This window comes from Schistocerca piceifrons, chromosome 7 (assembly GCF_021461385.2).
Source record: "Schistocerca piceifrons isolate TAMUIC-IGC-003096 chromosome 7, iqSchPice1.1, whole genome shotgun sequence".
Taxonomy (NCBI): Eukaryota; Metazoa; Arthropoda; class Insecta; order Orthoptera; family Acrididae; genus Schistocerca; species Schistocerca piceifrons.
The window spans coordinates 142,665,206-142,809,384 of record NC_060144.1 but is presented as its reverse complement, the minus strand read 5'-3'; the positions used below and the strand labels follow the sequence as shown (position 1 = coordinate 142,809,384).

General features: G+C 41.9%; 1 non-coding gene across 1 annotated transcript; it reads right to left on the bottom strand.

The window, feature by feature from the left end:
* Window positions 1–37,255: 37,255 nt before the first annotated feature.
* On the bottom strand, window positions 37,256–37,330 carry Trnas-cga. The gene has a single exon. It is a non-coding gene; the product is annotated as a tRNA-Ser (tRNA).
* Window positions 37,331–144,179: the final 106,849 nt, after the last annotated feature.

Below are 144,179 nucleotides of genomic sequence, written 5' to 3'. Positions count from 1 at the left end.
AAACCGGTAGAAGCGAATAAAGAATTTTCACAAATCTACACGGCTTTTGGAAACACGTCATTATTCTTGACTTTTTAATTGTTATAATTATATGATAATGTGAATAATTATTGAGTGTTGTTACTGTTACTCACATCTGGTGAACTTATTCGAAAAATTTACAGATGTTCTAACTAACCAGTTACAAGTGATACAATGTGGGTGGTATGAAATAGAACAGTACTCTGGATAGACGTTATCCTTGTTTATCTCCCACGCACATGAAGCAGTTAAAGGTCGCAGTGGATGAGACGCCGAGGGAAGGAGTAATTAGGCAACCCAGATCTCCGTACTCTTTACCTATTATTCTTGTTCGGAAGCCTCAGTTGGCAATGCGACTCTGGTGGATTAGCACAACCTCAATAAAAATTGTTTTACTATCTACGTCAGTACCTGATTTGCATTCGTACCTTTTGTAGTTTCAGAATGCGAAGGTGTTCGCAATCTTTGACCTTAATGAGACTTATTTTAGACTCCCTTAGGTAAGGTGTTGGAACAAGTGACCATCTTTGCGACTGAGTGGAACGTACTTGACTACAATCAGGTTCCCTTCGAACTGTCAACCAGAGTGGATGTTTTATCACGTACTCTGGAAAATGGTTTTCCTTTTCGATTTAAAGTTGTGTTGCATTCATCACTACTTGGCTGATTTGATTTTATTTTAGTCGAGATTTCAAGGAGCACCTAGGCCATGTTGGGGAAGTCCTCAAGCGTTTGTGAGAATCAGGATTTACCCTGCAATTGTCTAAACTAAAATTTTTCCTACCAGAGATCGCCTCTTGTAGTACATACAGTGTCTCCAGTGAGACTGATCAGAGCTGGAGGAAAGCGATTTTCTCCTGCCCTCCACCTAAAAATATGAAGGTGATACTAGCTTCTTAGGGATGGCGAATTTCTTTGAGAAGTTCGTCCTGATTTTCGCTCAGTTAGCAGCTGCACTTGATGATCTGAGAAAATAAGAGAAAAAGTTTGAGTGGAGTGCATCCCAGACTGTGTTATTCGAGGCTCTAAGGACGGCCGCAACAAACACTGTCGCCCTGGAGATGACCATAATTGGGAATGGGTTTATTGTCCACATGGATGCTTCGACGGATGGGGTTCCCAATGTCCTGCTTCTGGAATATTCTAATGAGAGGAAGCATCTTGCTTATGCATCTCGTGACCTTCCTCATTTGGAAACAATGTATTCTGCCAGGGCAGTGTTGTTTGCCTGAAAGAAGTGTAAGACATATTTAGCACTCAAAGGATTTCAGTTATAACCCGATAACTAAGTCCTCAGTTCTGTTCTCACGAGTCGAAGACGGACAGTGTGTACTGGTAGGTGGGTAGTTATGAGATCAGTGATACATTTTAAAATTAAATACATTAGGGGGACAGACAATGTGGTCGTTGATGGCTAGGAGAACGAGGGAGATATTCAGGAAGAGGAGCAGGTGCAAGCTATTAACATCGAACCAGCCGAAACAGCGTGTACTACTTTGATGGAGCTTCCGCTCGATTTACGGACATTGCGCAACATCAAGATGAGTACCCGGAGTTACATTCCAATAAAGACTGTTAAGAAGAGGGGAAAATAGTCATAATTTCTGTTATGAAGTAAAGTCTTGTGTTGTCCAATACGAGGACGTGGTGGAGATAAAATTGTGTTACCGTCAGAATTGGTACCACGCTTCTTCCATTATCATGAACAGCTGTAGGTCGCCGTTTAGAGAAGTTTAAAACTAGGATGAAGATACATGGGAATTTTACTTGGAATTCGGTGGACAAGGAAGTGGATACTGTAACCTTGCCTAAGTAACCTTGCGTTGAACATCTGACAAAGTTTACTGTCCTCCGACGTTACACAAGCCCTGATGCACAAAATGTATATTGATTACCTCGTTCTCTTCCCGCGGACAACGGAGGGAAATACTTCGCTCTGGTTTGTGCGGGCACATGTACACGTTTGTCTTAGTTAATTCCCACTAGAAATATGAACGCGCGTTCGACTATCAAATTTCTGAGATAATTCTTATTACGTTTGGGTCATGTGGCACCCTGGTGAGAGATAATAACACAGCTCTTAGGTCGGTGGCGTTTAGGAACTTTTATTTCGTGATGAAATAGTGCATACCATCGAAACACCTTACTTCTCGAATCAGTTATTAGCGGAATAAGTCAATTAAATTTTATGAACAGCGCAAATTGTCCTCCAGAACGACGATCACATTAAGTGAGATTCGTCCTTGTGTTGGTTGAACTATGCGCTTAACACTGCTGGCCTCGAAGGACACAGGAATACAGCGCCCAATCTGATGTTTCTATTCAAACATAATTCTTTGAACCCAGGCACTGAGAGTAATGATATATTTGTAAAAAAATGGCTTTTTGAGTAGGGGACCAGAAAGGACATGGGCAGACTTCCGTCTTGTTTCAGAGGTACTAGTCAAATTGTTCGGTTTATCACTTCAGTTACCTTCCTGGTAAGGGATTCAAAGGCCAGACATGGCTCTCAGACTAAGCCGTTTCTGGTGGACGATTTTTCTGAATATAACTAAGGTGTAACCATGGTTTTTTTGTGCAGTAAACTTAGTGGCCTATACCAAAATGTTATTTGTTATTGAGATCTTTCACGTGGTAATTTATTCGTTTTGTGTTATCTGAACGTTGCATAAGATGTGTGCCCTATGTCAGCCTATTATGTTGGTTAACGGCGGCGTGTTACTTTTCCAGAGCATTTCCTTTACCCCCGGTCTTAACGTTTGTGATAGGGAAGATGTGCCGTCACCAGACGCAACGTGTCCGCGGCAATTTGAAAGGCCGCGCGGATAGATTTGCTGCTGCCCTGCTAGCGCCAAAGCCGCCACTCCAGCGGCGTCTGAAACCAACGAGGGATGCTGGCTCTGGTGGAGGAACAGAAGGCTGGCTAACACCGAGAAGAATGTTGACCACCAGTAGCAAGAGTGCTGTTCAGCAGCCAAACATGAGAAGCACCTTGTTAGCCTCTGGCTAGCAAACGGCTGCCGAAAAGAGCGTGCTGTTTGATGGATGCAAGTAGGGCATATCCGGTGCGGTTAAGTAATACAGTTTGTCTTGTGTGCTTACTGGAGTGAGTGAACTGTGGCTGGTCTTTGAGCTGTGTGTGTATCTGTTGTGCACACATCTCTCTCCATGTTCCAGCTGATGTTTTAAGACTGTCTGTTCCACGGACAGTTTCGTACTTACAGGAAGCCGGCGGTAGTACCGTGGGGCGTGTTGATCTAATCACTCTTTGTGGGACTATGTTAATTTGCGCTGTTGCCAATTGATTATCTGACGTTGAAGTGCTGGTTCAGGTAACGTTACTCAATAAACGAAATATTATTTGCCTCCCTGATGCGTAAGCATCTGAGTAATATAGTGTTCGACACTCCTCAGGCTTAATTGTAATTCTAATTAACTGACAGTGTGTAGTTCGGCAGGGCCATGGGCTCAATTTACTAAAGCTGATCTTCCTTTTGTATGGGATGTTTTGTGTAGTTCCATGTTATTTGGTTGTCTTCTTATTTACATTGACTGTACTACTGTAAATCTATTCTCTGCTTTTATAAATTTTTTCGTTAGTTCTTTCATTCTTTGGGGTTTTCTCAGTAAGAGTGGGATTTAATTGTTTGATAGTGTCTCTTTGATATGAATTCTGTTGAGGAAATGTTACTTGATTAATAAATTCCTGTTACTTCAAAAAAGAAGGAAACTGATTTAATACTAAAGCCATTATTCGCGCTGCTTTTGTAAACTGATATATTATGTGGTCGTTAAATAAATTGTTCAAACTCAAATCTCAACCCTGCTTTACGATTCCCACTAGAACCAGAATGGAAAACTGTCCTCCTTTCTTTTGCAGACTTAACTGACCGCCTACAGATTGTCTTGTTGCAACAACGTCTTGTAACGCTGGTCTTCTGGAATAGTGTCTATGAGCTGTTGCACTGTGTAAACGTAGTGCTTAATGTTTACTGTCCCATGAAAGGTAAGAAGACCTTCAGAGAGTCGTTGATTATTGCAGCTACTGCAAGCTGACCCTAATCATAAATAAATGTAGCTTATTGTGCATAAGTAGAGGACGAAATCTAGTACAGTCTGAGCAAATTTGATGGCGATGAATTACTACAGAAAGTAACTACCGTCAAGTAACCAGGAGATATAATCCGGAGCGACCTAAATGGAACGACCACATCTGATGCCACGCTGCGATTCATTAGAAGAATCCTAAGAAAATGTGATTCAACCACACAAAAAACGTTCATATGTACTGCTCATTAGGTAATGATGGTTTCGAGATTCGATTAACAGAAGATATATAGAAGCATCAAAGAAGAAAAAGCGTTTCTGCATGGGATCGTTTAGTCTGTGCTAGAGTTTTACAGAAATATTCAAGGAATCACAGTGGCAAACGTTACAAGGGAGACGTTTTGCCCCTTGGAGAGATTTACTGTAAAAATTCCGGAAGCATACTTTCCGAGAAAGACAAGCGACATACTAATTCTTACCCTACAATTCTCGCGAAATGGCCGCAACCAGAAAAATCCAAGAAATTGGAGACCATATGAAGGTTTACCAATGACCATTCTACCCTTCATCATTCTTGCGGGGGTGGGGGATGGTGAATGGGGCGTTATGAATGGATTGTGGTAAGTAACCGAAGTATCCACCACCACACACGGTAAAGTAAATTACGGAGTATAGATGTAAATGTAGAAGAAAGACTGTAAGGATTTGCTTTCTTGACAACGTGTACGGAACGCACGCTTGTGTAGCCAGAAGAGAGGATTAGTGCAATGGATTTTTCGTAGCTCTAATTTGTGAATTCTGTGCAGTCGCCCGTATATTATGTTGGAAACATGTCTCGTCAAAACAAAACAGAGAGTGTTTGATCCTCAGGCATCTCACAAGACAGGAATGACTAAAATTCAGCTATATATTTCCAACGATAAAAACCTAAGAACAGTACGAATCTGGTACTGATACACCTTTAGAAAAATTTACACACATCTCTACCAACGCAGAGACGAGACTATCTAAATTTCTGTAGCAGTGACTTCGGTAGGAGTAAAAAAAAGGGTGTGTAAACTGCACGTCGATAAAAATTTCTAGTGTTAGACCTTTCGGGGGAGCACTTATAGCTGAAAATTTTGTTACTTGGAACGTGTCGTACAGACGCTGGACGGTGGACATATTTTGTACACCCCTATCAAGTTTTCGTGTCAGGGTGTCCTTAATTTTTGTGTTACTGGCACATAAATTGTACTAGTTAAAAAAGAATACTCATAATTCTTCTTGCATGTCCGAGTTAGTGAATGAGATTTCCACAGATTTCAGTTACGACAGGATAAATTACTAAGCTATTATTGAATCTGTACACTGAATACGGGTAGAGGAAATCAAGGAAAAAATTGGAGACGAATTAAAGTTCAGGGATAAGAAATAAAATCTTTTTGGTTTGTCGATGACTTTGCAATTCTGTAAGAGGAGAAGAGTAGTTGAATGGAAAGGATAGTGTCTAGAAAAGAGGTTATAAGGTGAACATCAACACAAGTAACGGGGTTTCGTCGAATTAAATCAAGTGATGCTGATAGAATTGATTCAGGAAGTAAGGCACTAAAATTGGTCTACAATATTTGTTATTTGAGAAGCAAAATAACTTATGATGGCCGAAGTACAGAGCTTATAAAATCCAGACTCTCTATAGCACAACAGGCAGTTCTGAAAAAGAGGTATTCCTTAACATCTAATATAAATGTAGGTGTGAGGAAGTCCTTTCTGAAGATACTTCTATGGAGTGTAGCATTATACGGAAGTGAAACGTGGACGACAAGCATCTCAGTTGAAAGTTGACTGTTTCATTTGCAATTTTTGTTAATCAGTCATTTCACGTATTAGTTAACGTAGATTTACTGCAAAGATACGATTCTGTACCAGGATATCAACTGCCACCAACATACTTTATCTGTGTGTCAGCCTGTACAGTGTTCGAGATCTCTTTCAGCTCCTGTGTAGAGCATTAATCAGATCCCTTCCCGCCCCGCAGCGAGCTCTGAGTGTCTGGGTGTCGTGTTTGAAGGACTTTGTGTTCTAGTGTGCTCAGCTTAGCTTCTTGTTTCGGTTATTTGCTCAGCGACAGTAAGGTAATTACTTTTTGATGTAATTTAAAAAGCTGTAAGGGGGAAACCTGCACTGAAAGTTTCGTGATTGTAAAGGGTGTCTTCCACGTGAACACATAGTCTTCTTGTAGGGTAGATTTAGATGCGAGGTACAGAATCTGTTGGTTAACAATCGATCAACATTACTGGAAATTTAATTTCGTCACAGTTCCTGCAAGCGTCAATTGTTTTACGGCTTGTATAGAATTTGCATTGTCTCGTTTTCTTGTACGTGTTGATGGCCTTGTGTACCACGTGTACAACGTGCTTTTTGAACACAATTACTGGTTGTACTTTTTCCTTGATTACTTTTGTAGACATTTATATGGATTTATATTGAAACATATTTTTAAATCGATTTTCCTGGTCATCACTCCGCTGTTAATACCACCTTCAATTAATATCACATCTAGAAATAATCACAATGAAAATTACACATAGCGTTTCTGTGCATGATTTTCGGCATAATGGGAAGGCTTCGGGGTCTGTCACAGCTTGTGGCGACGCAGTCCTTCACTTACTGTGTGCTTATTTGATGTTTTACACTTGTTTGGTATCGTAACGGATTAGAGCCACATGTTCATCGCACAGCACGCGGCGACGAGCTACGTTGCTTACACGCTTTGATGTAAATCCCTGATTGACGTAATTCCAAGTTACTTTCGCAACGTTTAATCTAAATAATTGTGCAAAGTAAGAGTAATGTTTCTAGCTAATATCTTATAAATTTTAATATCCATTGTTCATGAGAGTGGTTTTAGTTTTATTTGTAATCCGTATTACAAACGTAGGAAGAACCTTAGACGAACAAGAGTAGGACGATACAAAAGAATTCTGAAGACTGCATAGACGCATCAAGTAACAAATGAGAAGGTACTGAATCGAATCGACTAAAGAAAGAAATTTATGATAGAAGTTGAGTGAAATAAGGGGTCGGTTAATGGAAGGATGTGTGCGGAGGGGTAAGTATTGTACAGGGTGACTGAGGGAAGAACATAGAGAGCAGATTCAAATGGATTTAAGTAGTCATAGTTATTCGGAGGTGAAGAGGCTTGCACTGGATAGAAGAGAGGAGAGCTTCACCAAACGGGTCACCGGAATGAAGGTAACAACAAAAACAGTGTCTAACCAGCACACAAATAATTTACCACGTGTCCTCTGCAGACAACGAAAGTTTCATTTTTTTCCGAAGCACCCTGCGAACTACAAAAGATATCAATCTCCGGAATGTAGACGATTTGAAAAGTTTTTTTTACTATAAAGGTCGTGAATCTCGTTAACATTCATGCGGAATGCGTGGTCTATTGATCATTGATTTCAGTACAGAGTAGTAGCGTGAAGTTAACAAATTCATTCTATTAGCTAAACTAAAGAAAATAATTAATCAGTAGCAATATGTCAACAACATGCTACCCACCGTGGAAGTGAAATACACTGACGGAAAAAAACGAACCACCAAAGAGTTATTAATGGAGGGTAATGAAATTTCTAGGAAACATTTGTCTAGTTAACATATTTAAATGATAACATCGCAAAATCAGAAGTTAATGTACGCGTGAGATAATCCATTACAAACGTGAAATGCTGGTACGTTAATAACCGGTGTAACAGTCAGAATATTGATTGCAAGCATGAAAACGTACATGCATTACGTTGTACAGGTGCCGGATGGCACTTGTGATATGGAGTTTCTAACAACCCTACCACAACAAAGGTCAAAATTTTAATAACACTTGTGGTGTTGTTCACGCTGATAAATACTGCATTATCGGGCAACAACAGTCATATTATGCGGCAGGTGTCATTAGAGCACAGTTAATAGTCATTTCATGTAATAATGAAAAAACTAGGCACTCATATTTTTGTCTTTCCCACGCTGGTCTCGTCGTAAAATCATGGCTCAATCGTTGAAAATCTAGGTGGTTATGATTCCAAGCTCGGATGCAAAGAGGCCTAGGTTTTATTCTGCTATATTCAAATGTTTTGTAGATGCACTTCTCAAACCATTCTTGGAGATTAAACCTTTCAAAGTTAGCACAATGGTGATGTAAAAAAATAATCAGCACTCCGAATTACGTTGCACATCCTTTTAACTGCTTTTATTGCAATATCACGTATCACACAAAACATCACTTCACAATACAAAACATACTTGAAAACATCTTCCTCACATTTTATATGCAAACTATAATATGCGTCTTTCCAACATGACGTCCAAGACTTGACCTTTTCAAGGTCCGATTCCCTAACAACTTAACAACTAACTAATAATCGCTTACGAGCCCAAAATTCAGAGTTACAAGTACGTCAAAGATCATAGTGTCGAAAGAAAGAATACACATAAGAATAATATCATTGCAATATAAACAGATCGATGTATCACAAATGAAATCAAATCTGAATATTGTCTCAGAAATATGTCAACTACTTCGCAGAAACACAGTAGAATATTACTGGTATCGAGAAGTTCAGGTGAAGTGCCGTAATGGTTGCGTAATTCAAGTACCATTACAAGTTGCATGTGTGTTTCACTTGATCGGTGAGGACGAGCGTTACCTAGTTGGAAAAAACCTCTGAAATGCTGTTCATGATTGGCAGCACAACAGTTCGAATCACTAGACTGACGTACAAATCCGCAATGAGAATGCATGGGACAGCTCGAGAGTTCATTTGCTGCCACACGAAATCGACTCCAGATCGTAACTCCAGATTTAGGTCCAGTGTGTCTAACACATAGACAGGTTGGTTTTCAGGCCCTCAACTGGCCTCCTTCTAACCAATACACGGCCATCATTGACAGCGAGGCAGAACCAGCTTTTAACACTATTGATGTCTCGATGGCGGTGGTTTGGGGTCAGTGGCATGCACTCTACAGGGCATGTGGGTCGGAGCTGTCCTTGATGTAACACATTTGTCTCAGTTCGTTGTGTCACTGTGGTTCCAACTGCTGCTCAACTTCCTCCTGCAGGTGCAGCACGATACAGTACAACTACATGCCGGAAGCCGAGCAGTCTAAGGCACTGCAGTGATGGACTGTGCGGCTGGTCCCTGCGGAGGTTCGAGTCCTCCCTTGGGCATGGGTGTTTGTGTTTGTCCTTAGGATGATTTAGGTTAAGAAGTGTGTAACCTTAGGGACTGATGACCTTAGCAGTTAAGCACCATAAGATTTCACACACATTTTTACATGCCGGAAACTATGGTCTTCCTCTCGGTAATTCAATGTGCCCGACGAAGCTCAGTCTTACCGTGACCACCAATACCAGAAATCTTGTACAACGGCTACATTCCTGTCAATTCTTTCTTCAATATCCCCGAAGGAACATCCAGCTTCTTGTAGCCATATCACACGTTCTATGTCAAACTCAGTGAGGTGCTGATAATCGCGTCTTCGTCACCTTACCATCAGCTCATCAAGTCCTATACCAAAGGCAACTGACGTTCAATACCGTTACGTTGTGTATTTAAAGTAAATCTGGTTGGCATTCTCATAGTGCTAGTAGTGTTATTCTTATGCGATTGGCGCAAAATTTTAGTAGACATCAAAGTTCAGACGTAATACCACGCTTATTAACTTTAGTTTATGTTGCACAACCCTTTCTTGGTGTTGTGATTTTTTTTCCGTCAGTGTATCTTCATTTATGGATAGCATTCTGATATGTGTTCATTCCACCAACGGCCGTAGGTCTAATTAACACTTTACTACAAGTAATGATAAAAACCTCAAGTTTTTCTGGTGCAACGGCACGTACACATTTACTTTGGTGAAACTGATGTCAGATAAGTAAGATATTGCGTTAGTTTAGAATAATGTTACGAGGCACTGGTTAACTGGTTACTGACTAGGCGGATACGTATTTAGCCCAATATTTGTGTGATCTGCTGGATTTGAATATGATGACTGTCGAAAAAAATATTTCCATAGTATACCTAAAGTAGCTGGTTGGGTAACTGTTGTACATTAATGCAAAAACCAGAAATAAGCTGCGTTCCGTGCCTTAGTGGGCAGTTACAGTTCCATCCAGGGCAGCAGTTACAGCACCGTTCACATGTTAAGCAGCATCAACCTATTCGCCGAAGGAACCGCCAAGCACACTGACAATGAGTGTGAGAGGAAATCAGCAGCCCAGTGACCACACAATATAACGCCAAGGAGTAGTGACTACGCTGTGAAATATGTGTATTAAGCCATTTCGACTGAGTCTCTGAACGATACAATGACAAGCGCTAAGACTATTTGTACAACTATTAGATAAAAGTCGAGTGTGCTGCCGAATAAACCTGTATTTTAAACAAAGCTTTGCAGTTATTTCAGTGTTTGCAATATGTACGTGTGTCCTCGACAGATACATTTGCTGCGTCTAGCGCCAATGTTCGCACCGACATATCAGTGGAACCTCCAAGGCTGTGATCAACTTACAGATGTCACACAAGGCAGACCACCTTCTTATCAGTTGATAATAAATCAAAATAAAAACTGAAGGTAGAGTATAAGACGTTTATATGCCTTTATTTGGTAAATGTGGTGAAAGATATGCGAAGTATCAACGATTGACAAAAGGTCCGCGAACCTTGTGGCAGTAAGAGCATGTAGGGAACGTGTAATGTTACGTGCAATACCTAACAGCTATTTTGTGTATTTGAACTGTAGTACATGACGACAAAGAAACAGACCACACAGTTTCTCGTGATGCTAACGTCATTGCCTTATGTTACTGCTGGCGGTACTTGTTTCGTTTATGAGCGCCGCTTGTGAGTGGGAGAGATTCAGGAGAATCGCCGACGTAAGAGTTACGTCAGAGCTGTTCCGGTACATGTTTCTGGCACTCCCATCTTTCTTGACACGATGTGGGAGATTTGTTTGTGCAAGTGGCCAAGTAATGTTTGCCTGTGGAAATTATGTTAGTTCAAACACAACGACACTACCAGTGACCGGGTGTCACAATGATTGGTTTTCATAATTATCAGTTCTCAGCTGCTGTTGGTTCCTAGCGGTCTAAAGTCAAACTGTACGATCACAATATTTTGAGTAGAGTGTATGCAGTTCTTGTTTACTGTTGATATTTCTCTGGATTTTGTTGCTGTTTCTGTGTTTTTACAGTTGCAAGTATTAAGATATTTTGTAATCAGCTCTTATTATTCATACTGTATTTACCATTTCTTTATAACGGTTGCACAAAGTCGTTCTGCATAAACTTCGACGCCAGGTTCAAGATTTGTTTCCAAGTTTAACTAATGCATGAACTTTTTGTTCGGGTCGGTTGTCAAAAAAATTTCAGGGAAGTTTCTTTCTTGTGACAACCTATCCCGGCAGTGATTTTTAATAGTGTTTTCCTCTTCGTAGGGAAATCTTTAGAAAAGAGAAACAGAAGAGAAATTGCTAGGGAAATCATGCTCGCAGCAATGAGGAAGGTAGAATGAGGACTCATTATCTATTCGTAATGCTGCAACTGATTAACGGGTCAGCTATTGAAGTTCGGTAAGATATTGTCCGAAAGTTCTACAAGATGAATCTGACGATGAAATGATAGTTCACCCTTCCATCATTACTAGTTATTTTCCAAATAGAATCAGGTTTTTTTCTGATGCCGACGAAAACGAATTGTTGCAGTATGTTCTTCAAGCAATTAATCTTTAGCATGATTCAACTCCAAAAGAAATCAAAGTTTTGATTCATTATCTTTGCGTTGTAAACTCTATAGTATGTCCAAAATCTTGATAGTATAACGAAGTTCTGGAGACGACGAGTTCCCAGATTTTTTAAAAAGTCATCCAACCAGAGACGACTCACTAAGCATTAGTTGGTAGCAATGTCTTCAGCGAATCTCATCATTAATATTCCGTCGCCTTGAATTTTAATCAGACTCTTGAAGTTTTATTTTGTTTTCGTTTTTGCTTCTTCAGATCATAGACTTAACAGTAGGGGCCGAAGACTACTACCCCTTTTAATCTGAGCACTTCGTTATTGGTCTACTAGTCTTCATATTCCCTCGTGGTTCTTGAACATATTGTATACTACCTGTGTATCCCTGTACGTTAGCCCTACATGTGTCAGAATTTCAAACATCTTGCACCATATCACACTGTCGATTGCTTTTTTCATGTCGACGAAACAAACGTACGTGTAACGATTTTTCTTCAATCTTGCTTGCATTAATAACCACAACGTCAGAGTTGACTATCTGGTGCCTTTAGCTTTCCTGAAGCAAATATGATCGTCACTAAACACATCCTTATTTTTCTTTTTCATTCTTCTGTATATTATTCATTGTCAAGCCTTAAACTGACTGTGCGATATTTCTTGCGACTGTTGGCTCTTGCTATCTTCAGAACCGTGTGGCTGATGTTTTTCCGAAAGTCTTATGGAACTTCGCCAGTCTCATACATTCTACACACTAACTTGCCCCGTTAGATTTCCACATTCCGCAATGAATGTAGGAATTCCGATGCAGATTTTATGTCTCTATTCTACCTTACTTGATTTCAACTCTTTCAGAGTTCTTTTAAATTCTGACTCTAATCCTTAATGACCTATGCCTTCCATACCGATTTCAGTTTCTTCTTCTGTCACGTCGTCCGACAAATTCTCTTCCTTATGGAAGTTTTCAATGTACTCTTCCATCGTATCCGCTCTATCCTCTGCTTTTAACAGTGGATTTACCATTGCAATGTTAGTGTCTCCACCCTATCTATCAATTTCAAGGAATGGTTGCTTTGACACGTCTATACACTGAGTCAATCCTTGCGACGAACATTCCATATTCGATCTCCTCACATTTTTTCTAAAGCCACATAGCGTTTCCATTCCTGCACTTCCTATTTATTTCATTCCTAAGTGGTTTATGTTGCTGCAATACAGTCTTTCCCTGAGTACTTTTGTACTTACTTCTTTCGTTGATCAATTGAAGTTACTCAGGGTACATCTACACATTAGTAGCCGCCAAAAAAGAACAGCAGTCTATAAATCGAACTGTAATAACTGTCCAAAATTCAATATAGGCCAGACAAATAGAACTTTTTAAACAGGTCTTAAGGAACATCTTGATGCCCTATGACTGAATAACTTCAGGGAATCAGCTTTTGCCACCAGCTTGCTGAAAATCATCCTACAGTGGATATTATCAGAAACAACCTGCAGATCTTCTGCTTTGTAAGTGAGGATTACGCAATGAATTTTTTAGAGGAGATTGAGGTTCATATACATCCGAATACCTTTCCTGATCTCACTATGAACTAACAAAAAGAGTCATCGAATGCTTCCTTCCTAAATAACTTCCAAGAGGTCTTCTCGTCCTTTAAATCAACGTAATGTTCATACAGTACAAGACAGCCACAGCACTAAAAATGTAGTTACAACAGTCTAGACCTCATGAAATATTCAATTAAAAAAGTAACAACGATCGGTTTAGATCATTGTTTGATTATCTTCAGTCCCTTACGTGCTTTGTAAACTGCAAATGTGCATCCCTTCACGTGTTTAAGTCAAGTATTAAGCATATTTGTGGGATAGGAAGTGCTCAGTAGCAGCCACACTACATGTACATTTAACATTTAAGCATCAGCAAGGAGCATTAGTGATGAAATCATAGGAGGCAATGTTGTGCAACCTTGGTTGGTACAAGATCCGACTATTCGGAATTAGAATCTTACAATCTGATACAGTGTTCCGAGACAAACTTCCGTCATAATGTCCGCAAACATGACGTTAGATCCGCCTAGCAACAGCGATCTGAACGCCCATTGGCTAAAAGTTTGGATATATATATATATATATATATATATATATATATATATATATATATATATATATATATATATATAAAACGAGAGAAGTGTCCTTATTGGCTGAGGGAGAAAGGGGAGTTAGTCGCAAGGAGCCACTCAAAACGCACGGGGTCGAGTAACCGCGGCGGCTCTAAAAGAACGGTTGCGAGTACATATTTCAGCTGTTAAACAAGATATAAAGTCAAGTTATTAGTTATCAGAACGCCACGTGTCGTGGGCAGTGTCTGTCATTGTGTAAAGTCAGAAAAATGTGTTAATGTGTTGTAAAGGGCCGAAAATAATGGCGTAGGCCAGAGCCGCCATATTGCAAATTCTGATTCTGTGACGTGTGTGACAAAGCAATTTCTGTATTAAAACAAGTATAGTACAAACGTTGTTGGCAATTAACAACTGGCATCCCTAAATACTCCACTTCAGCAGGATCACCACCTACCACCACAACCTGGCGACGAGGGACTTACCGAAGCAGCAAGACACCAGGTTAGTGATACCACAAGGGAAGCTCTTCCTTCTCGCTACAATGTCACTGAGGGCGTTGTATGGAGTAACATGAAATTTGTTAGAGGCTACATGAAGATAAACACACCAGAAAGAAACTACAAAATAAGTGAAACAAAAGATATCCTTGCGGCCTGCAGGAGCTTGTAGCATGGAGCACTAACGGATCTATGTTGGTGCGAAGAGCAACTGCTGTATGATGTGCAATTGCCGTCGCATAAATAGAGAGAGCTCTACCCACCGTCTCGAGCATTACGTCAGTGATAGCCAATGGCTGTCAAATATAAATAAAATCAGTAAAACCACAATTAGTGCGAAATAATTCGATCATGACTACAGCGATGCAAATTTAAAAATAGGCTCCCATAAAACATAATAATAGAACAAGAAATAATGAATTAAACTAATTAGATTCAAATTAGACCCAAAGCGCCACTTATATGGATTTATGAGTGACATATGTTGAGCAAAGATTACTTACAAGGACGCCATCAGTAACCACAATAACGGTATGAAGATCAATGTACCCCGATTTCCATTCAAAGATACAGAAATGTGGCATACAATTTTTCATTCTGAACGTAATATTCATTATATACAAAATAGGTAATAAGAACATTCGATGTAGTAGGAACAGTGCCAATGATGCTAAAAAATATAAGGGAAGTACCAAAATCATAAACCACTGACATTAACATTAGACACAAGATTCCGTCCATGGGGCTTGTGTGTGTCAAGTGAAGATCAAAGCACGCCGCCAGTAACCACAATAGCAGAATAAAGATCGATACGTTACGATTTCCACTCAAAAATACAGAAGTGTGGCTGACAGTCGGCAAGGAAAACTCTTATTTCACTTATATTGAAGTTATGGAGTTCCTTTCAGTTGTGTTCATATTGATATGTCTTCTAATAACTTTCATTTCACACCATTTACAGAGTCTGTAACTGTCTGCAGATTGTCAGACGTTGATCGAAACCGGTGAAGGCTACTTTTTAACTAAACATTTTCTGAACTGTAACCTGTTGACGTCATATTTTAATAGTATTTTATAACCACTCACATTCCCTAAAACTATGTTTCAAAGAAGTTTAATAGCCACAGCATCTTAAAAGTTGTTTCTTAAAAATAAACGTTGCTCATTTTGTATGAATGCGGTATATACTACATATACCTTTATTGTAAAGTTCACTTGAAATAAAATTTGTAGTCTCATATATTAGAACACTACGACGTGTAATACAAAATACAACTATAGACTGAATGTTCAAAGTTAGCTTCATCACTGTAACAAGAAACTTACCTTAATTTGTTAATGCTCTGTACACAGTGTTTGGAACGACGGTTGAACTTTAATAGTAGCAAATATTTATTTACGGTTCGTACATATTGATACATGTTTCAAAGTTTTCCTGACCTTCAGAGTAGTCGCCAGCATTCTGTATTACCCGTATTACCCGGTGCCAGCGATGTGGAAGTCGTATGATATTCTTAGCAGTGCTAGTTGTGTTGACAGTTCGAGCGCCGCGGTCTATTGCCCTCCGAATTTGTAGCAGTTCTGAAGCGGATGCCGTGAGGTGTTTGCTTCAGTTTAGAAATTTCACAGAAAACTTTTGTGTGACACTCGCAAACTTCACCGAATTCTTTAAATTACAGTTTGTATTTAACACAGGATGCCTTGTTTGTGTGAGGATCTGCAATCATCGGTGGGCTTAAGATTGGAGGAAAGTAAAGGCACACTTTCGTAGAAAGAAACGACATTCCTCTCTGTTACACTGTCACACAGCCGTAATGTTTGGATGTTTATTCGCAGATACATACTAGGTTAAACAGCCATAATGAGAAGCGCACACTTCTACACTGGAGAGCCAAAGAAACTGGTACAGGTGCCTAAAGTCGTGTAGAGCCCCCGCGGGCACCCAGAATTGCCGCAGCATAACATGGCACGGATTACACTAATGCCTGAATTAGTGCTGGAGGGAACTGACATAATTAATCCTGCAGAGATGTCCATAAATCCGTAATAATACGATGGGGTTGACGTCTCTTCTGAACAGCACGTTACATGGCATACCAAATATGCTCAATAATGTTAATGTCTGGGGGAGTTTGGTGACCAGCGGAAGTGTTCAAACTGAGAGGAGCGTACTTGGAGCCACTCTGTAGCAGTTCTGGACGTGTGGGACGTCACCTTGTCCTACTGGAAGTCCGTCGGAATGCGCAATGGACATGAATGGCAGCATTCGATCAGACACGATGCTTACGTACATGTCACCTGTCATAGTCTTATCTAGACGTATCTGGGGTCCCATATCACGCCAACTCCACACGCTAAAGAATGTAATGTACAGAGCCTCCACCAGCTCGAAATGTTCCCTGGTGACATACAGGGTCCGCGTACTGATGAGCTTGTCTCCATACCCGTACACGTCCATCCGCTCAATACAATTTGAAACGAGACTCATCCAATTAGGCAAAATGCTTCCAATGATCAACAGTGCAGTGTCGGTTTTGATGGGCCCATGGGAGGCGTAGATCTTTGTGTCGTGCAGTCATCAAGGGTACACATGTGGGCCTTCGGCTCCGAAAACTCATATCGGTGATGTTTTGTTGAATGGTTCGCACACTGACGTTGATAGCCCAGCACTGAAATCTGCAGCAATTTGCGAAAGGGTTGTACTTCTGCCACGTTGAACGATTATCTTCAGTCGTCGTTGGTCCCTCTCATGGAAAATCTTTTCCCGGCCGCAGCGATGTCGGAGGTTTGATGTTTCACTGGATTCCTGGTATCCGCGGTACACGCGTGAAATGGTCGTACGGGAAAATCCCCACTCCATCGCTACCTCGGAGATGCTCTGTGCCATCGCTCGTGAGCCGGCTATAACACCACGTTTAAACTCACTTAAATCTTGATAACTTGCCATTGTAGCATCAATAACCGATCTAACAACTGCGCCAGACACTTGTATTACAGAGGCGTCACCGACCGCAACACCGTATTCCGCCTGTTTGCTTATCTCTGTATTTGAATAGACATGCCTATACCAGTTTCTTTGGAGCATCAGTGCATTTTATATTGTGTGAATTATGATGTCACCAAATTTTGAAACAGTTTGTTACTATTCTATTTTTTAAATTATTACACGAGACATTATGTCAAAATACCAGTCGAATTCAGTTTGTTGGCTGCTGTGGTAAAGCAGGGTAATAAGTACTGATGTGTGGTAAACAAAGAATATATATATATATATATGTATATATATATATATATATATATATATATATATATATATGGGGGGGCTGTATAGTTGACTGACTGGGTGACCTCTCGCATCTCTCGCTGTTTTTTATGCTAAAATGTTTCATCGATTCTCGCTGTTAGGTATATGTAGGGTAAGCCTGTTCAGTTCATTTAGTTCTGGAAGGTACCACTCATTCTTTTATATGTACTCATCTACTATTTATCCGCCATTCCCGTGATATATGAGTAAACTCTCTGACTGTGCGCCATCCAGACGGTCCCAAGAACAGCACAAATACCTCCATATTTAAATTAACTTTATTCCACTCGAAACAGATGTATCACCGAATTTATTTCACGTACATCTGCTAATATAATATAAAAATAAGGATTGTTCCATCGAGAAATAGTTAATGCCTGGAGCTTAGTGTTTAATTAAGGTAGGAGAAGGCTCTGACTTTCATTTCATGAGTACAAGGGATACAGTTCGAGCAGGTCAACACTTAATTGAGGTGAAAAAATGTAGACTACTCAAATTGTGTTTGTTGAACTAGATGCTAGTTATTTAATGCAGTGAGGATATTCTGTGTCTAAAGCGTTAAAATAACATTCATTTAAATGCTTAAAATACTTATATCTTCCAAACATCGAAAATTTAGTACAAAGTAACATAACAAGACACAGAAAGACGTCCGTCTTCTCGACCACATCTTTTATCAGAGCATAGACTGTCAACTAGATATGTTGTTTTATCATTTTCGTGCGCCACTTTTATCATTTTGTACTTGGACCCATGCGTGTACGATGTGGTCTGTCGGGTACGTGTTTTATTTATTATCGGCGTCCTCCATTTCATGAACACTCCCCGCCTTGGACAATATCCATTATCTTAGTCTGGGTGTTGGCTAAGACGAATTATCAGCTCTCTTCAAGCTTAGAAATGGAGGGCTGAACCGTTGGAATGCACTGGACAATTCCAGGGCGAGAAATCGGAAAACAAAGACAGAGATGGTGGCAGAGGAAACTACACTAACTTGGCGTGCATGACTTGGGGCAAGTGGGTGGAACGATCTTTTATACCGGATTCGTGGGCATGTGTTTAAATTGGTTTATGAAAGTTCACACTAGAAGTTTCGAGATCTTTAGAGAGAGCTATCCACTAAAACGGGTGGACAAAGAATTCGTTGGGCTTCCATTGGACGCGAGCTGATTGGGGCATCCTGTTGCACCTGGAAACTACAGCTGTGATTGGCTGGAAGGTACATCGAAAAGTGGGTGCTTTCACGGGTTTAGCGAACGGGCAGTTGAAGAATGGAAGCGCTTCACCCTGTCCGCATTAGAGACACTGTTGGCCGATAGGGACACGCTGTGAAATTGTGCCGCGAGGCAATATTGGTCGGACGCAATGTAACTGCTTGCTGGAGTAGGCCCTACTGTTACCTATGTAGTGATCTGAACTTGTTAGAAGTCACAGTTCATTGTATAAAACTCTTTCCGATTTGCTGAAGTCTTTGTCACGTGTGTCCTAAGCTGCATTCATTACGCTGCCCTGTTTTAGGGTGAGCAATGTGCTCGTTCCCTTGCTTCAGTGACTGTAATTGGCATGAATTTTTCTGTCGCTCTGCTCCTGTGCCATGCAAATCGGTTAGCGGGGAGTTAAGTTTAACAGCATAGTGAATTTCTATTAGCGAGTAATAACAACTTTCTTTTTTATTCTTCTTGCCCTCAGCAGCGCTTTCCTTGTTGCAGAATATTGTACCATGCACAAGCATATAGAAGCATTTCTCATGTTCCAATTCAAGTGCAATCCCCCACCACCACCCCAGCCCCTCTCCCCACCATGCTGATGACTTTGTCAAGTCTGCATTTCATAAGGGACAATAGCATGAAAGAACATTGTTAGATAAGCAATTAAACTTAATTCGTGTACAAGTAACTGTAATAAATCCCAAGTTTTCTGTTACTTCATGCATCCCTGGTCATTTTCAGGTATATCAGGCAATAAATTAAGAATTCTATGAGGTGCTGTTCAACTTCGTCTCGTTCCCATAAGGCCATATTGTGCTGCTTGGCTCCGTTGCGTCAGTATAAAGAAATTATTTTACTTGCTTTCAGGGTATAAGTGACCATTGCACTTATGGGGCACGACACAAGCACAAGTGGATGTTACAAAATACGAGGGTCACTTCAGAGGAAATGCACACAATTTCTTTTTAAAATTCATCTTTTATTCTACATGTCTGAAAGTTTTACAGTGTGTAGATACATATTTTAGGAACAATATTTTCTTTTCGCCACATAATATTCATCCCTCACAACTGCGTTACGCCACCTTGGAACCAGCGCCTGTATACCCGCACGGTAAAATTCTGGACCAAACTGTTGGAGCTACTGTTAAAGCAGCGTGCACAAGGGAGTCATCATCTTCAAACCTTGTTCCACGAAGAGAGTCTTTCAGTTTCCCAAAGAGATGAGAGTCACATGGAGCCAGGTCAGGACTGTAAGGCGGGTGTTTCAGTATTGTCCATCCGAGTTCTGTGATCGCTTTCATCGTTTTTTGACTATGTGGCCGTACATTGTCCTGCAACAGCAAAACAGCCTGTTTTTGCCGATGTGGTCGAACACGGCTGAGTCGAGCTTGAAATTTCTTCAGTGTTGTCACATATGCATCAGAATTTATGGCGGTTCCACTTGGCATGATGTCCACAAGCAAGAGTCCTTCGGAATCGAAAAACACCGTAGCCATAACTTTTCCAGCAGAAGGTGTGGTTTTTCTTGGGTGAATTTGCATGATGCCACTCCATTGATTGACTCTTCGTCTCTGGTGAAAAATGATGGAGCCATGTTTCATCACCTGTAACAATTCTTCCAAGTAATTCATCTCCACAATTTCTGTACTGTTCCAGAAGTTCGCTGCATACCGTTTTTCTTGTTTCTTTGCGAGACACTGTCAGCATCCTGGGAACCCACCTGGCACAAACCTTTTTTTAACGCCAACACTTTCAGTATTCTGCAAACACTTCCTTCCACTATACCAACGTAGCGTGACAATTCGCTCACTGTGATGCGTCTGTCAGCAGTCACAAATTCGTTAACTCTCTGCACATTGTCTGGGGTGTGTGCAATACGAGGCCTGCCGCAGCGAGGACAGTCCTCAATATTGCCGTGCCCGCTTTCATCACGTAACCTGTTTGCCCACCGACTAACTGTGCTGCGATCGACAGCAGCATCTCCATAGACCTTTTTCAACCTCTTATGGATGTTTCCCACTGTCTCCATTTCACAGCACAGGAATTCTGTACAGCGCGTTGCTTCTGACGAACGCCAAGTGTAGCAGTCATCTTGAAGACATGCTGTGACAGCGCCACTCACGGGAACATGATAACTAAGTTTGAAAACAAGCGGGGAGGATGTATCTACACCGGCGACCATTAATATAATAGACTGGCCCTGACGTCATTTTCGTGGCTACAACATCTCTGGGCTGAACTCACGTGAATGTTGGCAAAACAGGGTTGTTTCGTGTTGCACTTATGGCTGTACTCAGCGTTTTGTCAGGGGAAATGGCATTACATTTCACGTGTAAGTGTTTCTATGATAGTGCAGATGCGTTTATTGATACCTGCTGAAGTGACTTTTATATGTTTTTTACACTTGAAACAGAGTATCACGTAAATTAAAGTGTTGAAGGTGAAGCCCGTAATATCAGACTCATATTACATTTTAGAAAGTATCAGTGATAATTCGGTTACAGAAGTAAATATAATTGTTTCTCGTTCCTACTCATAGGTTCCCTAAGGATGAAAACCGAAGGCAGCTTTGTATACAGGCCCTGAAACGGAAAAACTTTAAGCCATCTGCACATACGCGCCTTTGCTCGAAGCACTTCGCGGAGAAGTGTTTTGATAAGTTAGTTGTTATGTACAATGTATATTTATAATTTATATTTACAGTGTCTGTCATTTTTAAACCTACGCTCCAAAATTATTTTCTGAAACTTCAAAGTCTCACCCTTCATCTAAAATACAATTTTTTTAACTGATAGTTTAAACTTTTGTAAAAATAGTGGAAACTGAACCATTGAAGTGCACCTAAAATTGATACTCTAAAATGGACCTGCTCCTAAAGTCAACAATTTTGGCACCTATAGTTGACATAATTCCCATATCCCATTTTCTTTTATAAGAGACTAGAGCTCTAAACGCGGCGAATCCAATGTTTAAAGTGTTGACACAAGCCCACTCTTACTGTTTAAAAGAATTTTAACGACAATTTACTTTAATTGATGGTTTGTAGTAATTTCGTCCCGCTGCTCACCAATGGCGTTCGATGTATTTGTTAGATTTTATAAATGGTACTGTGAACAAATCCAGCTCAAATGTAGTTCTGGCATAATTTTTTACAAATAAAAAAGAAATTTTTGTTGGAAGCGTTTGGCAGTCAATTGAGAAATGTGTGGAAAATACGATACAAACATAGGGTGGCAGACCGCTGATTTGAAATCCCGCCACGTTTTGCCATCAGTCACGTGGTTTATGTTCAAGCCACACCAGCCCTATAGCATCTGCACAGCAATGCCAGTCTACTAGTATCTATGGTCGAACATCTACACACTGTAAAGCTTTCATACATGCAGAATGAAAACTCTATTTTTACAAAAAGTGTGTGTATTTCTTTTGGAGTGACCCTCGTATTTAATAGGAATTGGTGACTAACATATTCAGCTCCCATTTGTGCGTATTCTTAACCAGAAACATAGATCGATATCACTAAAGTGCTTATCATTTATGACGGCGGCCCAGTTTAGGTTCGCTCTGCGCATCTGACGTCACAAAACACAGTCAGCCAATGAACAGAGAACGACGTTGCCAGAACTGGAAAGCAGTGCAATGCACGGACGAGTGTCTTCAGTTTTAGAAACGTTGAGTCATAAATAAAGTAATTGAACAAAAGCTGTGTCTTGATAGCAGACTTTCTTTTATACAAAGTTTGTAAAAAGCATTCTATATAGCAATTGCTTCATATTCTATTAATTAATTAAGCCAAACAAGCAATAAGCCTCCTAATAGTGATAGCAAGGAAATTTGTTTGTATCATTCTCACTAACCTCTTTTTCGCAATAAAGAACAGCGGTAATTGTTTATTTCCTGTTGTACTTCGACGAAACGTGAGTAATTCATAGTCATACCTACAGTTTTTGTCGGTATTCTGCGTGATATTTTAAAGTCCTCCGCGAGATATATCGAATGACGAGCTGAGTTAGCGTAATGGTTAAAGTGTATGGCAGCTAAGTGAAAGGTTCTGAGTTAAAACCTCGTTCGGTGCTTAATATTTTCTTTATTTGAAAACAATATCGAAGTGTCTTACTTCATGAATTTTATTCGTTTGAATGTAATTTTTTGAAATTTGTAGTGGCAACTAAAATCGACCATACGGAAAGTAATCGCTATGGACGTTTACCTCTGCAAACTCTTCAAAATTTCGTGCAATGGTTTACTACATCTAATGCTGCACAAAAAATGGCTCTGAGCACTATGGGACTCAACATCTTAGGTCATAAGTCCCCTAGAACTTAGAACTACTTAAACCTAACTAACCTAAGGACATCACACACACCCATGCCCGAAGCTGGATTCGAACCTGCGACCGTAGCAGTCCCGCGGTTCCGGACTGCAGCGCCAGAACCGCACGGCCACCGCGGCCGGCACTGCTGCACAATAACTGCATTCAACATCGAAACAAAATTAAGTCATTTATGGGGGGAAGGTGTCAGTCAAGAAGATGTGTAAAAATCAAATTTGTGGGCCAAATAGTTTTTGTGAAATCGAATGATAAAGTGTGTCAAAGCTGTCGAAACACCATGTGTCCGCTCAGGCGAGCAGTTCAATGATGACAAAATCGCGCACATCGCGGAATGCGGGGAGCAGGTCTCTGTAGCAGCGAAAGGGTTAATGCGTCCGTGGTGGCTTTACTTCATAAACTGCGCGCTCCCCCCCGAAACGTAAGTTTGCGAACTATACTATGGCGCTGCTTCTCTTGGCACATACAACTGGCAACGTAGCAATCTCCCGCGTCTGGGCGGGCATGCGCGAACCGCCAAGATAAAAGAATTGAACTATAGTTTACCATCAGATCACTCAATACCACCTTTCAGATTACGCTGATACAATCGCTCCCTACTTAGCAATCATATACAACCGCTCGCTCACCGATAGATCTGTACCTTCAGATTGGAAAATTGCGCAGGTCGCGCCAGTGTTTAAGAATGGTAGTAGGAGTAATCCATCGAACTACAGACCTATACCATTGACGTCGGTTTGCAGTAGGGTTTTGGAGCATATACTGTACTCAAACATTATGAATCACCTCGAAGGGAACGAGCTATTGATATGTAATCAGCATGGTTTCAGAACACATCGTTCTTGTGCAACGCAGCTAGCTCATTATTCGCACGAAATAATGGTCGCTATCGACAGGACAGAGGATCTGAATTTGATTCCGTATTTCAAGATTTCCGGAAAGCTTTTGACTCCGTTCCACTCAAGCGACTTCTAATGAAGCTGCAGGCCTATGGGGTATCGTCGCAGTTGTGCGACTGGATTCGTGATTTCCTGTCAGGAAGGTCGCAGTTCGTAGTAATAGACGGCAAATCATCGAGTAAAACTGAAGTGATATTAGGTGTTCCCCAGGGAAGCGTCCTGGGACCTCTGCTGTTCCTGATCTATATAAATGACCTGGGTGACAATCTGAGCAGTTCTCTTAGGTTTTTCGCAGATGATGCTGTAATTTACCGTCTAGTAAGGTCATCCGAAGACCAATATCAGTTGCAAAGCGATTTAGAAAAGATTGCTGCATGGTGTGGCAGGTGGCAGTTGACGCTAAATAACGAAAAGTGTGAGGTGATCCACATGAGTTCCAAAAGAAATCCGTTGGAATTCGATTACTCGATAAATAGTACAATTCTCAAGGCTGTCAATTCAACTAAGTACCTGTGTGTTAAAATTACGGACAACTTCAGTTGGAAAGACCACATAGAAAATATTGTGGGGAAGGCGAGCCAAAGGCTGCGTTTCATTGGCAGGACACTTAGAAGATGCAACAAGTCCACTAAAGAGACAGCTTGCACTACACTCTTCCGTCTTCTGTTAGAATATTGCTGCGCGATGTGGGATCATTACCAGGTGGGATTGACGGAGGACATCGAAAGGGTGCAAAAAAGGGCAGCTCGTTTTGTATTATCACGTCATAAGGGAGAGAGTGTGGCAGATATGATACGCGAGTTGGGATGGAAGTCATTAAAGCAAAGACGTTTTTCGTCGCGGCGAGATCTATTTACGAAATTTCAGTCACCAACTTTCTCTTCCGAATGCGAAAATATTTTTTTGAGCCCAACCTACATAGGTAGGAATGATCATAAAAAAAAAAAGAGAAATCAGAGCTCGAACAGAAAGGTTCAGGTGTTCGTTTTTCCCGCGCGCTGTTCGGGAGTGGAATGGTATAGTATGATTGTGGTTCGATGAACCCTCTGCAAAGCACTAAAATGTCAGTTTCAGAGTAATCATGTAGATGTAAATGTAGACATAAAAACTTAGCTGGCACCTCATAAAACTAACGAGGTCCTTTAGATGCCGCGGCGCACGCTGTTTGAAGGAAATTCGGTGCAGAGGAAGCTCTCCAGCAGAGGGAAATGTGCGCCTCTGCGGAAGCTGTAGAGGGAGCGGGAGCGGGCCGGCTGTTGCCGCGGCACGCCGGCGCACAGTGTCAGTGCAAACAAGGCGTTCCGCGGCCGTCAAGGGGCGAAGCGCTGCGCGTGACGGGCCGCGGGCACCGCCTCTGCTCGCCGGCCGAGCCGGCTGCTGCAGCACAGCCTCGGACGCCTTCTGGCTCTGCCCCCACTGTTACGTCAGCGCGCACCTGCTGACGCCGACAGCCGCCGCCGACCTGCGCACACCCTGGATCGTAATTACCGCCCTCCCTAGAACCTGCGTCTATTTCTGTTTCACTGCCAACCAACCGCACATCCTGCAAAGTGAACTCTCTTTCTTGCAGCAAGCTCACCAGACACACAAAAAAAAAAAAAAAAAATACGGCCGGCCGTAGTGGCCGTGCGGTTCTAGGCGCTTCAGTCTGGAACCGCGTGACCGCTACGGTCGCAGTTTCGAATCCTGCCTCGGGCATGGGTGTGTGTGATGTCCTTAGGTTAGTTAGGTTTAATTAGTTCTAAGTTCTAGGCGACTGATGACCTCAGAAGTTAAGTCGCATAGTGCTCAGAGCCATTTGAACCATTTGAACCACAAAAAAATTGGTCAACCTAAAACGTGTCGGCCACTAAATGTGCCGATAGGGCTCCTATCTCAAACCACGTTAAGTCTTCCCCGACTGTAAATGTCACAGGAGATCACACGCTGGATTAATGACTGTTATTATGTGAATCTAATGGCACGTTACTCTTCTTCAGTCAGACTGGTAATCGTATGAGAGCTGAGTTTCTCCTGGCGTATACAACTTTCAAATAACTTCCTGGAATTCAGCCAGGTAACACTTTCAGCGACCGCCGATATTTCGGCGGGAGAACACCCCGCCATTACAAGGCAAACTGCAACGGACAGGCGGCGTACATGCAGATTTAAAACGTCGGTTCTCGGACTGAAGCAGGAAAGGTAACACACACACTGAACACTAGTGCCACCAAAGATGACCAAAGTTAGAGCTATCGATAGTGAGACTACGAATTCACAGGCGAGGTAGCATTGACTCTGTCCCTCTCTTTCTAGACAAGCGAGAGAGCCAGATTCCAAACAGAGTTTAAACAGAAACCTCCATCCCTGTTAACGAGGTTGCTCGCTAATTTAATCTCAAGTGCCTCCCAATTGCTGGACGTGCATGCCAATATCTCGGTATTATTATATAACATGGGGTGACCAGTATCCAAGCAATGTTCGGCAATAGCAGATCTACTTGGTTGCGGTAATCGTGTGTGCCGTTTATGCTGAGTACATCGGTCCTCCACGGTCCTTGTAGCTGCGGCATGGCATATATTGGTGAAACCATCAGGACCATAGAGGACCGATGTACTGAGCATAAACGGCACACACGATTACAGCAGCCAAGTAGATGTGCTAAAGCCGAACACTGCTTGGATACTGGTTACCCCATGTTATATAATAACACCGAGATATTGGCATGCACGTCCAGCTATTGGGACAGTGTTATTAGGGAGGCAGTTGAGATCAAATTAGCGAGCAACCTCGTTATCAGGGTTAGAGGTTTCTGTTTAAACTCTGTTTGGAATCCGGCTCCCTCCCTTGTCAAGAAACAGAGGGGCAGAGTCAATGCTACCTCGCCGGTGAATTCGTAGTCTCACTATCGATAGCTCTGACTTTGGTCATCTTTGGTGGCACTAGTGTTCAGTGTGTGTGTTATCTTTCCTGCTTCAGTCCGAGAACCGAGGTTTTAAATTTGCATGTACGTCGCCTGTACATTGCAGTTTGCCTTGAAAATCGGGGGGGCGGGGGGGGGGGGGAGTGTTCTCCCGCCGGTCGGTGGAAGCATTACCTGGCTGAATTCCCGGAAGTTATTTGAGAATGGTAATCGTAGTTTACTTTCTGTCTTAGTGACCTTTAGTAATCCCGCCAACTTTTCCAAAGAACTCTGCAATGTGTCTTTGGTTCTGTGTTTTCACGTAAGTCTCTCATCAGAACAGTTCGAAATGCTGCAAGCTGTCACAAAGAAAAACAACCAAACGGTAAGAGTAACATGGAACATTTCACAGACTTAACAATCCTCCATCAAAACATACAATCAATAAAATATAAAAACAACTATTAGAAGTTGAGCTCCAGACTTTGGAGTGCACAGTAGTTTGTGTTATTGAGCACTGCTGTAGAGACACAGAAATCCAACATGTAGTATTACCATCGTATGAAAGGGCAAACTCTTACTGCTGAATTGCTTCAAGCGGTGTAGGATCATCCATGTGTATCAGAAAAGGAACACAATTCAAATCAAGACATGATCTCAGTACAGTAAGTGAAGACAAACGCTTTGAAATATCAGCTGTTGAATTAACAGGGCTTGACAGCAACAAGAAATTAATAATTTTGTGTCTGTATATATCTCCCAGTGGTAGTGCGGACACATTTTTCAATAAACTGTCAGATGTTCTAGATAAAGTCTCAAGTACAAAGGTCAACATAATTCTATGTGGGGACATTAACATCAACACTAATATTAATGAATCCAGCAGCACACACGTAAATATCCTTCAACGGTTTGGCATGTCCCTATTGGTCTATAGTGCATCAAGGGTTACTACAATGACTACATCAGTAATTGACCATGTTGCTACAAATATGGACAGGGAAAAATGTGATGTAGCTGTAAAAGATCTTTGACTATCACTCCATCTCTGTCAAATAACAACAGTAAAACCAGGCATCGAATCAGTCTCTAAATTACAAGCCTACAAACGACATCCATCAGAAATCAAAATAAAAGATTTTTCGTAAGAACTAGCAAAACAAAGCTGGGGTGAAATGCATAAGGAAACCAAGGTGAATATGAAATTCTCTAAATTCTTGACATTATTTCAGTAGAACTTGGGAAGGGAATTTGCAAAAGCATGCATGTCTGTATCAAATTTCACAAAAACAGATGGATAACAGCAGGTGTTACCAAGTCCTCCAAAACACTTAATTACCTCAGTTCCACGAATAAGAGTCGCAATGATCCAGAATTGTTACATTTCTATCATAGATACAAAAAGATCAATAGGAAAGTCCTGATTGCTGCAAAAAAGTAGTTTAATGACAAAATGCAGAGAATAAAAGCAAATCAGTCTGGTATGTTATAAAAGGAAAACAGGGAGGCAAACAAACGCATAATATCATACTGATAGGGGAGGAGGATAGTTAATAAATGATCCACAACACTTCGCAAACTACATAAACGAGCTTTATTCAAGTACTGCAGAGAAGTTACAACTAAAGTTCTCCCCAAAAAATACATCTGTAAATATTGTGCTACTAAATACAATGATGTTACTTTCAACCACGGAGAATGAAGTCAATAACACCGTTCAAAATCCAAAAAATAGAAAGGTAGTAGGCTTAGATGAAGTACCAATGTATGTAATGAAACGATGCATAGATTATACAAGACCCCTTAACAAATATAATAAATTAATCCTTCACACCAGGAACATTTCGAGAGCACTTAAACAGGCAAGCGTGTACCTTTGCTTAAGAAAGTTAATGCAGAAGACAGAAAATTACCAGCTCATTTCCCTGCTGTCGCCATTCTCAATAATAATAGAAACAATTATGAAAGACAGCTTATTGAATTATTACCTGAATAAATCCAATCTTTTAAGGGAATCACAGTTTGGTTTCCGATGCGGCAAAAATATGGAGTCAGCCACAGTAGAATTCACAAACGTTATACTTGATGCTCTTGACAAAGATGAGTGTGTCACAGTCAAATTTTTGGATCTTTCTAAGCCTTTGATGTAGTCGACCACAAGATTCTATTAAATGAATTAAAAGCATTATGAATAAGAAGGGCAGCTAATGACTGGTTGCGATCGTACCTAGCAGGTAGGGTACAAAGAGTAGAGATAATACATACTAATCGTTAGTAAAACACTTATCAGAACGAAATTACATTAACATAGGGGTTCCGCAAGGTAGCACATTAGGACCAATACTATTCCTGATGTACATCAATGACTTTCCCAGTAGTGTTACTCATGGTGAAAAATTTCTCTTCGCTGATGATAGCAATATTGTAGTCACTGAGAACACAAGACAACTCCTTGCAGAGAAAGCAAATGGGACTCTCAAGGAAGTTTAAGATTGGTCAACAAGCAATAAAGAGACACTGAATATAAAGAAAACTAATGCCATGAATTTCAGTTTCAAGAGAAAAAATTACAATGTTGAGTTAAATGTAGATGGCACCTGTATAGGCTGTGTAACAACTGCAAAATATCTACAAATGAATATTGATTCTCGGTTGATGTGGTGTGAACACACAAAGGTACTTGAAAACAGAATGTCATCAGCATGCTATGCCTTTAGAATCCTATCATCAGTGTGTAACATGCAGTGTCTTTTAGTTACAAACTATTCATACATACACTCAGTTCGTAGGTATGACATAGTTTTTGGGGAACAAATGCACAATATATTAAAACAATTTTCAAACATCAGAAATAGGTATAAGAATAATAACCCAAAATAGTAGTGGATCTTATTTGAAAGATCTGTTCAAAACACTTGGGATTTTAACTGTTCTATGTGAGTACATTTACCAGTCAGTTGTACACATTAAAAATAACATTGGTAATTATTGAACAAACAGCTCTGTCCATGACCATGGAACAAGAGCTAGACTCAACTAACATTTACCAAGAAAAAACAAACATGAAACTGAAAACAGCATTTTCTACCAGGGAATAAAACTGTACAATAAATTGCCAAAAGAGATTAAAGAAACTGCAAAAATTCACTCATTTAAAAGGCAGCTAAAAAGTACCTGTTATACAATACATTTTATGCATTGAATGATTACTTAGATAAAACAGAGTAGGGATTTGGGAAAAAAATGTTATACAAATAAATAATAATAATGATTATAAAACATCCAACATTCCACATAACACTTTCAGACTATGTTTTTTTTCCTTCTCTAGAATAACTTACCCTCAAGTTATGCATAGCACAGTACTAACGCCTCTTCCTCTTTCTGAGCTCAACATCTCACTCATTATAGATGGAGGCTGACTCAGATTAAGGATAGGAAATGGGAAGTTGTGGTACAGAAAATGGCTCAGAGGTCACCGTGTGTATGTGTTTGTGTGTGTAGTTGGTGAAGTGTTATGAAGCAACGTTTGTATAGCCGTGTGACAGATAGTGAGATATGAGTCAATAGCGTGGCATTACGTTATGTAATACGTTATTTGTAAAAGAAGAATTTTTTACCAGGAGTAAATTTCATGATTGTCTCTAACTCTAAGTCTGTAAATGTATGACCATACGAATTAGTTTGTTTTACATTGGTGTAAACTGGTACGTAATTTGACATGTCCTATATGCTTGTAAAAAGAGATCTACATATGAATAAAGCTACTACTACTACTACTGATTTAAAAAACCTGTCCACAGACGGGAAACGCCAGGATGGGGGGCGGGGAGGGGGGGTGGGGGCGGAGTGGACGTTTAGTAGAGTCGATTACGGTCTAGGGGTACACTCCTTCCTTGATTGTGAGGGGGGGCGGGGTGCCATGGTTAGTCGATCCGGCACAGGTACGTGTAGAATCGACACGTCTCCTCCATACACAGGATACACAGGCTGAGTCTGTCATGATGTTATGAACATTCAGGGATGATGGAGAAGGGTAAATATACCAGTGTGAGGTAAGGGGCCCTGGTCCGTGGATGACCCAGTCGAGAGTTTCAAGTGAAAATCTTGCTGATGTCCCTCCGACTGCAAACACTTCGCTTTCCACTTTTTGGGAGGAACTAATATGGAAAAAAGGTGGGGAATTATGTCTAGTAATCATGGGCCCTAAAACGCATGCCTCAAGAGCTATGAGAACTTGTCCATATTGGCTACTGTTCTTAAAGTATATATTTTAGAATCCATATTTACCGACATTTTCATTCCTTTTTTTCTCCATATTACCTCCTTCCGAAATACTGAAAGCAAAAAGCAGTAGAGGTCAACTTCCAGGGGTTTTGGAATTATTTTCGCTCATAATTTTCGACTCAGTGGATTCCGAAACCTATTCCCTTTTACTCTTCAGCATCATTCCACAAAGTTGCAAAGAAAAATTATTGCGAAGTTCTAAAACGTCGATTTTTGAAAGTGACATGTGGCAGATTGAGGAAAGCTCTTGATCTGACATCTGTCGAAGGTGGTGTGACAGCACTGCAGCAGGTGGTATGCGGTGGTGTGGAGACATGCAGTGCACAGGAAATTGGCCGAACGCTGGACATGACTGAGTTAGATGCGTTAAACAGTACGAGCCATACTGCATTGGTATTCACACGAAGCCACCCACGTTCAGCAGTTGCTTTCTGTTGACCTGGCCCCGAGGCAAAGTTCGAACAGCAATTTCTTGCTCGCATAGAAGTGGACAATGAATGGCTATGCAACATTCTGTGGACAGACGTAGCCCATTTCCATCTCCAAGGAAATTTCAGTACGTAAAATTGCAGAATATGGGAACAGATGATCCACTCTCACATCAACAGATACCACTTCATTCTGCAAAGATGACTGTGTGTGCAGGTTGAGGTCATTATTTATCGTAGGGCTGTATTTTTTCAAGGGAATGAGTCCTTCTCCTCCTGTTAGCTGTATCGTCATTGGTAAACGTTATGAGAGTTTTTTGGCACCAACGTCATTCCAGTCTTTCAATGGCGTGCATGTTGGGGTGTGACATTTTTTTGTTTTATTGTTTGGCAAAACGGCGCTCCTCTGCACATTGTAGCGCCAGTGAAATAGTCAGTATCACATGTTAGTTTCCCAAAGAAAGAATGGATCTGACGTATGCCGTGACGACAAATCGTGACACCACAAATGTTGTATCAGTCTGTAGAAATAAGGTAGAAACAAAATTTTTACAAACTTTATAAATATTACATGAAACAGCTATATTGCTTCGATATTAAGAAAAAAACACTGGAAGCGTTAATGAGCATAGCTCGGATTGAAAGGGTACATACTGCCAGTCGTAGAAAAGATTTGCCATGTTGGGTAAATTAATATCTGTTGTATTCTTGTCAGTACAGGGTTTTATGGTAACACAATTTTATTCAAGGCACTGAAACCGAATACTGAAGCAGGAAAAAAGGACAATTTGCATATTTAATTATTCATATGTGCACTTCCTTCAAAAATAGACCCCAATATCCAGTTCTGTGATGTTTGAGAAATGAGTGAATGGTTTGTTGCCGGCTGACCACAGATAGTGGATGTAGGATCTGTACTTATCTTTGACACAGTCCTCTGGTCACCTTTGGCAGAATCAAATAGAGGAAGCATTCCAGAGCACTAGTAGGGCTGGAGTGTGGCCGACCAATTCGGTAACAGGATCCTCTTCCAATTCTCAGAAAGCGTGGGATGACCTGGTGAACGACCGTTTTCCGACACTCTGTCGCTGATTCCTGAAGTTGAAACACCTATTTTCAGTTTGCTCCATAAAACTAAAGAATATAGGAATGGTATGCACGTGGAGTATTTAAGAGTAGCTAGAAACAATGATTTCTCGATGAGAACAAAACGTTTTGGAGGGAGACTCTTGTAATGGTAGGCAGGTAAAGCTCTTGGGGAACTTACGATTCTTTGGTAGTGAGCAACGGTCACAATGAAACCACATGTGGTAATTGTAAGCTGAGATATTTGCATGTGTAAATTTAAGCAGAGAATATTTAAGAATTGTGCGTGCAGAATTTCAATAAGGAACAAGCACTTCCACATGGTGCGTACTGACTTTGTCTCAATCGGATTAAGAGACAAGGGAAAACAGAAGTGCTTGTGCAACCTTTCAGTTGATGACCCATGTGTGAGATAATATCATGATACCAAAATTACCGTTATTAATTACATTCGCGTGAAACAAGTTAGAAATATTGATACTCTGAGAGAGAAAAAGTCGAGTTGGCCACCTGCCCAGCAACACAATGAGGGGTGCATTGCAGTGTGGGGTGAGTATAAATCCACCAGAGTATGTGGTAGCTCCGTAGGAAAGGTTACGTGTGAAATTTAATCCGAAGGTCTGTGAATTGTTAGCCGGCCGCGGTGGTCTAGCGGTTCTAGGCACTTCAGTCCGGAACCGCGCGACTGCTACGGTCGCAGGTTCGAATCCTGCCTCGGGCATGGATGTGTGTGATGTCCTTAGGTTAGTTAGGTTTAAGTAGTTCTAAGTTCTAGGGGACTGATGACCTCAGAAGTTAAGTCCCATAGTGCTCAGAGCCATTTTAACCTTTTGTGAATTGTTAATCTGGGTTAAAATTTTGTTGTGGTGGAGATTTGATACGTACTGGCTATAGTCGGTTAATCTGTTTTATTTTACGTCTTTAATGTGTGTAATTTGAATGTGATGATTTAGTTACAAGTACTGCACCAAAAAGCAAGAATTTTCTTTGAATAGTCCGACCGCTGGTAAATTCTCTAAGTTATTAATGAATGGGCTTATGAGAGAGAGAGAGAGAGAGAGAGAAGTAGTGGATATCCGTATCAATCCAGAAAGTGCACTATAGTAATAAGGAAAAACATTAAGAGACCATAGGATATTGAAACGTGTACGTAATATCAAGTCCAATGTGCAGAGAATTCCTTGTTTTCTTTCATGTTTAAATGTTCAAATGGTTCAAATGGCTCTGAGCACTATGGGACTTAACTTCGGAGTTCATCAGTCCCATAGAACTTATAACTACTTAAACCTAACAAACCTAAGGACATCACACACATCCATGCCCGAGGCAGGAATCGAACCTTCGACCGTAGCGGCCGCGTGGTTCCAGACTGTAGCGCCTAGAACCACTCGGCCACTCCGACCAGCCTGTTTAAATGTACTGGAGGAAATATTTGTATTAATGATGTGGCAGAATCTCAGAAAATAAAAGAAGAGATATGAAACAAAATGGTGGTCATGATCATTCAGAAGAGGGTAGCCATTTTGTTTGGACATTTTTCTTTCATAAGCTCCCTATGCGGTGGCGCGCTTTCCTTTCGTCCTTTTACATGCACCTACTTGTGAACTCGTTGCAGCAGATCGCCGGTAGGAAAGCCGAGCAGAAACCTACAGCTCTGCAACACCCACCAGGCTGCAACTTCACTACTCTAAGAATCGGGAAAAGGCTTTAATTTTGAATGAATGGTGGAAATGCTGGCAAAGCTTCGGTATATTCTGAAGTCGAGAATCACACGTTCGCTGCCAAGCCCGTGCTAATACCAACACAGTCATGCACAAACCCTTTCATTCCCGTTAGCAAGTTAATGGCAACGTATTTCCCGAAATCTGAACAGCTACTAAGCACGGATTGTTCTTAAATAAAAATGTTCGCCATAATGCTAAGTTTAATGGTGTCTAATGCACCGAAGTTTTTAGTCACCGATCTGCTCAATACGCCACACGGAATTTCTGTTTTTTCTCATACACAAAATTACTTAAAAATCTGTACTTTCTAAAAAAAAAACACCGGAATAAATATGCCTTCACTTTAAAGCACTTTTGAGGCATGTAGCACAACTAAAACCAGCAAATAATAACTTCCTTCGGAGCTCATAGTACTCACGGCCGTACCATGGGAAGGATGGGCTCCGACTACCTCTATACTGCTGTAAGTATTCTACATGTGCAAGAGAAAAGACGCGGGTAGGATATTCCGTTCTGATTGGTCAGTTTTCCTTAGGCCAATAGAAAAAAATTTTCTCCCACGTTAGTCGGCGCTTTTCCTGACTAACCAATCAACAAATAAAACACTTTCGAAACGTAAATATTTAACATTCTGATATTTTGTTCGTACTTTACGTTATCAACTATTTTCGTTTGCACTCGAATTGGCTTTCCTTTTACCATAAACTTGCTTAACATATTATGATACAAAATTCCCCGTCGTCTGCATGCACACTCATAAAATTTTGTCTCGCTAGTTCATACAACGATTATCAGTAGAGCAATGATCTACATGTTTATTTCAGACAATATTCACGCATCATTCACACTACTAAAAGCATATGCAAAACTGTAGAAACATAAATAAACAAAAAAGTCATCAAAAAATAAGCATAACAACTAACAGAAACATTCTCTTAAACTGTTTCTCGAATATCTCTGTGCATTACTTGACTCTGGTGGATGAAAATTAAAACTACGTACTTGACTGAACCCGCTTCAGACCAGCTGTCACTCTGCACGGTGAGTCATTCTCCCGACCCACAGGCTCTATACAGGAGTGATGTAAGCCGCCACGCCTCACCTATTACTAAAATAGCCAAGCTCTGATTAAAATGAATGCAATTGAATGGAATGTGGTGTTGCCAAGGTGGGGTGAGTCCATCGGAAATGTTTCCAGACAGTGCCTTATTCAAAATTTATTAGTCAGATGCGATTAACTCCGTTACGTTGAGATAATTAAAAAGAAAAATAATAGCGAAACAGTTGGATGATAGGGATTTGCTATCAATGGACAGTAGCAGTGGCTAGGATAAGTCGTATCAACATTTCCTATGCACAAATGTTACGAGCATTCGCTTGGAAGACCACACATCTAGCAGGCCTGTCGGCTAGACGCAACAGGCGGGAGAGTTGTGACTGGAAAAGATAACGGTCATAACCTCTCATGCTCTGTTCCAAATTAACGTATATGTAATGATTGGATACAATATTAAAATGAAAGTGACACAGTAAAATTTAATTCGTCGTACACTGGACTGGAAGCAACAAAATGAACTAAGCGAATCATAAATTTCTTAATTTCACGTCGATTATCACAGATATTGTAGGTCTTTAAATTAATGGTTTTCAGCAATGACCACCTTCAGATCCGCAGTAAAACACAAATACATCTAATGAATATCTACAGGTTAAAACAGTAAAATAGGCCATTAATAAAGCTATTACTGACATTCGTGTGAAAATAACGCACTATAGATGTGACGATGCATTCCTGTTTCATAAAAACACGCCCTAATACACTGGAGCCATAGTCGCATCTTCAAATGCTAAACACAAAACCAGCGCCAGCAACGTCACACGTATACAAATCATGGTGTATATGACAATCATATTGTTAACAGCGGTACTGTTCAAAACCAACTGCCGTATCGTAGCCACAAAACGTTTGTGCCCAGGCGTCGCTGCTGTAGATGTGCAGGTACGATTCGAAGTTCGCCCGCTTGGCTGAGCAGGCGGTCTTTGGCTGTGGTGAGGCGCGCGTACCTTGTTTGCGTCTCGCCTGTTGTAATGCTTCCTAGCGAGCGAGTCCTTGTTTACTCCCGCGTAGCGGCCTGTTTCAGAGTCCGACTTCATCGACCATCGTGGCGTTTTCTTACCGCCAAGCCGCAATCAAACTACCTTTTCCATTAGATCACCGACGACCGAAGGCGTATGAAGTTGAATGTTTTATACGGGATGAAATGCGTCTCCCGCCAAAAGACGTTCTCGGAAACATTTTTCGATCCTCAGTACGAACGTGTACATAAAGCTGGCGAATGATGAGCTGTGCGCCAACGTTGTGCGGTGCCCCGTTAACGATCCCACGTTTCACTACTCTGACGGACGTATAGGGACTATAGTGGTCGATAACGCTGGTTTTGGCCTCCGAACGTTGCTGGTTTTGGAACTCCGTTTGAAGTACCATAGGACGCAGTGGTGGCCGCTTTTAAACCTGACGGCAACGTCGTTAGTTACGTGGCTCAAACGTGGAAGTCGTTCGAAACGTACGTGTCCTCATTTGTGTCTATCAGATAAATATTGAACTACGTGAACACATGCGTTCCTGAAACTTCCTGGCAGATTAAAACTGTTTGCCGGACCGAGACTCGAACTCGGGACCTTTGCCTTTCGCGGACAAGTGCTCTACCAACTGAGCTACCCAAGCACGACTCACGCCCGGTCATCACAGCTTTACTTCTGCCAGTACCTCGTCTCCTACCTTCCAGACTTTACAGAAGCTGTCCTGCGAATCTAGCAGTACTAGCACTCCTGAAAGAAAGGATATTGCGGAGACATGGCTTAGCCACAGCCTGGGGGATGTTTCCAGAATGAGATTTTCACTCTGCAGCGGAGCGTGCGCTGATATGAAACTTACTGGCAGATTAAAACTGTGTGCCGGACCGAGACTCGAACTCGGGTCCTTTGCCTTTCACGGGCAAGGCAAACGTCCCGAGTTCGAGTCTCGGTCAGGCACACAGTTTTAATCTGCCAGGAAGTTTCAGATCAGCGCACACTCCGCTGCAGAGTGAAAATCTCATTCTAGAAGAATGCGTTCCTGCTTGAATGTTTCCGGCTGCAGCGCTGCCGTCATGTTTGATGGCCAGAAGGGCACATGTACAGGTTGTGGCCAGGAAGGCCACGTCCATTCTGTCTCCGACATAGACTATTACAGACGCCGATCGGAGATGTAGCTTCAGTTGCGGCGCCCACTTTGTTACCTCTGTCTTACGCGTCTGCGGCGGTGCTGCCGGCCATGCCTCCTCCGATTCCGGCATCGGCTCCTCTCGACGTTGCGATGGACGTTTTAGCTGTCTCTCCTGCACGCCTGCCGGAGGTAATACAAATGAACGACGACCATGAGCAGGCCCAAGCTGTCTGTACTGACCCCATAGCTGTTGATCATGGAGCTGTACCTGCCTCCCCCTTTCTGTCATCTGGCCACTTGTTGGACGATAGCAGCCCGACACGGAGAAACATGTTAGGAAGCAGCCGAGGAAACGGGAGAGACAACGCCGTATTCCTTCTGATGACAGCGCCCATCGGAAGTCTGCACAGGATGACGACCCTGTCACTGATGGTGCTCTGTCCTCTTACGCCCTGACGTCCCTCCCTGTCTCAATCTCCAGTCAACGTCTACCTCCGGACGTCGACCTTGCCCCGCCTGCGTTTAATGCGGTTGCCTCCCTTGCTGTGCCTGACGCTACCTGTGGGCGCACATCTGATAATGTTCCACTGAAGTGGCCTGGTGAGACGTCTGTCTCCTGGGCGGGTGACGTCGATGTTGAGAATGGACATTCTGGAGGTGTACAGAACGATGGACCCTTTTGGTAGGGTCAGCTCCCACCCCGTCACAGTGAAGCGCCAGTGTGGACCGAAATGTGTCAGGACATTATGTTACCTTCCGTGCCTATTCAGACGGTTTTCCCGATGGTTTCCTCACGGGATACCTCACGGGTATGCGATTACCGCCCCTTGACGTTACTCAACCGCTATAGAAAGATCTTCACTCGACAGCTCGGTACGTGGTTTCCCCAGATCACTCTTCTTTGGGAGATACCAGTAACATCCGTACTGCCCTCTGCCGCTATCGGGATATAATCGCTCTTGTTCACTCTCATCGTATGCCTGGACTTTTGGCAACTTCAGGCACGCGTTCGATCGAGTCGATCACGACTTCCTCGAAGGGGTGCTCAACAGGTTGGACTACCCTCATACTACCGTTGACGACCTAATGCGTCCCCTTCGTGGAACTTTGTCTCGTGCACTCTACAATGGCAGTTTTACTCTTCCCCACTCGATGCGTAGATCAGTACGCCAAGGCTGCCCGCTCTCTGCACTGTTGTATGCATTCGCCATGGAACCGTTGCTATGTGGTCCCCGTCAACTCCTCTCTGTGATTTCTCTCTGTGGCTGTGTATTCAGCTGCACTGCTTATGCAGACCATCTCGTCATCGTTCTTCGTAGCGAGTCAAGGGCATGGGTTACACCTAGGCGAAGCTTCTGGTAGATGTCAACGAGTCACTGGCATGGGTTACTACCTACGGTGAAACTTCTGGTAGCTGCTTTAGCGTCCTCAAATCGAGCGCCACGGCTATAGATGCGGGACTTCCTGGGGACAGTGCTGCTCCTTTGCGTGTGGCTGATACTCTCCGATGCTTAGGACTCGATTACGCAAGTGATCTGCGGAGGACAGTTCCCCTCAATTGCCGACATCTACTTTCTCAACTACTAGCTGGGCGCTTAGATTACCGTTTACGAGCACTTTATATTCTGCAACGCACACAATACGTAAATGTATATTTGACGTCACGTATTTTCCGCGTGACACAGACGCTTCCTATTCTGCCATCATTGGCCCACCGGGTTCGTTTGTTTGCCACAGCTCGCTTTTGAAGATAAGGTACGAAACCTTCAGCCTCCCGCGGTGCATGGGCGGTGTAGGTCTGTATCATGTGCCTGATAGAGCTGTAGCCCTTTTCATTGGCTCTCACATAACGTTGTGGCGCCATAGTCCCATGTGCCTAATCAGCCTATTGCTGATGGCCCTTGCACCACACTCTCAACACCTATCTTTCGGAAGTCCCGATACCCTTCTTTTAGTTCCGCCACATTTTCCTTGAACTGAGCTACGTCCATACTGTGACAGTGTCGGCGCAATTGACATCCACGAAGGCGATCTAAGGTTTCCTTCAGCAGCATGGATCACCGAATGTGCGTGAGGGGAAGCTTCCACACGTTGACTGGCGTGCCGTTTGCGATCGGTGTGCGCTCCTTATCTTGGCACTGACCTCCAGTCTGCATGGTACCTTACTGTCAATGAGAAGTAAATATGCAGGTAACGTCTTCACAGGTTTCATCTCGGAGACACCCCGTTGTGTGACGACTCCGATGTTATGGACGCAGACGAGCACCGACTGGTGTGCAGATCGACGAGGGGTGTTTGTTTCTTGGTGCGACAGATGTTGTCCCTAATTACCAGTACGGCTCCGCATCAGATACCTCCTCAACTGCTCCTCTTCCCGGACGCAGGAGGCTTCACACAACTGAAGACGAACCCAGTGAGATGGATTTGCGGACATGCAGCACACTACTTGCTTGCTGATGACGAGAAAAGTATCTTTGACTTTTTGCGGTTCCTTAATGAACGCCATTGTGCAGCTGTTCGCAATCTAAAATACAGATAATTTTTCTCCAATTTCCTCTGCGGTGTCTTCATTAACCCACCGCAGAGCTGGGGTGTTCCTGTCATGAAGAGCTGATCCCTGCCCCTTCAACACTTAGAACAGATATATTTAATGGTAATAGGAATGTTCTTCTCGGGAAAACGATACGTTGATAGTTTCAATTAGTCTGTCGTCTTGCTGCGCCCACCTCGTCGTGTGACTCAGGTTTCCTGATATTCTCTGTAGTATTAATGACAAAAATAAAAAAGTAAATAAATGAAAATAAATAAGGAAGAAAAGAAAATTAAATAAATATATGTTTATTGTATCTCTTTCCCACGTTCCTTACACTTTCCTTGGTTCCTGGAGGTTGGGAACGGGTTATGGTGGACAGGTCTCGGGTTGCGACCCTGCCCACTTTGCCTCCGCCCTTCCCTTTGGGCACCGGGAAAGTTTATAAAACAAAACAAAAAAATCATAACGTGTTTGCCTTCTATGCAGCGTTCCCGGGTGGGTTGGGCGTTTTCTCTGCGCTTGGACTGGGTGTTGTATTGGCCTCACAATCACCGACACGCAAGTCGCCCCATGTGGTGCCACGCGGCGGCCGAAGTTCCCCGAATGAGGCCTTCCAGCCACCAACGCCACATCATTTCATTTATTATTCTTCAGTTATACAATAATACCTTATTGTAAGTAGGCTGTTTAGGTTTTCTTATTGGTAACGCCACGTAGCGCTCTGTGTGAGAATCACTGGCTGTGCTGTGTGCAGTCTGTGGCTAGTTTGCATTGTTGTCTGCCATTGTAGTGTTGGGCAGCGGCAGCTGGATGTGAACAGCGCGTAGCGTTGCGCAGTTGGAGGTGAGCCGCCAGCAGTGGTGGATGTGGGGAGAGAAATGGCGGAGTTTGGAAATTTGTAAAAAAGGGATGTCATGAACTGCTGTATATATTATGACTTTTGATGACTATTAAGGTAAATACATTGTTTGTTCTCTATTAAAATCTTTCATTTGCTAACTATGCCTATCAGTAGTTAGTGCCTTCCGTAGTTTGAATCTTTCATTTAGCTGGCAGTAGTGGCGCTCGCTGTATTGCAGTAGCTTGAGTAACGAAGATTTTTGTGAGGTAAGTGATTTGTGAAAGGTACAGGTTAATGTTAGTAAGGGCCATTCTTTTGTCGGGATTTCTGAAAGTCAGATTGCGTTGCGATAAAAAAAAAATTGTGTTTCAGGATAAACGCAGTCTTGTATAATTGTTCAAAGGGGACGTTTCAATATAATATAAAAAGAAGAATATAATCAGTAAAGTCTGTAGTAGGCTTATCATATGTAGAAGTCATTACAGTAATAAAATGCAGTAAATGAAGACAAGACAAAAGGTAGACCGTTTAAAAGGGAAAAGTTTAGTGACAATAATTCTGATACGCTCTAGTGGTGAATTTGAGACGGAAATATAAAAGCATTATTAATAACCAGTCACGGAGTACACAGAATAATGTAAAAATGATAAAAGAAATAGCGAAAGGAGCCCAATGAATGATGTTTAGCGCCCTCTGTTGGCGCTATCTTTACAATGCTGCATAGGGGAGAAGTGGTTAGAACAACGTAACTGCCAGAGGGTCACTCGTAGCATGCGACATACCGTTCCTAGAAAAGAATGATAACGCACTGTACCAGTCCATTAACAAGACCACCCAGTAAGTGAAACATGATATATAAATAGAGAAGGGACTAGAAAACATTAGAGTTATACGCTCAACGTAAGGAAGCGAGGTAAATATGTAAATCACTCTATACTAGGTAAAGACATAGGCATGATACGTAAAAGAAAGCCGACCGTGGTGGTCACACGGTTCTAGGTGCTGCAGTCCGGAATCGCGCGACTGCTACGGTCGCAGGTTCGAATCCTGCCTCGGGCATGGATGTGTGTGATGTCCTTAGGTTAGTCAGGTTTAAGTAGTTCTAAGTTCTAGGGGACTGATGACCTCAGATATTGTCCCATAGTGCTCAGAGCCATTTGAACCATTTTTGTAAAAGAAAGGCGTTCAATAATTGAAGCGGTTGTTCTGGACTTGCAAACTGTGTATGATAAGATCTGGCCGGACAATCTTGCGTACAATATGCTGACACAGACGACCATCCTCGACATCTATCTGAAGGTCGTGGACAATTTTCTTCACGATAGGACTTCCTTGGTTACTCAGCAAGGTCGACGCTCAAGCTTACGTCACATGTCGATGGGTATCAAAATGGCTTGGTTCAAATGGCTATGAGCATCATGCGACTTAACTTCTGAGGTCATCAGTCGCCTAGAACTTAGAACTAATTGAACCTAACTAACCTAAGGACATCACACACATCCATGCCCGAGGCAGGATTCGAACCTGTGGTGGTAACGGGCGCTCGATTCCAGTCTGCAGTGCCTAGAACCGCACGGCCATCCGGCCGGCTCGATGGGTATCCTTCAAGGCTCTGTCTAGTCTCCCATTCTGTTTAACGTTTATGTTAACGATATGCCAGTCCTCCCGCGCTGCCACCTGGCCCAATACGCCGATGATACGGCGCTCTATACCACCGGCCGCAACACAGACCAGCTCATTGCTTGCTTCCATAGACAGGTGGTTTCGACAGTGACTTAGCGCCTTTCCAATAATATTGCACTCACAGCTGCCGAAACTACGGCAGTCTACGTCACTAAACGGCGTCCCATCCTCCGCCACATCACTACTGCAGGCTTCCAGGTACGAAGGTCCGCTGATATCAAACATCTACGTGTCCAGATGGATAACAAACTGCTCTTCTATCGAAATGCAGAACACGTCACCCAAAAAGGACACAAGCTCATAAAAGCGTTGTACCCAAAGTTCACCAACAGGGATGGTTGTCCACCCTTCCATCAGCTATGACTCCACTGCGTCGTATACGATTAGTGCCTCCCGGATGCAGACACACCAGCTCCAACAGAATAAGGTGCTTCGGTGGAGCATGCATGTCCCTCCCGAGGGTCGTAACCCTCCACGAGAAAACGGACATGGCCACTCTAAAGACGTCCATGCGAGAGAAGGCAAGGGATCTCTATGCCAAAGTGGACGCCCTACGTGACACGGTCGTTGCCTTACAAAACATTGGCACCACGAATCCCAAGCACTGTCACCGACACTCTCTCGTCATCCTTGAGGACTCAGATTCCAAGCACGGCTAACGATAGCCTTGTTATGGCTATTCATGAAGCGTTAGTGTTGACTTCACCACTCAGTGGGTATCGACCATCGTAAACCACCAATGTTGATACCTAAGTCATTACTAGTCATGTTACCTCTTGACTGCAACCTGAACTTCCAACTACGGAGGGTGGTATGGAACTTCAGGTTCCACGGCCACAACTACAAGCTGCGCTCCAGTGACGTCTTTGGAATGACACCACTGTCGAATTGAACATTTTTACCATCCACCAAGACAGTAAGACCGTGAACCACCAGTAAAACTGTATTTCAACCTCCCACAAGAAAAAGTAATTGAATTAGAATATTATCAAACAAAACAAGCCGGCCGTTGTGGCCGAGTGGTTCTAGACACTTCAGTCCGGAACCGCGCTGTTGCTACCGTTGCAGTTTCTAGCCCTGCCTCGGGCACGGATGTGTGTGATGTCCTTAGGTTAGCTAGGTTTAAGTATTTTTAAGTATAGGCGACTGATGACCTCAGCTGTTAAGTCTTACAGTGCTTAGAGCCATTTGAACCATTTGAAACAAAGCAGAGTAGGTACTGAGTACGAAATTGGTTTACAAATTGAGCACTTTAGTTGGTTCCTGCTATTTCGCTTGATAAATTTGAAGCTCTTCTATCAAACTGTGAAGAATAGGTACACCATTCTTAATGCTCCCCATAGAATGGCCAGTTTCGTTACGTGGATATAAATTTTCATTAAAACTTACCCTAAAAGAGCGGGCAGTTTGCCGCTATAATGTTTATCACAGTTATTACAACCAATCCGGCATACTCCACAGCAATCAAATTTGTCATACGCTCTTTTCAGTACATGTTTTACTCGCAGTTTAAGGGTTTTGTTAACTTGGAAGCCACAAATAACATTAGATTTTCTGAAACATTTTTATATTTGCACGGTCATTTTGCCGTGAAATTTCAAAGGAATGGTTTTCGTTCCTTTTTTATTGGTTCCATTTTCTGGGTGTTTGTGCGTCTGCTTGCTGCTTATTATACGTTTCTTTAGCATACTGTAAGGGCTTTACTGACTGTGTTCTTCCTTTAAATTTATATGGCATAATTATATCATTGAAGAATGTGTGTACGCCTACAGCAGCGAAATCTGGCGAGCTTGACAAACAAACATCTTGTGACTACTCAATGGCAGTTTTTGAACAGTACCACTGTTACCGAGATGACTCTAGTTAATACTATTACATATGAGCGACGATGCTGGCGCTTATTTCGTGTTTAGCATTTGGCGATGCCATTTCGGCTCCATTACATTAGGACATGTTTTCATAAAACAGGTATGCCTCATCATATTTATAGCGCATAAATTTCGCATATAAATTTGATGAGGCATACCTGTTTTATGAAAACGTGTCGTAATATAATGGAGCTGAAATGGCATCGCCAAATGCTAAGCACGAAATAAGCGCCAGCATCGTCGCTCATATGTAATAGTATTAACTAGAGTCATCTCGGTAACAGTGGTACTGTTCAAAAACTGCCATTGAGTAGTCACAAGATGTTTGTTTGTGAAGCTCGCCAGATTTCGCTGCTGTAGGCGTACACACATTCTTCAATGATATAATTATGGCAATAATACATTCCTTCGTGGCCTTTTTTTATTCTTTTAAGCGGTAGCCATCCACTAGTTTAATTTGTGTTTTACTGCAGAGCTGGAGCTGTTCATTGCTGACAGAAACCGGTAGTCCGAGGACCTAAAATATTTGTGAAATACACAGTTGTGAAATACACACTTTGTGAAATACACACAGTTGTGCAATGAAAATTTATTCCACATTTTCGGATCACTGCCCCATTGACGATCATGTCGCAGTTTGTGAAAGTGAATCGTATTTACAATTTAAAGCCATATTGGCTGCTAACGGACAGTGACTGTTTCAAAAATATGAATACGTTTTTCCGATTACGCTACTCGTCACAAAATGTTTTGACTACTTAAATCACAGTACAAACCATTTAACACAAGGTTTAGTGTAGTCGTGGCATGCGCTGTGGTAATTCTGTGGAGAAAGAGAAGAATAGCCTAATAAGAGGCGATATCTCTTTGTATGTTGGTCTGCTGTTCACATGAAAAATTTTAAATAATCACTCACTTTGTTCTTGTGATGTGGCACTTGTAGGACTACATATATCGATCCCGTCCCTGACGGACCGAATCTACCTTACACATCTCTGTTATAGCGTGGTAGCGACGCCGGCGAGTTATCCTTGTTATATGGGCAGGGCGAAATTTTTCGCTAGCTTATCTTTAGGCAGGAGAATGAGTCAGTTTGGACTAAGTAGCCATGCGGATCAGATCCCGTGCACGAGGTTTTTTAATAACTCGGTAAAATTTCATTATTTACTGAATTGATTGTATTTAACTATCCACAAAATGAAATTTAATTCAATACTGACATTTAATTACCGTACAGTCATGGCTAACTCAGACCAAGAGGTATTTACTGAATAACTCTGTAACACAAGAATAGGCACGTAGGAACCGTATTACTTATTACTAAAGGACAAAGACGGGAGCTCTGAGCACTATGGGACTTAACATCTATGGTCATCAGTCCCCTAGAACTTAGAACTACATAAACCTAACTAACCTAAGGACATCACACAACACCCAGTCATCACGAGGCAGAGAAAATCCCTGACCCCGCCTGGAATCGAACCCGGGAACCCGGGCGCTGGAAGCAAGAACGCTACCGCACGACCACGAGCTGCGGACTACTAAAGTACAATAAATTGGATGTGTATTAAAACAATTATAACATAATTGCAGGTATTTTCGTGTCGATGATGAACAGAGCTACGGGAGAGACAGATAGGCTCACCGTCAGCATCTTTCACGATCGGGTGCGTATACCTTAACGGTAAGTTCGCTCTCCTACGTTGTCAGAAGCGACAAGTCCTGTGATCAGGAATTTCAAACAGCTAAATTAGTGCATGCATTTTTATTTAAAATGGAAGAACTGCTTACACAGGATTCTCATGGTGTGTTCTATAATCTCCATTTCCATGACTCTATGGAAGTTGTTAGCCGTTTTTCACCAAGTTATAATGGTAACTTGGATAACGATATCATGAACAAACTCAGTAGTGCCGGAAGAACACGATGGCAGTCAAAACAAAGCTTGCTTTGCTTTAAATATCGATATGTCGTTCCTGTTGTTGTCAGCCACTTGCACTATCTGGCGCCCGTCATGGTATCGCACCACTGATTTTCGTCTACGAAATACACTCCTGGAAACTGAAATAAGAACACCGTGAATTCATTGTCCCAGGAAGGGGAAACTTTATTGACACAATCCTGGGGTCAGATACATCACATGATCACACTGACAGAACCACAGGCACATAGACACAGGCAACAGAGCATGCACAATGTCGGCACTAGTACAGTGTATATCCACCTTTCGCAGCAATGCAGGCTGCTATTCTCCCATGGAGACGATCGTAGAGATGCTGGATGTAGTCCTGTGGAACGGCTTGCCATGCCATTTCCACCTGGCGCCTCAGTTGGACCAGCGTTCGTGCTGGACGTGCAGACCGCGTGAGACGACGCTTCATCCAGTCCCAAACATGCCCAATGGGGGACAGATCCGGAGATCTTGCTGGTCAGGGTAGTTGACTTACACCTTCTAGAGCACGTTGGGTGGCACGGGATACATGCGGACGTGCATTGTCCTGTTGGAACAGCAAGTTCCCTTGCCGGTCTAGGAATGGTAGAACGATGGGTTCGATGACGGTTTGGATGTACCGTGCACTATTCAGTGTCCCCTCGACGATCACCAGTGGTGTACGGCCAGAGTAGGAGATCGCTCCCCACACCATGATGCCGGGTGTTGGCCCTGTGTGCCTCGGTCGTATGCAGTCCTGATTGTGGCGCTCACCTGCACGGCGCCAAACACGCATACGACCATCATTGGCACCAAGGCAGAAGCGACTCTCATCGCTGAAGACGACACGTCACCATTCGTCCCTCCATTCACGCCTGTCGCGACACCACTGGAGGCGGGCTGCACGATGTTGGGGCGTGGGCGGAAGACGGCCTAACGATGTGCGGGACCGTAGCCCAGCTTCATGGAGACGGTTGCGAATGGTCCTCGCCGATACCCCAGGAGCAACAGTGTCCCTAATTTGCTGGGAAGTGGCGGTGCGGTCCCCTACGGCACTGCGTAGGATCCTACGGTCTTGGCGTGCATCCGTGCGTCGATGCGGTCCGGTCCCAGGTCGACGGGCACGTTCACCTTCCGCCGACCACTGGCGACAACATCGATGTACTGTGGAGACCTCACGCCCCACGTGTTGAGCAATTCGGCGGTACGTCCACCCGGCCTCCCGCATGCCCACTATACGCCCTCGCTCAAAGTCCGTCAACTGCACATACGGTTCACGTCCACGCTGTCGCGGCATGCTACCAGTGTTAAAGACTGCGATGGAGCTCCGTATGCCACTGCAAACTGGCTGACACTGACAGCGGCGGTGCACAAATGCTGCGCAGCTAGCGCCATTCGACGGCCAACACCGCGGTTCCTGGTGTGTCCGCTGATCCGTGCGTGTGATCATTGCTTGTACAGCCCTCTCGCAGTGTCCGGAGCAAGTATGGTGGGTCTGACACGCCGGTGTCAATGTGTTCTTTTTTCCATTTCCAGGAGTGTATATTACAAAATTAGAGTCTGTCAATTTTATATTAAAAATTATAAAAAAATTTTAGTTTAAGGAGTTGCAAAGATGCGACCTAGATTTATACATAATTTTAATTTATATGAATTTTCCATTTTAAGAAATGTGATCTCTTAAACTCCGTCATTGCGTTTAAGAAATTTTTTTTCCTTTTTTCGTCACAGAAGAATATTTCCATTTCTTCTTAGACGTACATTTTCATTTATTTTCGAAAGTATGCAGTAATTTAAGACCGTTGCCAATTACGACACTGGGTCTTGTTGGGTTCTATTCTGTTCACTTATAGGGTGGTCCACCTGAAGTTTCAGATGAGATTATCTCAAATGCTATACATCTGGTACAAATAGTGGGTAATACAAGTTTTTAAGCTCAAAGGGGGACATCAAATAATATTACATGTGAGCCCCAGCCCCGCCCCCGCCCTCTTTGGTGGGGTAGGGAGGGGGGGGGGCAACTTTTAAATCTTAAATGGAAACACCTATTTTTATTGCAGATTCGGATTCTTCACAAAAAAGTAATCAAGTTTTATCCGAAACATTTTTTAAACCGTTGACAGATGGTGCTGAAATCGAGAGAAAAGTAAAATTGGGGAAGAACAGAGAGTTATTTGCTATTTTCCTAGAACGACGCATCAAATCCATAAGAAAATGTGCACCAATCCTTTCGTTACGTCAAATTAAGCCATTTTTGTACAAAATGTACTGTATCCTACTTTTAGCGTTAGCAAGGAACAACGACATGGACATAGTAGAATGATGTTCCCATGGGGTGCTTCATTAGTGTGAGTTCACTTTGCCTCTCACATGTTGAGTTGCTTCATTAGTGTGAGCCCCTGGCCGCTCACATGTTGGAGTGCTTCATTAGTGTGAGTGCTCTAGCCTCTCACAATTTGGGGTGCTTAATTAATGAAATTAGCCACGAAGATATTGTTCAAAGTTATCCCCATTTGCTTTAAAGCATAAAGTCAATCGTCTGCGAAAGTTGTCCACAGTTTTCAGCAGCACATCCCGTGGTATGGCTGCACACGCTATTCGAATGCGTTACTCCATATCGTTTCGGTTTGTGGGCTGTCTGTCATAAACATTATTTTTTTAAAATAACCCTACAAGAAAAAATTCGGGAGGTGTTAGGTCTGGTGAACGTGGAGACGACTGAATTGGTCCACCGCGTCCTTTCCACCGACCAGGTACCGTAAATTTAAAACGTTCCGCACATTTTTAGCATAATGGGGAGCTGTTCCGTCCTGTTGGAACCAGATTCGTTGCCTAGTTTCTAAATCAACATCTTCCATTAGCTCCAACAAATCATCGCAGAGAAGTTGTAAATAAGATTCCCCAGTAACATTTCGGTCAGAAAAATACGGTAATATCAAGTAACCGTTTAAAATTCCGCACCAGACTACTAACGACCTTTTGTGTTGATACTTCCTGGCAGATTAAAACTGTGTGCCCGACCGAGACTCGAACTCGGGACCTTTGCCTTTCGTGGGCAAGTACTCTAACTACTTGTTTTTTTTTAAGTAAGAAAAAATGGGGAAAGGTGATTTGAAGCTCAGACTGAGACTTTTACGCTAATCATTTCTTTATTTTTATTATTTTTTATTGTTTTTTGTTTCCTTATTTTATTTTTTTTCCAATGTCAGACTTACTACTTTTGCTGACATACATTTTGTTGTACTACCACATAAATAGTGTCTACAATGTCCAAATATTGACGAATAGTGGCTAATTAGAAAATTAATTAAGTAAGGAAATGAATAAAACTGAAAATGTCCAAATGAAAGACATGAAGACATTGAGGGTAGTACAAATACAAAAGAAACATGCTCCTGTAGCAATGAAATGAAATTCGTGTCGGGGGCGACACCTGCTCACGACCCGATGTTCGATAGAGCAAGAGAGCCATCTATCGACTCGTTCTCCAGACGTTGGTATAAGACTGGGTCGTCTTCTTGAAATTAACTAAGGGTCCGTAGGTGTGATCGATGTCTATCGCGGCTTCTTCGTCTATCTCATCTCTCACCTGCCACACCCCATCTGGCCGGCGGGTCGGTAAATGTAAGTCGCAAGTAATTAGCGAAGTCTTGCCCATATTTCTTATGGTGTTGCAGCTTCGTGTGTCCATCCAGGACAAATTGCCAAAAATCCATTTTCTCCTTTCCCGATTCATTGAAGACGTAGCCCACCACCATTCCCCGTACCCATGTCACTGCATTGGTTTTTTTGGACAGGAAAATAAGATTCTTGGGGGAAAAAAAGTGTGTCTGATGTAACTGTGTGAGGGGCGGAGCGTAACAGGAACGCCAATATCTGTTGTGCCATTTGCCACACCGGAGCCGTCCCACTACATGCTCAACGATGTTCATCAGTGTCCACTGTTGCGCAGCCTAAACATAGTGGAGTGTCTGCCAAATGAATCGCGTGCAGCCGTTGATTCGTTGTGAACTTCCCATTTGCCACCACATACCATGTTGAGCGTACCGACGTTGGGAGGTAAACGTTCCGTATAACGCGCCATACCTGTCGCCAGTTCTTGTCTGGGTACTTCTTTTCCAGGGTATTCCTGGGGCACCGGCGATGGTTGTCGGGTCATCAGCTCCCTCAGGGCAGTAAAATAAAAATCAGCCGTCGTGCGCTTCCACTGCGATTTGTCCTGTCAGTATCGTATCAACGTTCTCCGTAACGTTGGTTTTGCGCATTTGATCTACCACTGGAGAACCGAGGTGTATGCTCGTTTGTGGCGAACGCAAGTCTCCCAGACCGCCTCTATCGACCGGCGACATGCAGCGTCACGTAAAAGTGCACTATTCATTCTCCAGTGACTCTTACTCTGCCATATCTTCTGACGCGTTTGTGAAATCGTACAGACGTACGCCATATGATCCGTAAAAGCCGCTGGCCAGATTTCGGCATCCAGTGTCGCCGTCCGTAGAGCTCGTGTCACATACACTCTATCAAGTCTACTCGCCGAGTGTCCCGTTACAAAGGTATAACTCGGTCTGTCGCCATGCTGCAGTTCCCAGGCATCCAGAAACGCATTTCGGTAATCAAAGCACGCAGTTGCATGCATGGCACATAATGAGGTACTTGCTCCTTTTGGTCGACGACACAATTAAAGTCGCCGCCCAATATATAGTTATCATAGAGTCCAGCGAACAACGGTGCTATCTCTTCGGTGTAAGAGGTCGACCTTCGTTTTGTGGAGCCAGATGGCGCGTATAGATTGATGAAACGAACGCCGTCGACAGTGATCGCTATGCCACGTGCCGAAGGGAGAGACATGACTTCCTCCAGTCCTATCCCTTCCCTGGTGAGGATCGCCATACCGCATCCACTTTCATCGTGCACTGAATAATGTGCTTCGTAGCCGTAGAACTCTGGCGGCGATGTGAAACGCACTTCTTGTAAGAGTACAATATCCACGTCCGCAGCGCGTAACATATCTTTCAGCATTTGAATTTTAAGCGGTGTCCGAATGCCATTAATGTTTATCGTTGCAATGCGGTATGCCTGGCGTGTGTTCATCAGTTGTAGGGGGGTGTCATCAAGCGATGGTGTTGAAAACCAGCCTGCTGTCGTCTACCTGCACCCCCGGCGCTCCTCACCACATTAAGTTGTTCAACATTCCCCGGCCCCTCCCGGCGTCTGGCCAGGACTATCCTCAATCGTCGCGTTCGTATCTTCATTCTGTTCCTGTTGGTCCATTTCTTGCACCCAGTCCCCCCCCTCCCCCCAGCTTATTTCCGGAACTGGCCGAAGGATGGTAGGCAACGTCGTCACCGCTCCGGTGTTGGACAACTGTCATCTCCACTTCTGCCTTCCGGCCACCAGAAGGAGAGTTCAAGTTATCGTCGCTGTGCAATTCCTGCACCGTCATCTCGGTATCTGTTGACTCCACTGGTCTCAGGTCGATACTGTCGTTGTCGTCCACTGTCCCCTCGGAACTATGGCTATCGCCAGCAGAAGTCAGTCGACGCTTCTTTCTTCTCTTCGGCGAACGCTGTTTCCGTTGCCTTGCTTCCGCATCGGCTGTTTGGGTTGCGTATCCTCCGTCTTGGGCCTGGCCTATCACGCTCTCGGTGGAAGCACTGGCAGCCACCACGGATGAGCCAGGAGCGGCCGTCAGCTGCATCTCTTGTATGGTGTCCTGTGTCCGTTGTGGTGCAACCGGTGGTCGGAGTTCCAGTCCGTTAGTATCCATGTTCTCTATGGGGCGGAGCTGCTGGTGCTCATCGGAAATCTCCCTAACGTCTCTTCTCAGGTCAACAGTAAGACAGTCATCTGTTGAGGCGTCTGAACGTCATCCCGTGGGGTTTGCACTAAACGTCGCTGGAGGCATTCCGAGCGGACGTGACCTTCTTTCCTGCACCCCGAGCAAGTGCGAGGTTGTCCATCATAGATTATAATCGCTCGACAACCTCCGATGTACAAATAAGAGGGGACGTGCTTTCGCAGTTCTATCCGTATTTGTCTCACCCCATTTAGGGCGGGGTATTTGGTAAAACTCGTCCATTTTTCGGCCACATGTGATAGAACTGTACCGTATGGTTGAAAGGCGTCGGTAACAAGTTCAGACGGGACCTCAAACGGAAGTTCGAAGACTCGTATAGTGCGGATCCCCATTCCCACGTGATCGACCGTAACCGCACCAACATCCCCGTCGGCATGACGGAAACGATACCCGTTCGGTGATCGGTGTAGAAGTCTTTCGCAAGCAGCCTCGTCAACAAGCTTGATATAGACGACGCTTGAAACGATCGATAAATGGATTCCCACGATTTACTGTGGATCGATTTTTACCTTAAAAAACGTTCAATCTCGTGTGCATTTGGTCGTGTATAGTCGTTCGCAAAACTGAACTTCAAAGTCGTTTTTCTGTGCGAGTGTGCCATCTCGTTCTAGACTCACAACACCGCACACGCAAAGCTGCTCCGGCGTAAACAAACAGGCGCACGCACCACAGCGCGGCCGGCAGGCAACACGGTCCGCTCTGTGTCACGGCCGAAGGCAGACTGCCGTCCTCACAGTTTTACATCTGCCAGTACCTCGTCTCCTACCTTCCAAACTTTACAGAAGCTCACTAGCAGAAGTAAAACTGTGAGGACGGGGCGTGATTCGTTCTGGGGTAGCTCAGTAGGGCAGTCCGCATTTGGTCGCGGAGCAGCTTGGACTTGTTTACGTCCCGGCTGCGAACGTTCACGGAAGAAGCGGTGTTTACACCGTCGTCACTCGGGTGTGTTTGAATCGAACGCAATGGCATACAATTTCCGAAAAACTACGATACAGTTCACATTCTATAACGAGTATGCAAGACTAAAGGACGGGACGAAGTGCATCTTAATTACACGGAGATTATTGGAATTCATTTATCAATCGTGAGCAGCACTCTTTACGTAAAGATGATTGACGACGCAGCAGGCGATAGAACCATTGAAGCCGCCAAATGAGGATTCCAATTCCGACATTCCGATAGTCATATTGAAGAAGTTTTAGTAGTTCATTCGGGCCTGGGCGTGCGTAGGATTCGGGTATTCGAACTGCCTTTCGAGGTACCCGAATCATTGGTCACTGAATCACTCCAGCCGTATAACAGAGTTATTAGTCGTACAGCCGAACGTTGGTCAAGTTTTAGCACGTATAAAGTGCTCGATGGTGTCCGACAGGTGCGAATTGCCCTTACGAAACATGTGCCATCGTACATAAACATCGGCGGCTGTGGAGCTATTGTCATCTATGATGGACAGCCCCGGACATGCTCCGGTTGTGGTGGTGAAGGACATCTTAGATCTGCGTGTGTGCACAGGAGATTCGTGCAACTCCCCAGCGGAGACTTCCAGAATCCGACTACACCAACGTCACTGCCTATGACCTACGTGACCGTGCTTCGCGGGAAGGTGACGCCGAGGTCGGAGAGCACTATCGAACCGACGCCGCAGCTGATTGAGGCGCCTTCGGACCCCATTGAAGAAGGAGTGGCCCCGACCAACCTCCAATCCCAGACACTACAGGTGGTGCAGAAAGAGGATGACAGCATCACACTAGGCATGGAATCTGGAGTGGAAAGGCCCCAGGGCGTTGTGGCGGCGGCAAGAACGCAGGAGATGCAAGATTCGCCAACACCAGAGGCCGAGGTTAGGGCCCGCAAACAACGCTCGCCAAAGCGCCGCAAGAAGCGCCGACTAAACAGCGGAGACACTCCCTTCTCTTCTTGGGAGCCCAGATGAGCCTAACACTATGGACCTGTCTGACTTGGAACCACAAGTTTCGGATGTCGCAGACCGTATGAATTCGGACATTGCAAAGATGTCATGTCGTATAGACGACGCATCCGCTCAGGTCCTGACACCCCTTCTGCAGCGGAGTCTAAAGCTGCGAAAGAACAACAGATGTCACACGTCAATGCCGCACAGGGCAATTTGGAGCACCCCAATAATATCAGCTGGTATGAGCAGGACGACGAAATCACCGATGCGGACCTTTCTGTTGGTGGGGACTCGTATCCGTCTGCATCTCAAGAAACCTAATGCTGCAAGGACACGTCCGTCGGGCGACCCTCTGCGGATGTGCAAAGGGAGTATCGGTTCGGTGAAATTTTGTCACTTTAACATCATGTGGAGATGACAGATACTCCACCCCAGGTATACAGAATAGGGACAGTGAATGTAAATACCATTAGATCGCCCGTGAAACAGCAGTTGTTTAGGGACATTGTGGTGTCACCGCCAGACACCACACTTGCTAGGTGGTAGCCTTTAAATCGGCCGCGGTCCGTTAGTATACGGCGGACCCGCGTGTCGCCACTGTCAGTGATTGCAGACCGAGCGCCACCACACGACAGGTCTAGAGAGACGTCCTGGCACTCGGCCCCAGTTGTACAGCCGACGTTCATAGCAATGGTTCACTGACAACTACGCTCTCATTTGCCGAGACGATAGTTAGCATAGCCTTCAGCTACGTCAATTGCTACGACCTAGAAAGGCACCATAGCATTTGATATTGAGATTATAACATGTACCGTCAAGAGCGATGTACACCAATTGTGGATTAAAGTTAAGTATTATATCAACTACGTACTTTATTTGCTACTATTAATTCCCTTAACTGTTCCAGGCCTCGCGCCAGTCAGCGTGTAATTAAACGCGTGCATTTCGGCCTCCTCTAGCAACACAGTGTTGTCTCTTCTGCCAACACTTCAGACATGATATACACGTCGGATGTGGATATACTGATGGTGCAGGAAATTTACATTCCTGAGTTCCAGGAAGTACATGGAGACATCTCCTACACCTCGCCTCACTCGAACAACGACGGTGGATCGGCGATATTGGTCCGGGACGGGATTCCGGTTTGCGACCTGGCTTATCTACCTTCGGCACGAGGACTGGCGATAACTGTTAATGGAATTCGCATCCTCAATGTTTAAGCCCCTTCCGGCACAGACAGGCGCGTGCGAGATATTATTCGGAAGAGATTGTGCCCTTATTTACTGCAAGATTCGATCATTTCATTATAGGTAGTGACTTAAATTGTATTTTAGCCAAAAAAAAAAAACCAGACTCCACATTACAATACCTGTCGTGAATTGCATGTGCTATGCCGGGATCTGGAGTGAAGCGACGCCTGGGACATGATTCGTAGAAACCGTGAGGGATATACTTTTTTAACCAGTTACTCGGCGAGCAGACTCGATCGAATATATGTTTCGGTTGGCCTACGGGATAAGGTGGTCGACGCGGAGCGATGGCCTGCGGCATTTACTGATCCTCTGGCTTTACATTTGTACCATATCACTCCATAGGCAAAGTGTGTGGAGAAGCCGCGGGCCATGGAAGATCAATTTTTCACTTTTGGCGGACCCCGAATGTCGTCAGAGAGTCGAGGAGGTATGGGCCACATGTCAACGTCGTCTACCAACATATACCTCCGTGCTTCAATGGTGGCTCGGCAGTAGGAAAAGCTCTAATACAGTGTGGTCGGGCCACTGTTCGCGAACAGCTGAACGTGTTGATGGCCGCGGTCAGCCGTCTTCAGACTGCTGCCTCGGAGTGTAGCGGCAGTGGGGAGTCTGGTGCGTCGCATGGTACACCCCAGGTGTTACATGCTTCACCCACTGTCCCTGCTGTCGAGACATCTTCGCGGGTACCGGGCGCGGTTGGGCCACCCTCTCCCCAAGGGGAGTGGCGGGTTCAGCGGCGTTCGCGTCGCACGAGGCGGAGGGTCAATGTGGAGGCTGGCCGTGTGGCATCGCCCGCTCTGCCTGTGAGTGGACATGTGGCCGCTCCTTTCGCAAGGTCCGAGCAGGCACACGGGGGGGGGGAGGGGGGAGGGGTTTATTAGTTATTGGGAGCTCCAACGTTTGGCGGGTGATGGAGTCCCTTAGGGAAATTAGCGGAAAGGTCGGGGAAGAGGGCCAGTGTTCACTCTGTCTGCTTGCCGGGGGGTCTCATCAGAGATGTGGAGGAGGCCCTGCCGGCGGCGATAGAGAGCACTGGGTGCACCCGACTGCTAATTGTTGCTCATGTCGGCACCAATCACTCCTACCGTCTGGGTTCAGAGGTCATCCTCAGTTCGTACAGGTGGTTGGCGAAATCGGTGAAGGCGGAAAGCCTCGCTCGCGGGGTGGAATCTGAGCTAACTATTTTTAGTATCGTTCCCAAAACCGATCGCGGTCCTCTGGTTTGGAGCCGAGTAGAAGGCTTAAACCAGAGGCTCAGACGATTCTACGGAGATCTGGGGTGCAAATTTCTCGAGCTCCGCTATCGGGTGGAGAAATGTAGGGGCCCCCTGAATAGGTCAGGCGTGCACTACACGCAGGAAGCGGCTACAAGGGTAGCGGAGTACGTGTGGAGTGCACATGTGGGTTTTTTAGGTTAGAGAATTCCCTCCCTAGGCCCGACAAGACGCTTCCTGAGACACGGCAAGGTAGGAGTATGCAAATTGCAACAGGGAATAACAATATTAATGTGCTAATAGTAAACTGCAGGAGCGTCTACAGAAAGGTCCCAGAACTGCTCTCATTGATAAACGGTCACAATGCCCATATAGTACCAGGGACAGAAAGTTGGCTGAAACCAGACGTAAACAGTAATGAAATCCTAAACTCAGATTGAAATGTATACCGCAGAGACAGGCTAGACAGTGAAGGGGGAGGTGTGTTTATAGAGATAAGAAGAGCAATAGTATCGAAGGAAATTGACGGAGATCCGAAATGTGAAATAATTTGGGTGAAGGTCACGGTTAAAGGAGGCTCAGACATGGTAATTGGATGTGTCTATAGGCCCCCTGGCTCAGCAGCTGTTGTGGCTGAGCACCTGAAGGATAGTTTGGAAAATATTTCGAGTAGATATCCCCACCATGTTATAGTTCTGGGTGGAGATTTTAATTTGCCTTATATAGACGGGGAGACTCAAACGCTCAAAACGGGTGGCAGGAACAAAGAATCCATTGAAATTTTTCAAAGTACTTTATCTGAAAACTACCTTAAGCAGTTAAACAGAGAACCGATTCGTAGCGACAACATATTAGACCTCCTGGAGACAAACAGACCCGAACTATTTGAAACAGTTAACGCAGAACAGGGAATCAGCGATCATAAAGCGGTTACTGCATCGATGATTTCAGCCGTAAATAGATATATTAAAAAACGTAGGAAGATTTTTCTATTTAGCAAAAGTGATAAAAAGCAGATTTCAGAGTACCTGACGGCTCAGCACAAAAGTTTTGTCTCAGGTGCAGATAGTGTTGAGGATCAGCGGACAAAGTTCCAAACCATCGTACAATATGCGTTAGATGAGTATGTGCCAAGCAATATCGTAAGAGATGGAAAAGAGCCACCGTGGTACAACAACCGAATTAGAAAACTGCTGCGGAAGCAAAGGGAACTTCACAACAAACATAAACATAGCCATAGCCTTGCAGACAAACAAAAATTACGCGAAGCGAAATGTAATGTGGGGAGGGCAATGCAAGAGGCGTTCAATGAATTCGAAAATAAAGTTCTATGTACTGACTTGGCAGAAATTCCTAAGAAATTTTGGTCTTATGTCAAAGAGGTAGCTGGATTAAAACAAAATGTCCAGACGGTCTGTGACCAAAATGGTACTGAAACAGAGGACGACAGACTAAAGGCCGAAATACTAAATGTTTTTTTCCAAAGCTGTTTCACAGAGGAAGACTGCACTGTAGTTCCTTCTCTAGATTGTTGCACAGATGACAAAATGGTAGATATCGCAACAGACGACAGAGGGATAGAGAAACAATTAAAATCGCTCAAAAAAGGAAAGGCCGCTGGACCTGATGGGATACCAATTCGATTTTACACAGAGTACGCGAAGGAACTTGCCCCCCTTCTTGCAGCGGTGTACCGTAGTTCTCTAGAAGAGCGTAGCGTTCCAAAGGATTGGAAAACGGCACAGGTCATCCCCGAATTCAAGAAGGGACGTCCAAAAGATATGCAGAACTATAGACCTATATCTCTAACATCGGTCAGTTGTAGAATTTTGGAACACGTATTATGTTCGAGTATAATGACTTTCCTGGAGACTAGAAATCTACTCTGTAGGAATCAGTATGGATTTCGAAAAAGACGGTCGTGTGAAACCCAGCTCGCGCTATTCGTCCACGAGACTCAGAGGGCCATAGACACGGGTTCACAGGCACATGCCGTGTTTCTTGACTTCCGTGTGGCGTTCGATACAGTTCTCCACAGTCGTTTAATGAACAAAGTAAGAGCATATGGACTATCAGACCAATTGTGTGATTGGATTGAAGAATTCCTAGATAACAGAACGCAGCATGTCATTCTCAATGGAGAGAAGTCTTCCGAAGTAAGAGTGATTTCAAGTGTGCCGCAGGGGAGTGTCGTAGGGCCGTTGCTATTCACAATATACATAAATGACCTGGTGGATGACATCGGAAGTTCACTGAGGCTTTTTGCAGATGATGCTGTGGTATATCGAGAGGTTGTAACAATGGAAAATTGTACTGAAATGCAGGAGGATCTGCAGCGAATTGACGCATGGTGCAGGGAATGGCAATAGGATCTCAATGTAGACAAGTGTAATGTGCTGCGAATACATTGAAAGATAAATCCCTTATCATTTACCTACAAAATAGCAGGTCAGCAACTGGAAGCAGTTAATTCCATAAATTATCTGGGAGTGCGCATTAGGAGTGATTTAAAATGGAATGATCATATAAAGTTGATCGTTGGTAAAGCAGATGCCAGACTGAGATTCATTGGAAGAATCCTAAGGAAATGTAATCCGAAAACAAAGGAAGTAGGTTACAGTACGCTTCTCCGCCCACTGCTTGAATACTGCTCAGCAGTGTGGGATCCGTGCCAGATAGGGTTAACAGAAGAGATAGAGAAGATCCAACGGAGAGCAGCGCGCTTCGTTACAGGATCATTTAGTAATCGCGAAAGCGTTACGGAGATGATAGATAAACTCCAGTGGAAGACTCTGCAGGAGAGACGCTTAGTAGCTCGGTACGGGCTTTTGTTGAAGTTTAGACAACATACCTTCACCGAAGAGTCAAGCAGTATATTGCTCCCTCCTACGTATATCGCGCGAAGACACCATGAGGATAAAATCTGAGATATTAGAGCCCACACAGAAGCATACCGACAATCCTTCTTTCCACGAACAATACGAGGCTGGAATAGAAGGGAGAACCGATAGAGGTACTCAAGGTACCCTCCGCCACACACCGTCGGGTGGCTTGCGGAGTATGGATGTAGATGTAGATGTAGATAAGACGAGATGACAAAGAGACACTCTTGATTATTATTACACCATGCTTCGTGAGCTGTCATTCCAGGTGCCGTCTGCAGAACATCATGCGGAAGTTCATCGTGTCAAGGAACAAATCCTATCGATCACGCGACGACTGGGTGGCATCCCAATACGGACAAGATGTCTCGACAGCATCACTGGGGAACGTACCCCGATGCACCACGTGTCGCGGGAACATAAACGTTATCACCGGACATTGGTAACAGTGCTCCACGGTTTAGATGGCCGTCAACTGACAACACAACAGGACATTGCAAATGAATATTTAGAGCATTTCCGCCACCTCTATGCCGGTACACCAACGGACCGTCGAGTGGGGGAAGAGATACTGCAACTTCTGCAAACGACATTGACAGAGACGGATAAGGCAGCGCTTATGGACTCACTCACAGAAGACGATATAATGGTGGCACTCACAAAAGGAGCGGCCCATAAATCACCAGGGCCAGATGGGATTACGTTAGAGTTTTATCCAGAATTTGTGGACATGATGATGCCACAGTTGGTGTCGATGTACTATGAGGCGATGCGTCCGGACATGCGCCTGTCGTTGGATTTTGTGACGGGCTTTCTTCTTCCCATCCCGAAGATGGGGGGGAGTCGCTGTGTTAATTAATATCGGCCTCTCACTGTGATAAATACCGACTATAAAATCTTTGCACGACCACTAGCGTCTCTTCTCAAGCAGGCGATATCCAGGACAATATCCCTTGATCAGGCTTGCCTAGGGGTGCGAAGCAACATCTCCTCGGCCTTAAGTGAATACCGTGACGTTATCGCCCTTACGGAAACGTGTAAAATGCGAGCAGCTATGATATCTGTTGACTTGAAGTGCGTTCGACAGGATAAACCATGACTTCTTGGCGTCAGTCATGAGCCGAATGGCGATTCCACCTGTCTTCATCTCCATCGTTATAAGGTTAATACGAGGGGCTATATCGAAGGTGATTGTAAACGGTCGGGAAGCGGGCTCAATTCTCATTAACAGCTCAGTTCGACAAGGGTGCCCACTCTCCATTATGCTGTTAGCGATAGCACTTGAGCCGCTGATGTGTGTTATGAGGCGCTCACTTACTGGGATAGCAATTAATGAGAACTCTTTCGTTTGTCGCGCATATGCAGACGACCTGATCCTTCTTATCAGATCAGGACATGAAGTGCGTCAGGCTGTTGAACATGTAGGCTCTAACGGGACGGCGGCAGGCAGTGTCGTTAACATGACAAAATCCAAAATTATGCACATTGGACGGTGTCTGGAAGACGTACCGGGACCGTTTGAGACGGTGGAATCACTGAGATGTCTGGGGATCACATTTACCCGTTTACTACGGCGGTCAGCAACGGCGAGTTCTCGGCGGTTTCTGCAGAATGTTCGTCTGACGGTACGCAACAACTCACTGAGAGCCTTTGACATGATCCAACGTGTGGCTTACACCAACGTTCACATACCCTCATGACCGCCCCATTTAGCGCGGATCCTACCAATACCGAAGAGTATTGCAGACCGCCTCATGGCTGGCTTTGGTTACTGTGATAATACTAGGATGTTATTTATGATCAAATATGACACCTTCCCCATGAACCATGGACCTTGCCGTTGGTGGGGAGGCTTGCGCGCCTCAGCGATTCAGATGGCCGTTCCGTAGGTGCAATCACAACGGAGGGGTATCTGTTGAGAGGCCAGACAAACGTGTGGTTCCTGAAGAGGGGCAGCAGCGTTTTCAGTAGTTGCAGGGGCAACAGTCTGGATGATTGACTGACCTGGCCTTGCAACATTAACCAAAACGGCCTTGCTGTTGTGGTTCTGCGAACGGCTGAAAACAAGGGGAAACTACGGCCGTAATTTTTCCCGAGGGCATGCAGCTTTACCGTATGGAAAAATGATGATGGCGTCCTCTTGGGTAAAATATTCCGGAGGTAAAATAGTCCCCCATTCGGATCTCCGGGCGGGGACTACTCAAGAGGACGTCGTTATCAGGAAAAAGAAAACTGGCGTACTACAGATCGGAGTGTGGAATGTCAGATCCCATAACCGGGCAGGTAGATTAGAAAATTTAAAAAGGGAAATGGATTCGTTAAAGTTAGATATAGTGGGAATAATTGAAGTTCGGTGGCAGGAGGAACAAGACTTTTGGTCAGGTGAATACAGGGTTATAAACACAAAATCAAATAGGGGTAATGGAAGAGTAGGTTTAATAATGAATAAAAAATAGGAGTGGGGGTAAGCTACTACAAACAGCATAGTGAACGCATTATTGTGGCCAAGACTGACACGAAGCCCACGCCTACTACATTAGTCCTAGTTTATATGCCAATGAGCTCTGCAGATGATGAAGAAATTGAGGAAATGTATGATGAGATAATAGAAATTATTCAGGTAGTGAAGGGAGACGAAAATTTAATTGTCATGGGTGACTGGATATCGAGAGTAGGAAAAAGGAGAGAAAGAAACATTGTAGGTGAATATGGATTGGGGCTAAGAAATGAAAGAGGAAGTCGCCTGGTAGAGGTTTTCACAGAGCATAACTTAATCATAGCTCACGCTTGGTTCAAGAATCATGAAAGAAGGTTGTACACATGGAAGAATCCTAGAGATACTAGAAGGTATCAGATAGATTATATAATGGTAACACAGAGATTTAGGAACCAGGTTTTATATTGTAAGACATTTCCAGGGGCAGATGTGGACTCTGACCACAATCTATTGGTTATGAACTGTAGATTATAACTGAAGAAACTGCAAAACGGTGGGAATTTAAGGAGATGGGACCTGGATAAACTGAAAGAACCAGAGGTTGTACAGAGTGTCAGGGAGGGCATAAGGGAACAATTGACAGGAATGGGGGAAAGAAATACAGTAGAAGAAGAATGGGTAGCTCTGAGGAATGAGGTAGTGAAGGTAGCAGAGGATCAAGCAGGAAAAACGACGAGGGCTAGTAGAACTCCTTGGGTAACATAAGAAATATTGAATTTAATTGATGAAAGGAGGAAATATAAAAATGCAGTAAATGAAGCAGGCAAAAAAGAATACAGGCGTCTCAAAAATGAGATCGACAGAAAGTGCAAAATAGCTAAGCAGGGATGGCTAGAGGACAAATGTAAGGATCTAGAGGCTTATCTCACTAGGGGCAAGATAGATACTGCCTACAGGAAAATTAAAGATACCTTTGGAGAAAAGAGAACCACTTGTATGAATATCAAGAGCTCAGATGGAAACCCAGTTCTACGCAAAGAAGGGAAAACAGAAAGGTGGAAGGAGTAAATAGAGGGTCTATACAAGGGCAATGTACTTGAGGACAACATTATGGAAATGGAAGAGGATTTAGATGAAGATGAAATGGGAGATATGATTCTGCGTGAAGAGTTTGACAGAGCACTGAAAGACCTAAGTCGAAACAAGGCCCCGGGAGTAGACAACATTCCATTAGGACTACTGACGGCCTTGGGAGAGCTAGTCCTGACAAAACTCTACCATCTGGTGAGCAAGATGTATGAGACAGGCAAAATAACATCAGACTTCAAGAAGAATATTATAATTCCAATCCCAAAGAAAGCGGGTGGTGACGGATGTGAAAGTTACTATCACTTTAATAAGTCACAGCTGCAAAATACTAACGCGAATTCTTTACAGACGAATGGAAAAACTGATAGAAGCCGACCTCGCGGAAGATCAGTTTGGATTCCGTAGAAATATCGGAACACGTGAGGCAATACTGACCTTACGACTTATCTTAGAAGGAAGATTAAGGAAAGGCAAACCTACGTTTCTAGCATTTGTATACTTAGAGATAGCTTTTGACAATGTTGACTGGAATACTTTCTTTCTAAAAAATCTGAAGGTGGCAGGGGTAAAATACAGGGAGCGAAAGGCTATTTACAATTTGTACAGAAACCAGATGGCAGTTATAAGAGTCGAGGGATATGTAAGGGAAGCAGTGGTTGGGAAGGGATTGAGACAGGGTTGTAGCCTCTCCCCAATGTTATTCAATCTGTATATTGAGCAAGCAGTAAAGGAAACAAAAGAAAAATTCGGAGTATGTATTAAAATTCATGGAGAAGAAATAAAAAACGTTGAGGTTCGCCGATGACACTGTAATTCTATCAGAGACAGCAAAGGACTTGGAAGAGCAGTTGAACGGAATGGACAGTGTCTTGAAAGGAGGATATAAGATGAACATCAACTAAAGCAAAACGAGGATAATGGAATGTAGTCGAATGAACTCGAGTGATGCTGAGGGAATTAGATTAGGAAATGAGACACTTAAAGTAGTAAATGGGTTTTGCTATTTGGGGAGCAAGATACCTGATGATGGTCGAAGCAGAGAGGATATAAAATGTGGACTGGCAATGGCAAGGAAAGCGTTTCTGAAGAAGAGGAGTTTGTTAACATCGAGTATAGATTTAAGTGTAAGGAAGTCGCCCTGAAAGTATTTGTATGGAGTGTCGCCATGTATGGAAGTGAAACATGGACGATAAATAGTTTGGACAAGAAGAGAATAGAAGCTTTCGAAATGTGGTGCTACAGGAGAATGCTGAAGATTGGATGGGTAGATCACATAACTAATGATGAAGTATTGAATAGAATTGGGGAGAAGAGCTTGACAAAAAGAAGGGACCGGTTAGTAGGACATGTTCTGAGGCATTAAGGGCTCACAAATTTAGCATAGGAGGGCAGCGTGGAGGGTAAAAATCGTAGAGGGAGACCAAGAGATGAATACACTAAGCAGATTCAGAAGGATGTGGGTTGCAGTAAGTACTGGGAGATGAAGAAGCTTGCACAGGATAGGGTAGCATGGAGAGCTGCATCATACCAGTCTTAGGACTGAAGACCACAACAACATGACACGTTAACACTACAGTTCCGGAACGGTGGCCACAACCTTACAGACGTACGAAACATAACTTTGGCGCTTTACATGAGAGCAATTATACGAAATTGGCAACAACGAATGCATACCATAACGTCAGCTCTGATAGAAGTACTTGTTCCGCCTTCGTACGAACCCCCGGTAACGGTGGGGAATATTTCGCCTTCTCTTGCACACATTGCCTCATTTCTTGTTGATTATAGTTATGTTCGTCTGAAAGTACCTTCGACTAGAATACCCACGACTCGGGAGATCTATAGGTGCTTGATGGATCACCGTGGCCACAACATAATGGAATTAAAATACCCGTCGAGAACCTGGAGCCACATTTGGTGTGCAGTGCATACTCCATTACTGTCAACAGCAGCGAGATCGATGTGGTATATTCTTATAAACAGTAAACTTGTGACAAGGAGACGACTACATACCATTCATATGGTCGATTCTCCTCTTTGCACAAACTGTGGACTGTTAGAACGGAAGAACGTGGTTTAGTGTGTGGCGCTGCGAGGGACGTCCGGATGCTGACGCGTCGAATATAGGCCTTCCTTCGGCGCACTAACTACACAGAAATCACATCGGATGTACTTTTTCTACCGGACAAGACCTTTTTCTCAAATAAAAGACGTATGAGGTCAATTGGATCGCTGGACATGCGACGACATATTTGTATTCGTACGATATTAAGTCCGTGATGGATCATTGGATGTATTTACAAGAACAACACGAGCTCATACGCAGTCATACGAAATACAGGCCTTACTTTTCCAATTTTTTAGGAAGTGTTTTTCACAATCCGGCCAACGGTTGGGGTGTCCCAGAACTGAGAAGACTCCTGTAGCAGAACGACTAGAGGCAGTACTGCGCGGTTCAATTATATTGGCATAGAGCACACTGAGAAGAAAACTGACCTCTACCAGTTGGCGCCAGTTATGTCTGGATTATGTTAACGCGAAAAAGAAAAAAAAAACACAACGTTGGTAAACACCGAAACCGTCTCAGATAATGGTCCTTCGAATGGTCGACGCAGGAGGAATACATGCCGCCCACAATGGCAGAAATGGTCAAGATTATATGGCTTCCTGCCAGATTTATGATGCGACACCACGTGCAGCAGGGATTGTGATGCAGATGATAACTTCATTTTCACACCCGCTCGTGACTGATTTTATGGTTTCCAAATTGTTTTTGCTGTCACGATACCTTCCTTATCCCTAGGACAGCGTAATTTTACGAATAAAGATTTTTTGTTTACCCTGGCTCCCCCCCCCCCCTCCCAAAAATAAAACGTGGTCGCGTTGGACCATAAAGCGGAGGAACCGCATTTTTATTTTTATTTTCATTTTATTTCTTATTTTTGAAAAAAGTAGGTAGAGCACTTGCCCGCGAAAGGCAAAGGTCCCGAGTTCAATCTCTGTCCGGCACACAGTTTTAACCTGCCAGGAAGTTTCATATTAGCGCACACTCCTCTGCACAGCGAAAATCTCATTCTGGAACCATTTGTATTGATTGTCAACGGGTCTGTGTCAGTGTGGATTAACAAGGGGCCAATAATGACAATCCTGACGATTTAATTCGCCATTGTTCTTGAATGTGACTTCATCGGTGAACATGACGTATCTAAAAAAAGTCATTGTCACCTCTTATTATTTCCAAAACAAATGATTCAAATGGCTCTGAGCACTATGGGACTTAACTTCTGAGGTCATCAGCCCCTAGAACTTAGAACTACTAACTAACCTAAGGACATCACACACATCCATGCCCGAGGCAGGATTCGAACCTGGGACCGTAGCAGTCGCGCGGTTCCAGACTGTAGCACCTATAACCTTTCGGCCACTCCGGCCGGCTATTATTTCCAAGGCTCACTGGAAAAAATGCACGCGCGTTTGCATATCTTTAGGCATTAGTGCCTGTGTTAGTGTGATATGATACGCTTGATATTTATGTGCCTTCAAAATCCTCAAAACAGTCGATTTCGGTATTCCAGTTTGTCTCTCAATCGCACGACTACTCATTTCGGGATCCAGTTGAACACAGGAGAGAACAGTAAGCGTACGAACGTCATTTTCATTGTATTCGCGATGACGAGGTGGATGATGCATGTATCCATTTCGAACTCGTTGAGTGCGATTTCGAACAATGTTTTCGCTTGTATGTCGTCTGTTTGGGAAACGATGCGCATACAACTTTGCAGCTGCAGCGTAATTGTTACAGCATTCACCTAAAATTTACATTATATCAACATCCCTTAGGAGGATAGTGGGCCATGTTTCGCTAAAGAATAATTTACTTTCGTTAGTTGATGTTTACGGTTCACAATCTGAAAGTGAAGTGACGTCTGATCGCATTGCACCGACCTATATACTGAGACATAGTTCGCAGTTTGGCCACTGTAGCTCGATACTCGGGTGAGTAATGCAATTGTGGAGAGTTCCCTAATGAGATTTTAATACCATTCCGCCTCCCTCCATCATGTGGCGGTTATACATTTTGTAAAAAAAAAAAAAAGTCGCTTAATTTGGCGTAATGAAAGAATTGGTGCACATTTAGTGTCGATTTGATGCGTCCTTCTCGGATCATTCTAAATAAATCGGAATTCTTCCCATATTTTAAATTTTTTCGATTTCAGCGCCATCTGTCAATGGTTTAAAAAAATGTTTCAGACAAAACTTGAATACCTTTTTATGGAGAATCCGAAGCTGCAAGAAAAAATGGGTGTTCCCATTTAAGATTTTAAAGTTGCCCACCGCCCCACCCAAGGGGGCCCCTAAAACAAGACTTGTAATAGCTACAATTATTAGTCCGCAATATTTATGTAATGTTGTTCAGTACACCGTCCTCAGCTACCAATACTCATATTTGCACTTATACCCTGTGTACTTAGGTTCTTATACGTTGTACGCGAGGGCCGTGACAGTTACTTTGCTTTTGTTTTTTTCAAATGTGAAAGTGCAACTATTTCTTGTTAACGATAACCTTTTCTTGGTTCAATTATTTCATTATGTTTACTTCTGAGAGTTATAACTGCTGATCCACACCAGTGTGCTACCCTGAATAGTGAGTGATGTGGAGAGAAATAACTGGGCTGTTATGTTTTCCTTTTATAGCTCTGGCTGCTTTGTCACTGGCGACTTCGCGGCGGAGATTCAGCCGCGCGGTCCAATCGCTGCAATACGTGATTATCGAGCAGTTCAGTCGCGCGGTTCAATCGATGATCGCGCGACTGAACTGCGCGGCTGAAACTCTGTCACCAGAGATAACTGTCTCCTTCGCTGACGCGAGTCAGTTACGAAGCGTATTCTCACGAGAATCGTTATTCGTTTTGTTTCTGAAAAGCAAATACATAAGTCAGCGAAAGTTCTGGATATTAAAAGCCCAAAGAAATAGTTTTCTACACATCTTCCCCCAAGCATTACTTTTTTCAATCTTATTGCTGTAATCCTTATTTCCAGAATCCCAATTTAGAGTACGCCGTTCTATTTCAGTAATGAAAAGTTTCACGTCAACAGTAATTTTTGCGCAGCTACTCACTCTTCAAACTGCGGATATGAAATTTCACTGACGTGGTCAAAGCGAAGTCCAACAGACAATATGCGCATCTGGGCTAAGGCCACTTTTTCATATTCAGTACCGCTTATGTACGCAAGCAATCCAGCATCAAACGTCACACGAGTTACATTTTCAAATGAAGATATGCATATCTCAGTACCATAATCTACCTTTTTCCAAGTTTGTGATACAGCCCTGAACTTGGGTCGCAAAAGTAGACTTTATAGCACAGAATGAAGTCTGACGCTGAAATGACGCTCTTTTATGTCTACTTTTGGTTCTTCACGTCGTAGTCTTACAGAATCAACGATCCCTGTTATACTGCCTAAAGACGTATACAACAAGAAATTCGCAATATTTTGTTTTCCTAGGTGGCTATGTACTGACCGCAGCATCTGTGTTCGGAAAATTTCACCTAACAGAGTGGTCGCTCAAATTTCTAATGTGATAAGACGCGCAGTTTTGCATACCACTGCTTTTGGATTGAGCAATTAATTTTCTAAGCACATTTTAGGACTCTTCAGAGCATACGAGGTTACCCACTTCCCGTATTATTGCGAACCGTGCGAAACCGGGTGGAGTCGTTAGCGTATTATAAGGAGTGGTTCAAAAAGATCGTCGGTTTTGAAACGGCTGGTAAATTTTTGTTTGTCGGTTGGTGACATTGTTTTCATTCGTTTCTATTTCCACTAATATTCCGACTGTAGATCCAGTTAGAATTTTTCGAATTTGATGTCCAACCACGGAACATTTCAGTTGTACACAACGTGTGCTAATCGTGAAAACGTTATATCTGATTGGAAACAGTTATGCAGCAACTGTCAGGCGACGTCGCGCGATTCTAGGGCGTAATTGTACACCGAATGTGTTAACAATGGCTCTGAGCACTATGGGACTCAAGTGCTGTGGTCATCAGTCCCCTAGAACTTAGAACTACTTAAACCTAACTGACCTAAGGACATCACACACATCCATGCCCGAGGCAGGATTCGAACCTGCGACCGTAGCAGTCGCACAGTTCCGGACTGCGAATGTGTTAACAGTTGGCAAACTTATGAAGAAGTTCTTCGAGACTGATTTATCAGTAAACCTCACAAGTCGATGGCGTCGTTGTTCTGGCCGATGTGAGCAGAACATTGCAGTGGTTCGTGACAGTGTAGCTGTTAGCACAATGAAATCAATCCATCACCGTTCCCAAAAACTGGCCTTAAGACGTTCTTCAGTACGGAGAATTCTCCGAAATCATCTCCATTATGAGTCCGATAAAATTCAGTTGACGCAGCATCTGGAAGTGACGGACCGCCAGAAGAGACGACAGTTCGTTGACTGGGTTCTGAGAGGACTACAGGAGGGCGATAGCTTCGCAAATAAAATCATCTTCAGGGATGCAGCCCATTTCCACTTAAATGGTTTTGTGAATGATTAGATTTGCCGTATCTGAGAATCAGAAAATCCTTGCATGAGCCGAGAAAGGGAGACGCAAAAAAAGTGTGTGAATTCCTACGTGACCATACTGGGGTCATTGCTCTAGATTTACACACTACTTAAACGAACTAATGCTAAGGACATCACACACACCAATGCCCGAGGGAGGGCTCGAACATCCGGCGGGAGGGGCCGCGCAATCCGTGACATGGCGCCTCTAGCCGCGCGGCGGAAACGCCTCCACAGGGAGTGAAAGATTGGTACGGCTTTTGATCGGGCGGTGTCATCGCCCTTATTTTTTTTAAGATGAGACACGACAAGCTGTGACAGTCAATGAGGACCCTCACCTTACGACCCTAAAGCAGTTGTTTTGGCCTCATTTGGAAGGAACGGACATTGAAAAGTTGTAGTGTCAGCAGGATGTGGCACCTGCCATACCTCCTGCGAGACAATTCAGTTGCTCCATGAGCAGTATGCGGATCGCTCATTTCTTGCAATGCTGATCGCATCCATGTCTTGAAGGAGGAAATTCGACTAGTGGTCAGGGAAATGGATGTGGAAAGATGTCATGTAGTGATAGTGGACTTCATGTACAGAGCTCTTGCTTGCCAGCGCAGTAGAGGAATTCATATGCCTCATATTTTTCCAACATGAAATGGGAAGGTTAGATAAACATTTTTATTAATTTTGTCAGTGTTTTTTGCAAAAATAAACTTCTTACTATGTTACATAAAAACTGCCGCTCTTTTTGAACCACCCTGTATTTGTAACTATGTTACTGTTACTGAAGTTGTCAGTCAAGAGCTCGTTTTGCTGTAGGTCTACGCGGTAGTCCATCTTCTGCGTAGTTAATGCACCGCCAATGGATACCAATGTCCTTGCTTAGTCTTGATTTTCACACATGTTTTCCCTCTCACACTTCTCTCCATTGCCAAATTAACAAATTCCTCTGTGCCTCATCAAATTAGGAATGGCAATTATCGCCGTAACAACCTGTGTTCGGATACATCGTTTTTTTCCATACCTGTTGCTACTGGCTGTTAAAATAACTCAAAATAGCCGGTTCCTGAAATAACCGATTTTAGAATTTTATTCCTATTATTTCCTGAAGTAAAGTTAGGTATCGGACGAATATTCAAAAATGTGGACTCTTTCAGTTTCAAGATACGTAGAATCAAAATATCAAAATAAACAGGCTTTTGTCGAAAACTGATAAGTGATTGAATATCACAAAAAATCACTAATATTCTCCTATTTATTCTAATTTTTTGAAACTCTGCTCAAAAATCATGTTGTGATCGGGGATGGTACCACTATTCGGGCATTATGAATAGGCAGTGCTAAAGGGAGAAAACTCAGGTTCAAGGACCCCAATTTACGTATTGATTCGCCCTTTTTCAAGGGCTACAAGCAGTTAAAGGCATATTATTTAGACACAAGCAGCAGATTAGCTATTTCCTATTTTCATTGTTCACTCTGTATGAATTTTTAAGTTTTTAATTTATTACTGTTAGTGTAATTTCCTTCCTCTTTCCATATTTCAAGGAATTGACAGACAAATCACTAATGTCTTAAATCGAATGAAGCATTGTACTTCACTGCTACGTTACTTCGTAAAAATTTCGCAATACAACACATGCCTGACGACAGCGAGAAACTGCCGTGCAGACCAAGTGGGGTGCTCTTGCACACTGCCCGTACACGAGTATCTTAAGCCACGACACATCGCAACAGGGATATTGTCTCCGCAACGTTGTACAGTACCACTTCTTATGACATGCGTCTGTTACTCATATCTGTCGTGATTGCTACTAAAATAGCCCTTATCATTTTTACTATTTAAATTACACTATGTGATAAAAAGTACCCGGACACCCCCAAAAACATACGTATATCATATTAGGTGCACTGTGGTGCCACCTACTGACAGGTACTGCATATCAGCGACCCCAGTACACATTAGGCATCGTGAGAGAGCAGAATGAGGCACCCTACGGAACTCACGGACTTCGAACGTGGTCAGGTGATTGGGTGTCACTTGTGTCATACGTCTGAGCGCCAGATTTCCACAATCCTAAATATCCCTAGACCCACTGTTACCGATATGATAGCGAAGTGGAAACGTGACAGGACACGTACAGCACAAAAGCGAACAGGTCGACCTCATCTGTTGAATGACAAAGAATGCAGTGTCGTAACGTGTTCCCCGCAGACATCTATCCAGACCATCACACAGGCATTCCAAACTGCATCAGGATCCACTGAAAGTACTTTGACACTTAGGCGGGAGGTTAGAAAACTTGGATTTCATGGTCGAGCGGGTGCTCATAAGTCACACATCATGCCGGTAAATGACAAACGACGCCTTGCTTGGCGTTAGGAGCGTAAACATCGGACGATTGAATGGCGGAAAAACGTTGTGTGGGGTGACGAATCGCGCTACACAATATGACGATACGATGGCAGGGTGTGGGTATGCTGAATGAGGGGTGAATGTCATCTGCCAGCGTGTGTAGTGCCGACAGTAAAATTCGGAGGCGGTGGTATTATGGTGTGGTCGTGTTTTTCATGCAGGGGGCTAGCACTCCTTGTTGTTTTGCATGACACTATCACAGCACAGACATACATTGATGTTTTAAGCACCTTCTTACTTCCCACTGTAGAAGATCAATTCGGGGACGGCGATTGTATCTTTCAACACGATCGAGTACGGCATAATTCACGGCCTGTGGCGAGGTGGTTACACGACACTAACATCCCTGTAATGGACTGACGTGCACAGAGTCCGGACCTGAATCCTATAGATCACCTTAGGGATGTTTTTTAACGCCTATTTCGTGACAGGCCTCATCCACCGACATCGATATTGCAGCACTCCGTAAAAAAGGGCTGCCATTCCCCAGAAAACCTTCCAGCATCTGACTGAACGTATGCATGCGAGAGTGATGTCTGTCTTCAAGACTAAGGGTGGGACAACACCATGTTGAATTCAAGTCATTTTCAGCAGGGCTTCCGGATAGTTTGGTAACATAGTGTATAACGCAGTATTTTTTAAAACTGTGCAAATGTTACAAATAAAAATTACTCCTTTCCAAAAATAGGTTTACTTAGAAACGAAAAACTTTGGCACTGCTGCTACAGCTACTTGATATTGCGGTTTTTTATTCGTTTCTTACTAAACAAGAAACACCTGTTATGAACGAGGCAAAAAATACCGTAAAATACTTGTTATTCTCAACTAAAATATTGATATCGATTTTAACAGGTTGGTTTCTGCCATCCCTTCACCAAACTACGCTTTATTTTAACCGACCTGTAGTATGAAGTTCGTTCTTCACCAAGCATTTCTTCTGTAGCATCACATTCCGTAAACTTTTGTTCTTTCTTGTCTTCACTGTTGACCTTCAGCGTTTCATAGCCGACTTCACAGCGAACACGCAATACATTATTAAGTAACTTCTTAACATTTACTTGTGTGTTCAATTGCAACAACTTTTTTTGCCCTTAGCATTTCATATTTCATATCAGTTCTACTTTTTCTGTCGTCAGTTAACTTTCCATCCCAATTTCAAGGTATCTACTGCTTTTATTGACTCATATCGTGAACTAATTCTATCAGTGTCACATGACTTCATTCGACTATAACCCAATACCCATGAACTACTTTTAGTTACATTTATGTTATCACCTCTTTTCATGACACTATCGATTCATTTTATTCGTTTTCCACCTTATTCAGACTTAAGTTTTTTTTTTCATTCTCTATGATATTTAACTCTTTTCAAAAGATCTTCTTGGTTTTTATATTTATATTAGATTATAAATAATGAAGAAACAATAGCTTACTTTCTGAACAGTATGTCTGAAGGCTGATCCATATATAACACGCATGTAAAGACAAAGTAAAGTTATGATTTGGTATACATAACAAATAGACGAGCTGGTTGGTTGATTGTTACCTCAGGACAATACATAAAATAGTAGATACAGGGTATTAATTGATAACGACTGTGGAAGGCAAAACGGATCTCCGTAAAAAAAAAAAAAAGAATCCTCCTGAAATCTAATATCATAAAGAACGAAAACTGAAAAAAAATATCATTGTGGTACAGTTCCGTATATAAAAATCTAAATGAATAATAAGGCAGATCGTTGATGTGGCAGGAAGCACCTGTTATCCTGAAATGAATAGCGTAGCTCTCGAGGTAAAGGGAGAGTTAATGATCGAAACAGAGAAGGTCTGTTAGGTTGTAGAACAAATTTAAGCAGAATCGAAAGGTATTTGGGATGAATCGAAATCCAAAACAAACAAGAATTCTTTTTTAAATCCAAAACAAACAGAACTCTTTTTTAAATTGGAGACACTTATTACTTTAAAGGATAAAAATACTGGCAGAACTGGAAAGTATTTTACTAACCGATATCTGATACACATTCTTCACAGTGGCTTGGCAAGATTCCTACACGCTTACTCAGGATCTCCATTGACACAGTTCATATTCCCGGTTAAGGCTCTACACAGGTTTTGTTGTGCACGAGCTAAGTATGCCAAGACAAATGGAAATATGATCTTGGTTGTGATTCTAAACCGAATCCACTGTTTTCTCAAGAAGAACGAAGATTCGGGATTAATGTCCCATCGAGGATGACAGACGAAACACAAGCTCATATTGGGAAAGAATGGGGAAGGAAGTCGGTTGTTCCCAGATAGCCACATGAAGCCTTGGGAAATCTGTGGATGCCTACAGTCTTCGATCAAATTTCAGTGTCACAAATTTTGCTTCCTATTATGCTTGTACACTACACACACAGATTCTCCCAAGAGAAAGGAAACAGAATTCTGATATTACTGTCACATTTTTCAAGCGAAGCCAGTACTTTATTGAGTGTAATGGACAAGTGGACTTGGAAGGCTTTGAGTTTCTTGTGCTATCAAGGGACAATCCTTGGTGTGGTCTCTAGGCTTTGTTGTCGGGAGAAGGCAGTCAGTAAATCTCCATGGAGACGTGTAGTCCTCACGGATGTGAGGCTCTGACCTGCCTCGTGTTTCTGTGGGCAGAACCAACACATGGCCTAAAGCTCTGGCTAGGCATACTGGTGGATGGCTGCACGCGCGATGATGCAGCACTTGTTCCTAAGTTCATGTAGCGCTCGCTCTCTCTAACATTCGAAAACTGCAACGCTGAGCGTCCACAGTTGGCCAGTTTGAGAGACAGTAGAGCGTCAGTAGCGAGACGGTGCGTCGATTTTCGCGCAGTTCATGTTTTCTCTTGTGTACTGAGTTATTAGTTTCGGCAGTTTGACTCTAATTAAAAAACGTGTTTCATGGCGTTATTTGTGCAATTTATTTTGTGAGTGGAAGTATCTGTGTAAGTTGAAAACGGAAGAACAGGAATAATGAGAGATTCCGCCTGTGCCATGTGGGTTAGGTTTACAAACAGCTCCAACAGGACGAACTTCGACAGAAAAAAGCAGCTGAGTTCTGGCGGCATAGTAAATCCACAATCGAAGATGTCTATAAATGTTTCAAACATCTTGTGGACAATGATGATGAAGTGGTACTACAGGTATCTACATGCACACTCGTTAGGAAATATTTGCAGAAGGCAGACATCATCAATAGTGGTGATATCAAGAAACGCAGTGATATGTTACCGACACACAATCACTGTAAGAAAAAGCCTTCTAAATATACAGGTTATATGAGCAGTAGCTTGTGAAGTTGGTTTAAGGTAACCAGAGTGTGTCTAATGAGGGAAATCACCAATTAGCTTCTCCTATGAAAAATATTAAGAAACTCTGTTCTTTAACCAAAGGATTAAGATTCTGCCCGGCGGACAGTCTATGAAGTCTAGGACAATGGCGAGCTCTCAACACAAAAAACTGAGAAAAAACTTGAAACTTCGTGGTAGAATAAAACTCTGTGCCGGACCGAGACTCGAACTCGGGAGCTTTGCCTTTAACGGGCAAGTGCTTTGTCATCTGAGCTATCCACGCACGATCCACGATCAGTACTCACAGCTTCTCAGACGATGACGTACTGGCAGAATTGAAGCTGTGAGGACGGATCGTGAGTCCTACTTGGGTAGTTCAGATTGTAGAGCACTTGTCCGTGAAAGGCAATTGTCCGAGTTCGAGCCTTGGTCCGGCACAAATTTTAATCTACCAAGAACTTTCACATCAGTGCACACTCCGCTGCAGAGTGAAAATCTCATTCTGAGAACAAAGTTAAATGAAAAAAGAAAATTTACCGGATCTGCTAGATCTGTGAAAACACATATTAAAAGATACAGCGTTTAACTACAAGCATTACAATGATGGTAGACAATTTGCACTTGAACACAAAGACGTAGTGTCCTCTAGAATTAATTTTTTGCGGACGTTGAACTGACTGCTTCTTCAGATGACATGCGACCCATATTCCACTTGGATGAAACATGGATTACTCCAAAGATTGGCTGCAGCACATCTGGCAGAATTCGGTTTAAAGTGGGGCTTATATAGAAGCTGTTCGGAAAGAGACAAGTCTGAACGTCGTGCATGTGCGGTCAGCGAAGACCGATTTTCTTAACAAAAATATCTTGTTTTACAGAAGTAGCCAAACAAACAGAAATGAACATAGCTACGGTTAAAAACTGGTGTGAGAAGAGTTTTTTCAATTTATTGAGTGAAAGCTGTGCCTATCGTCATGAACAACACCACGTTTCATTCGGTAGTCGTGAATCGAGCACCGTCATCGAAAACACAGAAGGCTGACATAGCAGATCAGCTAACAGCGATAAATATTGCCTTCCCACCTACATAAACCACAACTGAGATGTAGGATAAGGTTAATTTAAACAAAGAAAAACCTATTTATGAGCTAAACGTACAGGGAGCGTTGATAGTATAACTCGAATGAACTGAAATGGGCCCAAGTCAAGAGAGAAGTAGCTGCGAAAAATAGTACGTTTCAAATTATAGCTGTTGAGCGCTTACTTCACGAGGCTCTGGAAAACGTCACAATCAAGCAATGCCAAAAATGTGTTCAGCATACAGAATATCTACATAAAGAAGATTCTGAGACCAAAGTCATCCGAGACACCGTCATAGAGCCTATAACCGTCAACTGCAATGATGACTCAACAACCACAGACGATGAAGGCAGATAAGAAGAAGAACGAATAAGAAAAATGCGATGGAGACGATGAACAAAGTGAAGAAAATTAAGATGAGGGCATCTAAGAGATTGTACTCTTTTCTCTCTATTTGCTGCGCTGTTATAACATCAACATTTCGTATATAATAATGGAATAAAATTTTGTATTTTAAACAAGTTGTACTTTAAGTATTTTGTATTCATTCACGTCCAAAACCCATAGACATCAGGTTCGATTCCATAGGGTAGTGGTGTGCTCAGCGACTGTAATTGGTTTGGAAAGGAAGGTAGTCATTTACAGCGATCAGTCCCGTAGTAAAAAATAGTTCAAATGGCTCTGAGCACTATGGGACTTAACTCCTGAGGTCATCAGTCCCTTGGAACTTAGGACTACTTAAACCTAACTAATCTAAGGACATCACACATATTCATGCCCGAGCCAGGATTCGAACCTGCGACCGTAGCAGTCGCGCGGCTCCAGACTGTAGCGCCTAGAACCACTCGGCCACTCCGGCCGGCAGTCCCGTAGTTATCCGGATTTATTGCAAATGCAGATTTCGTTATCTTTCAGCTAACATCAGTGTGTTTAAAATATGTCATACAGCTCAATTATGCATTTTCATTAGTGTGCTAATTTTCTTGACATTCCAGAGGTTCTACTTTTACCACGGTATGCGTTTTGTCACAGATTTATTTACATTTCCACCTAGCATAAACAGATAATGCTTAATGTTGTTAGTAATAATTTTACGCATTGTGGACGGCAAACAAGGAATTGAATGACAAGACTTTTCAAATGTTTTTAAAGTCAAATAATGTACGGTTACAATGTTTACATAGCGATATGACTGACATAGCCTAAATCAATATTTCATCGCAAAATCCTGATTACATTGATTTTTACCAGTAGAAAACCTATTACAACTAGTAATAGGGGTTCATGCGACTATTAAGTGCATGTCATTCACGGTCTGCCAACAGCGCGCTAATAGCCATCCACCAGTACGCCTGACCAGAGCTATAGTTCAGGGTCAGGGACGTCGTTCCACCACTGCCCAATCCAGAGAATAACTGAGTATAAAATTTCTGCTTTTTGTGCACGGACTAGAAAGATCCAAATGCTGCAGTGGTGTTCAACGAGAGTTAGAAAGACAGTCGCTTTTGCTCCAAAATCTTAGTCATTGACTTGAACTAAGTCACTCCATCACCGAGCTAGTTGCGAAGAGACTTTCCCATCGAGGACACTTTGCTCCAGGCGTACCGTCCTCATATTTGTAAATTTGCATTTTGAGCGCAAAGAATAGGAAGTTTCTGTTGGGTCACCTTTTTTTATGAAACTTGAGATATTCTTGTCCATCACATTGGCAATATGATTGAGTCATCATCTCCATGTAAAGTTACAGAAACTATAAAATCGAGGAGAAAGAAGTACGTTTTGTGGCATTCGCGTTTCGGTCGCCGTGCGATTGGTCTCCCAGACGTCGTCTGCTGCTGATTAGTGCAAACTTTTATGATTTTGCGAAAATGTAAGTTACTAAATTTGCTCGATCCGTACTTTGAGAAGCTCGCTACTCATTTCTTCTGGCATTCCGTTATAGTTTGTGATCTTGTCTCATTAAAGATGAATACGCTAGCTGCCCAGATGACAATAACGTGTCGCATTTTCTGTATACAGTCTCCCACATAATTTTGTGTCTCCCCACAATGTTAGCATGATTCTGTGAAAATTAAATAGAGATTTTTAGAACATTTTAACCCTCTGTTAATTTCCTACGTGTAGTGTCCAATATTTTTGAACGTGTTTAGACTTTATTTGAACTACAAAATCCTTCAAAATGACGTACAACTTAACCTGGTTAGGCTACCCACTAATAAGAAATATAATACGTTGTGCACATAAGCCTGTTGTTCTCAATGAGACGGTGTTATCATCGTGAACCGTTGTCAGGCTCAACTGTCATTGTCTTTTTATTTAGTGACAGTAACGAGAATTTCAGTCACTGGCCATGTTGATTATGTATGTCTACTTACTAGGCAGAGTTGTATAGATTCCCCCTGGGACTACTGTGTGGTGTACTGTTTCACGATTGTTTAGCTAACAACCCTGAAATATTAAGACGTAATAAGCAACAACAGTTTACAGCAACGTCATACCATAACACAAGCAGCCTCGTCTTCCAGCATCAACAAGGGAATGGATTTGTTGAAAGACCGTGTAGCTGCCTTAGGGACGTATACATACCACTCGAATTACAAACAATGAAATGAAATTAATGTTGTCAATGGGAATAACCCAGTGAAATCCTTTGATGTGGCCCAGTGCTTTTTACTGGATGATTAACAATGCATCTCGTAGACACTATATAGATAATACATATTCATACATCTGTGGCTATTCAACCATCTTTACAGCTCCACAATCGAGAAATTCATACTGCGGCTGGCCTGGGTGATAAGGCGAAATGAATTCCATTCGGTGGAAATTTCTGCCAGTTACACATATGAATATTTCATGATCATGTAGGAACTAGACCGTGATGTCGCGTTCTACTAACTAAAATTTCTCTGGTTTCCAGCATGGTGCCAGAGCTCAGGTACCGTGACGTTTCGTCGAGTGTCATAATTATCACGCTCTTGCGAAGAATCTAGATGCCAGTCACTGTGTATGTTATTTCCATTCTGAAGCAGCACTGAGCTGTGACCGAACGACTTCTAACCTCGCTACTGTGGTATAGAGAACGGGGATAGGTGCCGTGTAAGAGGGGCCCGCGTGACCGAGTAAGCGATCATAAAATGCGACTTGGGGCGTGCACAGCCTAACTGGCTAGGCTAGCCGTTCCATTTAATGTGGCCGAACACAAAAGCCGTGACCCAACACTAGACAATGTCTAACTAAGATGTTAAACATACCTCTATCTGCGCGCAACTACTGCCAACACATGCTTCCTATTCTCAGTGTTCCCGTCTGTAATAATGTATCGTGAGGACGTCAGTATACGGTAAGAATGAAACCAAGGTGTAGACAAAGAAGAAATGAGACATTCTAAAAAGCGAACCATGGAATAAAATTCTGTCGGTTGTAGTCGAAAACAGAAAATCCGCTGGGTATATACCGTGCATAAGTTGCTCTATATTGTTGCGTTCTCCAGCCGGGAACAAGTCATTTAAAGGGACACAGTTGTAAGGAATCCAGCGCTGACACAGGTCCTTCTGGGGTACCAGTAGTAATAAGACATAGTTTAATAGCGAAACGTATTGCAATGTGTGCCAAACATACGGGACATCTTGATTTTTCGGTTTAGATTTCGACGAATTTTGCCAAAAAGGCTAGATGCTCATTATGGGGAAGTTAGTGTTCCATATGTCACGCTACATACCACCACTGTAGGCAGACATATAGGGTGGCAATTATTAAACTAAATGATTTACAAACTACGGCAGCCGGCCGGAGTGGTAGTGCGGTTCTAGGCGCTACAGTCTGGAGCCGAGCGACCGCTCCGGTCGCAGGTTCGAATCCTGCTTCGGGCATGGATGTGTGTGATGTCCCTAGGTTAGTTAGGTTTAATTAGTTCTAAGTGCTCAGAGCAATTTGAACCATTTGAACAAATTACGGCGTGCACACATTTTATTCAACGTTTAAACGTCACTACACAAATTCTGATTTAGGTTATGGCATTTTCGATGTACTAGCCGTCATTGGCGGTGCTGTGGCGCAGACGAATAGGGAAATTCTGCATGACCCTCTGAAGTGTCGGAACATTGATGCTGTCAATGGCCTCCGGAATGGCTGCTTTCAGCTCAGCAGTAGTTTTAGGGTTACTGCTGTTCTTCTTGTCTTAAATATAGCTCCAGAAAAAGGAGTCGCATGCATTCATATCCACAGAATACTGCGGCCAATCGAGGACCATTCCAGTGCCTTCTGGGTACCCCAGAACTTGAATGCGGTCCCCAAAGTGCTCCTCCAGGACATCAAACACTTTACTGCCTCGATGGGGTCGAGCTCGGTCTTGCACGAACCACAACTTGTCGAATTCAGGGTCAATTTCGATAATGGGGACAAAATCATCTTCCAGAACTGTCACATACCTTTCGGTAATCACCGTACCATCAAGGGATGTCGCACAGATTATTCCGTGACTCTTGACATTGCAGTCCACACAGTCGCCCGTTCAGGGTGATGAAAGTTCTCTATCGTGAAATGTGGATTCTCTGTCCCCCAAAAGCGCCAATTTTGCTTATTGGCGACCCCGTCTAAATGAAAGTGGGCTTCGTCGCTAAACATACAGCTCGTACTAATTCCCATCATGCCCCGCGGACCACAGCGAGGTTCGAATGTCCTAACGCAAACCGTTCAGAACTTATAACGATATTGTTTAATACAGTTCAATAACTGTCACCCTGCCGGCCGGAGTGGTCGAGCAGTTCTAGGTGCTACAGTTGGAACCACGAGACCGCTAAGGTCGCAGGTTCGAATCCTGGCTCGGACATGGATGTGTGTGATGTCCTTAGGTTAGTTAGGTTTAAGTAGTTCTAAGTTCTAGGGGACTTATGACCTCAGCAGTTGAGTCCCATAGTGCTCAGCGCCATTTGAACCAATTGTTACCTTGTATCAGAAAACAGATTGGTGCAATTTGAAGCAGGATAATGCCTTCTCATATTAAGGACATTATTAATAAAACATGTGCTGTAACAATTAATATGTGAACTGATTCACAGAATCATTACTTGGCGTCTGCACCACATCACATTAATGGATTGGGCTCTTATGGACAGCATCTCATTCACAGCATAGTTCTCGGGCATTAAGAATGTGGGAGTAAATATTCAGAAAGGAAATGACAGTATGGCTGACGAGAAAATTTTGAAGGACTTGTAAAATTTTTATTTTTGTGTGCGAGCAGATTGCAAATATATTGAAAACATTGGAAAATGATGCAAGGCTTCTCGATCAGTTAAGTCAGCACTTAGCAGCAGTTTCTACTGCTTATCTTTGAAATTATCTTCGAAGCAAGATGCTAGTATACATTGAAACTGCTTGTACACTATGATGACGTCCTTACACACTCCATACAATTATGTTACTGCTTTACTGACGAAAAAGAAATCCTCTTTATGTTGCAAGGATATGATAATAAGCTTACAGGAGCAACCGCGGATTTCCAGAAACCGTATAAAGAGGGGCTGATGCAAAAAAGGCGTAAGACAACCTACAACACAACTACATCCCTTTGGTTTGACACTAAATCTGTCGTGTCAATGACTGTCAAATAGTGTGTGGTGAGTTCCATTAATGCAGTTGCAATTATTTTTTCGTTATTATACAAAGAATTGATATGGTTATTATAAACTAGCGTAACTGACGTGTACTAATACGAAATACGAGGTACAAGCGATTAAAAATCGAGCCTTCTCTTGTACGTGAGGGGGTCGTAGTTACTTCCAATCATAACATTGCTACGTTTCTTTCGTCGTCTTTGCGTAATGCGAATTCACTTGCCATAAAAAAAGCAAGAAATTCTTAGCAGTGTGTGATCAAAGTGTGCTAGTTTTGCAGGTACTGCATGTAATCATGAACGTAATAGTTCTCGTATAGTTAGAGCATATTGTCTAATAGTCGCACCCGGTGAACGGTCCTTTAGTAAGGCTAGTGTGTTATTAACAAATCGGATAGCCATTCAGACTACGTCAGTGATGAACAACAGCAGCCATTTTCGTCAAGTAAAAAGTGTGAAGAGTTGCTGCTATGGTTACATAAGGTTCTTCGTTTGTTCTGCTTGTAGAAATCCCGTAGATTTGAGAACTGGTATTTATTTAATGTGTATATAGTTTCCTACTGTTGCCAGTGGCATTTCCACGGTTGTAACACTGGTCCCCGTCAGATCACCGAAGTTAAGTGGTATCGGGTTTGGCTAGAGCTCGTAATGGATGACCACCTTGGTCTGTCGAGGGCTGTTGGCACATGGGGTGCAGTCAACCCTTGTGAGGCCAGTTAAGGAGCTACCTGAATGAAAAGTAGCGGCTCTGCTAACTTAAATTGACGGAAAAGTGATGTGCGGACCACGTGCCCCCCCCCCCCCCCACCACCATACCCACAGTCAGTGATGCCTACCGATTGGTGATGACACAGCGATCTGTCAGCATCGATGGGCCTTTCGAAGCCTGTTCGTATGGAGTTTTAGTCTATAAGTAGTTTCCGAATATTGACCATCAGAATAAATCTTCCGTTTGGAAACAAGACTTTGTTCTGTGCTTGCAGTTAATATCAATTTTGCAGTGAATCTCAATTTCCTCCACGCTGTACGGAGTTAACTGTGTCACATAACCGTTCTTGAAAACTTCATTTTTGTGTTAGAAAGATTGTGTGTGTGTGTGTGTGTGTGTGTGTGTGTGTGAGAGAGAGAGAGAGAGAGAGAGAGAGAGAGAGAGAGAGAGAGAGAGAGAGGCAGAGAGAGAGAGACGGACAGACAGACAGGCAGAGACACACACAGATAGATAGAGAGAGAGAGAGAGAGAGAGAGAGAGTGGAAGAAAGAGATAGTTCCCCAGACAATCTTTCTCTCAGGTATGAAGTGAAAAAAAAAACAACGAAGAGGAATTAGCAGACTGAACGTATGTTAGGAACAGTCACATGAAAGGGGCTGAGACCGAACTCTTTAAACCTATCCAGATATGACAATGACTACAGTTTGTATTTAATATATTTTGGAAGTACCGTTCATACTGGCATGTGGTGATATATGGACCTGTGCACTTTAGTGCCCTGAAATCTTTAAATTCCGGTGTTGTCGAAATGTTACCCCATGTGAACAAGATGGGAAGCGTTACGACGGTATAAAAAGATAAGTGACAGATTGCCATCAACAAGACATCCATCACAGAGGTGTACCGAGAACTAGCTCATTGGTAATACATTAATACGGAAGACTATCTCCATTAAGAACCACGGAGAATGGGTAACCCTGAAAATTAATAGTATCTGGTAATGAACGATAGGTGTCCATAACTGGAGAAAACGTACCATAAATGAAACGCAGCTATCCAGAGAGAGAGAGAGAGAGAGAGAGAGAGAGAGACAGACAGAGAGAGGAGAGACACCGACGCTAAAATAGTGCAGAGAGAACTTCGACACTATATGCCTCAGAATTTCCGAACAGAGTGAGATGAGGAAAATTCATGAAAGAATACAATGCTTCTATGAAAATCATGGGTCCCATCAAAGAAGATGGCGTATAAGAAGTCTTACCAGCATCCAGACGGCGCTACTACAATAGTGAGAAGGATAAAGCTAATCTCGTGCGGTAATGTTGCCGCAGAGTCGAGCGTGGTGCTGCCATGACCCCGTTCTGTTCAAATTGTTTATCCCAATTAGAATGTAATAAATAGTTCATTAACCATATTTCACAATCTGACTCGTAAATTACGGTAGAGAATAGCGTGCGGTATATACTCAGCTATGTGATGGCTGATCACTGTTTTGTCTGTGAGAGTTTAAAATCTACCACACTATATAGTTAAAATGATAGTAAACAAATGTTAACAGCAAATGATCGTAGAGGAAAACTTGAAATTGTATTGTTGCCTGCCTTTGAGGTAGTTAGTAGATTTTAGTTCAACATCGAGCAGTTAAATTATCAGAAGTGACTAATATTGATGTGCCTGTATCGACACATACGTAATTACTTTAAATAGCACAGCATTTTTAATCAAAATTTACAAATTCATTTAGCATTCGTAATCAGGAATAACGTAATCAGTCACAGTTGCTACCTATTCTTTACTTTAGTTAAGACAAATTCAGATTTCGTCACACGTCATTGTGCTTGCAAAGTACCCAAGTCACCACAGTTTCCTGGCGAAATAGTTAGAAGTTTCATTTTACCTTGTGGCGTCTTCTTCTCAGTATTGATAGCATCCCTTACGAAATTAAGTAGGTCAATGATTTATGTATGAAACCGCAGCGTAAACTGCAAAAGATTTTGTATTCAAATGAATACAAGTTTTTCTCATTTACAAATTCTTTGCTTTGAAACTAAAACGATAGAGATGTTGATTTTAAGTACATAAATAAAGACCCAAAGTAAACATTTTCTTTATAAAAAAGTATGTTATTACTTAACTTACAGTCCCAATTATATCATGGCTTTTACACGTTTTGCTGATATGGCTTTCCTACTCGAAGTCCATTTTACGTTCGAGCACAAACAAAATACGACTCTTAGATCTGGTACCACAGACAAAATAAAACTGTTGCAGTTTAGGTGATGACGAGGTATGTCCAGGCCTCTTTAACAATACTACTGAAATGTGAAGTGACAACTTACGATTTGTGGCTCTGAATGCTACAGGATCTTCAGCTCTACGTATATCAATATGTCTCTTTCAGCTTGCGAAGACCCATGACTCTTTGATAAGCCAGAGAAAATTTCTTCCTCTGTAACATACAGTTTTACTGCACTTTTCATAAAATAGCAGCATCATTCGGCAATCATTCGAAGTTTGTTTTACTAATGCTTGATGCACTGTGGTCACACTACTGATGACTACTTCGACAATCTTTGTTCGAGAGTTATCACTTATCAAAAATGGTGGGACACCGCCGCTCAGATTAATATGTAGGAATTCCCTTAACAATTATTGCTTATTTCTGAATCCATGACTGTTTATAATAAACAACACATACCTTTGCAGTCGTTTCAACGCTAAGCTTTTCAACAAAATAAACGTAACAGAATATATTTAACTTCTTAAGATGTTGTAGTAGATGTGTAATTTAGGTTGTTCTCTTTTTCCACCATGAGCTGGCAGCACGTTGTAGTGATTCGGCACCGAAACATATTTAGAAACAGATTGCATCATTGCAACCGGTAGATGGCATCAGCGCCTACATTAGGCACCTCACATACAGCGCCTCTTTCAGTCCCACTGGACCACTGCTGTAGCAGCGCGAACTGTTACTTCTCGGAAGTTTTTATGTATAAAGACGAAATGTTTACCTAAACGAAATTCAAAAATTCTGTTAAAAATGATGTTGCTGTTGTTGTGGTCTTCAGTCCTGAGACTGGTTTGATGCAGCTCTCCATGCTACTCTATCCTGGGCAAGCTTCTTCATCTCCCAGTACCTACTGTAACCTACATCCTTCTGAATCTGCTTAGTGTATTCATCTCTTGGTCTCCCCCTACGATTTTTACCCTCCACGCTGCCCTCCAATACTAAATTGGTGATCCCTTGATGCCTCAGAACATGTCCTACCAACCGATCCCTTCTTCTGGTCAAGTTGTGCCACAAACTTCTCCTCTCCCCAATCCTATTCAATACTTCCTCATTAGTTATGTGATCTACCCATCTAATCTTCAGCATTCTTCTGTAGCACCACATTTCGAAAGCTTCTATTCTCTTCTTGTCCAAACTATTTACAGTCCATGTTTCACTTCCATTCATGGCTACACTCCATACAAATACTTTCAGAAGTGACTTTCTAACACTTAAATCTATACTCGATGTTAACAAATTTCTCTTCTTCAGAAACGCTTTCCTTGCCATTGCCAGTCTACATTTGATATCTTCTCTACTTCGACCATCATCAGTTATTTTGCTCCCCAAATAGCAAAACTCCTTTACTACTTTAAGTGTCTCATTTCCTAATCTAATACCCTCAGCATCACCCGACTTAATTCGACTACATTCCATTATCCTCGTTTTGCTTTTGTTGATGTTCATCTTATATCCTCCCTTCAAGACACCATCCATTCCGTTCAACTGCTCTTCCAAGTCCTTTGCTGTCTCTGACAGAATTACAATGTCATCGGCGAACCTCGAAGTTTTTATTTCTTCTCCATGGATTTTAATACCTACTCCGAATTTTTCTCTTGTTTCCTTTACTGCTTGCTCAATATACAGATTGAATAACATTGGGGAGAGGCTACAACCCTGTCTTACTCCCTTCCCAACCACTGCTTCCCTTTCATGTCCCTCGACTCTTATAACTGCCATCTGGTTTCTGTACAAATTGTGAATAGCCTTTCGCTCCCTGTATTTTCCCCCTGCCACCTTTAGAATTTGAAAGAGAGTATTCCAGTCAACATTGTCAAAAGCTTTCTCTAAGTCTACAAATGCTAGAAACGTAGGTTTGCCTTTCCTTAATCTTTCTTCTACGATAAGTCGTAAGGTCAGTATTGCCTCACGTGTTCCAGTATTTCTACGGAATCCAAACTGATCTTCCGCGAGGTCGGCTTCTACTAGTTTTTCCATTCGTCTGTAAAGAATTCGAGTTAGTATTTTGCAGCTGTGACTTATTAAACTGATTGTTCGGTAATTTTCACATCTGTCAACACCTGCTTTCTTTGGGATTGGAATTATTATATTCTTCTTGAAGTCTGAGGGTATTTCGCCTGTTTCATACATCTTGCTCACCAGATGGTAGAGTTTTGTCAGGACTGGCTCTCCCAAGGCCGTCAGTAGTTCCAATGGAATGTTGTCTACTCCGGGGGCCTTGTTTCGACTCAGGTCTTTCAGTGCTCTGTCAAACTCTTCACGCAGTATCGTATCTCCCATTTCATCTTCATCTACATCCTCTTCCATTTCCATAATATTGTCCTCAAGTACATCGCCCTTGTATAGACCCTCTATATACTCCTTCCACATTTCTGCTTTCCCTTCTTTGCTTAGAACTGGATTTCCATCTGAGCTCTTGATGTTCATACAAGTGGTTCTCTTATCTCCTAAGGTCTCTTTAATTTTCCTGTAGGCAGTATCTATCTTACCCCTAGTGAGATAAGCCTCTACATCCTTACATTTGTCCTCTAGCCATCGCTGCTTAGCCATTTTGCACTTCCTGTCGACCTCATTTTTGAGACGTTTGTACTCCTTTTTGCCTGCTTCATTTACTGCATTTTTATATTTTCTCGTTTCATCAATTAAATTCAATATTTCTTCTGTTACCCAAGGATTTCTACTAGCCCTCGTCTTTTTACCTACTTGATCCTCTGCTGCCTTCACTACTTCATCCCTCAAAGCTACCCATTCTTCTTATACGGTATTTCTTTCCCCCATTCCTGTCAATTGTTCCTTTATGCTCTGCCTGAAACTCTGTACAACCTCTGGTTCTTTCAGTTTATCCAGGTCCCATCTCCTTAAATTCCCACCTTTTTGCAGTTTCTTCAGTTTTAATCTACAGGTCATAACCAATAGATTGTGGTCAGAGTCCACATCTGCCCCTGGAAATGTCTTACAATTTAAAACCTGGTTCCTATATCTCTGTCTTACCATTATTTAATCTATCTTATACCTTTTAGTATCTCCAGGGTTCTTCCATGTATACAACCTTCTATCATAATGATACTTGTACCATCAATGATGCCCCTCCATTACATCACAGGTGATCAAAAACAAATACGAGATGAAATGCCACAGAATCGTGTATGTGGTTTACATTATGTGCTCATACTGTTTGTGTAGTATGCTGAATATAATCTCCTCCTAATGATAAATTTAAAAAAATTGTATACCGTATTACATATTTCACACCTTCAAAATATTTTAATGCAAGGCACATTATTATACAGGAATTAATGAGCTCTAGTTTCACACAACTTCTATTAAGTGTCCTTTAAATAAAGTCATTCAGTATTATTACACCTTCATTGTTTAAGGTCACACAAAATATTACACATAATTTAGGTTATCATTAAAATCTTATCAGTGTCTATGATTCTACCGTTTTCTACAGATTATTTCATCCACCAAGATATTTTATACCTCCTCATACTTTATGTACAATGAACATTTTTTCACTAACTTCTGTGTTTCATTATCAACCATACTTAATCACAGTTTCTACTTAATCAAAGAATCTATAACATAAAATCTGTTATATTTGTTCTCATAATTATGTTTAAGCAATTTTTAGAAAAGGTGACACATCTTTTTAAAATTTATTTCCCATTACCATAGATGTAATCTCAAGCTCTGGTACAATCAATTATCCTATTTACTAATCATATCACCACAGCTTCCGAATCTTTACACAGTTCTTTTTTGTGCTTGACCACTAACACTGTTTACATGTTTTTCTAATACAATGTCAAATTTCAATTCACTAATCAAAAAATACTAAATATGCTACCTTTGAGTTATCATAGTTCATTTCCCATATGACTGTCCTCAATATTTAATCAATTATGTATTACTTTATATTTGTCCAATATAAATTTACTTCATACACTCATCAAACTAGTCTTATAAAACTTCAGATCTACTGTATTTTGAACTCCATATTTCTTTCTACGTTTTAGGAAGTTAGGTAATATGCATTGGAATGTGGTATGTTAGCCACCTCAAATGGACTTTTTTGTACATAGCGAAAAATGGAGAAATGTCGGTGGTTATGTCCTTCGATTTGTCACATGATTTGACTAGTACAACGTCTCCAATCTTAATTTTAGTCAATTTCCCTCTTATATTATGTCTTTCTTATGCTTCATCATCAAATTTTCCATGAGTTTCATAAGCAAATTCTTTTGTCTGACAACAAAACATCTCTCCTAGCCAGAAACTGAACTTGCTTGTATACAGCATATGGCTCTTTTTTCCCCTCATAACATCGATAGGCATGAATCCTGTACTTTCATGTCCTAAGTTGTTTAAAATATTTTCAGTACCTGATACATGTTTTTCCCAATTACTATGATTGTCATGACAAAAGTCTAGTAATATCTGCCAAATTTCCTAATGCCATAGTCTGTGGATTTACTTGCTGCATGGTATGCTGCTATATATTTAAATTCAACTCCTTGTTCCTGCATACTACTTTTCAATTTCTTTGAAATAAGCTGGGAACCATTAGCCAATAAACTAGCTTAAGATTGCCTACCTTTTTGAAGTAATCTTTTAATCTTCTTACACATACTGCTTTGCCAGCGGCTCTTCTCAAGGGATTTAACTTAATATATTTTAAAAACATATCCACTGGTACTAAACAATAAAGGAACCTTTTGTTGTTCCTGGCAAAAGCCACAGAAATTCAAAGCGACTGATTCTAAGGTATCATTGGGTCATGCTGGTACCTCTGCTATTTTCATTATTTACCTTAGCTTTCTGACACAAGTCACTGGTCTTTATTCGCTCGTATACTCTTCTTTGCATGCTATTAATGTACACTCACTTATCTATACTTTTTTTACTTATACAACGACCATAACTTAAATGGATACAATGGGTTATAGTAACTACATATTCATTTGGTCAGTAAACTCTTCATATGTCAAAAGTTTCATCTTTCCTTCAGTACAATAGATTACTGAAAATACATTAATACTTTGACATCTTGTTCTTAACCCTTATAACTAAGCCCAGATTTTATTAATTTCTAAAATCGATTATTATTCTGTTACCTTCTTAAATTTGAAAAAAAGTGTTGTAGATATAGTATCCACCTTGTTATTATATAATACAGAAGTTTGCACTTGGTAAAGAATGTTAGTGCTTTGTGGTCAGTGTAAATTATAACATTGCATCCCAAAGGAAAACCTGTAAAACATTTTAAATGATCATATTATATCTATAGCTTCTCTTTCTGAGATGGTGTAATATCGTTCACACTTACTTAATGTCCTACCAGCGAAAGCGATGGGTTTTCTTTCCTCCTGTCCATCTATACTTCCTATCTGAAATAAATGTGCTCCTAAACCACAAGCACTGCTGTCCATTTTTAGACAAAATGGCTTCCCCAATCCGGATGAATTAAAATATTTTCGTCACTTTATTTTGCCTTTGACTGTTCAAACGCCTCCTGACACTGTGCTGTCCACACAAATGCATTGACTTTCTTTAGTAAACCAATCGTATCTGGATTTAAAGCTTTATCTGATATAAATTTTCCTTCAAATTCACACGATCCTAAAAAGATTCTCCTATGTTTTCTACAGCAAGGAGCAGGGAATCCTTCAACTGCTTTAAGTTTCTCTGCGCCATTCTCAGTTCCTTAACTTGTGATTAAGTATCCCACAAACATAATTTCACTTCTTACAGACTCCGACTTCTTTAATTTTAAAGTCATGACACCTTCCCACAGTGCTTGAAATATTTCTCTCAACCAACCACAAAGTTCCTGGTATGGTGGCAGCTGTGAAGCAGTAGTAAGGTGCTGGGATAACATGAATTCAGGCATCCTATAAAACGAATTTATTAATTACAACTCTTACTCAGCTGTTACTAGAATACATTGTCTTTGAGCCCAAAGCAATAGTAACATCAATTAAAAGTTTTATCTCAAGCTCAATAACTATTTGTGATTAAGGTTTATAATAATAAGGCTGTTTCAAGATGCATGCAGTAACCTGTAAACTAATTTACAATAACAAACCGACAGCAGTTCAAATCTAAAATAGTATCTAAATAAATCCAATTTAACCGAAGCACTTGAAATGCGCAACAAACTATAGGTGTCCTCCTTATCACACGTTTTGTACACGCCTTTGTGTGCTACAGATTAAAATTTGCTCATTCGCTGTATAGGGGTACTGAACAACTTAAAACAAGTTTGGGTGCAAAGTTCTTCAGATGAACGCCAAATTAAGAGGTGTATTATTGAATAACAAAGGTAATTACTTAATACAACAACAAATCAGCAGCATTCGGTTTCATCCGCTGCTACCTCAGTGGGTTTACAGAGCTGTAGACTTTGTCATAATATTGTATTTCACTAATCCATCTTTCGCACACTTCCTGGCAATACATCATCCACATCATTAAATTGGCGTGATAAGTCCTGAAATATAAATCAATTTCCACTGGTCCCACACATGCATACAATAATGGGCCTCACCAGCGCAAACTCGATGAGATTTGTCTGACAAGAACGGTTAACACAAACAAACGACCAGTAACGAAATTGTGCAAGACTCAATTAGAATTTTGCAAGATGAAAAAGTAAAACACACGGATGGGCAAGTTCTTAACAATAAGGTTAGTCAGCTTCAGGTTTAGTTACCAGTACTTGTGTACAATGCAACCAGGGTGCAGCGACAGTATGCTGATGGCTGTACAGACCTCCAACCGTCGCTTTAACTGCCGATCTCCTTCAGGCAACACCAGTGTTGTGCATGAAGGAGGGCAGCTCCGTTCCCAAGAACACTTTCCCAAAGAACCACTCTCAACTACATCTAGCCCGGTGTACGACTGCACGTGCGGCCAAGTCGTTTCCCATCATATACAGGGACTGCTCCGAGCACAAGGCCCCGCTCGCCACCTTCCTCGTTCTGTCGGTAACTCAAGACTCCTCCGCTGCCCGAGCCACGCCGCCTCCTGGACCACATTCGCACCAAAAGCCTCTATGGCAAAGATATTCTACACAACCAGCTATTCCACCAGAGAGGCATAAAATTTGAAAAATACCAAACTTTGCGGAAGGTTTCGACGCACGTCACAGCTCCTTCCAACTTCTTCTAACTATTAGTCGGTCATCTGCGTGTACCGTGATTTTGTCACTCAGATTTGCACCCAAAACTTTATCAACTGCACACATGTATATTTAAACTAAATGGCATGATATAGTATTGGCAGCATTTGCCATCAAGATAAAAAGCAGTATACCTTCTGTGTTCTCGAGCCATAGGTACTGGCCAGTACCTGGCAGTCAATCTGAGACTAGTCATGTATTTATTCCATTGAAAGTTTGAATTATTTCATCCAAAATGGTTTGTCATCTTTATTCTTGATTTCGTGCTCAATTTCCTAGCACCCAATACTAATCTTATGCCGACATCTTTCTTCCCTGCATACACAACATGGGTGCTGTAAGTACTGTTGCTCCTTTTAAGTACCCCAAGTTTCTCCATTGTATCCAAATATTCAGCTACAGCCTTTCATTAGCTACTTGCACCTCAAATGTTTTCCTACAATAAGGCTCATGTGATCCGATGATCAGTCTGTCTTCAAAAGTAATCACTCTATCATGTTCCTCAGAAAATATCCCCTCATTCTCCATTTTTTTTTTTTTTTGGTCATCAGTCTACTGACAGGTTTGATGCGGCCCGCCACGAATTCCTTTCCTGTGCTAACCTCTTCATCTCTGAGTAGCACTTGCAACCTACGTCCTCAATTATTTGCTTGACGTATTCCAATCTCTGTCTTCCTCTACAGTTTCTGCCCTCTACAGCTCCCTCTAGAAACATAGAAGTTATTCCCTCATGTCTTAGCTGATGTCCTATCATCCTGTCCCTTCTCCTTATCAGTGTTTTCCACATAGTCCTGTCCTCTCCGATTCTGCGTAGAACCTCCTCATTCCTTACCTTATCAGTCCACCTAATTTTCAACATTCGTCTATAGCACCACGTCTCAAATGCTTCGATTCTCTTCTGTTCCGGTTTTCCCACAGTCCATGTTTCACTACCATACAATGCTGTACTCCAGACGGACATCCTCAGAAATTTCTTCCTCAAACTACGGCCGGTATTTGATATTAATAGACTTCTCTTGGCCAGAAATGCCTTTTTTTGCCATAGCGAGTCTGCTTTTGATGTCCTCCTTGCTCCGTCCGTCATTGGTTATTTTACGGCCTAGGTAGCAGAATTTCTTAACTTCATTGACTTCATGACCATCAATCCTGATGTTAAGTTTCTCACAGTTCTCATTTCTACTACTTCTCATTACCTTCGTCTTTCTCCGATTTACTCTCAAACCATACTGTGTTCTCATTAGACTGTTCATTCCGTTCAGCAGATCATTTAATTCTTCTTCACTTTCACTCAGGATAGCAATGTCATCAGCGAATCGTATCCTTGATATCCTTTCACCTTGTATTTTAATTCCACTCCTGAACCTTTCTTTTATTTCCATCATTGCTTCCTCGATGTACAGATTGAAGAGTAGGGATGAGCACTTCGTTCTTGATCGTCCACTCTTATTATTCCCTCTTGGTTGTTGTACATATTGTATATGACCCGTCTCTCCCTATGGCTTACGCCTACATTTTTCAGAATCTCGAACGGCTTGCACCATTTTATATTGTTGAACGCTTTTTCCTGGTCGACAAATCCTATGAAAGTGTCTTGATTTTTCTTTAGCCTTGCTTCCATTATTAGCCATAAAGTCAGAATTGCCTCTATCGTCCCTTTACATTTCCCAAAGCCAAACTGATCGTCCCCTAGCGCATTCTCAATTTTCTTTTCCATTCTTCTGTATATAATTCTTATAAGCAGCTTCGATGCATGAGCTGTTAAGCTGATTGTGCGATAATTCTCGCACTTGTCAGCTCTTGCCGTCTTCGGAATTGTGTGGATGATGTTTTACCGAAAGTCAGATGGTATATCGCCAGACTCATATATTCTACACACCAACGTGAATAGTCGTTTTGTTGCCACTTCCCGTATGATTTTAGAAATTCTCCATTAATGTCTGAAATAGTTCAGATTTTAGCCCTTCATGTGTCGTTGTAACTTCATTTCCTTTTTGTCTGATTAATTATCTCTTACCTTGCCTCATGCATATATCATAATACTCCACACAAGGCATTTCTAGTGCTCTCAAACAACCTAATGGGTCATTCTCCTCAGTCACCTACCCCACAAACTGTGTATTCTTTTCACTAGCTAAATGTTTAGATGTCATTCATCCCTGGACACAGTTTATAATTACATTATTCTCAGTCATTCAGTCTGACCCATTATACTATTTAGGCTCAAATTTGGTATCACCAAAAACACACTCTCTAGACTACAGTCCACTATTTTGAAAGACCAATGTACATGTTTCCTAATAGTTTTACTCCATCTTTCAGTGGCACTAGTTAATTTTACTCCCGATTCTGACACACTGGCAGTTTTATTTTCCTGACATAAACGTTTCCACAGACCGTCAGAAATACCAGTTACCTCACTACTCATGTATATTCTTTTAACCCAAACAACTATTTTAAATGATTCGTTTCTATCGTCTTCCCTTAGTTACCTTGCTGTATTACTTCAATAGACCAATTGGTCAACATACCCTGAAATAATTTATTACTTTTATCTGATGGTTTTTTCCTTATTTCCACCCCATGTACCTCTGTAGGTTTTTCTCTTTGCCTAGTACTTCGTTCTTGTAATCCTCCTTGTATTCAATCTTGCTCTTTATCTGGAGCATTTGTCTTTCTTCCTACCTAGTATTCTTTCTGTTGCATAACCTTTGTCCTCTATTTCTCTTTCAGATTTACTTAAATTAGATCACACTTCTCCTACTACCTCCTGCTTATCCTTATTATAGTTTTACCTATGTTCTTCCCTCCTCACAAAAAAGTACTGTACTTTATCTGCTGGATGGAAATTCATAAAGGCTTCCTGCTCTTTAACTACTGGTTCTCCTGTTATTACCATCACTCTCTGTAATTACTTTTTGCCCAGTTATTTCTAAATACTCCTTACCCGTTTCAACATGACAATACTGTTCTCTCCCTGTATATAGTTCACTCTCACTTGACCCATTATTATTCATTTCCTCATCATCAGTGATAATGCTTGCCTCACATATTTCAAGATCATTGACAGTGGCACTTACATTGTGATTTCATATACTTCACCAACATTATCCCAGCCTTCAGTGTGCTCACTGGAGCTACTGTCTTCCTCAACAGCACTATATTCCTCAATAACATTCATAATATCACTTTCCTCATTCACGCTACATCTCTCATCAATTTTCTCGCACCTACTGCTGAGATTTTCTTGTATTTCATTTTTATATTCATTTGTGGTACTACATAATCCACATAGTTCTTCTAACCACTGATAATAATGCTCTTTTGCATCACTAATATTACTAATAGTTTCAATAATCACATCTTCCACCTGCTCCTTGGTTCTACTGCCCACTATGTTTCCTATGTACTTGCAAGATACACTCTCTTCATTATTTGGAACACTATCCTTATTACAGATAATGGTATCAATTTCTCTCTGTATTTTGGCTTGCCAGATTTAGTGTATATCATAACGATTTCTGAGTTTATTATGTCTTTCGCTTTCGTTTCCTATAACAATGTCAGGTAAACATTGCATCCACTTTCATTTGGAATCCCGTTCTCTTTTGCCACATTTATCCATATCTATGCCATATAAACATATATTATTGACATCTACTTATCAAAAAGAATTTATTCTTTTCCTATCATTCTGTCTATTCTCATATAATCCCACTGTTATACCATTGCTGTTGTAGTTGGGGCCTATCACTTTTACCTGCTCCAGCTTGGCCCTATACTCTTGTGGCCCTTAATTTTCTTCCTGCTTGTCATTGTAATATGGTCTAGAAATATGACCATCTCTACCTCCAAAAAATCTCTTCTACCTCTCCTACAACTATCCATTCTCACAGCTCTCATACCATATTCTCTCACTCTGTCACTTCTATTACTATTATTGTTGTTACTGTGTCTACTTCGGTTATTATGGGATCTGTGTTCTTTTTATCTGTCCCATACATCCAGTTCGCCAATTCTTCTCATAATTCCTGGTCTATCACAGCTCCTCAAACTAACATAACCTTGTACAATCGATGGTAGTTTACACATGTAATAAGTAGTCTTCAGCAACCAGTCTCTTCACATGCTCCACCTTCCTACATCACTCTTCACAGTACATCCTCATAGCTTTATCCCAACTAGATCTATATGAAGATACATTTAAAAATTCTGTGTAGATTTCACTTTGTTTGGTACTTCACTAAAATTCCTCCTCAAGCCCTAACTGTCTAGTTCTTTGCATCACCACTAAGGTTTATTTCAACTATTAAAACTCTATCTTTCTTATGTTATTCTTTAGATGTTAATTAACAGTATGATTTCATAAAATTTACGGGATGGGTTTCTTCTTTGGTTCATTTTTTTTCTAACTCAGGTCCTCCAGATAATGATAAACCCCTCCAAATGGAAAGACGGTGGTTAACATTTTCATGCTTTCTAAGCCTTCTCCCCATTAAACAATATTGGCAGTAACTGTCTTCAAGTCCGCTATCTCTGCACTTTGATATCAGCAATTTGTTGATTTATCTGTTCCACTTATGTTTTAGTATTGTTACTGAAATCTATATTGATTTTTGTTCCAGTTTCCTTTAATTACCCATTCTGGTTTCAGTATCGGTCTGTATCTGACTAAGAGTAGCTTCTACTTTACCTAATCCTTCTTCACACATATTTATTCTTTCACTGACATATGTTAGGTCGAATTTTATTCCTGCTTCTACATTTTTTTAAATTATTTTGTAAGTAGGCTGTTTAGGTTTTTATATTGGTAACGCCACGTAGCGCTCTGTATGAACATCACTGGCTGTGCTGTGTGCAGTCTGTGGCTGGGTGGCATTGTTGTAATATTCGTTATTGTAGTGTTGGGCTGTTGGCTGTTAACAGCGCGTAGCGTTGGGCAGTTGGAGGTGAGCCGCCAGCAGTGGTGGATGTGGGGAGTGAGATGGCGGATTTTTGAGAGCGGATGATCTGGACAGAGACAGTAAATTTGTAATATTGGATATCATGGACTGATATAGATATTATGACTTTTGAACACTATTAAGGTAAATAAATCGTTTGTTCTCTATGAAAATCTTTCATTTGCTAACTATGCCTATCAGTAGTTAGTGCCTTCAGTAGTTTGAATCTTTTATTCAGCTGGCAGTATTGGTGCTCGCTGTATTGCAGTAGTTTGAGTAACGAGGATTTTTGTGAGGTAAGTGATTTGTGAAAGGTATAGGTTATTGTCAGTCAGGGCCATTCCATTGTAGGGATTACTGAAAGTCAGATTGCGTTGCGCTAAAGAATATTGTGTGTCAGTTTAGTGTTGATCAGAATAGGGAAAGAGCGAAATGTCTGAGTAAGTTCAGTTACGTTCAGCTGTTTGAAAATCAAATAGTGTAAGAGGTTTACCAGCACAATAATTCATTAATTTTTCTAAGGGGATGTTTCAATTTCACCCATTGATTCCCTATTAATTTCCTTAATGTTTTTCTGCAATGATTCCCTAATGTCCTTTTATGCTAGCCCTGCCTTTTTATCTATTCAGGTTTCATGATATATTTAGTGATTCTTGCAATTCTTTTCTTGTAGACTTATGTCTGTGATACAGATATCGATACCTTAGGTGCAACCACAATGGATGTATATCTGTTGACATGTCACACACACGTGTGGTCCATGCAGAGGGGCAGGAGACATTTCAGAAAATGCAGGGGAAACAGTCTGGATGATTGACTGAGCTGGCCCTGCAACATCAACCAAAACCACCTTCCTGTCCTGGTACTGCGAATGGTTGAAAGCACGGGGAAACTACAGTCATAATTTTTCCCAAGGGCATGCACCTTTACTGTATGGTTAAATGATGGTGACACACTCTTGGGTAAAATATTGTACTGGTAAAACAGTCCCCCATTCATATCTCTGCCCAGGGACTACTCAGGAGGACGTCTTCATATAGGGAAATAAAACTGGCATTCTATAGATTTACCATGGAATGTCAGGGAGGTCAGAAAATTTAAAAAGGCCGATGGATAGGTTGAAGTTAGATATAGTGAGAATTAGTGAAGTTCGGTGACAGGAGGAACAGGTCTTCTGGTCAGGCGAATACAGGTTTTGCAATACAATATCTAATAGGGCTCGAAGATGAAGTAGAGATAGAGAAAAGGTACGATGAGATAAAAGAACTTACTAAGATAGTTATGGATGAAAAGAATTAAAAGTAATGGGGGACTGGAATTCGTTGGTAGGGTAACTAACAGAAGGAAAAATACTAGTTGAATATGGACTAGCAGAAAGAAGTGAAAGAGGAAGCCGCCTCGCAGATAATCGCTGAGAGCATGATTTAATCATTACTAACGGTTTACGAATAACAGAAGAAGGTTGTAGACGTGGAAAAGACCTGGATATACCGGAAGGTTTCATATTGGCTGTATTATGACAGATATTTTTGAACTAAGTTGAAAAAGGTAGGAATTTAAGGAGATGGTACTAGGATAAACTGGAAAAATCAGAGGTAGAAGAGGGTTTCAGAGGGAGCATTGGGGAACGATTGACAAGGACAGGGGACAGGAATACAGTGGAAGAAGAATGGACAGGTTTGAGAGATGAAAGGCAGCACAGGATCAAGAAGGTAAAAAGACCATCCCTAATAGAAATCCTTGGGTAACCCAAGATGTATTAAATTTAATCGATGAAAGAAGGAAATATAAAAGTACAATAAATGAAACAGGTGAAAGAGAATACAAATGTGTAAAAATGAGATTGACAGGAAGCGCAAAATGGCTAAGCAGAAATTGCCAGAGGACAAATGTAAGGATGTAGAAGCATATTACACTAGGGATAAGATAGATGCTGCCTACAGGAAAATTAAAGAGACCTTGAGTGAATATTCTGTATGAATATCAAAGCTCAGATGGGAAACCAGTCCTAAGCAAAGAAGGCAAAGCAGAAACGTTGAAGTATACAGAGGGTCTATACAAGGGAGATGTACATCAGAGCAATATTATGGATGTGGAATAGGACATAGATGAAGATGAGAAGGAAAATATAATACTACATTAAGAATTTGACAAAGCACTGAAAAACATAAGTCAAAACAAGGCCACAAGAGTAGACAATGTTCGGTAAGAGCTACTGATAGCCTTGGCAGAGCCATCCATGGCAAAACTTTTCCATCTGGTAAGGAAGATGTATAAAACAGGCGAAATACCCTCAGACTTGAAGACGAATATAGTAATTCCAATTCCAAAAAAGCAAGTGCAGTCTGGTGTTAAAATTATCGAAGTGTCAGTTTAATAAGTCATGATTGCAAAATACTAGCACGAATCCTTTAAAGACAAATGAAAAAATTGGTAAAAGCTAACCGTGGGGAAGATCAGTTTCGATTACAGAGAAGTACAGGAACATGCGAGGCAATACTGACCCTACGAGTTCTCATAGAAGATTGGGTAAAGATAGGGAAACCTACGTATATAGCATTTGTAGACTTGGAGAAAGCTTTTGACGATGTTGACTGGAGTACTATCATTCAAATTCTAAAGGTGGAAGGAGTAAATTTCAGAGAGTGAAAGGCTATTTACAATTTTTACACAAATAAGATGGCAGTTACGAGTCGAGGGCCTCGAAAGAGGAGCAATGATTGAGAAGGGAGTGAGACAGGTTTGTGGCCTATCCCCGATGGATGTATATATACTGAGCAGGTAATAAACGAAACAGTACAGGGAGAATAAATAATAGTTTCAAGGTTGGCTAATGACATTGTAATTCTCCCAGAGACATCAAAGGAGTTGGAAGAGCAGCTGAAAGGAGTGGACAGTGTCTTAAAAGTACGACAGAAGATGAACACCAACAAAATCTAAACGAATATATTAGAACGTCGTCTAATTAAATCAGGCGATGAAGAGATATTACTTTAGGATATGAGACACAAAGTAGTAGATGAATTTCGCTATCTGGGAAGCAGAATAGCTGATGATGGTTGAAGTAGAGAAAGTATAAAATGAAGTCTGGCATAGTCAAGAAAAGCATTAGTGCAGAAGAGAAATCTGTTAACCTCGAGTATAAATTTATGAGCAGACAGTCCTTCCTGAAAGTATTTGTATGGATTGAAGAATGTATGGAACTGATGATAAATAGTTTAGACAAAAATGGAATAGGACCATTTGATATGTGATGCTACAGAAGAATGCTGATGATAGATAGATGGGTTGGTCGCGTAACTAATGAGGAAGTACTGAATATAATTGGGGAGAAGAGAAATTTGTGGCAGAACGTGACTGGAAGAAGGGATTGGTTGGTAGGACATATTGTGAAGCAGTAAGGGATCACCAATTAAATACTGAATCGAAACGTTGGGGGGAGGCGGGATAAAAATTGTAGAGGGAGACAAAGAGATGAATACATAAGGAGATTTAGAAAGATGTAGGTTACAGTACTTAATCACAGATGAAGAAGCTTGATAGGATAGTATGGAGAGCTGTATCAAACCAGTCGTTATACTGAAGACCACAACAACAGCAACAACAACAACATTATTATTATTATTATTATTATTATTATTCCTTTTCTCAGACGTTATGTCTGGTCAAAAATGGAAAGTGACGCTGACCTTGACCGAGCGTGACTTCCTTTTAACTGTACGGTATATGTTACATTGCATTTAGGAACTTTCGGGTACTTGAACATGTATCAATAATTACAGATTTCTGTAGTTGTTTATATACGTTTGGATGTAGCTGTGTTGCGTTGATGTACTAGTGGATATTTTGTGGTATGACTCCTGTAGTTGATAGTATAATTGGTATAATGTCAACTTTATCCTGATGCCGAATGTCTTTGACTTCCTCAGGCAGTTGGATGTATTTTTCAATTTTTTCTCCTGTTATCTTTTGTATATTTGTTGTATTGGGTATGGATATTTCGATTAGTTGTGTCAATTTCTTCTTTCTATTGGTGAGTATGATGTCAAGTTTGTTATGTGGTGTAGTTTTATCTGGTATAATGGTTCTGTTACAGTATAATTTGTATTCATCATTCTAAAGTACATTTTGTGGTGCATACTTGTATACTTTAAGTCGATAAATCCCCTTCCTCCTTCCTTTCTGCTTAATGTGAATCTTTGTGTTGCTGAATGTATGTGATGTATTCTATATTTGTGGCATTGTGATCGTGTAAGCGTATTGAGTGCCTCTAGGTCTGTGTTACTCCATCTCACTACTCCAAATGAGTAGGTCAATATTGGTATAGCATAAGTATTTACAGCTTTTGTCTTGTTTCTTGCTGTCAATTCTGTTTTCAGTATTCCATCGCTTCTATGCAGACGCTGTGGTTATCCAATATGTAATCTTCTTGTTTAGTGTGTTTTCCCTTGACTATGCTATTTTTCTTACATTTGTCTGTTCCAAAATCCATATTTATATCATTGCTGAATACTTCTGTTATCTTTAGTAATTGGTTGAGTTGTTGATTTGTTGCTTCCAGTAGTTTTAGATCATCCATGTATAGCAAATGTGTGATTTTGTGTGGGTATGTTCCAGTAGTATTGTATCCGTAATTTGTATTATTTAGCATGTTGGATAGTGGGTTCAGAGCAAGGCCGAACCAGAAAGGACTTAATGAGTCTCCTTGGTATATTCCACGCTTGATCTGTATTGGCTGTGATGTGATATTTGAATTTGTTTGGATATTAAGTGTGGTTTTCCAATTTTTCATTGCTATGTTCAGGAACTGCATCAATTTAGGATCTACTTTGTATATTTCCAATATTTGTAGTAACCATGAGTGGGGTACACTATCAAAAGCTTTTCGGTAATCAATGTATGTGTAGTGTAGCGACCTTTGTTTAGTTTTAGCTTGATATGTCACCTCTGCTTGTATCTATTATCAGTTGCTCTTTACATCCTCGTGCTCCTTTTGTTCTTCATTTATAATTTTGTTCTGTGTTGTGTGTGTCATTAATTTCTGTGTAATGACAGAAGTTAATATTTTGTATATTGTTGGTAGGCACGTTATGGGGCGATATTTTGCTGGATTTGCTGTGTCTGCTAGAAATTTAGGTTTCAGATAAGTTATTCCATGTGTAAGTACCAGGGATTGTGTATGGGTCTGCAATGTAACTGTTAAATAATTTAGTTACATGTGAATGTGTTGAGGGGAACTTCGTTAGCCACAAATTTGCTATTATCAACTTTATCCTGATGCCACATCTCTTTGACTTCCTCAGCCAGTTGGATGTATTTTTAAATTTTTTCTCCTGTTATCTTTTGTATATTTGTTGTATTGGGTATGGATATTTCGATTAGTTCTGTTAATTTCTTCTTTCTATTGGTGAGTATGATGTCAGGTTTGTTATGTGGTGTTGTTTTATCTGATATAATGGTTATGTTCCAGTATAATTTGTATTCATCATTCTCCAGTACATTTTGTGGTGCATACTTGTATGTGGGAACGTGTTGTTTTATTAGTTTATGTCGTATGTCAAGTATTTGATGTATTATTTTTGCTACATTGTCATGTCTTCTGGTGTATTCTATATTTGCTAGTATTGTACATTCGCTTGTGATGTGATCTACTGTTTCTGTTTGTTGTTTGCAAAGTCTGCATTTATCTGTTGTGGTATTGGCATCTTTAATAATATGCTTGCTGCAATATCTGGTGTTTATTGTTTGATCCTGTACTGCAATAACGAATCCTTCTGTCTCACTGTATATATTGCCTTTTCTTAGCCATGTGTTGGATGCGTCTTGATCAATGTGGCTGTGTTAGATGATACAGGTGCTTGCCATGTAGTGTTTTCTTTTTCCAATTTACTTTCTATCTGTTGATGTTATGTGACCTAATGTTTTGTAGAAGTGTTTATGAAATTGCAACGGTGTAGTCGATGTACACTCCTGGAAATTGAAATAAGAACACCGTGAATTCATTGTCCCAGGAAGGGGAAACTTTATTGACACATTCCTGGGGTCAGATACATCACATGATCACACTGACAGAACCACAGGCACATAGACACAGGCAACAGAGCATGCACAATGTCGGCACTAGTACAGTGTATATCCACCTTTCGCAGCAATGCAGGCTGCTATTCTCCCATGGAGACGATCGTAGAGATGCTGGATGTAGTCCTGTGGAACGGCTTGCCATGCCATTTCCACCTGGCGCCTCAGTTGGACCAGCGTTCGTGCTGGACGTGCAGACCGCGTGAGACGACGCTTCATCCAGTCCCAAACATGCTCAATGGGGGACAGATCCGGAGATCTTGCTGGCCAGGGTAGTTGACTTACACCTTCTAGAGCACGTTGGGTGGCACGGGATACATGCGGACGTGCATTGTCCTGTTGGAACAGCAAGTTCCCTTGCCGGTCTAGGAATGGTAGAACGATGGGTTCGATGACGGTTTGGATGTACCGTGCACTTTTCAGTGTCCCCTCGACGATCACCAGTGGTGTACGGCCAGTGTAGGAGATCGCTCCCCACACCATGATGCCGGGTGTTGGCCCTGTGTGCCTCGGTCGTATGCAGTCCTGATTGTGGCGCTCACCTGCACGGCGCCAAACACGCATACGACCATCATTGGCACCAACGCAGAAGCGACTCTCATCGCTGAAGACGACACGTCCTCCATTCGTCCCTCCATTCACGCCTGTCGCGACACCACTGGAGGCGGGCTGCACGATGTTGGGGCGTGAGCGGAAGATGGCCTAACGGTGTGCGGGACCGTAGCCCAGCTTCATGGAGATGGTTGCGAATGGTCCTCGCCGATACCCCAGGAGCAACAGTGTCCCTAATTCGCTGGGAAGTGGCGGTGCGGTCCCCTACGGCACTGCGTAGGATCCTACGGTCTTGGCGTGCATCCGTGCGTCGCTGCGGTCCGGTCCCAGGTCGACGGGCACGTGCACCTTCCGCCGACCACTGGCGACAACATCGATGTACTGTGGAGACCTCACGCCCCACGTATTGAGCAATTCGGCGGTACGTCCACCCGGCCTCCCGCATGCCCACTATACGCCCTCGCTCAAAGTCAGTCAACTGCACATACGGTTCACGTCCACGCTGTCGCGGCATGCTACCAGTGTTAAAGACTGCGATGGAGCTCCGTATGCCACGGCAAACTGGCTGACACTGACGGCGGCGGTGCACAAATGCTGCGCAGCTAGCGCCATTCGACGGCCAACACCGCGGTTCCTGGTGTGTCCGCTGTGCCGTGAGTGTGATCATTGGTTGTACAGCCCTCTCGCAGTGTCCGGAGCAAGTATGGTGGGTCTGACACACCAGTGTCCTTTTTTCCATTTCCAGGAGTGTATTTATATGAGTGACTGATAGGTTCTGCTCGTTCTAAGAAGAATATTCTGAAATTGTCTACCTGTCTATAATGTAGGTTTTTTATGTCAATAACCCCCTTTCTCCTTCGTTACTAGTTAATGTGAATCTTTCTGTTGCTGAATGTATGTGATGTATTCTATATTTGTGGCATTGTGCTCACTTAAGTGTATTCAGTGCTTCTAGGTCTGTGTTACTCCATTTCACTACTCCAAATGAGTAGGTCAATATTGGTATAGCATAAGTATTTACAGCTTTTGTCTTGTTTCTTGCTGTCAATTCTGTTTTCAGTATTTTTGTTAGTCTTTGTCTATATTTTTCTTTTAGTTTTTCTTTAATATTTGCATTATCTATTGCCAATTTTCGTCCCTATACTACATATGTATAGCCATCGGTTGTTTCTTCGCTTCTATGCAGTCGCTGTGGTTATCCAATATGTAATCTTCTTGTTTAGTGTGTTTTCCCTTGACTATGCTATTTTTCTTACATTTGTCTGTTCCAAAATCCATATTTATATCATTGCTGTATACTTCTGTTATCTTTAGTAATTGGTTGAGTTGTTGATTTGTTGCTTCCAGTAGTTTTAGATCATCCATGTATAGCAAATGTGTGATTTTGTGTGGGTATGTTCCAGTAATATTGTATCTGTAATTAGTATTATTTAGTATGTTGGATAGTGGGTTCAGAGCAAGGCAGAACCAGAAAGGACTTAATGAGGCTCATTGGTATATTCCACACTGTGATGTGATATTATTTGAATTTGTTTGGATATTAGGTGTGATTTTCCAATTTTTCATTACTATGTTTAGGAACTGTATCAGTCTAGGATCTACTTTGTGTATTTCCTATATTTGTAGTAACCATGAGTGGGATACACTATCAAAAGCTTTTTGGCAATCAATGTATGCACAGTGTAGCGACCTTTGTTTAGCTTTAGCTTGATATATCACCTCTGCATCTATTATCAGTTGCTCTTTACATCCTCGCGCTCCTTTGCAGCAGCCTTTTTGTTCTTAATTTATAAATTTGTTCTGTATTGTGTGTGTCATTAATTTCTGTGTAATGACTGAAGTTAATATATTGTATATCGTTGGTAGGCACGTTATGGGGTGATATTTTGCTGGGTTTGCTGTGTCTGCTTGATCCTTTAGGTTTCGGATAAGTTATTCCTTGTGTAAGTGTATCAGGGACTGCGAATGGGTCTGCAATGTAACTGTTAAATAATTTAGATAGATGTGAATGTGTTGAGGTGAACTTCTTCAGCCAGAAATTTGCTATATTATCTTTTCCAGGGGCTTTCCAATTGTGCATAGAATTAATTGCTCGGGTTTCTTCATGTTGCAAAATTATCACTTCAGGCATTTGTGGTATCATCTTCTATGTGTCTGTTTCTGCTTGTATCCACCATGCACGCCTGTTATATTGTACCGGGTTTGACCATATGTTGCTCCAGAAGTATTCCATGTCTGTTATGTTTGGTGGATTGTCTATTTTAATGTGTGTGTTATCTATTGTCTGGTAAAATTTCTTTTGGTTTGTGTTGAGTGTTTGGTTTTGTTTCCTTCTATTTTCACTTTTTTTTGTATCTTCTAAGTCGTTTGACCAATGCTTGTAATTTCTCCTTCTTGTCATCTAATTGCTCTATCGCTTCTTGTTGTGAGATTTTACCAAACCTTTTTCGTTTCTTGTCTGATATTTCATTTCTTATAAATTGTGTTAGCTGTCCAATGTCTTTTCTCAATTTTTCCCTTCTGATCAGTAGCCTGGGTTGCCATGCTGTTTTTGTGGGATTCTTCTGTGTGTTGGTTGGTTCTGATCTCTGCCTAGTGTGTATATTTAGTGTAGTGAGTGCTCCTATATAAATCAGTAGTTGTAACTCTTCCATAGTTGTATTTTCATTTATTTTGTTGTGTATGATTGTGTTGATAGTTGTTATTGCTGTTTCGACTTGTGGGTTATTCGGTGGTCTATGCAAGAATGGTCTAATGTCTGTATTTGTGTCTTTGTGTTCTATATATGTCAGCTGATATTTTTCTTCTATATCTAACATGTGTGTCACTTCGTGTACTATTTGTGCTTCTTCTGGTGGCTGTCTTAAGATTTCGTTTTCCTCTGATTGTTTAATTGATGGGTGTTGTTCTTTGTTTGCTCCAGGATGTTTGAGTCCATTACTGTATTTTCTTCTTCTTCTGATTGCACATTATTTTATTCCAGTATTAATTGTACTTGTTGTTTGATGTTTTCTAATTCTGACTGGGGTATCCTGTTATTTTTTATTATAACACGGACCTGATCAGCTAGTCGTTATTCTGTTAAAATTTTAATTCTGGGTATCTGGTAATAATTGTTGTGTATACTTGTGATCTGTATCCAGTTGTGTTGTTTCCTAAGTTTCTTGCTTGGTAATAACAGAACATGAGATGTCGGTTAACTTCATCTGACCATTTCATCCTCTGTCTTTGTTTTCCTTCTTGAGTGGCTGCAGGAAGCATATCCTGCAAAACACCTCTATTTGGATTTAAATCATTTTCCGTGAGGATAGCAGTGTCGTTACCATTGTTGACGGCATAGGGTTCGAGCTTCGTCCCTGACCATGACAGCGCTTGTCCGAGGCTTCATTAGTTCTGTCCTGAACCAACTAATCACACTAAAATGGGAGTTAGCCCTATTAGTGGTTTGTTCTTTTCGTCGCCTTTTACGACTGGCAGAACATACCATCGGCCTATTCTTTTCCCAGGCCTCCACGGAGTTTATTATTATTATTATTATTATTATTATTATTATTATTATTATTATTATTACTGTTATCATTATTATTCTTTCTATTATTATTATGTACTCGGAGTGCACAATGAAGATTCACGTCAAGGATCATCGGTCTCTTCTAGAGGGCAAGTGAGGTACACCAAGTGGACAAGACTACTTGGAGAAAATCTTGACCAGTCAGAACCTGGAGACATTTAATGTGAAGGTCAGTGCAGAATGCTTATCGGAGCATCACATTCTCTCCAGTCAGTAACAGCAGTACCAGTGCGTCCGGGAACTGGAGTAAAACGGACTCCGGATTCAAAAGTTCCCATAGTATCTGGATTAGAGGGCGATGTACTAAGAGAAAATTACATCAGAATTAAGTACTGCTTGTGGATCGTTGTATGACACAGTTGAGTATAAGTCGGAGGAAACGGCAAATATATCAAATAGTTGCGAGTGAGACTGGTAAATTCTCGATGTACATTTATCGTTCTATGTCCAAGTTTCAACATGAGACCTAAATTATCATAATAAGAATCTCACAAAGGTAATACAAATTGCATGTAGCACTACCGAGTATTGAAAATACACAAGTACGTGTTATAAATCTTACAAAAAAATCAGCTGGCCTAAGCACCGCCCCAAAACCCTGTGTCAAGGCCGCGACCTGTATTAGCCTGAAAGCCGGCTGCTGTGGCCGAGCGGTTCTAGGCACTTCAGTCCGGAACCGCGCTGCTGCTACGGTCGCAGGTTCGAATCCTGTCTCTGGCATGGATACGTGTGATGTCCTTAGGTTAATTAGGTTTAAGTAGTCCTAAGTCCAGGGGACTAACGACCTCATATGTTAAGTCCCATAGTGCCGAAAGTCATTTCAACCATTTTATTAGCCTGAAAGATCAATTACCAACAGCAAAGGTACAATCTGTCTCCCAAAGTTGCGCAAGGCATCTACATTGTTTCGACAATAATCATACGAATTAATTCTTAACCTACAGTGGAGTGGTCGCTGGTATCATATTTCCTGGCAGATTGAAATTGTGTGTTGGAATGAGACTCAAACCCATAAACTTTGGCTTTTGCCGGCAAGTGCTCTACGAACTGAACTACTTGAGACAACTCACAATAAGTCCTCAAAGTAATATTTTCGCCGTTACTTCATCCACCAGGTTCCAAACTTCACAGAAGTTTTCCTGTTGACCTTGCACTATTAGCACCCTTCGAAGAAAGAAAATTGTGAGGAGATGTCCCAGCCATAGCCCAGGGGATTGTTTCCAGAATGAATTGTCGCTCTGCAGAGGACTGTGAGCTGAAATCATCTGACCTGACTAGGAGAGTCCTTTAGCTCAAGATAGTAGACGCTCGTGGATTACTTCCTCTTGTTCCTTATGCGCCATCATCTTCCCCAAGTTAGTATAAATGTAATGCCTGGTTCGTTAACAACACTTAGAAATTCCGAATTGAACAAAAACTCGAATGCAATGCGACTGACTGTTCAAATGGTTCAAATGGTTCTGAGCACTCTGGGACTTAACATCTGAGGTCATCAGTCCTCTAGAACTTAGAACTACTTAAACCTAACTAACCTAAGGACATCACACACATCCATGCCCAAGGCAGGATTCGAACCTGCGACCATAGCGGCCACTCCGACGACTGACTGTCAAAACAAAATAAACAAGGTCCACAGTCGATAGTTCGGCAGTGTGCAGCAGACTCCGCCTTCGCAAACTGGGCAAGACAGACTCCACCAAACAGCTGAAACCAATGCCAATGTGCCATTTCCTTCCTCAGGGCCTACACCCATAAAAGAACTTAGTGTGCTCCCTCACCAATAACGTAGTTGCCACAACCTTAGAAAGATAGAAATGGACAGTGTTTAATTTCGTACAATTTGGAAGGACTTTAGCAACGGTGAAATGAGAGAAGATAAAAAATGACATTTCAATAGTCTAGATAAGGATGTCTGAAGTGTGAAATTTTGGTGACAATGAAAACGTTTCTTGTTCCCTGTGTTATTGAGTCGTCAGGCAGAAGTTGTGGACAGACTAAGTACATCAGCAGTCTTCTGATTGGTTCGATGTGGCCGAATTCCTCTCCAGTACCAACCTCTTCATCGTAGGGGTAGCACTTGCACACCACATTCTCAAACAATTGTTGGTAGTATTTCGATCACTGTCTTCTGTAACTGCTTTTACCTTCTGCATTCCTTCTGGTACCCCATTGTCTTCACAGACGTTCCATCATCCTGTAACTTCTTCTTGCCAGTGTTTTCCATAAGATGCATTCATGGCCCATTGTGCCGAGAACCTCCCCATTCTTTACCTTGTCAGTTCACCTAACATTCAACATCCTTCTATAGTACCACATCATAACGGCTGTATTTTCTCCCCTAAATCAATGATCCACTAACATACTACAGTGTGCTCCAAACGTACGTTGTTAGAAATTTCAATCTCAGATACAAGCAAACTTTTTGTAGGAGACATCTCTTTGTCAGCAATACCCCCTACGTCTTTATGTATTCCTTGACTCGTTCTTTGATCGCTGGAGTAAATTAGAAAGATCACAAGCATTTTATTACAATCTCACGAGGGCCGTCGATGGTCTTAGCTTGATGTGCATTGGTAACACTTGCCTCGAGTAGTCTTGGAAATTAATATGGGTGATCATCTTATTTGTGTCCACTCACAAATGGTTCAAATGGCTCTGAGCACTATGCGACTTAACTTCTGAGGTCATCAGTCGCCTAGAACTTAGAACTAATTAAACCTAACACACATCCATGCCCGAGGCAGGATTCGAACCTGCGATCGTAGGGGTCGCTCGGCTCCAGACTGTAACGCCTAGAACTGCACGGTGTCCACTCACAACCAAAGATCTCATTGGAGACCCCTTTCGCAACATTGTATTCCTCCGACATGTCGAACAGGAGACTATTAGAAGTGCCACTGTAGCCGTGCATCAAACTACGAGGTACAGCATCATAGCAGGCTGTACACTGCGACCAGAACTCAGATATCGTGCAGACGTACAACGGATAGCGGCTTTAAACATTACAACACTTGCACAGTGTTTATTGCCTGTACACCTAGCTATCATTTGGAGAAGAGACGTGCAAGTGGACGATGAACGTTGGAGCTACCGGAGAATAATGTTGAAATGATCCTGATTTACGGAGAATATATGACAAATGTTGAGACTGCTGTTGCCTTGTATGCCCTGCGTTTTCCAGAGAAAGCTCAGTCTCGTTCGTTCTTATTCAAGGTTGTGAACGTCTTTACGTCTGATGGTAGCAGACAGACCGGCAAAAGGAAACGAAGGAAACATGTTACATGAAAATCTAATGAAATAGCAGTACTAGAGGTAGAATACCACAACCCATGGATAAGCGCGGAGCAATTACATCGGGATTCCGGTGTGACCGTATGTAGCGTTGTCACAGTTGTTCATCGTCATAGGTATCATCCATCTGACGTGCCACTGCATCAGGAACTTGGTTGTGCCAATTTCCATAACCGGGTAGCGTTTTGCGAATGGGTCTTACAGTCTTTGCCGAAATACTATTTTCCGATGAGTCTGTATTAACAAACAATGGTACCGTTAACCGGCATAGCATGCACTACTGGAGTGTAGAGAATCCCCACTAGTCACGGCAAGATAACCATCAACGTCCTTGATATGGTGTGGCATCGAGGGGAACGAACTTATTGGTCGGTGTTGTACCCAGGGAACTTTGAATGGACCTAAATATCGAACGTCTTTGGAAGACGAACTACTGTTACCACTGCAAGATGTTACCCTGTTCGCTCGTCAATGTATGCGGTGTCTGCGTGACCCTTTCCCAGCTCATTACGCAATTGAAGCACTGGGGGTATTATACCGTGTTTACGCTGGTCTATGGTCAGCAGAAGTGGCCCTATTAATTGGCCAGTTATGGCGCCGGATTTGACGTCACCGCACTTCTTTCTGTGATAATATTTAAAAGATAAGGTGCACTAGTAAGTGCTAGTAGGCCGTGAATACATGATCAAGCCCGTCAAAAACGCCGGTGTTGACATTTCTACAAATATGCTTCTTTCTTGCGTACGATCCTCTGAAAGGTTAATCACGAAATGTATGGAAGTCGGTTCCATCACTTTGGAACATGTATTCTAATTGAAAAAGTACAGCAGATTTCGCCTCACCCCATGGCCAAAGCGGTGCGTCGAATAGTACCCTGTTCGATCTTCCGGAGGAATACAACGTTGCGAATGGGGTTTCCAATTAGAAGTTATGATATACTGGCCTATCCTACCCTTAGAAATCGAGGCGGGGTCATAAGTGCCATTAAATATTCAGGGGCTATTGTGCAGCATGTCGGAAATTACAGTCGTGCACGCATTTCTATTCCTACGATTACAGCGCCAACTGTGGCGATGTGAAGAAACAGCTTCACACAAGACATGTGTAGATTTTTCTGTAGAACCGTCATTTGCAATAAAAAAACCTGGGGTTCCTTTGAATATTTCAAAGTTCCTACCCGCCACCCACGCACGACGTGTCGTGGTGGATTAAGTATGTTGTCGTCGGATGTCCCCCTCCGAGACAAACAAGTTGGACTTACAAGTTTTTGTGATCCGATAGTAGTTTTTGAGATATTTTAATGTCTTCAGTTACATCCTATATGTTGACGAGATGGGACTGCCTACAATCATACACATTGCTCAGCACGAACGGTATTTACGCGTTGTTTGGCTTACTAAATCCGTGTATCACGATAGAAAGACAAGTATCGCGAGTCCATACAAATGAAGCAAGTACTAGCTTCTGTCAGGCGGACTTTTATCATCAAAAGAAAAATCAGAGAGGCCATGGGTTTTCTAAAATAATAGACCAATATTAACCGCAAAGAGAGCTACAGGCTATCACTGTCTTGGTTACCGGTTACTGCAGGCCAGCGGACAGTCCGTGGTAGCTGAGACGCCCTGCGGCACGTTGTAAGCTCTACTATGGAGGCAGGTCTGCCTAAACAGTACAAGGTCACGATGGCACTTCTGCTTGACGTTATCAAGTAAAACAAACATAAAATATTCCTATCAATAAGGGTTTCATGCCCCTCCGTCTTACGTCTGTCATCGAATCAACATAAAAACTAATACGAGACCTCCTTATACGATATTGGACCTGCTTTTGCCCAAAGTAGTGAAGCGACTCGATGTGATATGGACTCAACATGTCGTTGGAAGTCCCATGTTGAAATACTGAGCCATGCTGCCCCTATAGCCGCCATAACTGGGAAAGTGTTGAACAATTTTAATAAACATTTTTGGAACTGTGATTAAAAGTTTTAAAAAAAATTCTTTTTAAAATTCCGTCTTGATTACACCACGTATGCTACAAGAACATAGGTGACCGGTTTCGGTCACATCACATGGCCATCATGAGACCCATGGCATCCTTCGAAGATGGTAGGTGGAGTGCTCTTCGCAGATGCTGTGATGTCAGTTGACAATGCCATGGGTCTGGTGATGGTCATGTGATATGACCGAAACCGGTCACCTATGTTCTTGTAGTATACATGGTGTGAACAAGACTGAATTTTAAAAAGAAAACTTTTTACGAAAGTGTTTCCGATGTAGGATGATGAGAACAAACTGACCTCTAGATTATGTCCCACAGATGTACGATAGCATTCATGACGGGCGACCGGGGTGTCCAAACCATTCGCTCGTATTGTCCAGAATGTTCATCAAACCAATCGATAACAGTTTGGTCCGGTGACTTGTTTGGGAACGTGAACTCCATGAATGGATGCAAACTTTCTCCAAGTAGCCAAACGTTGCGATTTCCAGTCGATAATCGGTTCATTTGAACATAAGGACCCAGTCCATTCCATGTAAACACAGCCCCGCTCCATTACGCGACTATCATCAGCTTACACAGTCCCTCGTTGGCACCATGAGTCAATGGCTTCGCGGTGTCTGGGACACACTCGAGCGCTACTACCAGCTCCCACCTAAATCGGAACTCATCTGAACTGACCACGGCTTTTCAGTCGTCTATAGTCCGACCGACTTGGTCACAAGCCCAGGAGATGCACTGCAGACGATGTCGTGCCGTTGGCTACGGTACCCGCATCGGTCGTCTGCTGCCATAGCCCAATAACGCCAAATTGCGATGCACTATCGCAATGGAGAGGTTTCGTCATACGTGCCATATTGATATCTATGGTTATTTCAAGCAGTGTTACTTGTCTGTTAGCGCTGATAACTCTACGCAAACGCCGCTGCTGTAGGTCGTTAAGAGATGGCCGTCGGCCACTGCATTGTTCGTGCTGAGAGGCAATGTACTCTCATGACACTGTGGAATTCGGAATACTGAATTTTCTGATAGTTTCCGATATGTAATGTCCCATGTGTCTCTCAGCCAATGCACTGCCATTTTATGCCCTGTGTACGTGATACCATCGACATCTGTATATCGCCATCTCATGACAATTGTCACCTCAGTGTACAGTATGCCAGGACAACCAGTCACATTCAAATGCAGAGATGGGAAGGCAGAAGTATAAATCAAACGGAAACCACTAATCACTAAGAAGTACTTTTAATGAAGAGTTCTGGAGTGAGCAGTGGAGCATGTGCAGACTGAAAAACGTCCTCGCACTTGCCTGCGAAAAGCCAAGGTCCGGGGTTCGAGTACCCGCCCAGCAAATACTTTAAATCTGCAATTAAGTTTCTGACGAGGACTACCTGCAAATGTTGGCAGTTTATCATATAATTACGCAGTGACTTACCAAAGAACAGTAATACTGAAGTGTGAAAGCCTGCTGTCGTGTAGTACATGGTGCTTCCGGAAATGTGTTCCATTTGCTGTCATCTACCCATGTGGAGTGAGTTAAACACGACTGAAACTCAAATTTGATAATGCAGCCACGGTGGTAATAATAAAAATCGTAATGTTTTGCTAACAAAAAGGTTATCACGTCTGTAACATCAACGAAGACGAAGATTCCGATTTTCGTTAGCACAGAAAAATTTCATTCATTCATGTTGAATAAGAGGAATGAAGATTATTTCAGCCATCCCTTCTTAAATACAAGCTTCGCCAGCAGGAAACCAGTGTCTGTAACAGACCCAAGTATTACTGCATTTCACTTTACGCAGACACGACGTAACTGCAGCAGCTGTGTTACGAGGGGCTTCAATAGGGCATTTATAATTTAGCAGCATTCGATCTATTCCTCAATTAACAGTTATTACATTACCTGACTCTTATTAATACCACACTAAATTATGATGTAGCCTGATTGATTGAGCAGCTTATCGAATTATATCTGTAGTAATGAGTTTCCTTCATTTCGAAGCAATATTATACGTAAATTTATCTCTGACAGGTACCGATGAATTCTCCCCTTCGTTCTATTTTCGATACATCAGTCACACATAACGTCAAAATGAATCACTGTGTGTTGGTGTGTTCACTCTAACAAAACTGTGAACCCTGTCGGGTCTTGGTCCCGGACACAGCCCACTCAAAGGAAGCTACCTTTTACTCGACGATGCATTCTGTAGCTAAACTGACACAACACAGAGTGTTAAGAAAGTTGACAATCATGGGCAGACACCAGAACGCCACGTCTTACCACCGGCCGAAACAGAAGAACTTGGTGGTTTATGAATTAACGACAAGAGCACGCCGCATGTGCAATACCGGTATCCTGGAGAGTAAACATCACAATCTACGAATCACTTTCAGGCCAAATAGCTATAGTGTGGTTACCAAAGGCGCCAACATCGAGTCCACACAGGAGGACCTCTACAGCAAATCATACACCTACCATACGTACGAAGCGTTGATCATAGAGTGGGCAGGAAGCTATGCCGGAGGAGCACTTCCTGACTTTCACTAAAGACTGCCTGGAGCCTAGCGATTCTAGCCGCTTCAGTGCGGAACTGTCCTGCTGCTACGGCCGCAGGTTCGAATCCGGGTTCGGGCATGGATGTGTATGATGTCCTTAGGTTAGTTACGTTTAAGTAGTTTTAAGTCTAGGGGACTGATGACATCAGATGTTAAGTCCCATAGTGCTTAGAGCCATTTCAACCACTTTTTTGACTACGTGGACAGAGTTCACAGGTCAGACACATCATGAACACATACTGCGAAGCAAAAGTGGTACAGACGACATACTAAATCAGCAGTGGCATTATGACATGTGTGGTGGGTCCACACTGTTTAAGTCCAGGTTTCCATTGAAAATGGCCGAAAATTCGAATTTTTATGGAATTATTTGAAAACCACCTGGGTCTGGAATGTTGGTAAGAAAAGGGTTTATGTGCCGTGAGTTACAAAATTTTCCACAGGTCCGTTATTCGAAACAGTGTCATGGCCGCCGTGGGACGCTCTCAGCGGGAGACGCCCTGCTTAATTAGGAAACTTCTCGTGCGCGACGCAAGCTCAAAAAATGATTTATGTTGCGGTATGCATGCAAACGTAGTTGCCGAAAAAGCTGACGAATAGCGTTTGAAGGCTGCCGAATGCAGCATATCCAGCTCAGCCAGATCGACTTTTCTCTCCAGAAGAACGAGGAAATTGCTTACCAGCAACAAATCGAGTTGGAGGAAGGGTTCATATACGGTCCTGGAATTGCAGACCAAACATAAATAACGAAAACACCGTTTCTCAAATTCTGATCAAAGTTGTACTGGATTAGCATTTTTGAAATTTGGAATTATAGCTTCAGACTTTTATTCAGTGACGTCAAAAATATATAACAATATGTTAGTTTTAAGCAAACTGAGCTAATAATACCTACAAAGGTTTTCCCTAAACCTTAAACAGGTTTTTCTCGAGAAGCGATTTGTCAAAACTGCGTGCAGCATGTAGTGAAAACGGTTCAGTCTTTTACCGTCTACAACTGATCAGTGAAAAATAAAGACATTTCTTGGGATCTTACAATATACGAAAATTTTAAATATTACTATTTTTTGTAGTACCATAAAGAGAGAAACAAACCTCAAGAATCGAACTCCAGGCTCGAATTTGCGTCATATACTTAAATTTTAGGTTATTTCATTATGGTTAGGTGTAAGCTGCCACACATTTAATGCAGTATCGACTGATGTTATCCATATTTGGTTTCACATAACTCCTGAGGGGCTACACTGCGCGCAGCATGGATGTTTCAAACTCACAGGACCTTGATCAGTCCATAATTACAGGTGCTAATTTTTTGCATTCAAAACTAAGATAAAGTTCCAAGTATGATCAAACAGATCCTTTGTATATCTTTTTACTGCCTGAAAAATAATTTTCAGATTTTGCGTATTTTTTGCTCATTAGAGTGAGAACCTGGTCATATTGAAGCCAATATTTTAGCTAGGCTGCTATATCACAAAGCAAATAATCAGGGAGTACTTAGAGGTAGCAAAAATTCTGCCCCTCATGAACCTCGACGATGGCTATGTTCCCTCGCTGTCTTGGTTGCCAGTAACTGTTAGCTGTCGAACCGACTGTGCTAGAGAAGCTGCCCGACCGCAGAACATTTTATATATGCTCGAAAGGTAGAGCGGACTTCAGTGCGAGATATTTCTTATAGTTTACAAAACGAAACTATGACTTGAAATCTCACAAAATATCTGAAGAATGAAAGAATCTCCACACTTATTAGTGACATTAAAAATTGGTGTACCCATCCTTCGACTTCATGGCTGCTTGAACTGTGCTAGGGACACTTTCAGTGGCCTGTCTAAATACCTCTGGAGGAATGGCTACCATTCTTCATCAAGAGCCAAAACCCGAGAACGTACTGATGTTTTATTTATTCATTTACACGTCAAGTTCCGTAGGACCAAATTGAGAAGCATATCTCTATGGTCATGGAACGTGTCAGTACATGATATTGCAACATAAAAGTAATAACAGATAAAATTAAATGTTCATGAACCTGAAAAAAGTCAGTCCTTAAGTTTAGGTAAACGCTATCAGCAATACAATAAGAATCAGCCTAATTTTTCAAGGGAATCCTCGACAGAATAGTAGGAGTGACCCATGAGGAAACTCTTCGATTTCGATTTGAAAGTGCGTGGATTACTGCTAAGAATTTTGAATTCGAGTGGTAGCTTATTGAAAATGGATGCAGCAGTATACTGCACACCTTTTTGCACAAGAGTTAAGGAAGTCCGATCCAAATGCGGGTTTCATTTCTGCCGAGTATTAACCGAGTGGAAGCTGCTTACTCTTGCGAAGAAGCTAATAATGTTAACAAGAAATTACTGTAAGGAATATATATATTGAGAGGCCAATGTCAAAATGCCCAGACTCGTGAACAGGAGTCGACAAGAGGTTCGTGAACTTACATCACTTTTTGCCCGAACTGCCCGTATCCGAGGCAGAAACATCCTTTTTGAATGGGAAGAGTTACCTTAAAATATAATACCATACGACATAAGCGAATGAAAATAAGCAAAGTAGACTAATTTTAGTGTCGAACGATCACTCAATTCTGATACCGTTAGAATAGTAAAAATGACAGTATTTAGTCTTTGAACAAGATCCTGAACGTGGGCTTTCCACGACAGCTTGCTAACTGTCTGCATACCTAGAAATTTGAATTGTTCAGTTCCAGTAACCATATGCCCATTCTGTGAAATTGAAATGTCAGGTTTTCTTGAATTTTGTGGCAGAATCCGTAAAAACAATGTCTTATTATGATTTAGCATTAGTTTATTTTCTACGAGTCATGAACTTAGGTCATGTACTGCAATATTAGAAACCGAGCTAATGTTGCACACAACATCCTTTACTACCAACCTAGTGTCATCAACAAACAGAAATATTTTACAGTTATCCGTAATACTAGAGGGCATATCATTTATATAAATAAGGAACAGGAGTGGCTCCAACACTGATCCCTGGGGCACCTCCCACTTGACAGTACCCCACTCAGACCCCAACACCACAGCCGTTATCAACACTGCGAATAATGACCTTTTGCTGCCTGTTGCTAAAGTAAGAGGTGAACCAGTTGTGAGCTACTCCCCATATTTCGTAATGGTCCACCTTCTGGGGCAATATTTTGTGATCAACACAATCAAATGCCTTAGTTAAATCAAGAAATATGCAAACAATTCAAAACCTTCTGTATAGCCCATCCAGTACGTCATAGAGAAAAGCGAATATAGCATATTCACTTGCTAAAGGAATTCTAAATCCGAACTGTACATTTGATAGCAAATCGCATGATATAAAATGATAAATTATCCTCACATATATAGCATTTTCAATAACTTTCGCGAACACTGATAGCAGAAATAGGTCTAAAATTTTCTACATTATCCCTTTCTCTCTTTTTATAAAGCAGCTTTAGCATAAGTACTTTAATCGCTCAGGAAACTAACCATTCCTGAAGGAAAAATTACAAATATGGCTAAATACAGGGCTAACATGTGAGCACAGTATTTTAATATTCTACTAGACACTCCATCATAACCATGAGTGTCCTTAGTCTTCAGTGATTTAATTATTGACTGACTCTTCCTGTTGTCTGTATCACAGAGGAGTATTTCAGACATCAATCTCAGAATTGCATTTGCCAAGAAAGTTGTATGATTTCCTGTAGAAACTAAATTTTTATTTAATTCACCAGAAAGCCTGAGAAAATGATTGTTAAATACTGTACATATATCTGATTTATCAGTAACAGAAATATTTTTACAGCTAACTGAGTTTATATCATCGACCTTGAGCTGCTGACCAGACACTTCCTTTACAACTGGCCATATGATTTTAATTTTATCCTGTGAATTAGCTGCGCTATTTGCCTACCACATACTCTTTGCCTTCCTAATAAGATTTTTAAGCACCTTACAATACTGTTTGTAATCGGCTACTGCAGCTTGATTGTGACTGCTTCTAACATTTCGATATAATTCCCCCTTTGTTCAAAAAGATATCCTTAACCTACTAGTCAGCCACTGGGGCTGCCTATCACTTCTAGTTCTCCATTTAGAACGTTCTAATGGAAAGCAACTCTCAAAAAGCAGGAGAAATGTGTTAAAGAAAGCATTGCATTTATCATCTATGTTGTCAGCACTATAAGCATCCTGCCAATCTTGTTCCTTGACAAGGTTTAAAAACTCTATATTGCGGTTGGATTAACTTTCCTACATAGTTTGTAGTTAAATATGACATTGGGTTGACTACAAAAGTGTTTTAGTTTTAAAATTTGTGCATCATGGTCTGAAAGGTCATTCAAGCTTTTACTTACACGATGCCCATCTAGTAATGAAGAATGAATAAAAATATTGTCTATGGCTGTGCTACTGTTCCTCTGCACCCTAGTTGGAAAAAATACAGTCCTCATCAGATCACATGAATTTAGGAGATCTACGAACATCTTTCTTCTTGCGTCATCATATACAATATTAATATTGAAGTCACCACATGTAACTAATTTCTGGTACTTCTTACAAAGTGAATCAAGAACCCTCTCTACCTTGAGCAGAAATGCTATTAAGACGGAATTAGGAGACCTATAACCAACAACAATTAGAAGTTTAGTTTGAATAAATTTAACTGCCCCTGCACAACATTGAACTATCTGTTCAGTGCGGTGTCGTGATGCGTCTATCGACTCAAATGGAATACTGTTTTTTACGTACATAGCCACTCCCCACCCCGCAAGGAACTACTTGAGAAACAGCCAGCCAATCTGTATCCTGGTAAAGGACGCCTCTGAAATGTCAAATTATTTAAGTGGTACTCTGATATACCAATAATTTCAGAATCAACATCTATAAGCAGTTCACTAACTTTATCTTTAATACCGCTTGTATTTTGATGAAATATGCGAATTCCTTTTCTACTTGGAAACTTTACATCCTCGGAAGGTGAGTCCTTAGTTAGAGGGACTTCCTTTAAGCAGGTAATAACTAAGAGCTGACTTTAGTCTAAAAAAGGTGCACCTCTAACACCAACTACTACAGGAAATTTTCCATGAGTTGGCATTGGATTCCGGAGCATTGTGGACGTTGTATCTCAACCCAACTGAGTTTCAATGAGACTCAGGACAGGCCAGTCCATTTCGGGAATGTACCTATTCGCATAATATTAATTCATATGTACTGCTACATGACAGGGTGGATTGTCATGCTCACATAAACGGCCATTGTCTCCGAAATCCTCATGTGCTGAACGCAATGCAAATCCTGTAAAATCTGTTCGTATCCTTCCGCATTTAGCGTTTTATTAAGTGAAGTAACGGGACCGCACCGTAACCAAGAAGAACACCCCAGGCCGTAACACTATCCACGCCCTATTTCACTGTTCGCACTAGAACTGATGGCGTCTAACGTTCTCCAGCCATTCGCAAAACCCAAACCTTTTCATCTGATGGGCATGCGTGATTCGTCACAACAGATCACTCGTTACTGTCTTCCATTTACCAGTGATGTCTCCCTTTGTATCGCTTCAAGTGTCGATAAGCACTGACTAAATACACTACTGGCCATCAAAATTGCTACACCACGAAGATGGGTGCTACAGTCGCAAAATTTAACCGACAGGAAGAAGATGCTGTGATATGCAAATGATTAGCTTTTCAGAGCATTCACACAAGGTTGGCGCCGCTGGCGACACCTACAACGTGCTGACAGGAGGAAAGTTTCCAACCAATTTCCCATACACATACAGCAGTTGAGCGGCGTTGCCTGGTGAAACGTTGTTGTGATGCCTCCTGTAAGGAGGAGAATTGCGTACCGTCACGTTTCCGACTTTGCTAAAGGTCGGATTGTAGCCTATCGCGATTTCAGTTTATCGTATCGTGACATTATTGCTCGCGTTAGTCGAGATCCAATGACTGTTGGCACAATATGTAATTGGTGGGTTCAGGAGGGTAATACGGAACGCCGTATCGCGATTTCAGTTTATCGTATCGTGACATTATTGCTCGCGTTGGTCGAGATCCAATGACTGTTGGCACAATATGGAATTGGTGGGTTCAGGAGGGTAATACGGATCGCCGTGAAGGATCCTAACGTCCTCGTATCACTAGCAGTCTACATCAGGGGTCTCTAAACTTTATAGTCCGCGGGCCACATTGACTCCTCCACGAAGTCTTAAGGGCCAAGATCTAACTACACCCTAGCACTCCATGATCACCGTAATGTAAGGGTAAAGGAAATATGAAATCGCAAAAATCCTAGGTTGTGGGAATAGCTAGCACTGAAACGAACTACGATTTTTATTTGATTAGATAATTTTGATTGGTGGACGTACCTGACCGAAATTCTGGCGTATTTTATTCTGGCGAATTTCACCTACAAAAATGTATGTTACTGCACATTCTTCACGAAAGCGTCCTGCAAAGTTAACGAAATCTCAAAATCATTGTTAGCAACACTATTATTACAAGACGTAACAGAGGTAGAGTAGTTCAACGCACTGTTATTTCAAGCGGCGCAACAATAAGTTTAGTTATGTAGTCTTGTAGCGAGTAGCAGAGCCAGGGCATATATTTGATAGTTCTGTTGCGTGATTGTGTCTCAGTTGCGAGTGTCTCTTGATTTATTTAGTGGTTTATGCGCTGTACTAGTAGGTGAGACGATGAAGTGTGGGACAACTCAAAGTTTGAATTCGAAGAGTGTAAGTAGACTGTTTAGGTTTTTATATTGGTAACGCCATCGCCACGTAGTGCTCTGCTATTGTAGTGTTGGGCAGTTGGCTTTTAACACCGCGTAGTGTTGCGCAGTTGGAGGTGAGACGCCAGCAGTGGTGGATGTGGGGAGAGAGATGGTGGAATTTTGAGAGTGGACGATCTGGACGTGTGTCCATCAGAAAGAGTAAATTTGTAATATTGGATATCATGGACTGAGATATATATATATGACTTTGGAACACTATTAAGGTAAATGCATTGTTTGTTCTCTATCAAAATTTTTCTTTTGCTAACTATGCCTATCAGTAGTTAGTGCCTTCAGTAGTTTGAATCTTTTATTTAGCTGGCAGTAGTGGCGCTCGCTGTATTGCAGTAGTTCGAGTAACGAAGATTTTTGTGAGGTGAGTGATTTGTGAAACGTATAGGTTAATGTTAGTCAGGGCCATTCTTTTGTAGGGATTTTTGAAAGTCAGATTGCGTTGCGCTAAAAAGTATTGTATGTCAGTTTAAGCAGAGTCATGTATAATTTTTCGAAGGGGACGTTTCATATGTCGACCCTTAGCCGAGTATGCCTTACTGGAATCTTCTGATTTTTCTTGTAGTTTGTGTAATTAGTGTAGCTACTGTTTATTGCTAGCGCGTAATTATAGAGAGAATCTTCTTTGTAGTTGTAGTTTTTCATTGTTGTACAACAAAACAGTTGTGGCTTGCATGCAGATTTGCACCAGGTATTTCGCAGCTGCGCTTGCAATTAACTAGATACTATTTTCAGTGCTATGCTAATGTTTTTTCTTATTTTGCTCTTCAAATTGTGCTTTTCAGTGCTATCGTGTGAAATATTGTGACAGTAATGGCGAGTGAAAACGTAATACTAGGCTCCAAAGTAAACTGAGAAATGACAGTGAAGACGAAAGCAGTGTGTTAGCGCCACCGTATAATGAATTAACTAATGTTCAAAGCTGTAATTTGGTAACTGTGCATAGGGAAATGGAGCGGGCTGCAAATAATGGTGTAGACAGTGAAACAATTAGGGAATAGGGAATCATTATCGATCGATCGGTCGGTCGGCAACAGCTCGCCTCAGGAATCCGAAATGACAGGACACGATCTTGCAAATACTGTAGATTCAGGTTTTGCGTCCTCACCGTTTCCTCAAATAAGTCAAGACACATTTTCTGCTTTTCAAAATGCGAATATTGCCGGTTCAAACGCACTGCTGAATATCACTGAGGAACATGTTTCAGACACTAGTGCATTGTTATTACAGTTAATGCAACAAATGGGACAAAGGCTACAAAAGTTAGTTACGATGGAAAAAATTCAGAGACAAACACATCAACAGCTTCAAAGGTTAGAGTCACTGGAGCAAATGCTTGAACAAACATGTGAAGGTTTAACTGCTGAGTTACTTAAAATCGAATCCAAATATCAAAAAGTCGGTAATGACGTAAAAACACAAATTTGTGAGCATTTTCAACCTATTTTTTCACGTCATGAAAATGCATTACAGAATCACCAAGCAGCCATATAAGAACTGCAAACTATTTTTCATGAAAATCACGACACCTTGCAAGCTAAAATTGACTCAGTTGCATCTACAGATTCAGTTACGCAACTTGCAAAGAGTCAGGAAAACTTACAGGACACAGTAGATACGATTTCAACACAAATGGACACTCTGAAACTTGGTTCAGAAAAACACACTGAGGAAATCTGTTCACTATCGCAGAAAGTAGCCGAACTTTCGGATCAGTTCACTAACTTATCTACAAATGTAGATGATGATCTGAATGACACAAGACCCGTAGCCTTCACTGACACAGAAGAGTATGAACAAATTAGAAAATTCAAACAAAATCAAAATCAAATCAATACACAGTACAAAAGAGAAATCCGGGAAGTACAAGATAAGTTGACGCAGGTAATACAAGAATTACATATTTCAGAGGACACTCGCGCTCCAATACGGGAAGAGGGACATAGAAATACGGAACAGCCTCAAAATAATAACATGAGGCACTTCGGAAATTATGAAAGAAATTGGCAAGGTACACCGAATTTTGAGATGGAACCGCCGAAACGACGTAACAATGACCGATATCCGACTTGCCGACATGATGATTTTGACTATAAGCTGCTTATTGCTACACGTAAATTCAAAACATTTAAGAATTCCCGCAACGACATTCATCCACAAGCGTGGCTTCATCAATGCGATCGGTCATTCACGATTGTCACAGTGAAGGAGAATTTTATCATGCCTTCCTCTCAGCATACTGGTCTCAAGCTACACAAGACCGAGTAAAACATAGCATCATAATGATGAAACATTTCAAACAATCTGAATTTTCCAGTATTGTGAAATATTTTGAAGACATGTTGCACTATAATCAGTACCTATCAAACCCATACAGCCCCTCAGAACTCATCCGCATTTGCTTACCGAGCAAGGTAGCGCAGTGGTTAGACACTGGACTCGCACTCGGGAGGACGACGGTTCAATCCCGCGTCCGGCCATCCTGATTTAGGTTTTGCGTGACTTCCCTAAATCGCTCCAGGCAAATGCCAGGATGGTTCCTTTCAAAGGGCACGGCCGACTTCCTTCCCCGTCCTTCCCTAATCTGATGAGACCGATGACCTCGCTGTCTGGTCTCCTTCCCCAAAACAACCCAACGCATTTGCTTAATCAAATTGCCTGAACACTTACGACATATTAGTTTGGCAGGACGTTGCAAAGACGACATTGAAGCTTTTCAGGGACTCTCACAAGAATTGGAAATCTACACTGACAATCGCAGGACGCGAAAACAAGAACACAACAATTACAGGTCACAACCGTCACAATTCCGCGATGAAAGAAATAATAACTGGACACGACAAGGCTATTCTTACAACGTATATCGTGACCAAAACAGACACCACCCGTATGACAACCGTTGGCAGAGAAATAATAATTACAGGGAAAGATCACCTCTCCGCAGTAATGACTGTCACAGAGGCAATCAGAGAAACAGACAATATGGAAACCAAAATAATTATTATCAAGGGAGACAGAATAACGTCAGACGCAACGGTCCACCGCGCAGTTACGATCCTGGGAGAAATTCTCCACCACGTGACGGACAAGACATTAATTACAGAAATTACCGACATGACGACAAACGATATAATCATAACGACAGACCTGAATTGCATTAGAACTGGCGGGATTCAAATAGGGCAGGGCCCTCTCGACAAGGTGAATTTGTAGATGTTAGATCTCCTAATCCCAATAACGACGCACGCCACCAGAGAGACAGACAATGACTCGCACCGCACACATCCACGTGCGCCGGCTGGCATAGAGAAAAATAACATAGAAGCTAACCTTGAGAAAATTTTAGCGTTCCTTACCGATGTATGCCACATGATATTTGCGTTGAAGTTGAAATTCTCTGTACTAGGAACAGTAAAGGATTGCACCACATTTCACATGTAAAACCGTTTATTGAGAGATAACCTGCTTTTTAACTTAGTCTTTGCCATAAAATTTTTCACTTCACGCTACTAGTACAATTTTTCGGACTTAGAAACTGTCAACATGCGATAATGTTTGATGTTAAATATCCAGTCAAGAACCTAGGGAACATATTTAGACAGTAATTACGAATGCATTGTTATAGTGAACAGATGACACAGTGTTATTGTATGTGTACATTCTTGCTTGTTAGTTGCATGATTACATAACGACTAGAAGTCTCACATACTTAGAACATGTACCGGTACCACTAATGAGATTATAATGCAACATTTTGGTCTACTTGAAAATACATTCAGGATTTAAAATACTTTCTGAGAGATACCGGATGACACAGTGGTTAGTTTATTTGACAGCTACACGCTTATATCACGACGCTACTAATGAGTGACACCATTTATATTATTGCTTTTGCGCGTATCTGTTTTTTAGATGCATAGTTTTTCTGAATTCTTCTGGAAAGTAAAACATGTTTTAGAAGTAACTTTTGTGGTATAGCTACAATGAGACAGCCTTTTCCGTAGCACAACAATACATTACAGCACAGTACTTTCTTCATCACGGCAATAAGCGTAATAACTAAGATATATATACGCAAAGCATTTCACTTTTGTTTATGAGGAGGTGAGTACATTGACTTTAGCAGAACTTTCCTTACAGAGGACACTAACTACGACAGTTCCACAGAATTATCTTACAGCAAGACGCACATTTAGCGCTGCAGGACACGCATTTGAGTGATTTTTTGGTACTTAAAACATTTATTTTTAAAGATTTTTGAATTACAATGATACAAAGGTTTTCCGTGATACATTTCATTCCATTGCTGTAATCTGTAACACCTCAGGTTATAATTACATTAATCCTCAGGGGGGTACACGCTTACTTTGTGTACAATGTGTTTGGCAACGCACAAGGAGCCCTAGCTAGTATGGTATTTGCTTATACAACTTTACACATTGGTACCATATTTCTCTAACACAGAATTACACAGTTATCTGATTATTTAACAGAGAAACAAAAAAATTTTTTTTACGATGTCACTGACAGATGTTTACCCAATTACCCAGTTGGATTATTTCACACTTATGATATTGTATTTTGTCTGCACTGTGTGAACTATTCATATTTTTTCGGAACCATTGTGATACTATGAGAGCTTTGAATGTCGTATTTGGTACGGGAGCATGATTTTTGAAGTACGTTTGAGGTAGATGACTTTATTGAAGGTCTTGAAATTACTGAATGAAGCTGCGACGATTTTGAGATGTGATTGATCTGTTATGATGTTATTATTACGATGACGATGTGTATTATGCTGTTGAGGTATGTTTATGATCAATAAGCTGATGTTATATGAGGAATTTGATTATGCTATGTATTTATTATGATGAAATATTGAAGAACTGTCAACGAATATATATATATAGGTGTGTAATAAGGGAAGGAGTAATGAGTAGTGGTTAGGGATTCTGATTTGTGAAAATGGATGTTGGAAACCAAGAATCGTACTTTAAGAGTTATGAAATGTGTGTAAATGGGTGAATGTATCACAATGCTGACGAATATTTTTTGGACACTGTTATATTTATAGGATTTTGTTTCTACACATTTGCAACTTAAATTCTCGACCTGTGAAATTTTTATATGAGATTGTCACTGTAGTGCAAATTGGTGTCGTAAATATTTCGGTAAGAAAGCCCAGTGACCTAGACGTAATGTGTTGTGAGTGGCCAGCTGTGCCAGCCGCCTGGAGAAAAAGCCATTAGGTGGAGAAAAAAGAGGCCACTAACCTTGCTATTGACATTCCATTGTAGAAAGCATCGCAAATATGACACGCTATTATTTGGAAACATATGATTATACTGTGGAGCACGTACTTTGTGCTACTTACTGATATGCTTATGAGTTGATGGGAAATATTCTTACATCTGCACACCTGATTATGATAAGTGTCTTTTTATGAGACTTGAGAGAATTTCTACTGACTTATGAAATGCCACATGGCTATTGAATGATGTTTTAAGCTTTGCTTTACGTAGTTGCTTATTTCATTTGATATCTGGTTTCCAGCTGTGTTGCAGCATTGGTTACATAAAATAAAATTAAATGCATTTGCTAATGTGAACACTTTCTGTCAACAGATCTATTAAATAAGAATTTTATGATACACATTCTTCGAATAAGGAGCACTTGGAAAGGAAAGAACAACAAGAAGGTACTAATAACAGTAACTGCATATATAATTCTCTTTTCTAGTACTTCGTAATTTTTTGTAGAATAAGTTTTTGTGGTGCACCACTTTAATTACATAGACATTAAGATGTGAATATAAATTTCCCTTATCTGCATTGTTGTCTTTAGTGTACTATTTTTTTTTTTTTTTTTTTTTTTTGCTTGTGGGTTTGCCATGTTTAGATATAAGTTATTACATTTGCTGCTGCTGTTTGCCAGGCATAGTGCTACTTAATTTCAATTTGTATTACTCTGTTAAGCCAGTTTTACTACTGATTTATTTTTCTTATTTGCTGCACGTAGCCTTATATTAGTTGTAATGTTGCATTTGCTTTGCTAATTTAGATATACTGCTGCTTGCTTTGCTAATTTCCATTTTTTTGTCATTGCTGTATGTGTTAATTGTTTTGTACTGCTGCATTGCCTCATCCCTTAGTATATATATCTGAGCTCAGTAGATTTAAGTTAGCTTAAGAGGGGGTAGACTATTTAAGAAACTAACTATGGAGAATAGGGAAAGAATGCATTGAGAAGTTATATGAAAAAGATTTGGGCCAAAATGTGTATTGTAAATGAGAAATAATTATTTTGAAAGAAATATGAATAGAATACAGAAAGGAGGTATAGATAGGACATTTTGGGAATAATGATGAATGAAGGGAGATCTCCAAGAAGCAAAGAAAGTTTTGTTTGTAACATACTGCAGTAAAACAAACCCTGTCCTTTCCTTTTGTGTTATCCCGCTATGTGTTTGTGTACCCTTATGTATTTGTGTTCTTCCTGTCTTTATGTGCTTAGTTAATAAGAGTTATGTTGTAGAATTTCTCTGATACTATGTTAATTACTTTCTAAAGATGTAAGGATATCAATGATGTGATTCGCTGATGACATTGCTATCCTGAGTGAAAGTGAAGAAGAATTAAATGAGCTGCTGAACGGAATGAACAGTCTAATGAGTACACAGTATGGTTTGAGAGTAAATCGGAGAAAGACGAAGGTAATGAGAAGTAGTAGAAATGAGAACAGCGAGAAACTTAACATCAGGATTGATGGTGACGAAATCAATGAAGTTAAGGAATTCTGCTACCTATGCAGTAAAATAACCAATGACGGACGGAGCAAGGAGGACATCAAAAGCAGACTCGCTATGGCAAAAAAGGCATTTCTGGCCAAGAGAAGTCTACTAATATCAAATACCGGCCTTAATTTGAGGAAGAAATTTCTGAGGATGTACGTCTGGAGTACAGCATTGTATGGTAGTGAAACATGGACTGTGGGAAAACCGGAACAGAAGAGAATCGAAGCATTTGAGATGTGGTGCTATAGACGAATGTTGAAAATTAGGTGGACTGATAAGGTAGGGAATGAGGAGGTTATACGCAGAATCGGAGAGGAAGGAAATATGTGGAAAACACTGATAAGGAGAAGGGACAGGATGATTGGACATCTGCTAAGACATGAGGGAATGACTTCCATGGTACTAGAGGGAGCTGTAGATGGCAAAGACTAGAGGAAGACAGAGATTGGAATACGTCAAGCAAATAATTGAGGACGTAGGTTGCAGGTGCTACTCTGAGATAAAGAGGTTAGCACAGGAAAGGAATTCGTGGCGGGCCGCATCAAACAAGTCAGTAGACTGATGACCAAAAAAGGATGTTTAGACATGATTTATTCTGTTTTATTTTAATGCTCATGTGTAAAGTTGATGTTTCAAAAGTTATTCTGATCTTTTATGTATGTACTTATGTCATAATTCTTGTAACACTGATGTACATGTTTATTTATATTCTTTTGTAAAGCCTGTTTTACTACAAATGTTATCTATATTATTAAGTTCTTTAATGATGTATTTTGTACCTTTGTTGTTGCATTCTTATGTTATAAAATTAAGTAACTTGTAAGTTACATTTCACTGCACATGTTTCTGTTGGTCATAGTATATGGAGAATATGTGAGAAGTAGGGATTGATAGTGTTTGCAAGTGTGCTAATAATTTAGCAAGGGACTGGCTAACAGCATTGCTGGTTCTAAGGACATTTAAAAAAAAATACTTCTGTGAGTGCACAAGTGGTGGTTTATGGACTTGCTATATTGTCCACAAGACTCTTCGATGGCGATTGTGCACCTGCACAGTCACAACAGATGGATGCTGGCCATCAAATACAAGGACTACAATGGGTCTGCATCTTTGATGGCCCACCAATACCATGATTTCTACAAGGACTACAGTGGGTCTACACCTTTGATGACTCGCCAGTACCATTATTTCTACAAGGACTGCAGTGGGTCTGCACCTCTGGTGACCCACCAATACCGTAATATCTAACAGGAGTATAGTGGTCTGCTCTGTGATGACCTACCTATCAATATTCTTCAAAACTTCGACTGATTCTGCTGTGGGTTTGCTCTGTTGTGGCCCATTACCTGTCTGCATGTCAAGAGTCAGCTTTGTCTTTCCGTTGGAAGGACAACACTACTCCTTCAAGACTGCATGGAATTCCACTACTTCTGTGTGCATTTTCTTTTACTGCTCAGACTTTGAGAAAGAAAAACATTTTGATTTTACTGTGATGAATGATCAGGACTGTCTTTATGGACCGTGAGAAAATTTTAGCTTTTGACCAACATTGTATTAATAAGTGTGTGCATTTGATTTCTTCGCTATTGTAATTATGAAAGATTTTATCAAATCATTATTGGCCACTGCCCAAAACAATTTGTAAAATTTTTTGTGGGGAGCATAGGGGCTATGTAAGTAGGTTGTTTAGGTTTTTATATTGGTAATGCCAGCGCCACGTAGCGCTCTGTATGAAAATCACTGGCTGTGCTGTGTGCAGTCTGTGGCTGGATGGCATCGTTGGATTTTGCTATTGTAGTGTTGGGCAGTTGGCTGTTAACAGCGCATAGCGTTGTGCAGTTGGAGGTGAGCCGCCAGCAGTGGTGGATGTGGGGAGAGAGATGGTGGAATTTTGAGAGTGGACGATCTGGACGTGTGTCCATCAGAAAGAGTAAATTTGTAATACTGGATATCATGGACTGATATATATATATACATATATACACATATATATATATATATATATATATATATATATATATATATATATATATATATTATGACTTTGGAACACTATTAAGGTAAATACACTGTTTGTTCTCTATCAAAATCTTTCTTTTGCTAACTATGCCTATCAGTAGTTAGTGCCTTCAGTAGCTTGAATCCTTTATTTAGCTGGCAGTAGTGGCGCTCGCTGTTTTGCAGTAGTTCGAGTAACGAAGATTTTTGTAAGGTAAGTGATTTGTGAAACGTATAGGTTAATTTAGTCACTGCCATTTTCTTGTAGGGATTATTGAAAGTCAGATTACGTTGCGCTAAAAAATATTGTGTGTCAGTTTAAGCACAGTCATGTAAAATTTTTCATAGGGGACGTTTCAAGAGACAAGGAAAATCTGAAAATCGAAATACGTATAGCACGACTTGAGTATTTCTTCACTGTATTTTTTAGTGCAAGTACAGTCTAATTGTGAGTATTTAATTTAGTAATTAAAGTACCTTAAAAATAAATTCATTGCATTTTGTTTAGGCAGACTAATCCCTAGTTTTATTAGTATTAAGTAGCACAATTTTATTTTTAGATTACAATATTTTGTGAAGTTCTGTACAAATATGGAAAAGAAACGAATGATTGACAGTAAATGTAGATTATTTAGAGAGCAGTGAGGATGTCAATATTTCGTTGTGGAGTCAAGCAACAAACCAATGTGTATTATTTGCACTGAAGCAGTATCAGTCTTCAAAGAATACAATATAAAACGTGATTATGAAGTAAATTCCGAACAACATGCAGCAACCCGTGCTAGTTTTTGTGTTGCTGATTTAGTAGCGAAACAGTGTAAGACGTTTACCGACGGTGAATTAATTAACAACTGCATTATTGCAACAGCAGGAGAAACGTGTCCAGAAACGTTAACTTATTTAAAAAGATAAGTTTGTTGGCAAAGACTGTGGCTCGAAGAATAGATGACATAGCACAAAATATATCAGCACAACAGTGCGACAAAAATCAAGAATTAGACTGGTTTTCTTTGGCCGTGGATGAGTCAACAGATGTATCTTATACTGCTCAAGTACTGCTTATTATTCGAGGGATTGATAAAAATTATGAAGTGTATAAAGACCTCCTTGATGTTCACAGTATTCACGGGACGACTACTGGCAAAGATATTTTTAAAGGAGTTCTTCCGGTGGGAGAAATTAAAATGTATTACAACTAATGGAGGTAAAAACATGTGCGGAATACATAAAGGTGTTGTTGCTCTCCTTTCTAAGGCTGTAGAAAATGACGGTGGCTCAAAACCATTAGTAGCGCATTGTATTATTCACCAACAGTCTTTGTGTGGAAAACAGAAGTTTTAAAGCCAGTTATTTCAGTTGTTAGTTATATCAGATCCCATGCACTCAGTCATTGCCAGTTCCGCGAGTTTCTTGAAGATATTTAGGAAAGCGACTTGGCATATTATACTTCAGTGCGCTGGCTTAGCTGCGGTAAAGTTCTGACCCCCTTTTTTTAAACTCTGAACAGTAATAGAAATTTTTTTGAACGAAAGGAATCGCCGCCTGACTGAGTTACGGAACGGTGAGCGGTTATGGAAGCTAGCATTTTATACAGACTTAACTAAACATATGAATGACTTTAATTTAAAATTGCAAAGTGAAAACCAGCTTCTGCCTGATTTATACAAGCATGTTAAGTCCTTTCGACAAAAGATTGGTTTGTTTCAATCTCAGTTGAACAAAGTATGCTTCACGCATTTTAATACGTGCCAAATATTCAGTCAGCAAACTGAGATTCCGTTTCCTGTAACTTTCGCAATTGAAGCTTTGAGCTCTTGAAAAATTAATTTTGAATCACGTTTTTCAGATATCGATGAAAATTCAAACGATATCAAGATACTTCAAAATTCCTTTGACGTCGATATAGAAGCGTTACCCGCAGAATTTCAGTTTGAAATTATTGATTTGCAATGTAACGACTTTTTTAAAGAAAAACATTCAAAGTCAACATTACAGGAATTTTATAAGTGTCTTCCATCTACACAGTTTCCAAATTTACATAAATTTGCCCGTGGCTTTTTTCCGCTTTTGACACTACTTGTTTGTGTGAAAAAAACTTCCCCAAAATGAAACATGCAAAAAATATATACAGATCAATATTAAGTGATGAGCATTTGAAGTCGCTGATGATTGTCTCTACCAGTAAACTTGATCCACAACTGGAGGTAATTAAGAAAGGAAAGTTACAGCTACATAAAAGTCACTAATTATGACTAAGATGTTAAATTTCTTTACTTGAATACTCTAACACCGTGAGTTTTCAAGACATAAATTAATTACAGTTATTTTTATACATCAGTTACAACTAAAATATCCAATATCATTATGTACACCAGGTATTGTATTTTCTTTAAATTGCCTTTAAATAAAAGTATTTTATACGATTTACTTGTAACGTGTTTTTTTTTACAACGTAATCAAAAGAAAGTGAAACCTCGCTTAAGAAGCATCTTCCCTAACGATTGATTACAGAGGCTAGTCGCCGAAGTGGCGTCCATTTGAAAGACTTTCACCAGACTCGTGAGTAGAATAAAATGCAAAGAATATTTTTACTTGAAATGTTTTCGCCGAACTAGTCTGTTAACCGTTCTTTTCTTTTTTTTCACTATCGCACGGAGAATGGTTTGTCTGTTTATTGTGTATAGCCACAAGTTTCCGGCCGCGGTGGTCTAGCGGTTCTAGGCACGCAGTCCGGAACCGCGCGACTGCTACGGTCGCAGGTTCGAATCCTGCCTCAGGCATGGATGTGTGTGATGTCCTTAGGTTAGTTAGGTTTCAGTAGTTCTAAGTTCTAGGGGACTGATGACCACAGATGTTAAGTCCCATAGTGCTCAGAGCCATTTGAACCATTTTGAACCATAGCCACAAGTTTAACCATGACCTTCTGCTTTGTAAAGATAGAGCTCTGACAATGTCGCGGTATATTGGTCGCGATAGACCTCGAAACTCAATTGTTGACAGTATAGGTACCACCTCAAATATTTGGCGGGCCGGATACCTGGATGTCCGGCCAGCTGACGCGGCCGGTTTGCCAGCCCTCGCGAGCCGGTTTCGGCCCACGGGCCGTAGTTAGGAGACCCCTAGTCTAGATTACAGGCAGCTTATCCGCATGGCTGTAACGGATCGTGCAGCCACGTCTCGATCCCTGAGTCAACAGATGGCGACGTTGGCAAGACAACAACTATCTGCACGAACTGTTCGACGACGTTTGCAGCAGCATGGACTAGCAGCTCAGAGACCATGGCTGCGGTTACTCTTGACGCTGCATCACAGCAGGAGCGCCTGTGATGGTGTACTCAACGCCGAACCTGGGTGTTCGAATGGCAAAACGTCATTTTTTCGGATGAATCCAGGTTCTGTTTACAGCATCATGATGCTCTCATCCGTGTTTGGCGACATTGCGGTGAACGCACATTGGAAGCGTGTATTCGTCATCGCCATACTGGCGTATCACCCGGCATGATGGTATGGGGTGCCATTGGTTACACGTCTTGGTCACCTCTTGTTCGCATTGACGGCACTTTGAACAGTGGACGTTACATTTCAGATGTGTTACGACCCGTGGCTCTACCCGTCATTCGATCCCTCCGAAAACCTACATTTCAGCAGGATAATGCACGACCGCATGTTGCAGGTTCTGTACGGGCCTTTCTCGATACAGAAAATGTTCGATTGCTGCCCTGTCCAGCACATTCTCCAGATCTCTCACCAAATGGAAACGTATGGTCAATGGTGGCCGAGCAACTGGCTCGTCACAATACGCCAGTCACTACTCTTGATGAATCGAGTTGAAGCTGCAGGGCAGCTGTACCTGTAGACGCCATCCAAGCCCTGTTTGACTCAATGCCCAGGCGTATCAAGGCCGTTATTACGACCAAAAGTGGTTGTTCTGGGTACTGAGTTCTCATGATCTATGCACTCAAATTGCGTGAAAATGCAATCACATGTCAGTTCTAGTACAATATATTTGTCCAATGAATACCCGTTTATCATCTGCATTTCTTCTTGGTGTAGCAATTTTAAAGGCCAGTAGTGTACATGTGTTGCTAATGAGGAGCTACCTGAACACTGTGTCCCATTCTTTTCAGCTCTCTACACACAGTCATAGAGCTAGCTGGACTGCTGGCAAGCACACTGGAACTCACGAGTGATTCCTTCCGCTGATTTCATGCGATGTTTGACAACAGCTCTCCGTAATGCTCGACCACTCCTGTCCGTAAATACGTGAGGTTCGCCTGATATTGCTTTAGCTGTAGTTGTTGCTTCGTGTTTTCTCTTCACAGTCTTATCTGCACCTGTCCACTTGGGCAACATTAGAAAGACTGAAATGTCCCTGATAGTTTTGTTACTCAAGTGACATCCGACGGCCAGCTCACGGTTAAAGTTAGTGATCTCTCCTATCTGACTCAGCATGGTGTTTCTGCTTCTCTTCTACAATACTATATTCCCCGCCGCCATTTGTTCTGCAGAGGTCTGCCTCCCGTAACATCTAGTGGTCAGTTCCGCGGTACACAATCGTTCGCTGCTAATTTTGATCAGAAAGGGTACGTAAACCGTACTAGCAGTACTGTCACTGTGCAAAAGCAACAGTAATGTTACCGGTCACAACGCCAATAAAGTGGAGTTACTATACAATACTTTCCGAAATTTCTTCATCCAAGAAGACGCAGTACATATTCCAGAATTCGACTGAAGAACACTTGGCAACAAGAGTAATTTGGGAAGAAATACAGCAACATCAGCCAATAAAGACAAATCTTCCAGTCCAGACCGCATACCAACTACTTTCCCTCTGGAGTATGTTGACTTAAAAGCTCCATCTTTAGCAGTCGCATACAACCGTTCTCTAGATATAAAATCCGAACTTTAAGACTGGAAAGAAACACCATACACAAAAAATGAAACAGAAGTAACATGCTGAATTAGATACACATATAATCGCTATTGATATTTACAAGGATTTTGGAATATTTGCATTACGAGACATTGTGAAGGAAGGAAACGACTATCCCACATAACTAGCACAGATTTTGCCAGGTTCTTTACGTTCCGTTGCTCAAACAAATTCATATGAATTTTGTAAACCATTATCCATTTTCAAAGAATATTCTTAAGAATTTATTTTATTTACTAGCGATTCATCAAGAACTTTAACACATTTAATCACACTATGTAATCATGGAAGTAGTTGCCAGGGAGTAACTCATGAAATCAAAACCAAATTCCTTTTAACAAATGGGAATTTTATTCACTTTAATAGTGCCTGAAAGCATTTTTTAAAAGAAACAGATTTAAAATTTTAATCAGAAAGCACCCTCTAAATATCAAAGTTACAATTTATTCAGAGTCAGAAAGAAACAAGTTTTGATTGTATAAGCTTTCGGGCAGAGTAGCTTGCCGCTCCCTTTTGACACGGCCGTAGTTACGACCGCTCACAACAGCCTCTGAAAGACTACACTGGTGCAAATCTGCAACACACCAGATAACTTTAACCTAAGAACCTAAGAATTTTAACAATTTACACAAGCACACTAACTATGCACCCCCCCCCCCCCCCATAGGAAGGATGGAAACGGTACAAAACACTAACAATAATATATTAACCTTGCCACCGAAGGTGCAACTTAATTTTAACTTCTGAGGAAAGTCTTACGGTGAAAGGGTGACAACTTTATATACTAAAATGATCATTTAAATAAAAGCCCATGAAATGCAATCTTATATAAAATTATATAAGGTTTGCAAACAATAGTTAAGATGCTCTACAGGACACAGATACCTCCTCTAAAGATCTTAGGAAATAATATCAAAGTTTCCAATGATCAAAGCATATTTCAGGTATTAGGCCGTTACACTCCAAGCAATAACTTCGTTAACAAACCAAATCCGACAAACATGACAGAGGCAGCTACTAACGTATGGTAGTTTGATAGGGAGATTACCGAACAACCCGAACTGCAGGTTTCTCTAACCCGTCCATACTCCACAAGGGAAAAACGGACCACTCAATTTATAAACAACCACCTTCCCGCAGGTGGGAAAACGGAGAAGAATGGTGGGACGACCCCAAAGCAAAACGGCTGGGGACCTCACCAAGAAAACAAATAGAATTTAACAAGAGTAAATCAAGCTCACCAATCACTTAACTTCTAATAAACTGCCATTTCTCGAGAAGACCTGGCGCAGCACCCCCAAATCGCTCTCCCGAACCGTCCGCTGCCAGCCGCTTCAACGGACGCAGGAATGCGCGCCCATCTCCCGTCTCACGGCGTCGCAACTCGCGCCGGCCAGACTGATGTGGGTTGACTCCTATTGCTCTCGTGCCGACCGCGAAGTCACTACCCATCGCTATACGCCGTGGCCCACTGGACTCACGTGGCGACCTCACATGCGCCGACGCTAAAGACGGACAAGTCATCTTGTGGCTCAGTGCGCGACCGGCCAACCGATTGATCCAACCGCCAGTGACCATTGCCTGAGCAAACCCGAGCAGACTGGCGGCCTAAAGCTCAGACTCAGATGCAGGAACTAAGCCCCGACCGGGCGACTATTCGCTGAGTTTTCTTACTGGCGGAGTGGAAAGACTCTCATTTTGCCGGCTTTAAAGGTTGATTCGAACGACAGACATACTATCACTCCGAACGACAGACAGACACTAACTGCCTAACAAATGCGGACGAGAGACATACTATCAATCTGAGGACGAGAGAATGACCCAGACTGACCGACTGGCGAGCTCATAGCGCCCCTTAAATGCATCCCTTCCCCTTTCCCACCAGAGGGAGACACCAAAGCTGCGATTGCCACAACGGCGCCACCGCCAGAAACGGAGGGCGAGACTGCTTCACACTACGCACTGCGGCGGGCTCTTCAAAACAGCAATTTTTACCACGGCTCAGTTAGATTAGCTTTAATTTTACTGTCTTTAATTATTGTAATTGGTAGTTTTAATATATTTGATTTTATGAAGTATCAGCGTAAGAAGATATTGCTCTTGGGAAAGGCAATTGTTTCTTTTTTTTCACTCAAAGTAATGAATGTTATCGACCTGACATCTAAACTTCAAATTTGTATTTCTAGATATTCAGAGGGTTTTCGACACCGTTCCTCACAAGCAGTTTCTAATCAAATTTACGTGACAGTGGAATATCGTGTCAGCTTTGCTACTGGATTCATGATTTCCTGTCACGAAACTTGCAGTTTAAAGTTAGAGACGGGAAGTCATAGAGTGCAACCGAAGTGATATCTGGAGTTACAGCCCCTTTACTAATCCTGATGTTTACAAGCGATTTAGGAGAAAATTTGAGCATCCCCCTCAGACTCTTTGCATAAGAAGCTGTTGTTTACCGTTCAGTAAAGTCATCAGAAGATCAAAACGAACTACAAAACGACGTAGAAAGGATGGCGCTAAGAATAGCTGTTGATCGAGAGAATTAAAAAGTGGGAGGTACTGAAAATGAGTACTAATTGCGTCAAATTTCGGTTGGGCGACAATTAATACGAATTAAAGTATTATAAATTCACTGAAATATCTAAGTGGTACAAGTATAAGCTACTTAATTTGGAAACGTCATACAGTACATGGCGTGGTGAAGGCGAACTATAAACTGCGTTTCTTTCACAGAAGACTTAGAAGATGCAAGAAATCTAGTAGAGAGACAGCCTGCGTTAAGTTTGTTCGCTCTCTTCTGGAATATTTCTTTACGTTATGGGGTTGCTACCAATGAGTGGTGGAAGATATAGCAGGAAGTGGCCTTAGTAATAAAATAAAAGCTATGAGAACTCGCAAGACATGATTTACGCGTTCATTTTACCGGCGTGCTATTAGATACTGGAACCGTCGAAAAATAGTCTGAAAGTAGTTCTCTGGCAAACAGTTAAATGTGAATTACAGAGTAATAATTTAGATGCAGATCTAGATATGACATTCACACTGAGTGAAACACGAAGCTCGAACAGGTTTGAGGAGACACCGGCCGGTACGTAAGCTGCACGACGTCACGATGGCATCTACCATTGGTTTTGCCAAAAAGAACCAAGAGGAAAGTCACATCATATTTCCCAGCAATAGCTCAGTTAATTGTTCTCCTTGATCCTGTTAGTGAATACGAATACCATTTACCAAAACGCTCAGCCATTTTCAAACAATTATTATAAAGGAGTAAACACAAGTCACATTTTGCTACCCTGATGAAGGATACCTGCGATAGAACCCGAAACGTTGTTAGTTTATCACATAAGGCGCGGACTCACGCATATAAGAAATTTGTTGAAATGAACTTAATCCGTGTAAGCCTACGCTCTAGTAAATGGACGTGTGTCATCAGTTGATTGTAGACGGATGGTTGTCTTCCTTCGTTTTTATTGAATCCACATATAATGTCTGTTTTGTGAAAGAAATTAACCTGTTGGGCACAAATAGTACTGACACTTGCTGTTTCGGATGGTATGTGTACATTTAACAGTGTTTTAGCTCCAGTGTTGGCTCTGAGCACTATGGGACTTAACTGCTGAGGTCATCAGTCCCCTAGAACTTTGAACTACTTGAACCTAACCAACCTAAGGACATCACACACATCCATGCCCGAGGCAGGATTCGAACCTGCGACCGTAGCGGTCGCGCGGTTCCAGACTGTAGCGCCTAGAACCTCTCGGCCACAAATCCAGTGTCGACTGATAAGTTTAATGTCTGGCATTGAAATCGACCCAAAGTGGACGAAGGAGCCCGTGTTGGAGATTTCAGCAGGAAACTATGTGCGTGACAGTCTCGCATATTCTGGATGTTGTTACAAAGAGTTCCAGAAAAATTGCAGGGTTATCGTGTGTTTCGTTACGGTGTTGTAGGCCGAGGGCAGCTCAAGTCAAAACATGCCACTGATCTATTGCGATTCTGGATTCATATAGATGGCTGTTCATTGCTGATACCAAACACTCGATTAGAAGTCATGAATGGATCACTCTAGTGTTCGGCACGCTGATTCCTTTACAAATGAATCAGACTTTCCTAAGATTCTCCCAATAATCCGAATTCGACCAATCGCTTCCCTGCTACAACACCTACATGTTCGTTTCATTTCATAACGCTTTGCAGCAGTACGCATGTATGTTTAATCAACATGGCTCTGTCACGCAATACTTTACTAATGCTGTACACGAATACCACTGCTGCCAATGAGCCTTCACAGCAAGTGGCGGGTTCATGCACATGCGCCGGCCACGGTGGTGTAGCGGTTCTAGGCGCTCAGTCCGTAACCGTGCGACTGCTACGGTCGCAGGTTCCAATCCTGCCTCGGGCATGGATGTGTGTGATGTCCTTAGGTTATTTAGGTTTAAGTAGTTCTACGTTCTAGGGGAACAATGTCCACAGATGTTAAGTCCCATAGTGCTCAGAGCCATTTGAACCATGCACATGCTAACTGTTGTTCATCGGCGACGAAGTCTAAAACTTGCATGGCATAACCGCAAGGAACGGCAACTGGATGAACCACCTGCCAATAGGACAGATGGCCGTTGACTTATATGGTGTGAAACGTTTGAAACCAGCCACACTGGATTTAAACCGACTCAAGAGTCTGCTGTACGACCACCCCCATAGGGTTGTTCGCGCTATGGATCGTCAACCGGGAAACCTAGTGCAGTTGGCCACCTCCGCAACCCTGTCAATATCTTTCAGAACTTCATTGACTTTGCCGGCCGGAGTGGCCGAGCGGTTAAAGGCGCTACAGTCAGGAACCGCACAACCACTACGGTCGCAGATTCGAATCCTGCCTCGGGCATGGATGTGTGTGATGTCCTTAGGTTAGTTAGGTTTAAGTAGTTCTAAGTTCTAGGGGACTTATGACCACAGCAGTTGAGTCCCATAGTGCTCAGAGCCATTTGAACCATTTTTTCATTGACTTTCTTCTTCCACGTCTAGAAGCGATCCCCAGGGCAAAAGTTGGTTATTGGGGCTTTTGGGTAAGCAGATGGTTAGATTAACGTGTGAGGACAGTATATATAACGTTACTTATTTCTTTCTATTGTTGGCGTTTAAATGACAAATGGCTTGTCAGCACTGTTAAGAGGTGTTGAAGATGCAGAACACGAGTTGCTCATTATACAAATAAAATAACCATTTACTGTTGGACAAAGAACGAAGTCAAATTACTCTGATAAAGAAAAAAACAGAAATCTACAGCATTTACTTCAGGTACCACAACAAATATTAAGATTTTTTATCTGAGCAACAAACAAAATCAGCGGCTACACTACGATGACTTCTTGTAAAGATTATAACGAAAATAAGTTATACTTTCACAACTTGCTCCTCCTTGACAGAGGGGAACCTTCATAAATACGACTAAACCGTGAATAAGAATTACGATATATCAAAAGAAGTTTATTCGTGTAATACCTGCTGATTTTTATTGAGATCTTCATTATCCAAAAACGTTAAGATTCTTGAGCATAAAATACACTCCTGGAAATTGAAATAAGAACACCGTGAATTCATTGTCCCAGGAAGGGGAAACTTTATTGACACATTCCTGGGGTCAGATACATCACATGATCACACTGACAGAACCACAGGCACATAGACGCAGGCAACAGAGCATGAACAATGTCGGCACTAGTACAGTCTATATCCACCTTTCGCAGCAATGCAGGCTGCTATTCTCCCATGGAGACGATCGTAGAGATGCTGGATGTAGTCCTGTGGAACGGCTTGCCATGCCATTTCCACCTGGCGCCTCAGTTGGACCAGCGTTCGTGCTGGACGTGCAGACCGCGTGAGACGACGCTTCATCCAGTCCCAAACATGCTCAGTGGGGGACAGATCCGGAGATCTTGCTGGCCAGGGTAGTTGACTTACTCCTTCTAGAGCACGTTGGGTGGCACGGGATACATGCGGACGTGCATTGTCCTGTTGGAACAGCAAGTTCCCTTGCCGGTCTAGGAATGGTAGAACGATGGGTTCGATGACGGTTTGGATGTACCGTGCACTATTCAGTGTCCCCTCGACGATCACCAGTGGTGTACGGCCAGTGTAGGAGATCGCTCCCCACACCATGATGCCGGGTGTTGGCCCTGTGTGCCTCGGTCGTATGCAGTCCTGATTGTGGCGCTCACCTGCACGGCGCCAAACACGCATACGACCATCATTGGCACCAAGGCAGAAGCGACTCTCATCGCTGAAGACGACACGTCTCCATTCGTCCCTCCATTCACGCCTGTCGCGACACCACTGGAGGCGGGCTGCACGATGTTGGGGCGTGAGCGGAAGACGGCCTAACGGTGTGCGGGACCGTACCCCAGCTTCATGGAGACGGTTGCGAATGGTCCTCGCCGATACCCCAGGAGCAACAGTGTCCCTAATTTGCTGGGAAGTGGCGGTGCGGTCCCCTACGGCACTGCGTAGGATCTTACGGTCTTGGCGTGCATCCGTGCGTCGCTGCGGTCCGGTCCCAGGTCGACGGACACGTGCACCTTCCGCCGACCACTGGCGACAACATCGATGTACTGTGGAGACCTCACGCCCCACGTGTTGAGCAATTCGGCGGTACGTCCACCCGGCCTCCCGCATGCCCACTATACGCCCTCGCTCAAAGTCCGTCAACTGCACATACGGTTCATGTCCACGCTGTCGCGGCATGCTACCAGTGTTAAAGACTGCGATGGAGCTCCGTATGCCACGGCAAACTGGCTGACACTGACGGCGGCGGTGCACAAATGCTGCGCAGCTAGCGCCATTCGACGGCCAACACCGCGGTTCCTGGTGTGTCCGCTGTGCCGTGCGTGTGATCATTGCTTCTACAGCCCTCTCGCAGTGTCCGGAGCAAGTATGGTGGGTCTGACACACCGGTGTCAATGTGTTCTTTTTTCCATTTCCAGGAGTGTATGTTCTATAATTCTACAATTGTGTGCATCTGCCGTACGGTTCTTCTTAAAAACGGGAATGACCTGCGCATTCTCCCGGAGCTAGGTGCCCTTCGTTGCCCGAGCGATCTGTGATAAATTACTCCTACAAGGGGTGCCAGTTCCTTCGAATAATCTTTGTAGAATCTTATACGTATCTCGTTTGGTCCTGGAGCCATTCCACTTCTTAGAGATTTTAATTGTATTTCTATTCCAGGATCGGTTATCTCAATATCTGCTGTTTCGACCTTCGTGCGACGATAGAAAGGAGGGACCGTGTTACGATCTTCCTTGGTGAAACAATTTCAAAAGACTGAATTCTGTATTTTGGCCTTTTCTCTATTATCTTCCGTTTCTGAGCCCGTGGGGTCACTGACTCAATGAATAGATGATTTTAATCCGCATAATGATTTCACATAATGAAGCTAACTTTCAGTCACTGAACGCTTCTCTCATTGCTGTCCTAATACTCGTTTTCGCTTTGTTCAGCATTTGTTTGTCAGCTCGGATTTTACTACTATTGAATCTGAGATAAAGTTCACTTCACTTACGTAGCAGTTTTCTAAAGTGGCTAGTAAACCATGATAGGTCTTTTCCATGTATTACTCGGAACGTTCTTGTCTAGGGCATACTGCACGATGAATTAGAATATTTTCCGTTTCTTCTACACATCACACGTGTGATGCTGACTGCTCAGGTACTCTGAAATTTGTATCCTGTTACTCTCGCTAAGCAATAATATCTCTTACGTTTCTTAACATTCTTTGTAATACCCATTGTCATAGATGCTAGCACATCCTTATGATCACTGATATCTTCCTATACGTTAACTTATTCGATAACTTCATGTCTCTCTGTTGCCCGGAGGTCTAAGATGTTACCTTCACGTGTTAGCTCCCTAACTATCTGCTCAAATAAATTTTCGCATAACACATCAAGAACAATGTCACACGAATCACTATCTATGGCACCATTTTTGATACGATGACACTGCCTATGTATGCGTGACAATTTGAAGTCAACCCGTATTACAACGGCACGATCAGGAAAATTACTAACGATATTATGTACGTTCTATCTGAAGGACTCCACAACTACAGATCCTGATCCAGGCCGTCTATAAGAGCATCCGATTACCATTTTCGACAGATCTTTTATATTTAACTTCAGCCAGATTAATTCAAAATCGTCATCCGTGATAAACTATCTAGATTTTATATGATTCTTTA